Raw genomic sequence first — 144,179 nt, 5'->3', positions numbered from 1 at the left:
CCATCTAGCTACTTGTGTCCATAACGACTTACATAGATAAAAACCCTAGGTAATATTACCTTCCCTCATAGGCAATTCAGGGAATTTAATAACATGCTAGTCATGTTAAATTTCCAAAAAAGAGAGTATATCCACTTATGATATAATTATTTCGTACCATTAAATGATGTGACTATTCAATATATATATATATATATCTATTAGTGATTTATTATTAAATGATATTATATCAATAAAATAATTATTTTTATATTAATTACATAAATAATTATTTAAAATAATAAATATAATTAAATAAATATATAAAATAATTTATATTAACTACATCAAAATTAAATTTCTTTATTTGTATAATAATAAGCTTTAAAACATGTGTACCGACCACATCTCTTCTTTTTTCTTTTTTCTTTTCCATTTGTGCTTGACTTTTGATTATTGGAGGGTTCTCGTGACGCATCAGTGAATCCACTAGCGGATTCTCATCTATCCCTCACTTTTTGCTTTCAATATGTATCATCCACTAATCTCCTTCCTTCTCATCACCCATGCCACCAAGGCTATCCTTTTTAATTTCTTTTATAAAATAATTTATTTTTTCAATGAATTTTGTTAATATATATCTTAAACATACATTTTAAAATATTGAAAAATTAATAAAAACTATTAAAGATAATTCTTTTACACTTCAATACACTCAATACATAAAAGTTTTTAAACAAATGTATTATTATATTTTTAAAATATGTTCTTGTGAACTATGAGACTATTACTAATTGTGTCGATTATTTTGTGCTAGCAAAAATAGAGAAATAGATATTATTATTCTTTAATTGATAATGTTTTATTTTATTATAAGTCATTGCAAATTATTTTCACAATAATTCTGTTTCCATCATTATAAAAACAAAATAAGAATGATGAAGAATAATTAAAAGAAGAAATCACAAAAGTGATAATATCAATCCCGGCATAGCTATCCTACAATAGCTAGGTCACTTTTGTTTTCTTCACTTTTGTACTTTGCAACGCGTGTCCAAAACTCCAAATACCTTGCTTTTAATTTAACTAATAATTAGCTATTAATCTTTTGAGTAATGGTACACATCTAATAATAAAAATAAACTAAATTAAATAATAAAATTTAAAATAATATTAGTTATAATTATTAATTATTATTATATTAAATTAATTTAGTTAGATTTTGTTAACAAATAATTCAGATGCATAACATTATTTTAATCCATTATTATACTTGCAATTGCCTTTTTTTTCATAATTTTCTAGTAAACATACACTTGAATTATTTCTTAAGAGTTAAGAAATGTTTAATCGAATGCTAGAATCTTTAATAATTTTGAGTAATGCTACATAACTAATAAATATTATTATTTTTTATTAATAATAATTTATATTTATATTTTTAAAATTTTATACACAAAAAATATATAATTTATATTTATATTTACTAAAATTTATATATATGAATCAATATCGTTTATATTTATAATTTTTTAAAGTTTATACATATAAATTGTTAAAATCTATGTTAAAAAAATAATTAAAGACAATAATTTTTAAAATACTAAAAATTACCCACCTTAAGAGTTTTTCAATAATTATTCCATTCAGATATACATACTAATTTGTTTCAAGAATATTTTTAATTTATCGTTTTAATTTAAAAATGTACATACTAATTTGTTTTTAAAATATTTTTTATTTAATTATTTATAATAATAAAATTGATTAGATATTTATTTATTTGATATAAATATTAAAACTAAAAGTGATAGAAAAACTAACTTAACTAATAAAACTAATTTTTTAAAACTTTTAAAATAATACAAATTAATTATAAACTAAAATATCAAATTTAAAATTTATTGAGAATTAATTTAAGTGTTTACTTTTGGCTTTTAAAAAGAGATGCTTTACATTATCATCAAGCAAGCAGTGAACAAAAATCTCCTTTTATATTATCCTATAATAATAAAAGTATGATCATTTATATCAGGAGTATTAAAATCGCTTTTTAATTTGAATATGGAAGGAAAGGAGGTGTTGGACTCGCATATGCAGAGTAGAGGTGTTTTATCTCATTGTAGAATTAGAGAAACCAGAACTCAGATTGTGTTCCTGAACAAATTTAGCCAGAACAAGCAAAATGAAGGGTTCGAGTTGCGTGTTTCAAATTTCAAATTTCATCGGGTGCAAATCGGATCATGCAATTTGTGAAGCAAAATTTCATTTCCAAAAAATTCGTATGGTCCGAGTTGTTCTACATCTGGCTCAGAAAAATCTATCCCACATTTTTATCTTGTATACCATAACTCTGTATCTGAGAATAGCACACCCAAACTTTTCATATCCATAAAATGGAGCCTATTAAAATTACTTGTTAAGAATATAAGAAAAAGAAATTATGTATTTGGTGTTGTTGGAAGTTTCAAAGTTTATCAACAATTACTCGTTAGCATAACTTATATATAACTATATCAACAGTAACAAACTAATTTGGGTTGGTCGAATCGTCTGCTTAAATAAGTGTCGGAGTTTAAATTTCGTCTTATGTATGTAGAGTAAGTCATTAGCCAGCGACAGACTCTTAGATAAAACTCCAATTCGTGACAAATTAATCCTTAATCTATCGGGTTGGAGCAACAAAAAAAAACTATATCAACATTAACCAATAACTTAAACTTGAATTGGAGTACAGTTTCTCACTTCTTTTACCTTTTTTCTTCGCCTTGCTTCCTCTTTAAGAAAATAAACAAAATTGTTATTGCCTTTAAGTTCCCTTTTAGAAGCTAATCTTTTTTTTTTAAGTATTATTATATCGTAGCCACTTACAATATGTAGATTGTAGAGGCCAAGAACTAAAGCCTATTATTTTTCTTTGTATGGAGATAGAGGGTAATCTACTAGTTTTATCAACGTGTCTTTTTGAACATAATTTAAATGTGAAAATAAAAAAGCTAAGATATCGAAATGTTATCATATATATTAAAATCTAACAATAATAAAATAAATATCGATCCAACATTTAATTTAATATTTAATTCCTATGCAATGCTAAGATAAAACAACAACCCCGTTTAACACTTTGTGAGAGAAAAAAAAAAAACAAGATTATTTGTCTTTGAGTTACAATTATTTATATCAACTTTGTTGTTGTATTCATGATTTGAAAATCATTATGGCCTACCATATACAAATGCGGAAATATTAATGAGATAATATTTAAAGTTTTTTATATAATATAATATTTATAATTTTATACATATAATATTTATAATTATATAATTATTTTAGTGATAATTAATAAATATTAAATAAAATAATTTTAATTTTTTTCCAAACATTTATTGATACGAATGAAAGCGTGCCACCAAATAAAGGGAGAAAAAGATCCTCTCCAGTTTTTTTAACAATTGATAGAATTTAGTGTGATCTATCACCTTTAATTCTATGAGTGGGACCAGAAATAAATAAGAAAGAAAATACAATGAATGATTAGATTGAACACTAGATATCATCCAGTTTTTTTCTCACTGGAGAGGATCCACTCCCAAATAGGGGTGTATTAGTAATACTAACATATGATGAGTTGGTTCCAATTAGCAATAATCAGCAATCAAAGTTTGGGTCCCTTTGTAATCCGAAATTTCCAAGTTTTACGGTGAGTTCTGTTTGATTTGCTTTTCAAATTTGGTTGATTACTATTGCTAAAGGAGCCATCATCATCACAGTAATTATAAACGTGTCCCTCCACTTTCCACATGTCATAGCAAGGCTTAGACCAAGTAGTTACACATTTTTTTTTTTCAACTCGAATTCGAAATGTCAAGACGAGGATGAAAAAATTATGTTAAATTTGAGTTATAGTTTGTTAGTTAATAAATATATATTTACACTTATATAATAAGAGTGTTTAAATTTAAATCGATCTAAATTAAACCGTTCATTCAATTTAATTCAAACTAAAAATTGATTAAAACCGTATTAATTTGGATTTGATTGGATTATAAACTTTACAAATTGCTGGATTGGATCGAATTTAAGATCTAATTTTCATAACCGATTCAATTCAGTCACCAAAAAAAAAATAACCGATTCAATTCAATCCAAACCATACAATGTGCTATAATATTATTATTTTATTATTATATTTATAATTATACTTATAACATGTTCAATTTTTTATATATTTTTATATTATTCATATATTATTATTATTTAATAAATATTTTATGTTCAAAATGTTATTTATTTATTTACTTTAAATAACCTATAATTTTTATAATCAATTCAATTCAATCCAAACTGTACAATGTGCTATAATATTATTATTTTATTATTATATTTACAATTATACTTATAATATGTTCAATTTTTTATATATTTATATATTATTCATATATTATTATTATTTAATAAATATTTTATGTTTAAAATGTTATTTATTTATTTATTTTAAATAACCTATAATTTTATTTCTATTGTTATGTTATTGTTGCCTTTTTAAGATATTGTTGAGACTTGTTATGTCATTATTGATTATTTAAAATTTGATGTTGAGACTTGTTATATGTATTTAATTTTTTTAATTTATGAACCGCAAATCCAAGCCAATCCAAACCGTTTGAAATTGGATCGAATCGGATCAGATCGGATTTTTTTAAAAAAGCATCGTATACAAACCGCACCGCAAGTAAAATTAGTGTTCAGATCGAATGAATTTTTAACTCAAAACCGATCCCAACCGCACCGCAAACACCCCTATTACATAATGTGGAGCATTATGTAATTTTTAGCTATTAATTATATCATTATTGTTAGAAATAAATTATTTATATATTTCTTTTTATAAATTTAAGTTTTTAAAATAAATAGTATCATAACAAAATATCAAAATTTTTATATAACCAAAAAAATAGAATTTAATTTGTTAATTTTCAAAAGAAAAAATTTTAGTATAAAACATATAAAAAATTGATAAACAGGTTTATACTGACAAAATATATGATATAAAAAATAATACAATAGAATAATTTAGTTTTGTTATACTTATATAGTTCTTAATTATAATACTCATGGTTATACGGTGGGTTATGAATTTCAATTAAAATACGGGCTGTATTTTATTTGATATTGATGATAAGGCTCACATAAGTACTTAAAAATTAAAATATAAGTTGCAAATTTATGAGGTTTTAGCCTCTCTCTATCTCTCGCTCTGCAAAGCCAAAGTTTTTTTTGTCTTTCTCTTCAGGTGAGAAGGAAAGTTTTGTTTGGTTCTGGTTTGGAAAAACTATTGAAAAGCACTAAATAACTGATTGAAGAAGCCCACAATACCTGACCCAAAGATTAGAAGCCCATCATAGAACTACTAGTGGGCCTTTTTGGGCTCTTATTCTCCGCTTCTTGACAAATTCTTTAGATGATTTTATAACCAAAATACAAACCGCAAGATCAGTGTTTATTTATCGACTTACTGTAGGAAAAATTCTGTCACCAAAAAATTAAAAAGAAAAAGAAGGAAAATAATGTTTGAAGGAAAATGTTAGAATTTCTCTTCAATAATCAGAGTGAACAAGTATAAACAATTATTTTTTAATTAGTTAATATTTTTAATTTATTATACAATCATTTTTTTATTTCTTATTTTTTAGAAGATGTGAAATTTAGAGTTGGATAAAGTATTATTTTGGTACACAATATTTCGGGTAAGTTCTAATTTATTTCTTAACATTTTAAATATCTTATTTTAGCCCCAAAAAATTTTAAACGTTTTATTTTAATCTAAAAAAATTTTAAATGAGTTTAATATTATTCTATTATTAAATTTGATATAAACAATTAGTATATTGAAGAAAAGTCAATAACATTTAGTTTTAGTACGTAAATAAGATTGACCCACTAACGGTTACTAACGTAAATATATTTTTTTTTTATTCTTGAGAGTTGATGCTTAATTACTAGGATGTGGAGGTTTTTTCTACAAGAAGATTGAGAAGAGAGATTGTTACTAAGAAATTAAGTTTTGGTTTTGTTCTTTAAACACGTAAAAGAATATATGATTTAACAATAAATATTGTTAATGTCCATGTTACTTACTCCATTAATTATTAGTGCCAAATTTAATATTTTTTACCTATTTAAAATTTAAAATTTATAGTTTAGAATTTAAGATAAAATTTAGAATCAAGGATCATTGGTGGTGATGATAGATGAAATTGTAGTATCAAAGAAAAAGAGAAAAAATCAGTGAAAATGATACAAAGGTAATTTCAAAATAAAAATGGTGAATGAGTTTACTTTTTTTTTTATCTTGTTTAATGGTTAGTTGAGACTTATTCTAGTAAATATCGAGTGATGTTGGTTGTTATCATGTTAGTTTTCTAATAGAGCTTTTTACATTAGGTTGGGGACAAGACATATATAATATATTTTTCAAAATTAATTAATGCATATAAAATATTATTAGTCACCAAATTAATTATCATATATTTTTATATATATATATATATATTATTTAAATTATTTTTAATATTTATTTTATATTCTGATTAATTTAGTGGCTAATTTTTAGTTTACATATAATATAATTGTATATCGTAAAATATTTTTATACAAAATTAAATTAGAAGTGTTATTAATTTACGGATATATTTATTAAACTTAACAACTAACAAGTGAATTTTATCAGAATTAGTGAGCAGACATATGGTCTTCAGAAACATTTAAATGAGCTGAAGAGTTGCACGTTTTTAGATGAAAATTCATAGGACATCATAATATATTCTGTTCCTTTCTTTTCGTTTCTTTCCTAATAATATTATCATCTACTTATTTTTACTTTCTAATTTTTCCATGGTATAAAATCTCCAACTGATTACTTTGTCGTCTCCGGGGAAAAGAAAATTAAATAAATAACATAAATTATGTTCCCTGGGGTACTTTTCTGCTGATATAGATGAGTATGTTGCTTTCAATTACTTTTCCTCCTCCCTTAAGCATCTTTGAAGAAAATAATTAATATCATATAAATGAAGTAAATAGAAGGTTAATCATAGTAGCGATCCAAAGTAGTAATGTTCTTTATTTAGGGTCAAAAAAGCAATAAATAATATTAGGTGATGAAAAGCTATAAGTTAAAAATGTGTTAGCAGCATAAATCAGAGTGGTAGTGGCCATTTTAAGTTTGGGATTATATTCTGTCACTAATTGTATAAATTAATGTTGGTGGTAGGTCAGATATATAGATATTGATGATATCGGCTAATATATTTTCTTGACTAAGTTGGTGACAGCGATAAGAACTCGCATTAAAGCCCGTCATTGTTGGATTGTATTTGTATTCTTTCAAAGATTATCACTTTATCATGTAATAATGTAGGAATCCCTCGTATAAAGAATTTTAAAACGTATTTTTTTAAAGACGTTTTTTAATAATTAAAATTTAATTTATATAATCGATTAAACTGTTTTATATTTGTCAAAAATAAATCAAATCAATCGGTTTAACCAAAAAATCAATAAATTAAATTTTAAATTAATAGTAATAAGTTATTAAGTATGATTTATTTTTTTTAATTTTATTTAATATTTAATATAGTATAAATAAAAATTTAATCTAATTTAAATATTAAAAATTTTTAATATTTAAAAAACAAATAATATTATTAAAAAATCTAAAAAGTATATTATTATTAATATTTTTAATTAAATAAAATTTTTTAAATCTCATAAAGTCAATTTTTTTTTTCTTTTTGTGACCGTCTTTATTTATCCATTTGGTATTATTTTTCTTTGTTTTAACTGTGACAATTGAAAGATTTTTTTCAATTATGAATATTGAGATTGTTTGGCGCCATTCTCGAAAAAATATCTTTTACAAAAGTAAAAGTAATTTTATGTTTGGGTATCTCTTAAAAAGATTTTTTTATCTATCAATTATGTTTGGATAAAATAAGATAAAAGTACTTTTTTGTTCATTTATTATGTGAAAAATATCATTTTTTTTAAATCTTAAAAAAAAAAGATGTAAATTGTAATTTCTCAAAAAATATGTTTTTTTTAGTGCTTTTACTATTAAAAATTTGTCAAAAACACCAAAAAAAGATATTTTTCATTAAAAAATATCTTTTATATTGATTTAATAGCGCCCAAGCAAGCACATTGTGAAGAATGACTCAGAAATAAAATGGAAGATGAATTTCTTACTAATTGTCTTTAATTGTATTGAAAAGAAATTTGTTAAAAAATTTAATACAAATTTTATTATCGATGAGTTGGCAAGGACTTCTTTGAGATTTGGGAAAAGATTTTTTGAGTCCTGCTACACATCCAAACAATTTTAGATCCAAGTCATTTAGTTTACACTGCGAGTTTCATCTTCTTTTTTTTCTTTTTCCTCCTCCTCCTTCTTCTTCTCCTTCTCTTTTTTCTTCATCTTTTTTTTTATTATCGTCATCATCACCACCACCATCACCGTACCACCACATCCATCTCCTCTTCTTCCTTCTCCTCTTCCTCCTTCTCCTTCTGTTTCTTTTTTTATTTGAATTTCTTTGATCTCCTCCTTCCTTTTCTTCTACAGCACCAATATTTTGCTAACTTCTTTATTGATTTTGATTCTCTATGGTGATCGAATGAAGCGAAAATATTATCAAAACGAAACCATTGTATAATACCAAATGAATCAAAAATGGTCCATTATATAAATTTGAATTCAGAAATACTTGCGTCTCGAATGAACCGAAAATATTATCAAAATAAAACTATTGTATAATACCAAATGAATCGAAAATTATCTATTATATAAATTTGAATTCAGAAACACTTGCATCTCGAATGAACCGAAAATTAGCTCAAAACGAAACCATTGTATAATACAAAATTAACTGAAAATTGTCCATTATATAAATTCAAATTTAATGATAACGATAACGAAGAAGAGGCGTTGTTGGTGACGACGGTAACAAAATTGAAAAAAAAAAGAGGAAGAGAAGAAGAAGACGTAGCATTCGAAATGAAGAAGAAGAATAAGGAGTGTAACGGAGGAAAGAAACCGGGAAAAGAAATGCGTAACTCAAATCACTTGGATGAACTTGGATGTAAAATTGCTTGAATGTGGAGAATTATTCCGTGTTTTTTTTTGTTAGGAGAAGAATGATTAGGAAGAAAAAGTTTTTCTTTAATATTTTTAAAATTATACCATCACCCATTTTAAATAACAACTCAATTACAAAATAATTCTATTATACTTAAAATATTAATTTTAATTAAATTAAAGTAACCCAAATTACTATTATAATTAATAACTAAATTAAAATATTATTCAATTAGAAAATAACACATCATAAAGGATAAGTTATATGTTAATTTAAAAAAAGTTAAGTAAAAATTAACATATTTAATTTGTGTAAAAAGTACTCTTGTATTTTTCTTTTTGTCCCTAATATTTTAGATAGAATTAACAAATAATTTTAGTATAAATTAAAAATATTTAGAGACAAAATTAAATAAACTTAAATATTATGAATCTTAAAAAATAATCACAAAATGATATGAATAAAAAGTATTTTTTACCTCTTTTATAAAAAAAATTTACAAAACATATATTAAAATGACTTAGTCAAGGAATTGGCTTATTTAATTTATCCGATTAAATAAGTATTGAGAATTTGTATTCTATTATGTGTATGCAGTAATTCATTCACTACAACAATTTCAGCAGATAGCGGCAAAAATTTAGCGGCAGTTTTTCACGAACCGCTGTTATATTTCAATCAGGCTTGTATTTAGCGGTGTTTTTTCGAAAACCGCCGCTATATGTACTATCGGGTGAGTTATTGTTTTACATTTTGCAGCGACTTTGTTTAAACCGCCGCAAAATACGTTTGACCACATATTGCAATGTTTTTTTTAGTAATAACCATCTGGGTATAATCTAGTTAAGTAAACACTACTATCTTAAGCTACATATGTTTAAATCATTATTACTTAAACTCGTAACACTTTTTTTACATTCGTTTTACGTAAAAAAAATTCACAAGTTAAATAAGCTATATATATTAACTCATGTGAACAAATTTACCAATAAGATTTTCTTGTTTACTTTATTGGCATTTAAATTTGCATTGATGTAAAAGAAGAAAATAAAATCATACTCTGGACAAATTAAAAATAAAAATTTTCTAAAAATAATAATTATAAATATTTTTTATAAAATATTAAAAATAATAATTAAAAATATTTTCTACAAGTCATTAAAAATTCAAAACATTATATTTTTACCAAAATTTTAATTTTAAGTTATAATTTTTTTATTTTAATGATTTGTTGAATATTTATTAAAATAAAAAATTTAAATTTTTTTAATAACAATCTTAACTTGTATTCTTAGATATAAGAATTCATAACAACTAAATTCAAAATTAATTAATGTTTTATTAAAATTAAATATTAAATAGAATAAAAATATTTTTATATAAAAACCAATCAATTATCTGCATATTATTGTGATTAATAGATTGAATAATACTAACTGACCAATAAAATATAATATTTTTGGCAAATATTTGATTAATTTTAAATATTAAAGACTAAATTCTAAATCTTAATAAATATTTTTAGAAAATATTTGATTTTTAATATTATTAAAAATTATTTATAATTATTATTATTTTTTATTTATGATTAAATATACTCTCTATTGAATTCATTATGGATATTATTAAACGTACTCTTTTTTGTACTCTTTATATATACTTGATCATATATAAATAGATGTAAATTAATTTGATCTACTATGGTCCAAAATTAATTCGAAGCAGACAAATTCGAATTACTAGGGACGTTTTAGCGTGTGTAATTCGAATCACCATGATTCAAACTACCTTAAGACTACATATGCAAACTTAATTCAAATTGGACAAATTTGAATTACAAGCATTACTACTAATTTGAACAGGACTAATTCGAATTAGTGTTAGTTTGTCTAATTCAGATGAGACTAATTCGAATTACATAAGAATGTGCTTTTGGGAGATCTTGGTAATATTTTTCAATTTTGGTAGAATTGTGTAATTTGGTCCTCCATTTAATTTAATTGTACATTTTACCCAATATATAAGGTGCCTATAATAATTATGATCAGATATATAAAGTATACAACAAATATCTGTGGCAATCAAATGTGTTCATATGATATATATAATTATTAGCGCTATATACATCGAAGAGACATTTGACTTGGTGGTAACATGACATTGTTAAAGCTTTTTGATATTCTATAGTGATCCACACGTTGTGGGTCTAATGGTGGAAGCGCGAGTTTAACGATTGAGTCGGTTGGACCACCGAACGGTCCGGTCCGATTCTAATAACTATGAATGGAAATACTAAAATTTGGCGACGATTTAAATAAAACCGACGTTATCCGTTTAGCCGCGCCCCATTTTCCGGCGTTTCATTAAATTGCCGCAAAATATTTTGCAGCAGTTCAAAACCGCCGCTAAGTGTCGCTTTTGTTGTAGTGATTGTCCAATAACAAATCCTTAAATAAAGTTTAAATTTGTGACGAATTAGTCTGTAACTAAAACGACTGGAGTGATACCATAAAAAATAAAAAATATAAATTATTATTAATGTGTAATCTTTCTACGTACCCAAAAATAACTATTTATAATTTTGAAAGAGATCATTTTGTTATATGATATTTAAAAAGATTACAAAAAAACTCTGAAATGGAACTAAGAGGTGAAATTATTCAACGTAATAATAAAATTTTGCTTCATTTTTCCAATGGATTTTTTTCATATATAAAATAAAATAGTTAATTATTTTTTTAGAAAAGATTTTTCAGCTTTATTTTTAAGGATATAATATTTTTTTGGGAATAACAGCAAGTTCGCCGCACCCCCTAGCGAACTCTATAATTTATATAGAGTTTGCCTTGCATGATGAGTTCGGAAATAAAGGCAAGCCTATTGGAGATATGATCAAGTAGCCACAATTTCTCTGTTTATTTTCTTTCTCACTATTAATATTGTCGCTATAATGTTAGGAAATCCATTGTTATCCATTCATTACGATAGTGAAATAGTGTATGATGAAGAAGGTTCAATTATTTTTAGATTAGACCAACCGATAATTACCTATATGACACCGGAGGTCAATAGTTTAACAGCTTTGAAGAATGTGATATTGCATTCCGTCGGACAGCAAGAATCTAAAAGGGTGAAAAAATTTAGTACAGATATCCGACCGAAATAGACGGCAATTTGTTTTATAAAAGGTATATTACAGTTGTATTGTCTTTGTCTTTGTTACTAGTATATTAAACCATGGTTGTGAGCGATATTTCTATTGTTTTGAATTAAGTACCAATTGCACGACGACGAGGACGTACGGCTTATAAGGTCGTGGCACAACCGATGGACCAATATTCATCTGTTGGAATTATATGTGTTTCTTGTTGACTTCGGTAGCCAAGGATCATCTACAGATACTGTCGATGATAGTCCGACGAGTGGAGTTGTTAGATGAACTATCAGAAGGATAATGGTGGATCTGAATATGCTACCTGAGGGTAGTCAAGATGGGTCTAATGTTGAAGTTCGTACGGTCTTAAAAGTCATGATGGTTCTGCTATCAGAAATTCGATGATAGAGCAGTATGAAGTCAACCCCGATTATGGAGACGATGCTGACGAAGAACCACCCGAAATCTCTAATGATGGTGACGAGGAAGAGGAGATGAACTACTACGGTGACACACAGATTGCTCTGACACAGCCTACCATTTCTCGACCATATGACCGGCCAGATCATTTCGGATTGGTTGTTAACCCAGGGAGGTCCTGAAGAAGACCCAAGCAACGAGTTTGAGGTTGGGAACAAGGAAGAAGTCATGTTGGCAGTTAAGCATTACAACATCAGGAGGGATGTGGAGTACAAAATAGTAGAGAGTGACCATTTGAGGTACAATGCACGATGTATCCAGTTCGGACCCGGTTGTAATTGGAGCATACTCATATCATATCACCGAAAGCAAGAAAGGTGGAAGGTTAGGAGATACACTGGTCCTCATACTTGCATGCAAACTTCGGTGGGGCAAGATCATCATAGGTTGGATTCGAAGGTGATTGTGCAACACATTTTCACGATGGTCAAGGCTGATCCAACAATCAACATCAGGGTTCAACAAGGAGGTGTGGAGAATCACTTTGGTTACAAGGCATTCTACAGAAAGGTTTGGCTTGCAAAATAGAGAGTCATCGCTACAATATATGGCGATTGGGAGGAGTCATACAACGAGCTTCCTCATTGGTTATTCGCTATGTAGATGTACTTGCCAGGTAAGATTTATTTCCAATGTAGTTATTTGCTATTAAATAATTCAACCGTGTACAAAAAGCCCACTAATATATGTCTATTTAGGTACTTGGGTGCAACTAATGACACAGCCCTGGCCTGCCTCCACCGACACTGTGATGTTTCATCGGGTCTTTTGGACGTTTCTACCGTGTGTTGAGGCCTTCAAGCATTACAAGCCACTTATCTCCATTGATGGCACCCACCTATATGGTAAATACTGGCCACAGCGCAAGATAGAAATGCAAACATTCTGCCAATTGCATTTGCAGTTGTTGAGGGTGAGACAAAGGAGGCGTGGTCGTTCTTTCTTTCGTACCTACGGTAGCATGTTACACCACAACCAGGGGTGTTAGTGATTTTAGATAGACACAAGTCCATTGATGGAGCACTGAATGCCGAAAGGAGTTTATAGAAACTGCCTCATGCCTTCCAAGCATTTTCTACAAGACACATTGCAGCCAACTTCATGACCCACTTTAGGAACAAAGACTTGAAGAAGGTTCTTATTAATGCAGCGTACTCAAAGTCGCATCGTGAGTTTGCTCATTATTATGGCCGTCTGACAGGCGAAAACGTAGCTATTACAAACTAGTTTAAAGAAATGTCACGGTCACAGTGGGCATAGTATGCTGATGAGGGCCGTTGATTTGGTCATATGACGATCAATATCTCCAAGTGCATTAATGCTGTTATGAAGGGTTTTCACAATTTGCCAAACACAGCTCTTGTTAAGTCAAGTTATTTTTGTTTGGGTGAACTTTTTGCAAGGAAAGGTTCCGAGGCACTGGCCCAACTTCAGGTCGGTGCTGAATTCTCACAGAAATTGATGAAGGCCATAGAATTCAACTCGAAGCATGTGAACACTATGAATGTTTACCAGCTGGGTCTACTGTGGCATCGTCAACATATCCCCAAATCCATCCTCACCTCCCTGCAGGGTGCTCGTCATCCAGTTCGGCACCATCAACGTGACATCAATCATGTCCTACGTATCCAATATGGGCTGGTAGTCGGGCTGGGGTCCAATATTTGATAGGCTAAAAGGTATCTGAAACTAGGTGTCGATGTCAAAATGAACACTTGCCTCTGGCCGCGACCCCTGATAACTGGTCCCGGCATCCAAATGATGTGACCCAGGCGGTCTCAGAAACAAGTAGTCACCAAGAACGGGTCCTGACACAGATCCCATCGTCTGGCTTGCATCCTCGGCATTGTGAGCCGGCGGAGAACCTCGTTGATACCCTACCTTTAGCGCCCTCCGCCACGTCTACGTCTCCCCCTGGCTCTCCCCCGCCCCCTACCTCTCCCTCCTCCGGCAGTTGGCCTGAGCTCCGGTAGGTGACCATCATCTGGCTGATACAAGTCTGGAGCAAGTGGATGATGTATGGGCAGGTTCTCTGGCACCACCCCAATAGCGACTAAGTGCTGGTCACCCAGACCAAATAACTTTGTGTGCGCCCAGTGTAGGTACCATGTCATATACAGGAGGGATGAACGTAGGTCTATATGATGATATATCAACAGACGATGATCGGCCCGAGCATCCCACAACTCATGCCAGCCACCAAGCAGCTGCGGGAACCACTTGCCGCGACCAAATCTCCCATCAAGCCTGTGTCGTCAATGTTCAGTGGCCTAGTTGGAATGTGCTACAGGCCACCGAACTGACATACTACCCGGTCCACCTGATTCCACTCGACGATAGCGAAGCAAAACAGTGGACATACAACTGTCGCCGAGGTCTCCGCCTCAGCTATTTCTGGTAGAATAATCCCAACCAGCTGCGGGTCGGCATATGGGGTCCACTCAACCTGTTCACAGAACACAGATACACGACAACGTTCAGATAATCATAAGCAACAGGTACAAAAGTAAACTAAACATTAATTTCTTAAAATTAAACATTAATTACTTACATTCAGCATCCCAATCCCGTTCAGCGTACGCCTGTAATGCCTCAGCCTGCTCTCGCCTGTAGTATTGTCCGACCAGTACTGAACCCACCTACACAACCAACAACATTATTTTATCCATTATTATTATAAACAACTTAATAATGATATGAATAATTTTGGTAAGTGTTTATAATACCTCTCAACGAGGGAAAAGTGACAAGTATCAAAGCTATCGGGCCGTACTAACAGAATACGGTGGTAGGCCCAAGAAAGCATTAAGCTGACGCATCCTCCCAAGTTGCACTGACCACGCTCTATGGCCCGGCACATCTGGCGGTACAACCATGGCAGCACAAGCGAACCCCACGACAACCGGCTACACGTATCATGGTCCTCCAGCAGAGGAAGCCACCTGATATGCACCCGAGAGTCAGATGCATATGGGAAGAGGATACCCCCTATCAACTGCATGATATATCCTCTTGTGTACCTCATCAGGCGCTCCTCTGTGGCGTCCTGCTCCAGCTATCCACAAACCGTGTTGTGGAACCAAGTGAGTTTTACAGTCCACTTCGTCTGTGACTATCTGTCCTCTAGGTCAGGAACAACACCCAGAATCTACTCACATAACTTCTCAATGGTCCATCCTTGATGGTGCTGCTCCCACCCACCTATGCATCCACTCACAGGATCACTATCAATCCTAAGTCCCAACTGATAGGCCACATTCTGCAGGGTGATAGTCATCTCTCTGTACGGTAAATGAAATGTATGGGACTCAGACCTCCACCTCTCTATCAATGCCAAGGCAAGCGACCAATCGTGCTCGAACTCGACCATATAGGCCACGGACTCAAATCCGGCTCGTCTCAGATATGGCCTAATCTACTCCGGCGGCCGTGTCATCAGATTCCGTCTGGTGCGCAAGATCCGAGGTGCCTACCAAATGGAAAAAAAATTAAGAAAAAAAGGGGATCGTGAAGAAATATAATAGCAAGTTCACTTTTTATTCAATACAATAAAATAAAAAAAGGTTAAAACATCTTACCACTCGATCAAGCCTCCCAACAATGTACTCAGCGTGATCCAATTTATACATCTCATCCTCATAACCCAATAACTGTTACTCCATCGAAACACAAACTAGTAAAATAAAATCACACACTAAATTATTAAAAAAATAAACTAAATGAAAAATAGTTTATAAACCTACTAATTTTAAGTTTACCCTATTTAACTGACGTCGTCATGTAACTAATTAATTTATAACTAACTCAACTCTAAATTTTATTGCTCACGTTTCTTTCTTATCTAAGTTAACCTAATTAATTATTCCACTAATTACCTTCTAATTCACAACGCAAGCTAATAACTCTGACTAAATTAACTAATAATATACTTTCTTATATTCATTAACATGTTTATAGACAATAAAGAGTAACTATACTTAAAAATGGTAAGATAAAATAATCTACCTAATATAACAACACTTAAAAGTATGTCTAACTAACTAACATGTAAACGATAAATCTGTTATTCTAACCAACAAACAATCTATACCTAACAATTTTATCTAACATGTAAACAGTAACTTTACATAAGCAAACCAAATAATTCTAATTAAGATAAAAAAAAATAGACTATTATTTACTAACCTAGAACTGAGAATATCGTCCACACCAAATTTTACGGATGTCGAAAAGACAAAAAAAAAGTAATAGAAAAATTTGGAAGGGAAAATAGAAGAAGAAAAGAACAAACATAAATAGTCCCACCAGTTTAAATAGTATGCCGAACTCATCATAGAGTTCGCCGGGAGTGCGACAAACTCTATATAAATTATAGAGTTTGCCGGGGACACAGCAAATCTGCTGTAATTCCCAAAAAAATCGTATCTTTAAAAATAAAATTAAAAAATCTTTTCTAAAGAATGAATTAATTATTTTATTTTATATAAAAAAAATCCTTTCTCCAATCAGTCACTCCTCATTCTTTTAACTCCAATGTAGTATAAAAAATATTTTAGGTTTATATTGATTACTTGTTAATCGAGTAAACTCCTTGTATATACAACTGAAGTTATTCAGTGTGATAATACAGTTTTGTTCAGTATTGTTACTTTTTTTCAATCAATCACTTTTCATATTCTTTTGATTCAATATGATTAGTTATCTTGTCACTTTTATTATTTAAAAAATTGGCGTCGATCTTTTTATATTGTTTAACTTTATTTTTCTTTTATAAAAGATCACAAATTGAACAATTTAATTTATTTTTTAAAAATTAAAAATTTTTAACATTAAAATTGAACATTCTAATTCTTTTTTAACAATTAAAAAAATAAAAATTAAATTAAAATTAAAATTTTCTGTTTTATAATTTATCCTCCCTTCTTAAACAAATCTGACCATTTAATTTAATTAATATCAATTAGAAAAAACAACTCTATCTAAAAAAATATCAAAACTTCTAATAACAGAGGATTATTCACATATTTGATCCATATAAAAAAATTAGCCATCTTGTCATGCCGTGGTAATAGTAATAGAAAAAAAAAATACTAATTCCCTTTTATGATGTGCTATATGATATTATATACTAATTATTTTTTAATTACTATTTTTCAATTTATACTATTTTAACTAAAAAACTCCTAATTAAAACATTAATTAAATATTTACCATCTTAACTAATATTATATATTTAACAATTAAGTAAACTATTAAAAATACAGTCGAATTTTATTATTGACAAAAATATTTTTAAATAATTTAAAAATGCTACACAAATGTCCAAAAAGAATTTTTTTAATGGTAAACGACTTTTCTATTTGACAAACCGCTTATACATTTGATTCAAAATTTTATAAGAATATCTAAATAACTATTTATAAAAATCACACAAAAAATTGGATACAATTTAATATCTAGTTTTTTATTTTTTTAAAATTATTATTAGTTGTCGACAAAAAATCACAATATATATATATATATATTTAGTGAAACATTACCAAATTTAAGGATAAAAATATATAATTTTTCTAATTATGCTTGCAAAAATTAAAATTATAATATTTTTTGAGAATATATATTTAATATTAGATATTTTTTGTCACATTTTAAAATTATTAAAAAATATTTTTATCAATAATAAAATTCGAACATATTTTTGTTAATAATAAAATTATGCAGATGCGTTTTTTATGATTAAAAAATTTAGATAAATATATATAGAGGTAATGACCAAATCAGTACCCGAAAGATTAAAACGCTGACATTGCGATACTTGACTATTGTAATCGACAAAATGGTACTTGGTTAATTTTAAAAACTGACAAGCGTGTCCATAAGCTTGCCGGACCAAAGCTCCGGTGAGGACAATGCTTACCTGGACATCGGATTATGCTGACAAATCATGTTTTAATTGAGTTGTAATTTCTAATTAATTAATTTGTTAGCCTAGGTGGAAATTGATTTCATTTTGCCCTAAATCAAAACTCTTTGCCCTAATCCCAAATTAACAAGCTCTCTATGGCAGAACCAACAGCTTCAGTGACGCTTCTCATAGCCAGCTGGTTAACACCTTCTTCCCTCTTCATCTTTGTCAACCTCGTCATTGGCACCATTGCCATCACCTCCCGCTTCACCTCCTCCCACAACAACCGAATTCAAGAACATGAACTCCAACACCCTTTCACTCGCTCACCCTCCCTCCTGCAACGAGTTAGATCCTTCAGACTCACTCATCAATACACCTACGACACAGGCCCAGGCCCAAACCAACCAACCAGCGGCGGCCACCTTCTCCTCCCTCGCTCTTACTGGCCGAGCCACCGTGACCCTCCTCTACGCGATATCACCTCCAGCTCGCGTCTAGCCTCCGTCTTCTTCCCCTCCTGTCCGAACCCTAGCCTCGCCTCAGCTTCCAATCATCACCACCGCAGCTGGCGTCTGTACCCACAACCGACACAGAGCCACCACATCTCTCTCTTTCTTCTTCTTCCGCCTCTCCATCTTTCCTCTGTCCGTACCCTAGCGCCGCCCAGAACCACCGAACCTTCGTGGACCACCCAACGCGCCTCTACACCTTCACTGTTTCGATGCCTCACCTCCACGATTTCACCATCGCCGCACCTCACCTCCGCCGAGCCCAGAACCTAACCTCCAACCACATCGCCGCCGGTTCTCCTTGGCTCTGTGCGAGACCCACCACCTCTGCGAAGCTCTCTCTCCCTCTGTCATTAGTTCCCTAACCGCCAGCCACCAACAACCTCCTCTTCATCGGACCAACACGACGGCGAGCTTCTCTTTCGCCTCCCTGTTCGCCGCTAGGACTCCACCTAGAACAACCGAGGCCACTCCTCTTCCTCTCCTTTCCTGTTTCCAAGTGGAAGTAGAGAAGCAGAGAACAGAAATTACAGATACAGATCGAGATGTTGGAAGTAGAGAAGCAGAGATTCAAGCGGTAGAAGTTCAGAGAGCTTGTTAATTTGGAATTAGGACAAAGAGTTTTGATTTGGGGCAAAATGAAATCAATTTCCACCTAGGCTAACAAATTAATTAATTAGAAATTACAACTCAATTAAAACATGATTTGTCAGCATAATCCGGTGTCCAGGTAAGCATTGTCCTCACCGGAACTTTGGTCCGGCAAGCTTATGGACACGCTTGTCAGTTTTTAAAATTAACCAAGTACCATTTTGTCGATTACAATAGTCAGGTACCGCAATGTCAGCGTTTTAATCTTTCGGGTACTGATTTGGTCATTACCTCATATATATATATATATAAAAAGTTAACCCTTTAACTTTTATCTCGATTCTAGAATTATTCTCATTATTTGAATCCATGTTGCTAAGTTCACTTATTATGTTATATACTCTATACGTGAACCTAACACTTAAATAAATTAAATCAGACGGATGAAATTAAACACTATTTTAAGAGTCTTTGTCAAAAGACACAACAAATTAATGTCAAAGCTGTTCAGCCAATAAGTGTTGAAAACTCTTTTTCAAGAACTTCGTGACCAAACCGCAAAAAAGATGTAGAGGACAATGACAAAAGTGCACAAAATTAGAGTATGCATTCCCATTGTTGTGCTTTAGTTAGACAAAGTTCTAAACATATCGATTATATTAAAAAAAGTTATTGTAATTTTATACAATCAATAATTTACCTCCTGCAATCATTTTCCAAAAGTACTCCATCCACTTAGTTTGGAGTTAGCATAATTAAAAGGTGTCGAATTTGATAATAACATGATCAAAAGTACTCCATCCACTTAGTATGCCATAATATATAATAATAATATATAATTATTATCATTAACATAAGACGGATGTTTCTATAAAGTCGCATAAAATATCTTTTTGTAAAGACGCTTATCTGTTGATATTATTATTAGACGTAGTAATGAATCGATTATTTTTAAATTTTTTTTAATAAATTAAAATAAAACTGATTTTTTATAACAATAACAATAAATCTATTTTTTTTAGAAATCTAATTGTATTTTTAAATTTTTAGGAATTCAAATGTTTATAAAATAAAAAGTTAGAGATATATTTATTTTTTTATCAAAAAATTAAAAAATATTCGATTTAGATTATATAATTCGATCGAATAATTATAATACAGACAATTGAATTTATTATTGTTGTTATAATAAATTAATTTTATTCAAATTTATTAAAAAATAAATTATTACCAGTTTAATAAAAATATCTAATAATAATCTAACACATATAAACATCTTTAAAAAAATATTTTTAATATCTTTATTAAAATGATCTCCTTAACATAACGCTTCATTCAATTGGTTATTGTCTAACTTTACCAACCACAACTTAACAAATCAAGCGCTAAACCAATTATATGTTTGGTACATTTAAATTCTAAACTTACACAAACTAATTATTTGAACGTTAATTGTGCTTTGATCGTCAAAATGATCAATTAGAAAGACCTAGATCCCGTTTTCTTTCCGAATAGGAATCTCTTGAAAGTGATGCAGAGGGTTTATGTGGGATTAAAAGCCAAGTTTTGAGTTGACTTTTGTACCATTAATTAATTTAAGCTAATTGATGGATAACTTTTTTTTTTTTTATTAAATTTGCACTATTTCCTCTGCATCAACTTTTCATTCCTTTTCTATTCTAATTACAATTAATTAGAAGGATCGTGATGAAAAAAGTTCTTGATAACGAATGATCTTTGACCAAAGTTCTTAATAACGAACGAATGATCTTTGACCATTAACTTGGCCACTTTTATAAACACGTGTCATATACTTTAAAGGTTAAATACTTGTATAATTCGATCAAACTCTCCGACCTTGTTATCTTTATATTTTATCTTGAAAAAGGGTTAATACGTCTTTAATTTTTTGATTCGTAGATATTTAAAAATATATTTAAATTTTTTATCTTTTCAAAACTTAAACATATTAATTTTTTATGTTTACTTAAATTTTTCAGATTCAACAAAAAAATTAAATATAACTTCTTTTATACTGACTTAATTGATATAAATGTATATGTAAAAAATTTTTAAAATTGAACAAATTAAATTCATTAATGAATTTGTCCTTTTCCTTTATCTTTTAAATCTCTTTTTAAGTCAAATCTTGGTTGCGGGTGTGCATGAAAATTAAGATTAATATCATTATCAATCCTAATTAATTAATAAAAATACTATTTGTATATTAAAATTAACTATTAAAATCAACTATTAATATATAGTTTAATTTATTTTCAATATATATTTATATTTTAACATATATTTGGTCGCTGATTTTAGTGTACACGTAATATAATTGTTAATTAATTTTCCTACATAAAAGCAACTAATCGATTACAATCATATATTGACAATACAGCAAAAAAATTTCACAATAGTTATTGAGATTCACGACTTTCACAATTTTATCCTTGAGATTCATCTCTAGAAATTATATTGGTCGCTAAATTCTTTTTACACTAAATTAACTAGCGAACGGAGTGTTGAGTTTGCTCTAATTTGTTGCGCTAGACATAGTGTTTAATCGTCAAAATAAAACTACGTCATTTAGCGCTGTGTCCAGTGAGACAAGTTAGAACTAGCTTAGCACTCTGCTCACTGACTCAGTATTGAAAAGGGTCAGAGACCAATATGGTGTCCGAAATTGGATCTCAGGACCAGTATAACGAATTTTGGATTTAAGGGACTAAAATGGTAAAAATCTTAAATTTAAAGGACCACTTTAAAAATTTAGTCCGATATCAATTCGCTATAATTTATTTTTTTAGCCAACACTTAACCATTAATATACTTTTGTAAATCAATGTTACGAAAAAAATATTTGCTTCATTACGATGATAAATTTATACGTATTGATACAATAAAAATACGATACATAGACTGTATTATTATCCGCTCAAGCATTTATTTTTTTTAGAAAATATATATGATATCATTGTATTTATTACAATATTTTTATAATTTATTAGAAAAAATAAAAATATCTTTTTATCATGGTTACTATTCCGAGAGTTACCTGAAACGTTGATTTGGGTCTGAACGCAGGGGCAAAGGCAAGTATTAGAGAAGGGAGGCAATGCCCCCCCCTAAATAAAAAATTTTAATGTATAAAGGTCATTAATTTTTACATTAGCCCCCCTCTTAATTTTAATTTTTTCTTCTTCTAATATTATACTTTTATGTTGTCCCCTCCTAAGAATTACTCTAGCTCCACCCCTGTACGTGAGGTTCAGATCTCTTGGTATAGCAGCATCCGACCTTTTTTGTGTCGAGGTACCGCCTGTTCGAGTTCCTTGTGAGGAGGTGAGGGGTGGTACCTATAAGAGATTCCCATGCTTAAGTTAGTAAGTATTTTAGGCAGGTTTTTGTTGGAATAGTTCCATCTTTATTGATGGATAACTGTTTTCTTTATCTTGAGAGTTTCTTACATGGGCCTTTCATTCTTATTAGACTTGGTTTTTATGTTTTGAACCAGAATATGAGCAATTATCTTCTCTCAAGTGAAAAACAGAAAGAAGTTGAACAACATATTTTTTCATTCCCAAATGAGATTTTTTTTGTTTGTTTTTTCTTTAAATTATTTGAAATTAAAAATACAAAATTAAAGACAACTGAATTTTGAAATTTAATAAATTTAAAAAGATAATTTTTGTCAAACATACAAATAAGGATATTCAGATTGTTTTTGTAAAATAAAATAAAAAATATATTTTTATATTTTTTTAATAAATTATAAGAATATTTTAATAAATACAATGATATGATATTTTAAAAAAATTAAATGTTTACATGGATAATATATACCTATAAATTTTCATTGTACTAAAATAAACACTAAAAAAAAAAAAACTCAAATACACTAATAAAGTATATGTATCGGCTAAAATTATTGGCCATGGTGATTAATTTTGATGTATACTTAATCATTTTGGTCAAACTTATTTTGTCAAAGAGATATAAAAATATTAAGTATATATTAAAATTAACCACTATATATTTAAATATAAATATATATATATATAATTTAATTTATGTTTAATGTATATTTTGTATTTTAATATATATTTTAAATTATGCGTAATATATGTATATGTACTTACTAAAAAAATTGTTTTGGGAAAAAATGAATTTTGTCAAAATTTTTCACAATAATATGGCATAGCATTTACCCTAAAATGAAAAATGTAAATTCTTCGATTTCTCCTCTTAAATGAATATGAAAATTCTTCTATTTCTCCTCTTGCAAATTGCAATGTGTAAATTAATACGGCGAAATGTCTAAATCAATAATCATGTAAAAAGCTACCTATATTAATATGGTGAGCATACACTAATTACTTAAAAGAATAATGACAGAACTTTACAAAAAAGCTTTGATCTATCTAGAACTAATTTTTTTTCTCCCTTAAAGTTAAAACTAACAATTGTATATGAGCTAGCACTTTAATGCGAAATAAAATACAATAATACTATCATCAGATAACTCCACTGATGCTGCATCTGATGCTATACATGATGATAGTCAAATGAGTTATTTTACTCTGTTACACATAAACTTGTATTTCCACAGAGTGAAGGATTCTCTAGTATGGAAATTAAAGAACACTCACATGTATCATGCATGCATCCAACGTTTGTTTTCATTATGTAATTTATATAAGCTGTATAAATGGTAGCAGCTACAAGAATAAATCGTTAATTCTCTTTTCTTTCGGTTTCGTTGTTTATTATTTTTGGTTGTCCATGTAATGAGAAACATTACGTAGCTTTGTATAAGCTGAAAACTCAGGTACAGTTAACTGTACATAAAGTTAATAGGTTGATAATTGAAAATCGTTAAATAATTTGACTAAATTATTTAACGATTCTCACTTATCAACTTCAGATAAATTACACTTAAAATCTGAGTTTCCATATCTTTGCATAAACTACAAATAAAAGTACCGTAGTTTTTGCACGTATGTCAGTTAATTACTATGTGGAAGTGGCACAATAAAATGATACATTCAACTCAGTTAATTTTATTTTTCAAACACAAAATTAATTCTAATGTTGGGAGTAAACCAAAATATAAATTCTTTGTTCAATAATTAAAAACTAAAAAAATATTAAGAGAGTCAAATAAAATTCATCTTAAATAAATGCATATAACACTTTTTGTTCCGTGCGATTGAGTCTGAGGTATGACAACTTCCTCTGCTGTCGACCGAGCTTCAGGTAGAAGAGTTATACGTCGGCTGACGGCAGGAGCACCTGCAAAAAGCATTCCGATGCTCAAGTAAGAATATGAAGTAAGAGGAGTGATAATAATAAGTCAGAGTGAGTTATGTGACCTGACTTGCTCCGAGGTTGCTCATTTGTTTATATAGGCATCTTAGGTTGTTCGGTTGGAGCGTATTTCGGGATTCTTCGCTCTTGCCGAGATTATCTATGACGATAACATTGGAGTTAGTCAGTTGTGTTTTCGAGCTTTCACAACTTATCCGGATTTTGTGGGTTGTTATCTATTTGACTTTGTTTAGAGCCGAAGTATACGGTATGCTACGTGGCAGCCGAGGTATACGTCACGTATCATAACCCCCAAGCTTGCCATGTGCATGTAAGAAAACAAAGGCGAGCTTTTAATATGTCCGTGTACCTCGACTTGTGAATATGTTGTCGGAGATGTTTCTTCCGTGTGTATGGAGTTTTCTGTCCTCAGAGCACAGACGCCGAGTTATACTTCAGCCGTCGAGGAACACCGGAGGAGGTTGGGACTTATCCTACTACATTTACTTGGTTCTGTTTATATAAGATTTATATATGACTTAATTGTGATATGTTCTCCTCATTCCGAGATCTGAGGTATGGATACGGTCCGAGAATCTCGTAGAAAATCATTTGGTGACTTTTTTGAAAAGGTATTTTTAGGGTTATTAACAAGTAACCGTTATCTTTTTCAATTTGCTGCACATGGCCGAGTTATAGCACATGCAGCCGACTTATACGGATGGATCACGAACTGCTCTGTTTTAAATTTGTAAGTGGCCGAGCTATAGCTTACGTGGCCGACTTATAATGATAGATCAGACCTAATCTCCGAATTATAGCTTGTATTCGCCGAGTTATAGTCACCAGATCATAGCCTCCAAGCTTGACCTGTTTATTTTTAAGAGAAGCAGGTTGAGCTTTTGAGGTATAACTCAGCAGGATATAGAAGAGATGCGGTTGTATTATAATTTTGAGATATGAGGATTAGCCCCCAAGATCAACCTGATAATCTTGAAAATAAAATTGGACAAGTTTGTTATGGGAAAATAGGTTGCTTATTTCAATATATTTTTGAACAAGCTTATAGATGATTGTTTGTTGGACTAATGCCGACCTATAGGTGATTGTTTGTTGGAATGGCGCCGACTTATAGGTGTCGGTTTGCTTTGATTGATTCAAACTTATAATTATCAGTTTGTTTGGAGTGATTCCGACTTATAGGTGTCGGTTTGTTTGGATTGATTCCAACTTATAGGTGTTAGCTTGTTGTATTGATTCCGACTTATGGTTGCCGATTTGTTATATTGGTTCCAACTTATAACTGTTGGTTTATTTTTGTATGCCGACTTTAATATTAGTTTGCCATAATATGTGTAGAGCGTAAATAATAGCTGAACTAAAGGCATAGATAAAAATAAAGAATGATGAAGTTAAAAATAATATACTCTTATTGAGAATCACCTTCATAATATAAAAGGTATAGGATGAAAGTGCCTCATTAAAAAGCTCTCCAAGCAAAGTCCGGTGTAGGAAAAAGTTGTGTGAGTGGAAAAAAGAGTACATCTTCGAGCCATAGTTCTTTGCCTAGTAGTGCTTGAAGGGTATAAGTCCCTTGCCGATCAATTTGTTGATTCATAAAGATCCTCCTGGTCATATTCTTTTGATTGAGTTGGTTTATTGATCCGTCGAGCTTGTCTAAGCTCTTCTATTTCCATCTGGCCCGTGGCCCTTTCTCTGAACTCCTCAAGTGACTTTGGTTTGGTTATTGCAATTGTTTCTCAAAATTTTCCGGGTCGGAAGCCAGTCTTAAGTGCATGTAAGTGGACTGCGAGGTCTAAGTCTGGAATCTCCATAGTGGCTTCGGCAAATCGGGTCATGTAGTCTTTTAGACTTTCGTGTTGTCCTTCTTTGATTGTGCCGAGGTAGTCTGATCCGTGAACGTATATCCTTCATGCAGCGAAATAGTCGATAAAAGACTTCGCCAGTTCTTGAAGAGATTGTACCTGCAGACAATTTTGAGAACCAGAGTAAAGCAGCACCATCAAGATAAGTGGGAAAAGCTCAACAAAGTATGGGCTCATTATTAGCACCATTAAAAAACATCACGGACTGGAATTTCTTAATATGAGCACGGGGGTCACCAATCCCCTTGTATGGCTTGAGGGATGTGGGTAACACGAAGTTCTTTGGTATTTGAAAATTGGTGATCTCTTCAGAGAAGGGATTGTCTAATGTCAGCTTCTCCTTTGATGGGGTGATGCTTAGAAGGTCTGTGTTACCCAAGGTCGAGCTTTTGGAGTTTCCTTCCTTGTTCTTTCCGACATTATTATGGGTGGACAACTCGACTATCCTTCGAACTTCTGCTTAGAGTTTACCAATTTGTGCTAGAAGTTCGGCTTGTGTGGACTGATGAACTCCATTATTGGCCATGTTGGAAGATCGGGAATCCTGCAAACGAAAAGAATACAGAAGTGGGTAGAGAAAATAGTGGGGTTATGTTAATTCAGGACCCCACGATGCGCGCCAAATGTTCCATGCGTATGAGTCTGAGGTATGACAACTTCCTCCGCTGTTGACCGAGCTTCAGGTGGAAGAGTTATACGTCGGCTGGGTTTGGAACACCGCGGCGGGAGCACATGCAAAAAGCACTCCGACGCTCAAGTAAGAATATGAATTAAGAAGAGTGATAATAATAAGTCAGAGTGAGTTATGTGACCTGACTTACTCCGAGTTTGCTCATTTGTTTATATAGGCATCTTAGGTTATTTGGTTAGAGCGTATTTCGGGATTCTCCACTCTTGCCGAGGTTATCTATCATGGTAATGTTGGAGTTAGTCAGTTGTGTTTCCGAGTTTTCACAATTTATCCAGATTTTGTGGGTTGTTATTTATTTGACTTTGTTTAGAGCCGAAGTATACGGTATGCTACGTGACAGTCGAGATATACGTCACGTATCACTTCTCAAATAAAAAATATATGAAAATAATAACTTTTTTATATTATGTTTTTAAAGAAAAAGAAAGGAAAAAGTAGATAAGTGAGTTTATTCATCGCATTTAAATAAAAAGTAAAAATAGTAATTTTAATTTTCTACACACTTTTTTTTTGGAGGGGAGAAGAAAAGAAATAGATAAGTGAGTTATTCATCACATTTTGATTTGGATTCCCCAATCTCCATGATAATTTATTTAAATAGGATTCTTAGCTTTTGGCATCTGATATGAAAAGCATAATAATAACCACATTCATATTCCACCTCCCCCATAATGATTTTCAATTCATATGGTTTCAAGTTCAACTATCCCTACCAGTTACTATATAAAGGAGCCAAAGTCCCATTTCTCTTCCAAGTGTGTCATTAAGCATAACCAAAATCAAAACTTGTATATATTTTTATATATGCAACTAGCTAATAACTACTATATCATATAATTAATTTTCTCACCCACCTTGCTAGCTAATTCTTATAATCTGATGTATAAAATACTTCAATTCTCATCTACCAAAACCAAAATTTTGGAAGTTAAAGGCATATTGGCACCATGCAAGAAAAGCCTACGCTCGGATGTAGTTATATTTATTGGCATCTGAAGTTTGAACAGGTATGTGTGTATGTTATGCTATTTCATTTCACGTATTATTAGGGTTTAAGATTCCTTCGATATTTATTCAGCTTTGCTAATTCTTTGGAAATATACTGAGAATATTTTACTCCTATAAAAATTAAAGAAATCGTATATTCACAAACTTTTTTCTTTACAGAATATTGATTTATTGTGAAGTAACAAATCACCCATTATTACTTTTTTTTTTTTGTCTTGATCCATTATTACTTTATAGGCGATGCAGGATAGTTAGATGGATCTAATTAACTAGGCCCGACCTCAAAATTCTGACGGACCTAAAATTCTTTTTATTTTGGGCTAGATTCAAAATTGGGCCTTTAGCGCCGTATTAAAAAACACAGGTTACAAATTTTTACTTATTAAACGGCCTTTAATTACACTAATTTTAAAAAATTAAAACAAATACATTCAAATAGATTTAATATTTTTTAATTTAAGATACAAATTTAAAAAACAATTTAAGTAAAACTATAACTCAATAATTCAATTTTAAATCTTTTAAACTCTAACACATTCCAAAACATTCCTTAAATATCTCAAAATATAGGTTTTATTCCATTAAATAGGGGGTGCATGGGTCGGGTGAAACCGAGTTTGATGTGAGCCTATTTATTAGATCCGAACCCGACCCTAGACCCGATGAAACCTATACACTTTCGGGCCACGATTATACCGGATGAAAACCGGGCCATTAACATTACATTACCTTGATACATTCTTATAAGCTAGCATGTGAAAATATCCAAATTTCCAAGGCTCTAACTATTATTTGACATGATAAAATTCACTTAGAAAAATATAATAAGAACCAACTCTTCTCTAAAATTAAAGCATAACCATAATCAACACTAATATTGTATAATAACACCAAATATTTAAATCAATACAAATAACACAATATTATGCATTAATCTAAAATCTTATGCATTTTAAACATAGAACATTAACTTATAGTCTTACAATAACTAATAACACAAAATATTAAGGTTTACAATACTTAAATTCCATATAAGAATAGCCATCATCCATCACTAATAACACAAAATATTAATTGTGTATGATAATCGGGTCACCGGACCGACTTAGGGTGACCCGAGCTATGGCCCGGACCCAATCCGAAATAATGACTGGGTCTATTTTTAAGATCCGTACCTGGTCCTAAACCCGATGAAATCGCACCAAATTAGCCCCTAAAGTGCTCGGGAGTGGGCCGGGCCATGCACACCCCTACCATTAAACCTTTCACCTGCTGGTAAAATTTAGATCCGTAGCACCTCACACTCCTCCTTCGTTATCGCGCTTCTCTCCTGCGCCGTGCTCCTCACCCGCCCCACGCTCTTTCCTCACCGCGCTCTTCCCTTGAGCTGTGCTTTTCTGTCGCGCTGCGCTCTTTTTCTGTTTCTCTTTTATTTTCGTCATGTTCCAATCCTCTGTTAGAATGTGGACGCATAACACGCTTTTCATTTTTTCTGCCTCCTTTAATGAAAAATTCTATCTTTTTAATATATGTTTTTGTTTGTATTTGAGAGTTTTAGTCTTGTAAGAATGATTTTAAAGTTATCATAACTAAATAAATATAGTAATTGTTAACTTTATGCTTTGTATCCATGTTTTTATGATTTTTCATAATTTTGGATGTGTTTATAAAATATTTGGTTTGTTATATGTTATTTTAGATGTTTTTATTTAATTTACCAAAAAATTATATTATATATATTTTTGGATATGTTTTAAAAATATTTTATTTATTATTTATTATTTTAGTTGTGTACATAACAATACTTAACAGGAAAAAAATAAATAAAAAAATTCTATAAAATCAAGTGCATATAAGAAGATATTATTTTGTGTTTAATTGGGTTGGGGTATTTTTTTCTAAAAAATGTATTTTTAACATTTTAAGATAAAATAACTAATAGGAATTTAAAAGTGTAAAAATTTCAAAAATGGAATAGAATTAAAAAATATAAAAGTTAAACTAAATTTCAATAAATACCGTTTCTTAAACAATCAAAAAATTAGTAATTAGAAAATTATTATAATTAAATTATTAAATTTAAATGCGGTTTAAAAGATGAATATCATTTTTTAAAAAATTCTAATAGCGTAATTTTTTGAATTTTAAAATAAAAAATAAAAGAAAATAACTTAGTTGATTTATATTATAATTGGTTTCTAGACCTTTTTCTTTATCGGTTAACGATTAACGATTAACGAGAAATTTTTAAATAGATCTTTATTCCTCAATAAATTAATTTTTAATTTGGCCAATTAGATTACGGGATATCTTGGAAAAAAATTGAAACCAAAACAAAATTCTGTAATGTAAAAATGGAAATTTAGGACATAGGAGAGTGGGGGTGAAGGATTCCATTTACACCCCAAAGCCACAAGTTTTTTTTTCCTCCATTCCGATTTCCAGAAAGAAAGGGATTAGGGGGAAAAAAAAGAAAGGGGGGCGGGGGGTTGTCTTTTCCAATTCTGAGAAAATTAGTTTTGTCCATAATATTTATTTTATTTAAAATTTGAAAATTCGGTGTTTGAATTAAATTTGTAACATGTTATTGAATGAGACAGTCCAAATGTATCAAATTTATTTTATTCTAGTTTAGCTAAGACACCCACTAAATGTAATATAAGTGTATTTTGTTGGTGTCTCTTTTAAAATGAGCTCCATATACTCATTTTGATAATATTTTACACGCTACACACGTATTTAAATACTTCCCTCCCCCAACCCCCCAAAGGAATTTACGGTAATAATAATGTTATATGATTAAGTCATTCTAATAATTAAATTTAACTAAATTCATTATTTAAAAATTTAAGATTGATAATAAAAAATTGTAGTTGAAAAAAAATATTTAAAAAATATTTAATTAAATTTAATTACAAAAATAAAATTTAACAATTTTCAAAAACAACTTGTTAATAAAAAATCGCAATAGTAATGGATTCATGACAAAAGACTGTTGTTAAATCATAAAATTAAATATATAGTGTTATTAATATGTTTTATATTGAATGTACCATGCTATTTTTACATCAAAATAATTTATTTTGTTGAATATCTAAATTAAATTCAATGTATGTAATAAATATTAGCTAAGTACTGAGTTGACCTAAGTAATCCTATTATTTTTTTATCTATTGCATAATCTGAGTTTTAAATTATAAAAACTAGTCAAACGAAGATATTATTAATTAGTATAAAAATTAGACTAATTGAGTTTGTCCAACGTGACTTATATGCAACAGAACTAATAAGTAATAAGTGATTTGACCGTGGATTGAAAAAGCGTGGCCCATAAGAAAAGGGATAAGTAGATGGGTTGAGCAATCAATCAATCAATCAAAACTTGAAAACTGAAAAGGAGCAACGAAATTGGTGCGTAGTGGCAGTGGCTTTGGTCACCCCTGTCACAAACAGCAGGCCAAGTCCCATGCCAATCAACAAAAACAATAATAAACAATTAAACATTACATAACCAGTAACTTAACATGATTATGTGAATTGGACACAAGTCCGAGTCCGACCACGAGTTTATTGTAAATCAGTCACCGGACTTAATAGTGAATCAATTAAAAATAAAAAAGAAATTAATTCAATACAATTTTTAAGTGACTAATTGATTTAAAATCACAACAATTTTTTAAAATATATATATATATATATATATTTAAATATATTATTTTATTATATCAAAATTCAAGTACAACTCAAAAATAAGAGAAAATATAAGAAAACACAAGAAAAGAATAGAAAAAAAGAGTAATTACCCATACGTATCCATGAAAGATACAAACGCTGGCAAATGTACCCATCAAATAAGAAAACGACTATTGTACCCATAAAAGACGAGTTCGTATGACAAAAATACCTAAACCCTAAAAAAATCATTCAAAAATTTCAAATTGTCCTTCTTTCTACCACTACCACTGCTACCACCATGTTTACTCTCCTCTCTCTCTCTCTCTCTCACTATCTCTCTCTCTCTCTAAATCTTCTTTTAACTCTCTGATGAATGTCCCAATTTCAAAAATTCAATTTCAAAGCCAAACTATGAAGTAGTATCCACAAATTTAAGTTGAAAGAAAGGTCAATAAAATAGACCCTGGATATGAAATTGGGATCAACAACCTGCCAAAAACTCTCAAGCCACCAGTACCACCAGCAACTCTCTGAAGGCCAATGATAGGGAAGTAGAAATAGATACCGATTTGGTCCTTCACCTGGAACTTGTAGGTGAAGTTGGTGCCTAGTTGAATGGGACACATTGTTCCAGGGGTACCATCCTGCCATGAATTCTTCCTGAGTTGGATACCATGCCAGGTGAAGAGGAGGGGCTCGTCGATGTTGTTGAAGACATTGACAATAATGTTGTTGTTGCTGGAGCAATTGATCTCAGGGCCTGAAAACTGGTTGTTGATGAGGATAACTTCTTCTGGAACACCCAATGAAAAAATGGTGCCATATAAGATATTCCATGTATAGTACACGTATAGATCTTCAGCAATCACGGTTGCTGCCAAGATGCACAACATCACCATCGACATAACCATGCGCGTCATTCTTTCCAACTTCGTCTTTTGGTTTGCTCCGTGTCTTTCTTAGTGAATGAAAGAGGGCAAGGGAAATCCGTCTTTTGTTTTCCTGCTTCGCTGCTTTATTATACTTCAACAAGATCTATATTCCTCTTTTCACTTCTTTGGATTGCGTACCATCTCTTGTACTTTTTTCATTATATGGGGGAGGGAGAGAGAGAGAGAGAGAGAGAGAGAGAGAGAGAGAGAGAGAGAGAGAGAGAGAGAGAGAGAGAGAGAGAGAGAGAGAGAGAGAGAGAGAGAGTATAGTGGTAGCATTGGTAGTGGTAAAGAGAATGACAATTTAGGATTTTAGAATTGTTTTTTAGGGTTGGGATATTTCTATTATACGGAACCCATCTTTTATGGGTACAATGGTCGTTTTCTTATTTGATGAGTAGCATTGGTAGTGGTAAAGAGAATGACAATTTAGGATTTTAGAATTGTTTTTTAGGGTTGGGGTATTTCTATCATACGGAACCCATCTTTTATGGGTACAATGGTCGTTTTCTTATTTGATGAATACATTTGTCAGAATTTATATCTTTCATAGATACGTATGGTAATTTATTCAGAAAAAAAAGAGGTTTAAGAGAAAATGAATGTATCTAATAGTACTGTATTATTTCTTCTCAATCTCAAATAGAGAGGAGAAGTTCTTATATAGAAAAAGGGAACTCTAGAAAGTTAAAAAGACTCTGAGCTAATGGCTATAACTGACTTAACTAACTTTTTTTTCCTAATACCCCTCTCTTCAAATTGAGGCACACGTTAGTACATATCGTTAGTTTTTTTGTTGTGAGTTTGTCTGATAGGTGTGGTGTGAATGGTTGTCTGACTTTGGGAGGTTATGGCCTATTCTGAGTTCACTGAAAGAACATTTTGAGAGTTAGAACATGTGTTGTTAACAGGAAAGAGGAGCATAACAAGTGGCTCATATGATTCTTTGCAGTTATTTGGAATGTTTGGCTAGAAAGGAATGTGTGGATCTTTAATAACAAGGAAATCGGAGTAGAAGAGGTGTTTCACAAATCTTTGACCATTTATAGAGAGTGGAGTAGTATGGATCCTTTTTGTTGGTGATGGTAATGCCGGAAATAACAATAGGGATAGTTTTCAGGTTATAGTTCGTTGGATTTGGTGTTTGAGACTTTGTCGCTCCACTTTATTGTGTTGAACTTGCTCGTTCAAAAAAAAATTGATTCTGAAATTAATAAATGTATATGGAGACAAAGACTTTGTGAGTAAGTCTGCTATTTGATTTGCTAATAGAATATGCGTGATATGCAATGATTTTTTATTGACCAAGTCTTTGAGAAAGTGAAGATCAAGTTCTAAATGCTTGCATTGAGAATGAAGAACATAATTAGCTACAAGAAAATAAGCGCTTTGATTATCACAGTAAATAGTGGAGGGAATAGGTTGAGGAATTTATAGTTTTGAAAGGAGTTGTTGAATGGACATTAATTTTGTTTGGGTTGCACACATATCTGTATTTAGCCTCTGTACTGTTTCTGCTAACTTTAGTTTGTTTATAACTCTTCCAAGCAACAAGGTTATTTCATATACACAGCATTCAGTGATGCTCTTGTAATAATCAACGTCACTTCTCCAATTTGCATCTGCAAAAGAAACAAGTCTAAACTTAGTTAATTTAGTGAACAATAAAACATAACTAGTTGTACCTTGCAAGTATCTAAGGATATGTTTGATCGTTCTCCAATGATCAATGGTAGGATGGTGAAGAAACTGAGCAACACGGTTAAACTGCAAAGGCCAAATCTGGTATGGTATGAGTGAGGTATTATAAAGCACCCACTATAGACCTATACAGTTTTGGATTTTTGAATGTGTTTGCAATAAAGGCTGTGATTTTTTTTCTGGTCACCATAGGAGTTGGCATAGGCTTATAATCTACCATATTGGCTCGTTGAAAGAGCTCTTTAGCATATTTTGTTTGTGAAAGTAGACTACTACCATCTTTTAAATATGTTGCCGCAAGACCCAGAAAGAAACTAAAATTGCCTAGATCTTTGAGGGAGAAAATTTGGTTGAGTTGTATAACTAATTTGTTTATTTCTTTGACATGTTTCCTGTCACAATAATATTATCAACGTATACTAACATATAAATCACATGATTAGAAGAATGACGAACAAATAGAGATGTGTATGATTTTATGTTGTGGAAACCAAACCCTTTTAAAGTAGAAGATAGTGTCTCAAACCAAGCTCTTAGAGTTTGTTTAAGACCATAAAATAACTTTGTTCAATCTACATACCATAGAGGTGTTGGAAGAGGAGTAACCTTGTGATTGAGTCATAAACACACTCCCATCTAGCTTACCATTTAAAAAGGCGTTATCAAAGTCAAAATGGCGCAAGGGCCAACCTAAAGAGATAGCAATGGTAAGAGTGATTCTCACCGCCGTAGGTCTTACAACTGGGCTGTAAATTTGTTCGAAGTCAACTCCTTCAACTTGGTGAAACCCTTTACTAACTGAGCGGGCTTTATATCTTTGAATAGCACCTGTTTGATCTTTTTTAATTGTGAAAATCTACTTGCTGCCAATAACTGTTGCATTAGGGGGAGCTTCCTCTAAAGTCCAAGTAATGCACTTCATTAATGCGCTATACTCTATATTCATTACGTTCTTCCAATATGGCGAGGTCAGTGCTTGAGTTACATTTCAAAGTTCATCATTGAAAAGGTTAGGAGTTTGAGCAAGTAAGGATTTTTGTTTGGTAATACCCAATTTAGAGTGAGCAGTCATAGAGTGAGTGTTTGTTGGAGGTAAACTGGTTGGAATTGAAGTTGGTTAGTATAGAGCAAAGATGTTGAGGGAGAAGAAGATTGAGATCGTGCTATATGATGTGAGGGTGTTGAATCAATAGGGCTTAATGGAGAAATATCAGTGGGTAGGTTGTTTGGAGCTGTGATGGTGACATGAGGGATATGTGAGGGTATAGTTGCATGTGACTTGGCTGGTAGTATCTCTATTTTAAACCTGGTTGAATTAGAAGGGGTCGGAGGTGTAAAATTTGCAATTTTGTTAGTTGAAAACAAAGTATGACAGAAAAACATGAAGTCATGAAAAAGAACATGTCTAGCTAAGTATATTTTACCATCTTTAGCCATACATTTATCACCTTTATGATTTGCATATATCAAATATACATTGTTCATATTTATAATTAAGTTTTGTTTTACTATAAGGTCTAAGAAATGAAAAACAAGCACACCTGAAAATATTTAGAAAAAGATAATCTGGTTTTTGATGAAACAATTTCTCACAGGGTCTAATATTATTGAGTACTATGGTAGGAAGATGATTGATGATATATACAAAATTAAGGAAGACATCTTCCCAAAATTTCATGGACAGGGAAGAACTGGCAAGGAGGGGAAGACCCATCTCAATGATGTGGCGATGTTTCCTTTCCAGAGTTTCCTGCTGATGGTGAATATAAGCACATGACTGTTTGTGATGGATGCCTTCTAATGTAAGAAAGTCAGTGAAAGCTGTAGGTAAGTAATCCATACCCATCTCAGTTTGTAATGCTTTAATACAATGTCTAGTTTGTTTCTCAATATATGTCTTATAATTTTGAAATGCTAGCAATGTTTGGGATTTGTTTTCAAGAAGGAAAATACAAGTGAATTTTGAGAAAACATCAACAAAACATATGTAGTATTTAAAATCATTTCTGAAAATAATTGAGAGTAGTCTCCAAAGATCATTAAAACTAATTCTAGAGGTTGAGTATAAATAGAGTTAATCACAGTAAAAGACAAACGATGAATTTTTGCTTTAAGGGCAAATTTCACAATTACGTTGAGATGCAGAAACAAAATTAGTAGGAATAGAACATAAACTCATATACACCTTTTAAAAAAATCACATGAATTGTTATATCTATAACAATTCTTATTATTGTTTAATTCAGGAGTGTTTATATATTGGACTGATTTGGGTTTTGAGAAAAAGGAGATTTACACCAATGAACTTAATTGATTTAGTTAGATTGAATAAAAACTTTTTATAAATAGATCCGAATCAATTTGTACCGCATCAATTCGGATGTAGATAAAACCGCTAGAACGGAGCATTGACGGAACTGATGGAAAGAAGAGCATATTAAACTGTCGGAAAAGTTGTAACAATCGCCTTTTATCCCTTCTAAAAACAAAATTAAATTCAAAAATTTGAAAATCAGCTAAGAGATGGTTTTAGAATTTTGAATTATAGATAGGAATCTAATAACTGCCTTTTTTTAATTTAAAATTATTCCAACCACCCTACCACCAAAAGTATATAAATAGGGGTACACCAATAGGTAAAAGATCATCTCTCTCAAACACTAATTCTCCCCCTTCTCTTTTTACGAAAATATTCTGTGTGCAAACACAAAAGACAAGCTCAATAGGCAATAAAGAGGCGTTAGAAAAAGTGTAGAAAATTATACTTTTTACTTTTATGTTTGGCATGTATTATGCTCTATTATTATTTTTACCATCTATACATGTTGTCATGTTTCGGTGTCTTATGGCCCTAATTATCTTTTTCTTCTCTTTTATCCATATTGATCATGTTTGTCAATTATATATTATTCATATCCTCTTAAGTCATTAGTACATGCCTTCTTACAAGTCTTGTTTAATTATTTAATATGCCCTATTTTCATTATGTGCATTTATATTATCATTTACTTTATGCCATTATATTATTAATATTCCTTTATGGTCAAGAGTACATCCCTTTTTATAAGTTTTATTCAATTATTTAATATGCAGTATTTTTATTATATGTATTTATATGATTTTTTAGTTTATGCCATTATATTATTAATATTCTTTTAGGGTCGAGAGTACATACCCTTTTATAAGTTTTATTCAATTATTTAATATGCCCTATTTTTATTATGTGCATTTATATGATCCTTTAGTTTATGCCATTATATTATTAATATTCCTTTAGGGTCGAGAGTTAGGGGTGGCAATGGGTAGAATAGGGTAGGGTTTGAACCCAACCATAACCCTACTCGCGGGTTGAGTTTTTAACTAACACTCAACCCTACCCTACCCGCGGGTTGAGAAATACCCCATCCTAACTTTACCCGTGCTCGACCTGTGGTATCCGATCCTACCCGCGGGTTGATAAAAAGAAACATTATAATGACACAAATATCTCATAAATAACACAAGTATCCTTGGTTTAGTGGCTAGGAACCTTTTGCACATGCTTAAAGTCCTTGGTTCAATTCTTATATGTAAAATTTTTAAACATATATAACACATATTATGGGGGTGCGGGTAGAACGGGTAGGGTTGAGGCTCAACCCGCACCCTACCCGCAGCGGATTGGGTTGGCAACCCTACCCGACCGGGTTGGGTCGGGTTGGATACCTGCGGATAGGGTCTATGCTGCCAAGCCTATCGAGAGTACATATCCTTTTATAAATTTTATTGAATTATTTAATATGCCCTATTTTCTATATTTTAATATGATCTTTCAATTTATGCCATTATATTACTAATATCTTTTTAATTAGAGAGTAGATACATATACTGTGTCATATAATTAAGGTCTCATTATTTCACATGTCTCTGTTACCACCATATTTGTCCATCTTCTTGCATGATTTCTTTTTTGTATGACTTTCTTCTTGTGTATGCCTAAACAGTCCTATTTGTAAATTGAACTGAGGGAATGATCCTTCAATAAGGGAAGGTGACCCCCAAAGACAAGATATCGATATGATCTATCCGTAAGAAGGGTGATCGATCGAGATAATCCTTCGGTAAGGGAAGGTGATCGCCAAAACGTTTGGGATAAGAACTTTCGATAAGAGAAGGGGACTCCCATTTTTATATCGGTTTGTGCTCAATACCTTCTATAAAAACTACAAGTTAAGAAAGAAGAAGTATAAAAGAAAGTTTGATTATAATTATATTTTTAAGATTATTTTCTTAAGTTGTGATTATGTTGATGTTTCATAAGTTATTATCCTTTCTATTTGACTTGCCTATGTCAACATTACGTACTTTTCTTTTATGCCTGTTATGTTTTACGTTTTACAAGAAAGGTTCATAATACATGTCATACCATATGATTTTTAAATCCCGCATATGGGCTGGGATAGGTATGGAGGTGTTACATAGCACTCCTACTGAGACTTTTTAGGTTCTCATCCCTTCTTGTTCCCATACTATCTCCGAAAGAACATGGCACAACGGATGGAGACGACGCAGTGCCCCGAGGATAACTTCTGAGTATGACCCCTCGAAGCATGCGTGGGTAGTTACGACCACTACTACCGTGCTCCAAACTATCTACTTAGGTCTAGATTTTGTAGAAAGAGATCCCCAACTGCCTGTCGTAACCTTCCTAGATACGAACACTTCAGCACTCAAGAAACGATCACCTGAGGTGGTATATCTCAAATCAGATTCTGAGGCAGAGGAAGAGGAGTCCGATAGCCCTAGCCAGAAAGAGGACTACTAGTATCTCGATTCATGAAAGACTAAAGGGTCCTGACCAAGGATAGGATATGACACAAGGATGGAAGTTTTTTCAATGAAATTAGTTAGGATGCATTGGTTTCTTTTCCTTTTCTCATAATTACTTTTAAGTACTTTCTTCTTTTAGAATCGTACTCATGGAAATTTTGTTTTTTATTCGATTTGCTCGAACTTCTTTGAGTGTATTCAATTCTGTCTTTTCAGCGCTATTTGATTGCTACCCAAAATTTCATGCGTATTTTCCTCCTTCCTTGCATAACGATTGAGTTTATTGGTTTTCTATCAAGGGTGACACCCTATCTAAAGGGCCTTCAAAGATAGAATTTTACCTAGTGTGTTACATTATTAGTATCAGAGCAAAGTCGATCTAGGACCCTAATATGAGAAGTATGACTAATAAGATTTTTTACTATTGCTATCCATAAACAGGATAATTATGGCAAGCCGTGGAGGCCTACGTGGTTCAAGCACGAGCTCCTCAAATCTAGCAAAATACATGAAGGTTATGGCAAGGGTAATGAAAGAGCAGACTGAAGCCACCACTCTGATGGCCTAACAACTATCCAATGTAAATCTGGATTCCGAAACTCACTAATTAGATATAGGACAAGCATGTACAACCTTTGCCGACTTTAAGAAAACTGGTCCACCTGAATTTCATGGAGTCCTCGACCTTGATGTGGCAGAAGAATGGCTGATAGAAATGGAAAAAGAGTTTACAAATTTTCTATGCACCAAGGTACAAAAAGTGAGGTATGCTACCTTCATGCTTAACGCTGATGCCAAATTCTGGTGGGATGGAGTAAAACAATTGTTGAGGATGCTGGGACAGATATCAGGTGGGCCACCTTTAAGGAAGCTTTCTACAAGAAGTACTTTTTTCTCTCTATTCGGGAGTTTAAGGAGATGGAGTTTCTACAGCTGAGACAAGATAGGATGAGTATTGCGAAGTACACGAAAAAATTCGAGAGACTTTTCAAGTTTTTCGCCATATACAAGGCTAATCCAGATGAAAAGTGGAAATGCGTGAAGTATCAAAGGGGCTCCGAACAGAGGTCCTAACTGCAATCGCTCCACTGGAGATCCAGGAGTTTTTCTCCCTTGTTGGTAAGTGCCAAGTGATTGAAGAGTGCACCAAAAAACTATCATCGGAGAGGAGCGAAACTTTTATGAAAAGGCAACTAGACCAAGAATCTTCTCAACAACTACCATGGAAGAAGGCCTTTCTTGGAGGACATACGGAAGAGCAAACTCAACAAGGCACAAACCACCTGGAAACTTCCACCGATACCTCACAAAAGACCGCCGAACTCAAGAAGTGTGCTTCGTGTGGGAAGCAACATATGGGTAGGTGTTTCGCTAAGCAAAATGTCTACTTCTATTGCTTCCAACCAGGACACTTTGCCAGGAAATGTCCGGCAGTTTCTGCACCCCCCGCCGACCTACCACAGCGTCAAGGACGAGTCTTTGCCCTCAATAACAAGGAAGCCCACGAGTCAAAAGATCAAATCGAAGGCAAGTGCACAATTAATAGGATTTCTCTAACTATTCCATACTGGTGCTTCTTATCTCTCTCTGCTACTAGTAGGATTAGCTTACCTATGTCCAAATCACTATACATCTTATTAATGACCTTTATTGACCAATTTTGGATGTGGAATTTAGGGACAAATTCTTTTTTTATGGGGGTGGTAATATAACAACCGCTCTTCACCCCTTCTAGAAACAAAATTAAATTTGAAATTTGAAAATCAGTTAAAACATGTGTTTAGAATTTTGAATTATGAATAGGAATCTAATAACCGCATTTCTTTTGAATTTAAAATTATCCCAACCACCCTACCACCAAAAGTATATAAATAGGGGTACACCAATAGGTAGAAGATCACCCCTCTCAAACACTAATCATCCCCCTTCTCTCTCGGTAAGGGAGGGTGATTAATCGAGATGATCCTTCGATAAGAAAAGGTGATCGCCAAAACGTTCGGGATAAGAACCTTCCGTAAGGGAAATGGACTCCTATTTTTATACCAATTTGTGCTAAATACCTTCCATAAAAATTACAAATTAAGAAAGGAGAAGTATAAAGGAAAGTTTGATTATAATTATATTTTTAAGATTACTTTCTTAAGTTGTGATTATATTAATGTTTCATAAGTTATTATCCTTTCTATTTGACTTGCTTATGTCAACATTACATGCTTTTCTTTTATGTTTATTATGTTTTACGTTTTACGAGAAAGATTCATAATACATGTCATGCCATATGATTTTTAAATCCTGCATATGGACTGGGGATAGGTACGGAGGTGTTACATAGCATTCCTATTGAGACTTTTTAAGTTCTCATCCCTTCTTTTTTCCCATACTATCTCGAGAGGAACATGCATGGCACAGCGGATGGAGACGACGCAGTTCCCCCAGGGTAACTTCTGAGTATGACCCCTCGAAACACGCGTGGGTAGTTATGACCACTACTACCGTGCTCTAAACTATCTACTTAGGTCGAGATTTCATAGAAAGAGACCCCAACTTCCTGTCGTAACCTTCCTAGATACGAACACTTCAGCACTCAAGAAACGGTCACCCGAGGTGGTATATCTTGAATATGATTCCGAGGCAGAAGAAGAGGAGTCCGATAGCCCTAAGCAGGAAGAGGACGGCTAGTACCTCGATTCATGAAAGACTGAAGGGTCCTGACCAGGGATAGCATATGACATACGGACGGGAGTTTCTTCGATGAAATTAGTTAGGATGCATTGATTTCTTTTCCTTTCGTCATAATTACTTTTAAGCACTTTCTTCTTTTAGAATCGTACTCATGGAAATTTTGTTTTTATTCTATTTGCTTAAACTTTTTCGGGTGTATTCAATTCCGTCTTTTCAATGCTATTCGATTGCTATCCAAAACTTCATGCGTATTTTCCTCCTTCCTTGCATAACAATTGAGTTTATTGGTTTTCTATCAAGGATGACACCCTATCTAAAGGGCTTTTAAAGATAGAATTTTACCTAAAATATTACAAAAATTACAAATTGCTGGAAGAGTGACGAACTGCCGAAAAGATGTCGAATTGTCGGAAAGATAGTAAATTGTCGAAAAATTATTGAATATGTGACAAACTGCAGAGAGATGACAATCTACTAGAAATTGATAAACTATTAAAAAATGACGAAAAACAATTAATTTCTACCTGAGAATAAGTTAAAATTCTACAAAGATAAAAAATAGTAAAATTAAAGTAGAACTCGTAAAAATAAAAGACAGAATAAAAAAAGACACCAAAAAAATTTAAGTAATATCTACTAAAAAATGATACATTAACAGTCATGCTAACACTGCATAAAAATCCTATGCAAGCACGTGAGAGAATGCGTAAGCTACGGAGAGAGCACCCAATAAACAATTAGTATTTCTAAATAAATACAAAAAATTATATCATTTAAGTTATAATTTATGGCCTGTATAAAAAATTTGTATGGGATAAAATTTGAATAACCGTGTCGGATCCCATCGGCAGCGAAGAAGCCGGGAATCATTTCGGCTACACCCGCACTTGCAGTCTTCCAAATAAATTAGAATAACAATCTTTGTGAATAATTAATTAATTAATTAATTAAATACAAAAAGGGTGATCATCATCGAACCCCTTAGCTTTCTCCTTATCAAGAATATATTACCACTGCTTTTTGTTTGAGGGATGCCGTAAATGATTCCTGGCGTCTATTTTTAGTACGTGCTTGGAAAATAATAATAAACACACAGAATATTTATCCAAATTAATCTTTAACAAATCTCAGATAAGATATTTTAATTTTTAATAAATTTTTATTATTTTAAAAATCTTAAAAATGTACACATGTCGGATAAATTATTCTTTCTATCATTTTTAACAAAAAACAAAAAAAATTAATAGGAATATTAAACAAATAAATTTTTAATATTTTATTATAATTTAATTAGGTTTTCGATAAATATTTTTATAAAATAAATTAGTTCTTTTATAAAATAACTAATTTGTTTCAATAATCTCTAAAGTAATAAAATTTTATTAAAGATCAAAATATCGAATTAAAAATTTTTTGAAGATCAGTTTAAGAATTTAATCAAACATAAATATTTAAGTGTTATCTAAATATTAGAATTAACTACGATTTTGGTTCCTAACGTAAAGACCGAAAACTTATTTCGTCTTTGATTTTTTTTATTTGCTATAAAATGGTTCGAAAGGTTTAACTTAGTTTTAAAATCATTGTTCGGATGAAAATATCCATACCCTCTTCTTTCCCAAAATAACCTGAAGTAGAAGCGCATAAGTAGAAGCACAAGCAAACACAGAATCAGTAGAAGCAGAAAGCAAAAGTAAAATAACAACAATCAAACAACAACAACTAGAAGAAGAAGAACAATAATAACAATGGCTGATGGAATCAAAGCAATAACAAAAGCAGTACCAAAAGCATAAGCAAAAACAGAAACAGGCAGAAACAGAAGCAACCAAAAACATCAACAACCACAATGGAATAAAAGGAATAAACACAAGCAATTAGAAACATCAACAACAACAAGGAATAAATAGAAGCAAAACACCTTCCTTTAAATCTAAAAAATTAAAGAAAAAAGAAATAAAAATTGAAACAGCACTGCAGGGACCTCGAGACAGTGGTGGGGGAGGAGGGGCTGCGACAGTTAACTACGAATTGTGAGGGGAGGAGAGCTACGATGGTGGTGGTGGATCGCGTGGAAAGGGCTGCGTGCGGCAGTTGTGGCGACGCCGTGAATTGCGATGAGAATGGCGATGTGGTGGTGGCAAGTCACAAATCACGACTAGGAGGGCGCTGTGGTGGTTGGTGGCGCTGTGAATTGCGACGAGGACAAGGGTGTGGCGACGAAAACGGCTCTGTTCCTCTCTTCTCTTTCTCTCTCCTTCTGCTCTCTCCTCTTTTGCCGTTAGTGTAAATGTGTGCTGAGAAAAAAAAGAGCAGCGACGAGAAAGCAACGGCGGTGGCATGGAACAGCAACAGTGGTGTGGAGATTCCCTATCTTCCCTTCCTTCTTTTCTGGAAACAACACTCGCCTCCCCCAAAGAGCGACCTTCCCTTTCCCTTTTCCTGTTTTCTTTATATATATATATATATATATATATATATATATATATATAGTTAATGGTAATTTGAAAATAAAAATAAAAAAATTTGATAAAAAATTGACATTAAAATTAAGTTAAATTTTTTGGATCATTTTATAGTAAAAAAAAGGCCAAAAATAAAATAACTTTTTAACCTCTACATTAAAGACTAAAATCGTATTTAACCTTAAATATTGCGCCGTAGAATAAAAATAACGAGTATAGTTATCATAGCAATTGAGTATTGATTAAGTTCTACTACATGCATATTCACAGAATCACATTTGTATTTCCATATATACCATATATAATAAGAATATTGAAATTTAGAAAAGATTGGCGTATAAATATTTCTTTTAAAATATATTTTGTTATATATAATTTATAAAAAATTATTTGTTAATTTATGAATTTAATTCATAATTTATTTTAATATAACATATTTAATATCTTAATTATAATAACATTTTCCTATTATTATTTATTTTTAATTTATAAAAAGGTAAATTTAATAGACACATTTAATATACTAATACTAATTAACGATAGTACAGTTCTGCATATATATTCCAAAAAAGAATGACAATTTAAAGTAATGAATTATGCCACTTTATCAAAGTAAAATGTCGTATTTATAGATGGACGAAATACCTTAAGACTCAAAAGATAAAATAAAACGATAGCTTGAAATTTCCTTTCTCAAACTATAATGTTTTGAAAACTTATAATAAAAACGGTAGACAGGAATTAATTTCTTTTTTTAATCGATAATTAACTAATAAAATAATAAATAAAAAAGGTTAAGAAAGAAAGACAAATTTAAAGAGAAAGATAAATATAAATGAATGATTAGTTAAAAAATGTTGATTTTTTTTAAGTACACGTTGATTGTTAAAAACAAAATATCCATAATATTAATTTGTTTTTGTCTATAATATTTTAAATATGTTTCCAGTACTGTATTATTATATTAATATCATTAACAGAGATACTGGCCTCATACTAATGCTACTAATTTAAATTTATTCTTTTAATCTTATTAATTTATATTATTCACATATTGTTTAAAAATATTGTTGATTACCTGTATCTTTTTTTAAAATATTTAGAGATGTTTGATTTTAATTTTATCCGAAAATATTTAATATTTTTTAATAATAATTTTATATGATTAAAAATATGTACGTTGACAAATTTATGTCGAGTTATTAGTGACATGCCAATCTAGAATTATAACATGTAAGTGTTACGTTAGCTTAAAATTGTTATTTTAACATATCTATTAACAATGTTAATTCTTAAAAATATTATTAAAATATATTTAAAGAGTTAGAAATTAGATAAAAAACAAATTAAAATAGCATCGATTAAAATTTTCAAAAACTTTAGTCAATGCTATTTCTTTTCAATACTATAGCTCTGTCGAATATATAATGTTTTCTACTAAATAAGTCATAAAAGGTAATATGGCTGTGAAGTCGTTGTTGTCGTCATGGACTTTCCCCCTATTGACAGTAGAAAATATTTTAATGATTAATCTTTTTTAATATTGCTACTTTATTTTTAATGACAAAGATTAGTTGAGAACCGATTACCACTTCTTTCATTTGTTCATTATGTTTATCTAATTCTAAATTGTTAAATTATAAACATAGATTTAATTTTGATTTACTTATAACGTAAAATATTTTACAAAATCATCAAATTATATCCGATTTTTTAGATGATCATTCACGCGATAAATATAAAAAATAATTATTTTTATTGATGTGTCATTATGTAATTTATTATATGTGTAAAACTGTTTTATATTGACAGTGTATTAATATTAAATTCTATAAAAATTTAATTAAAACTTTGATAAAATAATAAAGATCTATTAAATAATATTTTTTTTTCACAAATGATATATTTTTTTTTGTTCATTATTTTAGAAAGATTATGGAATATAAAAAATAATATCGATCTCAAATATTTTTCATTAAATACTATATCTCTTTTTGTGACCAGATTTTAACACGGAATTACTAAACCATTGTATTGATGTCAAGTTAACATTTTCAAACAACCGAATAAACTGTGAAAAATATCATTCCTGGCAGAACTTTTTCTTTTTAATATTATATTATTAAGATGAAATCCTCTATGATAAATTAAATTATGTGTTAAATATTATTATAGTCATATATAAAAGGTCAATAATATTTTATGTTTCTTTAATTAAAATTATTTTTTAACAAAATATTAATATTTTAATAATTAAAATAATATTTTTTATTACAAAATATTGTTTTTTTATAATTAAATTTTTTTTATTATAAAATATCAATAACGTTTTATACTTCTACCACAATCCTGCAGAACATTAAAATAATTAAATATTTTTGTATTTTACATTAAAATTATTCATATATAAAAATTTTAGTCTTCTTGGCATTGAAATTAAAATCTTTAGCCAAAAAAAGAATAGAATGTATCTAATAATTTGGGTTCCACTCAATTAACCGTAGGTCTTGTACGGAAAAAGCTGCGAAAAAATTCCAAAAAGGTTATGTATTTTTTTTTTTTCTTACATGAGATTTATAATTATATATGTGAACAGAACAAGAATTATGCGAGCCATCAAAATAAATAAATAAAAGAGGTTATTATTATATGCGAGCAAAGCAAAGGTGCCTTCAATTCTTTCCTTCACTTTTTTTTTTTTAACCTTTAATTTGTTGGACCCTAATTTGTTTATTTAACAGTGAAAGAAGCGATCTATATTGTTCAAGTGAGGATTCCCTTTCATCTTTTATCAGTTTATGTACAAACTAAAAGAACAAAAGGAACCATAGTCCGTAGATTCCACTGATCAGAGATGCAATGATTGGAGCTTGAGTTGAGGAGGTAGGGTAAGGTTCATATAAATAGGGTACAAGATAGCTATTATTATGTGTTCCGCAATTTCAATTACACTAATTAATATGCATGTAAGTATATATATATAAAAACTAAACATGCAATGACAATGAGATCAATTACTAATCATCATAAATTATCTCTCCTAAAAATTCAAATCTTTAAATAATACATAAATAATTGTATATAGTTGTATACATAACAGTTCAATATATTCAAGTTTGCTATTAAAAAAAATAAACATTTAAATTAATTTCCAAAAAATTTCAAATTAAGTACTTTAGTCCTAGAAGTTACTGTTATAAAACATATTAGTCTTTTTGTCTTTTTTAATTAAATTTTTAATTAAAAAAGTACACTCTAACACAAATTAATCATCTTCAAGAGGTAGTGAAGTAAATATCGAGTTTTGAGATGGTTTTTGTACCATATTTTAAAAACGAATTCATCTCGTTACCGTTTTAGCAGAGTTCTAGTTAGTTAAACTTTATCTTAATGATTTCTTCAAGGAGGTTAACAGTCGCAACAAATATGAACCAATTTTTATGCAGGTAATTTTATTTTTATTTATCTTATTTTTTCAATAAGTTGTCTTTACTTAACAATTTTTTTATGATTATTGTTTTAACATAAATAATTATTTATCTTACATGATTCTTTCGTAAGAATATCTTTTTTAATTTGTCTTTTAGTGATCAAATTCTAATTTTTGAAGTTATTAAAATTCTAATATCATGTTGTAAAAGTATTTATTTAAAAAATTAAATAAATGAATAAGGATCGTTTGAGAAGTTTAAAAAATAACTTTTTTGTATTTTTGACTTATAAAAAGTAATAATATTAATGTCTGGTATAATTTTAAAAATCAAATTATGACTTTCTAAAAAGTTATTTAGGAGCTTATAAAAAATTTAAAAAAATAATTTCTCTCATAATATTACTATTTTTGTCATATTTTTATAAATTAAGCACTTTTAAAATTTAAAAATTTAAACACAAAATAACTTATTTATAAGTTATTTTTAATATAGTCATTTATTATTTAAACTATTTTTTTAAAAGAACTTAATTAAGTAGTTTATCTAAACTCGATTTAAATTTACATAAATAATTATATATCTTACCATAATAATTTCTTGTGACATGTGTTCTAATATGTTAGAGAAAATTTTGTTATATTTTTCGCTGTATTACAATTTTAAAAGCTTATTTTTCTTACAATTTAAGGCAGTTCTCCATATGGAATTACATATTCAAGATTTGGGAGGACACCTAATGTTGTATTATGTGTCCAATATCTGGATATATTTGGTTCAATGGCCAACATGCTTAAAAATGCTCAATAACCAGGCTAAATAAAAACATATTACGTTGGTCATTTAGTTAGGTAATATGTAGAATTAAGGTTCTAACCAGCGCCCTACCGTTATTATTGTTCGGTAATGATGAGAACTCAGTATTATATTTGTTATGTATGACTCATCTATACTAGCTAGTACAATTTTATTATTTTTGTACGAGACTAATTTTGACATTAAAACTTGAAATTACATAAAAGTAAAATAAAAAAAAGTGTATTATAGACACTTCACATCAATTTATATTTTAATAAATATAGTTATTTTCTATAATGGTCCATGTCAATTGTTTATAGTAATAAATTGGAGTCCATTTAAAATTGTTCATGCATCTGTTGGAATTATTAAATAACCTGACAGGCATATTAGTCTTTGGTGTTGCTGGTACAGGCTCAAAACTACTTGTATGTCGAATTAATTTGGGAAAGAAATTGAATTTTGATGAGCACTCTTTCTGGCTGAAAATTAACAGGAGGGGGGGCATGTTTACACTACAACCTGGCCCCCCGGGAGGTCTAGACAACCTAAATGATGTTTTATTTATCCTTTAGTTTAATTCAGGAAACCTACTGTGCTCATTTTTGTCTTTCTAATTCGAATATCATCAACACCACTTGTCAACATTATATTATTTCTTGCATTTCATTCAACTTAAAAAGTTGAAATATTATTCTTTTTTACATATATTTTTATTAGTCTCAAAACTCATTTTTAAAAAATTAAAATCACAGGTAAAAATTTTTTGTCTACCAATCAAGTAAATTAATGTTAGTGGACTGTGTAGACATGGACATTGATCTGAGCTGAGCTGATCCACATACTGTGTCTGTGATTCTGTTCTCTCTCTAATGTAAGCTCTCATCTTTTTTTATTTTTTATTTTATTTTTTATTATTCTGGTCTTTGATTTACATATTTCAGCAACTTTGTTTTCCCAAGGAAAAAAAATATCAAACTCCCCAGCAAACATTTTATTCTATTTTCTATTTTTAAGAAATTTAAAAAAGTAAAATTGCGGCGTCTTCCAATTTAATACAATACACATAATTAATTAATATTAAAAGAAGTTTTTTCTCTAATTTATGATTCATTGTGATTGTTAAAAAAAATATTAATTAGGCATCTTTGCGTCCCTACTCTCATACTACTTGTACCATAAAAAATTTGATTATAAAAAAAAATCTTTGAAATTGTTCTCCTTTTTAGTTGCCTTAATAACCATAAAAAGCCACTTACTCACACTCCTCACTTACTACTCGCTTATCAATTATCATATTGCTACAACTCAAGGAGCAAACAAGCTTAAACGCTAAACACCGGAACAATCAGAGACGAAACGCCGCGGCTGCTTCTGTCCATGGAGGACGAAATGTACGGAGTCCCGCCGTCGTCGACGACGGTGTACTCAGACAGGGCGCCGTTGACACCGGACAACCTAATATTCCCGGTTGAGTACCACAGCTTCCTGATGTCCACCGGCGCTCGGATTCCTATGTTCGGATCCGACGAGCTTCTCTCGGCTGCAGCCTCCGGCGTAACGGCCATCACAGAAGCGGAACCCTCTTCCAACATCGTCGTTCCCGAAATCCTTCAGCGTCACCACTCCCACGACGCCGCTTCTTCCTCTCACATGAAGGCCAAAATCGCTTCTCACCCTTACTACCCTCGCCTCCTCCAAGCCTACATCGATTGCCAGAAGGTAACTGATTGTAACCGTTTCTATTTCGTAACTAACTCGAAATAGTTGAGTTTCAGTTTTCTGTTTCTATTTTTATTTTTGAATTAGTTAATATGGTTGACGGTTATGAAAAGAAGTCCGTTGGGGTTTCAGGTGGGAGCGCCTCCAGAGATAGCAAGTTTGTTAGAGGAGATACAGCGAGAAAACGACCTTTGCAAGGGGGACGTGAATTCCACGTGCATAGGAGCCGATCCCGAGCTCGACGAGTTCATGGTCCCCCCACACTCCCTCCCTCTTCCATATTATTTTCCCTATTTCTTCAAATTCACATGCTTGTTTATTTGTTTTTTAATTGAGGATTTTATTTTTTTCCCCCTCGGGGTGGTTGTAGGAAACATACTGTGACATGCTGGTGAAGTATAAGTGCGATCTGACTCGGCCTTTCGAGGAAGCTAGCAGCTTCCTCAACAAGATCGAAACGCAGCTCAGCAATCTCTGCTGCACAGGTGCTTCCGCTCCAGCATCACTTTCCGGTCAGTCTTTATCACCCTACCTACTATTAGCTCTTCTATTTCACTCCCACTCCCACTCCCAGTACTCCCCCCTCTCCTATTTTCTCTTTCAGCCTTCTCGCTGCACCATCGTTGATATCTGTGCACCAATTACTCTCTCTCTCTCTCTCTCTCTCTCTCATTTTATGTGGAAAACTAATTAATTAAAATGGTGTTTATAATATACATTCGGAGGGTTTAATTAACCATAATCCATGGTTTTCTTCCTTAGATTTACCAAGACCTTCGCATATAATTAAGTAGCCGCAGATTAATAAATCTGCGGAATCTGTTGCTCATTCCAGCTAATAAATGCTAAGTTGTACTAGTAATCTAGTATCACTAGACACGCAGGCCGCAGCTTTTTTAGACTTTAATAAGGGAAAAACCCTAATCAACCTTGTTAACCAGCAATCATCTCTCTCCTCCTTCTCCCGCTCTCTCTCACACACACTCGCAGAGGAGATATTTCCTTGTGCAGTTAATGCGTTGTAACTTTAAAATCCCCTTGTGTGTATGTGAATAATTTCACTCCGAGACAGTAACTACCTTGGTTCCTTGGGAGTTTTAAAAGAAAAGTTTTAACTTTTTGGTCATTCATGGCAGGTCAACAATGTTTAGATCTTTATTAGCTTTATTTATTATTTTTTATATTTATATTTATACAAGTCCTTTCATTGTTACATGGGCCCTTGATGTAGTCTTGAATTAATAGGTAGGCTTGTTGGACTTATATTGAATTCTCAGTCTTTATGATCCGATCACATTTTCTTTTTGCTTCCTGCAAGTGGTGAAATGAATTTCTGGAACAACGGACTTTGCAAATGACTTTTCAGTTTCGTTATTGTTGTAGCTGAGATATACACCTCTCACTAACCAATGAATATACCATGTTTTCAAAACTCCGGATCATCATAAATGGTTTTCATCTTCACATACTTTGTTATGGAAATTTTTTACTATTTCAAACAAGTGCAATTCAATTAAAAAAAAGGTGTTTTTGTTGTTATTTGACACTTTGACATTGTTTTACAAATTACAAGTAGATTAGAGTTTATATTACTGCATAAGACAGGACTAAGTAGAGATTAGAGTTTATTATTTATTAGCTTAGGGAAGTTAATACACATCACCTCTATTATGATATTGCTACAAGCTTTCAATCTGCTGCTTTTGGATTTAAATTTGATGGACATAAATTATCCGACTTAGTATTATGGTGTTTGTTCTCATCATTCTTTTATTATTGTGCAAGTTACAATAGAGCTCAATTTTTGGGACAATATAAAAACATTTGTTGCGATTTTCTATTAAGGGGCTCATGTTGTCATTCTGCAAAACAATGTCAGATTTTGCATTTTACAGCATATTTAGCGTTCTTACACTCAAAACAACCAAATTTAAGAATTTCTTATTTATTATGCTCTCATCTGTACATTCTTGCTACTGCATGTTGATTAGCTTTGTATTATTTTTAACCTATAATAAATCGCTTATTTTTATTCAAACAAAAGTAGATTTGATATACTGTGTTTTGTTGAATTAATGATTGGTTTATGCACTTTGAGTATCATATATTTTTGACCGAAAATTCATTCTAGTTTACTCACTAATAGCTGACATACTATAGATTGTGCTAATTAATATATAATAGTTTAATTATATTCAGTCGATGTTAATGATGGTGAGGTTGGGTTATAGTTGGCAACTAGACAACTATATTCCATTGTGTTTATGTTTGAAAGTCTTGGTTGCCTTCCAAGTTTCGTTGTACTATATGTTCTACACAATAATGTTATGCTGAGTTTTGTGTTTCTAAAAAAAATTTCATGAGGTATTTAATATTAGTGAGGCATTTGCTATGTGTGGATTGATAAACACTAACTGTTATGTACCTTGAAATATTGGCTTAGTTTGTTGGTATGCTTTTGTTTTGTGGATAAGTATCCTTTGTTGATCTTTACCAGTTCTTATTCAAGCGAAGGGATACATTTACACTGATAGAGAGACAAAGATTACTATAAATAGTTCTGTGTTGTACTCCTTTGTACTCGTTGTCTGTCTCCATCTCCACTAGAGAAGTATAAAGTGATTAAAGTTATTTGTTTCAGTCATGTGTATTTTGTGATTTTGAACTTCAAAACTTATCTGGTCATGCATGCTCTGTGAATTTGAACATTCTTAATTCAAGTTCTAGATGTTCTCATTTAGCTACTGCCAAATACGCTAACTTTCATGGAGTATCATTTGCATGTTACTTCAAGCTATTTTTGTGCTGTGCAATATATTTTCTGTATTACAGTAAGGTAGGTTATAACATTTTTGTTGCGTTAAAAAAGAAAGATTTGATTATTGTGCACAAACAAAGTAGTTTTTATAAATATGATAGGAAAAAGTGACATGCAGATCAGCAGTATCTATCTAAAATTGGGATATCTAACGATGAAATAAAAAGGACAACCTGACCAATGTTGGGTAGTTTTAGGAAGAAATGAAAAAGCGTTAATTAATTCAAATTGGGTATAAAAAAACAGAAATGAGAGAAACATAAAATTGGAGGCTAGCAGCGGGTGATTTTCCAATTATAGCTCACGTGTACACCTACTGTTTTTCTGTAATTGTAGAAACTGTATTAGCCATTATACAATCAGGTATACCCCCATTTTAGACGTTCCCCACAGACACTCTGTAATTGTAGAAATGTTTTGCATTATTTTACATTTTATTATCTCTTTTAATACAAAAAGTTAAAAATTGTATACAAAAGTCAGTACATAAAAGCTTTTTCATTTATTTTTTGGGTTAAAGACTCTGGAAGTTATTTGTCAGAGGTACATGGGGTTTGGTCAAATTCGCAGTCAGTTATTGTTGGATAGTTATGTGTATTTGGGTTGAAGTTTGTAAATGGGAGTCTGTTTAAAATTAATTTTGATTAAAAATGAGTTGGTGTTAACGTGGTTTTTGTTTGTCAATTTTTATATAAAATGAGTGTAAAAACTAAGGTGCAGTCAACTTCACGTGAAGTTGATAGTTGAGAGTCGTTAAATGATTTGACTAAATTTTTATTTATTAATTTTAAGGGAAATTGACTGCAAGTGAAGTTGACTGAGCTGAGTTTTCACCCAAAGTGAATTGCAGTAAACTAACTGTTTGGATTATGTTACTCAAATAGGAGTGCTAATGGGTCAACATGTTTTGTGATTTGTAACAATCAATTATCCATCATTAGTGAAAACTAAGGTGAAAACTCAAATAGGAGTGCTAATGAGTTGGTGTTAACGTGGTTTTTGTTTGTCAATTTTTATATAAAATGAGTGTGAAAACTAAGGTGCAGTCAACTTCACGTGAAGTTGATAGCTGAGAGTCGTTAAATGATTTGACTAAATTTTTATTTATTAATTTTAAGTGAAATTGACTGCAAGTGAAGTTGACTGAGCTGAGTTTTCACCCAAAGTGAATTGCAGTAAACTAACTGTTTGGATTATGTTACTCAAATAGGAGTGCTAATGGGTCAACATGTTTTGTGATTTGTAACAATCAATTATCCATCATTAGTGTTTTTAATTGTATGTGATTACATCTAATAGTGTGAGATTACTCTCTTTTTTAATTTTTTTTCTAGTTAAGTGTTGATCAAATTTTAATAAAAATACTGGTCTCTAGACTTTCTCTTACTCAAAATCACTCTTAAAAATAAAAATTATTGAAAAATACATGAATTTAAATAATTATTTTATATTATCTTATTTTATTTTAAATATTTAAATAAATTTTAATATTCATTTCTAGTACTTTCTGTACTCTTTAGTTTTTTTTTAACTAGAAATTTTGACTATTAAAGATTCTAATATAATTTTTATGTTAGTTTTTTTTATTTAATTTGATCTTTCTAATGGGATTAATATAATCATAATATAAACTTAAAAAAATAAAAGTTCTACAGGAAAAAAAATAACAAGAACGAAAAAAAAGAAAATTTGTATAAACAAAAAATAATAAGAACTCTATAAAAAATAATATGTATGAAAGAGTATTAATGAAAAAATTATAAAAAAGAAAAACCAATAAAATTCATCGCAAGAACAATGAAGGACAACATTGATAAATAAAAAATAAACTTATTATTATGGTTTAGCGGAAAAAAAGTGAAGCAAAAACATGAATTTCTATCTTTAGGTGAAACATAGGTTAGACTAGAGAAGAAAAGAAAAACAGCCAATCAAAAGGGAAGTTTTCAAAAGAACTAAACATGAGTTTGAAGCTCTAAATGCTAAGTCAAATATACTTGAATTTGGATCTTTTAAATTTTGAATTTTTATTTGAGATGGTAAAATGTGATCTCTTATTTGGTTCTATCTATAAAATAAATGGTGAGAGATTATGTGCTTGTTTGAGCGTAATTATCTTGATAAAAATTTTTTTTTCAATAAAAAAGGTATTTTTTAATTTTTAGCGTGTTTGACAAATTTTTAGTAGTAAAAGTAAAAGTATTAGAAAAAATGTCTTTTTTGAGAAGTTGTAATTTACATTTTGTTTAAAAAATCTTTTTTCTTTAAAAACAAATATTTTTCATATAATAATTAAACAAAAAATATTTTTATATTGTTATATCCAAATATAATTGATAGATAAAAAGATATTTTTACATGAGATATTCAAATATAAAATTACTTTTACTTTTCCATAAGATGTTTTAATAAAAGATAATTCGAAAAAAGATATTTAAAAAAAAACTCGAAAAAAGATTTTTTTTTTTTAAAAAACTCTCAAGTAAAATCAAAATTTAGAGAATTCAAATCCTTTAATGGTTGATTAAGAGTTAAGACTAGAAATGAAGGGTAACATCTTTTGATATAGGATTAATGCATAAATTAGTCCTGAAAAATGAGTTGTTTTTATTAAAGGTTTTATGAATCAAATTAGTCTTTTAAATATTACAAATTAATTCTTTCGTTATTTCATTAGAATTTTAAATCAATAATTGATGACATGTAATGTTGATTGACAACATATATAATACAAGGACAAAAATAATTAATTTATAATTTTTGAATGTTCAATTTAATTTATAAAATATTTAAAGGATGAATTTAAAGAACATGTTATCTTTTAGGGTAAATATGACAGTTAATTCTTTGATATATGATCACCAATTAACCTGTCTTTCCTCTTCTCCTAGTAGTATATCGGAGTAGTTCCTGTTGAACATTCATTTAGAACCATGAGATTAGAGTGACGATGAATTCTTATTTCCAATTGTATTGTACTATAAACAAGAATGATACTTGATAGATATATGTGAAATTCTAAATGAGTGACTGAAGCACGAAAATGGAAAAGGTTTATGCGTGGCGGGTCCTGGTGAATGGATTGGTGGATGCGAGGACCCGTGTTATTTTTGTTCATAGTTTATCCGTACTGTTTCATTTACGTCACTGTCAAAATTAGATCGAGTGGGTGTGGTTGGGGGGTGAACAGCTTCAGAATCTGACAATGGATGGAACCTGGCACTGAGGAGGACTGAGACTGAGGGTGGTGCCTTTACTTTCCCAACCTAGGTGTGCTTTGCTCTCTCCAAACCCTTGTCTCTTCCCCTCGCTACACAACACTAGAGAAAATAATACTAATCTACTCTATCTACTGTTATTAATGTATATATTGATTTCAAATATATCAAGACAAATGTATGGTTCCTTTTTCATGTTCTTCTGTTAGCAAGAGCAATAATTGAAATTGCCATTCTCATATAACACTGTTTAGATGATGATGGGGGTGCATCATCCGAGGAATATTTAAGTGGTGGTGGTGGTGGAGATGCTGATATTCAAGATGGGCAATCACAATCACAATCACGGGTTGAAGATCGTGATCTTAAGGATAAGCTGTTACGCAAGTTTGGTAGTCACATTAGTTCTTTGAAATTTGAGTTCTCAAAGAAGAAAAAAAGGGGCAAGCTACCCAAAGACGCTAGGCAAACTCTCCTTCAGTGGTGGAACATACACTACAAATGGCCCTATCCAACGGTAAATATATAATTAATTAAGGTGAAAACTCAGGTGCAGTCGACCATGTAACGACTCTCAACTCTCAATTTCACGTGAAGTCAACTGCACCTGAGTTTTCACCATTAATTAAACATATGCATGCTTTCTAGTTTCTCCATAAGACCCTGAATCTTGCATGTTAATGTGTGGTGGTGTTGTATATGACTTAGGAAGCTGATAAGGTTGCACTGGCGAAGTCGACCGGGCTAGATCAGAAGCAAATTAACAATTGGTTTATTAATCAAAGAAAGCGTCATTGGAAACCCTCGGAGAACATGCAGTTTAATTTCTACGAAGGATGATCCATCTCAGTGAATTATCAACTGTATATTCCTAATTAATTAATAATAATCATTATTATGATTGCTTGTGTAAAGGATTTATGACTCTGACATGCTTACTTATTCCCCACAAAAAGAATGGGGAATGATAGTATAAATTGTTTGCGTGACATGTATTCTTGATAAATGGCTACTCAGTACTCACATTGTGAAATGTAATTTGGAATGTCTGTTTCGTATATATTTTATGGATAATACATGCTTCATATAACGTGGTTCATGATTATTATAAAGATTTGGATTTCCACATTCAAATTACTAGTTTGGTCAGTAGATGACAACGAACAGTGCGAAAGGTTGGATCTGCTTGGATTACTCCTTACCTGACGTATTTACCGTACATAATAACATTGTTCCCTTTTTGAGTATTGAGAATGATTTGAGACTTCAGAATCATTTCTTTTATCCTTTTCCTTTTATTTTTTTATTTTCCCCTTCTCCTGTCAACTTCAGAATCTTTATGCCGGTTGCTTGTTTTAAAACCTAGGCATCTTTCAAACTAGAAGAGTTGTAGACTAAAGAGATTAATTAGACCATTCAAGTAGTCCAGCATATCTTTTTTAAGTCTATTTGAAATGGGCCAATACATCTAAAAAGATTGAGATATTTTATTCTTATTCTTTACAATTTATTTTTAAGAATCTCTTAATTATATCCATTTTAAACACTTTTTTTTCTACTAAAAAACTTATACGCCATATATAAATTTATCAATAATATATTAAAAAATATTTTTTTTTCAAAACTTAAAAGACCTGGAATAAATCCGATAGGATATTATTATACTGGTCCAAATAAAATTCTATCACACTGAATAACCATAGAATATTATTAATAGCTAATTTTAATCTGGTATTTTTAGATTATAAAAGTTACTTACATATAGAACTTAACTTTTATACTATGGTTAATTTTGTGCTTTGCAATATATATATATATATATATATATATATATATATATATATATATATATATATATATATATATATATTAAACACTAAGTGTGTAGAAGGGAGATTGGAGAGATACCGATTAGGATTTAAGAGAGTAAGACTAAAGTTTTTGTATTATGTTTGATGTAAAGTATGTATAAGTGAGTTATGTCTTAATTGAGAAAATATTCAGTTTGGTCTCTGAAGTTATATTCGGAGTTTCAATTTAATCTTTAAAGTTTCAATTGTCTCAATTTAGTCCCTAAACTTTTTAAATTTTAATCACATTAGTCTCTGCGGTGGTTTCTGTCACAGAGTCAATTGAAAAATTTAGAGACTATATTGAGGCAATTAAAACTTTAAGGACTAAATTGATATTCGAGTGTAATTTCAAAGACCAAATTGAATATTTTCTTATCTTAATTAGTATTTTGTTTGATGGAATGAAATAAGAATATTTATTAAAACATTTTAGTTAACTAAAATGTTAAAATTTTAATTTCTATCTCAAAAATTTTCAATCTCTTATATTCTCACTTAAAAACATTAAAAATGACTAAACTTTTATGTTTTGAGCTTGAAATTTTAGTTATAATTTGTGAACACCAAAAACTAAAACAAACACTACCTAAATATCCTAAAAAAAGAATCAACATTTACATGACACGATTAAAAAATTTGGCGAGTCTAGTCTATAGGACTAAAAATACTATTTCACATTTTTTAATTATCATCATCATCTTTATTATTATCTTTTAGAAGTTTAAATTTTTAATATAAATAATTTCGTGATACAGGTATTAAAATGTCTAAAATTCAATAAAAATAAATAACTTTAGCACAAGGCAAACTAAAAAAAAAAAGGCCTAACAATATAATTACTTATGTATTTTTTATTAATTTAAAATTTTGAGATATTTTTAATTATGAATTATTTTTTAATTTAAAATTTTAATAATATTATTATAAAATTACGTTCATTTTTTTCTCAAAACCAAATTTTAAATAAAATATAAAACATTATGAAAATTAATAACTATATTAATTTAATTTTATTTTAATTAAGTAAATATATGATATTATAATAGGGATAATAGGTTGTCTTTTTTTATTAAGGAGAAAAAAAGAATATTTTTTAGTCCTTACTAAAGTTTGAGAAATACTAAAGAGCTACCAGATTTTATTATTTTTAGCTATATTTTTAATTATTAATCCAATTCTTTTAATCTAGTAATTTAATAACATACTTTAACCTATATTTTTAAATATTGATAATTAATTAATAACAAAAATAATAAATTTTGATATCCCATATGATTCCTCTAAAAGTTTTATGACAAAAAAAATAATGTGGAATTACTCTATGTCATTTGAACCAAAAATTGGAGACTTGATAAATTTCAAATAGGAGATGCTCTGGATGAAGTGTGAGAAAGAAACTCATCGTTTGTTGTTCCTGAGTGAGTAGTTGTAAATTAAAGGTGTACAGTGTACATTTAATATTCTTATGGGCTTGTGGCTTACAAGCATCTAATTTTCCTATCAATCAACGCTTCTTTTTGTGTGATAGCAACATTTATTTCATCATGTCACCAATGGAATCCAAGCTTTGGACTAAAGTAACTGCTGTTGCTTTAATTCTCTTCAGTGATCACCTTGCATAGAAAGAACTATGGGACATAGTAGCCTCTGATGAATATGTTGCATTATTGAGAGGGCAAAATGGGTTATCAACAGTGTCATTGAGTTCCATTGTGTTCTCATCTGTGAAGGGTGGATTAGAGGGACGTGCAAGATTCTCTTCCTTCTTTGTTAGCATCTGTAGTGCCCTTGACATGGTTGGCCTCAAGGAAGGGTTCTCTTGTGTGCATAGAAGTCCTATGTGCACCACTCTTAAAATCTCATCCTTCTTATTAACATTATTGTTGTCATCTGAAGCTAGATTTGGATCAAATAGCTCTTCTGCTGTCCCTGATTGGAAATGCCTCCATGTCTGTTTTTATTACAAGATATTAAATTGGATCAATGGAAGAAACAAAAGTTAGTTCATTATGCACATGCAGTCTTGGCTCATTAGACATTCTAGAAAATAGTTACCAGTATAACTATGCTGTCTGAGTATTCTGTTGATTTGCTTCTGTTATTCTGTCTCCCAGTAACTATTTCTAAGACTAACACTCCAAAACTATATACATCTGCCTTTTCTGTTAACTGACCATGAGCTAGGTACTCTGGAGCCATGTAACCCCTGCAACACCACTTAAGAAAATGAGTATTCCACAATGTTCTCAATAGGTTAAATTACACTTAACATTCACTGAAACCAAACTATAGCATTTACTGCAGTTTACCCTTTCAGATATGATCCACACATATTAATAGGTCTTGGATTTTGTTCAAACTTTTCAATGCTATATATATTGTTAAGGGTTGTGATTCAATGGATGCATTGATTGGTAAGAGATGCTTACAGAGTTCCGGCTATAGCCGTGCTAATGTGACTCTTATCTTCTTGAAAGGACCTGGCCAGTCCAAAATCAGCAATTTTGGCGCGAAGTTTAGCATCCAGTAAGATGTTGCTGGCTTTTATATCTCTATGAATTATCCTAGTTTTTGAATTCTCATGCAGGTAAACCAATCCTTCAGCTGTCCCAATGATAATGTCATATCTCTTCTCCCAGTTTAGTTCTCTTCCCTTGACTCTATCTAAAACAAGAGATTGGGATAATAATTTATGACACTTGTTATAAAATGGAGGCATTTTTAAAACCATAGTTTAGTAGTTACCAAAAATAAATTGATCAAGACTTTTGTTCGGTAGAAATTCATATACGAGCAAGCTTTCGGGTCCAGAACAGCTGCATCCTAACAACCTCACTAGATTCTTGTGCTCCACGCTACTAATTATGTTGACTTCATTGTAGAAATCTGCTGCTCTATGCCTGTTGTTGAAGTACAACCTCTTGATGGCAATTTCTCTTCCATCAGGCAGAACACCCTGCAACATGGATTTGTAAGAGTGGTTTTGATATGCAAAATGGTGGGGGAGGGGAAGTAAGTGTTATGTGGAAGAGAATTTACTCTATAAACCGATCCAAATCCTCCCTGTCCAAGCTTGTTCGCTTCGTTGAAGGAGTTGGTAGCCTTCTCCAGTGTAGAGTACTTGAAATTCAAGCTGTTGCGGTGAAGTGTCTTAGCCAACTTCTCTGCATCATTTGAACCTAGAAAAGGAGAAGAGCAGTTTAGACACAAACAAAATTTGTGAATCCTCAATAACTTATGAATACATGGTAAGAGCAAATTCAGCTTTGTATCCCTTAGAGGATTTGGAACGTTGTTGTTCTCTGTTTCTTGAACATTCTTTAAAGAAAATGAATAAGTCAGTTACCTCTTCTTTTTCTTTGAATGTATCTATCTTTCCTTATATAGACCCCAATAGCTATTCCAACTACCAAAACAATCACTGCACTAACTACTGCAACCACTATCACTATAAGAGTACCTGCACAAACCAGCAAAATGAACTACTCAGGAATATAAATATTTATCTTTATCAGGTACAAAATAAGTTTCTCACAACATTAGAAGAGTAACACCAATTCATCATGATATGCAATAATTGAGACAAGATAATTTTAGCCTTTAGCATGTTGGTCCATTAGGGACAATTGAAATTAGGTAGCACAATAGGATTAGATAACATTAGATAGAATTAGTTAACTGTTCATTACTTAGGAATATAGACAACGGCTAAACCTTGATCGAAAATCAATTCTAGTCATTCTAATTAATTGTAAAAGAATAGTATTATTACGAATTCCTTGAGAAAGTGGAGTTTTTTTGTGTATTTTGCTCGAAATAAATGTATCAATTATGCTGTTCCATAGCAGAAAAAAGAATTCATTACCTCTTGATCTTCCATTATTCTGCTCCTTGTTAAGAAAATCTGTGTCAGAATACCTCATGAAGCAGCCAGTGTTCAGTGCTCTACCTTCTGAAGAAGGCAAGCATTTCAACACAGATTTAGAAGCATTCTCAAGACATACTTTGCAAGAACTACTGTTCAAACTCTTCCAACAATTAGCCAAAACATAAGCAGATTCATTTACCCTTCCAGAAACATCAACCTTCCCTCTTGCATAGTATCCTTTGCTGTTTGGTGCAGCTTGCACTACTTCCAAAACCGCCTGCTTCGCGGCTGCTTGAAAACTCGAGTTCTTCCTAGTTTTGTTGCCACAAACAGCCTTGTCCCCTGGCCCTGCATACTCATCAAAGAAGCTATAATTTTCAGACCTCATGAAGCATCCATCAAGAAATATGCGGCCACCATTGTTTGGGAAGCATTTAGGAAGAACCGTGCGTGCCTCGGCATAACATAACACACAATCAAGAAGTGAAAGATCTCCATAGCACTGTGCCAGGCCATAGTCTATGTCTGGTCCTGTCCCTGTAACTGCTGTGCCGTAGCCGGTACTGCGCATTTGTTGGCTTATCTTCTCCATGGTTGCAATGAAATTCGGAACAAAGATGGTAGTGTTGTGCTCTAGTTGATGGCCACATGTTACTTCAACTGTTTTGGCCCTTGGTTCTGCTACCACTGAATCTAACAGTAACAGAGATTTGATGAGGAGGAAAACAAGGATCTGGGGATAGACAAGAGAGACTAGTTTCTTTTCCATTGCTGGGACTTTCATCAAGCAGCTGCAAGGCAAGAAGACTATTGAATTAGAATATGTTACAGCTATATTGCTTATGACTGAATTCATTATAATTTTTACTATGGAAAATTATTAATTAATCAAATAAAAGCAAGTTTGAATCAATTAACAGTGCATTGAACATGTATGGTATTAAAGTGATCATACACTAAAATGGTAAGGGATGGGTCCCAACCTAACTAATGTGTGTGAGATAGATTCCAAAAATTTTAATCTTTTTGGTTGAAAATGAAGATCTTGAGTATTTTTCTGGCTTGCTTTTTGCAGCAAACTATAAGCTAGTTTCACACTTGAACTACTGCTATGATTGATAATTAATGAGATAAGAATAATGAAATAGAATCAAATGGAACATTTGGGACCACAATTTGGGATAAATAGTCAGCATCACAATAAGGTTGTGGAAACCATATCTCTTAGATAGATCTTATTACACTTGATGGTCAAATGAGCTTTCAAAACTAAACTAGTTGGAGCTTCAAAAATCATACTGACTTTGACTTTACTAAGTTTTTATCTATTTCAATCTATCTATTAAATACTACTTTTTCTTAGAGGCTATCTAGGTACTATTGAAAAAGACAAAAAAAAGGGAAAGAGTAATGAATGGACATTGTTATTCACAACTTCATTCATTTATCACTAATACTATTATATGCTAACAACATTTATCACATATTATAATGGTGAACGAAACAACAGATGGTAAGTTTCCTATTAGAATAAATGAAATCCTCAATTACCTATGAATTATTATAGGAACAAAAGGAACTAAACTAAATCAAGTTGTCCCATGATAGTGTGATACCTCACTTTCCATGATGCAACCTGAAATTATGTAGAGTAATAGTGAACTCAATTAATCAATGTTTTGGACTAAGTCAAGAAGAAAGGCTTAGAATAAAAAAAGGGTACAAATACCAATAATAGCGAGTCAAGCACGGGGTATGCTAATTCTAATTGCTAATGAGTGGAAGTTGGTGATTGAGACTTGACAATCAAGAGTTGCTCGTTGACTTTGAAATCAAGAGCATCACATGATGACAATATGCTTACACCTAAAAAGTCCTCATTATCCACGCGGTTTCGTGTCTGAACCAAAAGCCGAAATAAACTGAAATGAAATTTCATGTGTGTTACCATATTGTATTGCAACTTCCTTTCATATCCGTTAACAGTTTCATATAATTTTAATGGTTTTTCTGGATTTTGTTTTTGACATAATTCTAGAATGAGTACTTGGACATATTGTATTCTACACTTAAATTGTATAAAATTCATAGAACGGACCTATATGCATACTTGTGTTGTTGAATAAGAACTTTGATAAAAAGAATAAGAGTACAGCAACGACCAAGAAGTTGCAGCCTCTAGAAACTTACTACAAATCTAGAATATATTTATCAAGTTACAAAGGTTATGCCTATGACTATGTACCAACCCCTAAGCAAAACAAAACAAAATTATTTTTTATTCACTTATTAATAAGTGTTCCTTAAGCAATTGGTTAACGACGCCCTATTTTATATACAAATGTATAATGATAAATATAACAATATTATAAGTTGGATTTGTTCATATTTTATGTTGAGTTTGTGGTGTGATTATGTTATTAGAAAACTACTTAACCGGTGTGAGCTGCTTCCGCAGCAAGAGCACCATTTTACAACCCTTAATGGTTGACTTTCATTAATTAGTTGGTAGGATCAAGCATTGTCCAAGAAAGAGTGCCACATTTAAGGGATGAATTAAAAAAAAAAAAGACGTGATCTTTCTGCTTGAATTAGAAACAAAGGAAACAAAGTTGGATTTTGCATAATTAGCTGACTCATGGATTCTTTCATATAACATAACTACACATGATATTGTAATGTACAAAATTTTACCAAAATTTAACTAAAGGTATGTCAGTGTGCATGTATGCTCAAGTAGATATTTCCTATAAAAAATATTATGTGTACATATTAAGTGTGGAACATGGTGCTACACTCATCTCTCATCCACCATTAGATTAATGGATTATGCCATTGCTAGCTTCAACGATGAACCTTGCCAGCAACTCTGTCATCAGGTTCCTTAGCAAATGTGTGCCGAAAAGAGAAACATTTTGTAGTACGTCTCATCTAGGCTCAATAAGACTCTCTGTCATGCTGTCCCCTGAAGACTGAGTCATGGATCCTGGCTGAAAATTATATCCAGGCAAACTTGATTTGCTGAGTTCTGAAGAACTAGAATTAAGAAACGGCGGTTGCGTCGGCTGAGGAATTTCGTGGCTATTGTTAATCATTTGAACAACTGCTGACATCGATGGTCGCAGCTCTGCAGATGCTTGCGCGCAAAGCAACCCTATCTGCAGTAGTCTGCATGCTTCCTCTGAAGGGAAGTTACCCTCGAGGGCTGGATCAACGATTTCGGCTAGCCTATTTGATCCGAAAAGGCTCCACAACTTTTATAAATGCAGAAGGGAAAAAAATGATAATCAGCCAAGGAAAGGTTGTCCAAGAACTATGAAGAAAATTTGGCTTGTTAGAAGCATAAAATTAAATAGTATAGAAGCATATAGAAGATAGCAGTTACCGTTTGTAGGATAGAGGATGAATTGGCGATGAAGGAGCTGTTTTTTCTGCCAGATACAATTTCAACAACTAGAACTCCAAAACTAAATACATCCGCTTTTGCAGTCAACTTCCCACAAACTATATATTCTGGAGCCATATAACCGCTAATATGAACAGAAAAGAAATTGTAAGATTAAATTGAATTGTTTATCAATCATTAACATTTAGTCAGTTATAAATGATTGCTTGCTTAGGCATACCGCAATGCATAGCAGTGATGCAAAGAATATAAACCTAAAGTCCTAAAGCCTATGATCATAGTTTAAACATTGATAATGTCGTAGCATAGTTCTTTGGTTGTGTACTTACAGTGTGCCAGCAATGGCTGTGCTAAGGTGAGACTTATCTTCAGGAAACAATCTAGCAAGACCAAAATCCACAATCTTCGGTGTGAAGTCATTGTCTAGCAGAATGTTGCTTAATTTTATGTCTCTATGAATGATTCTAACATGAGACTCCTCATGAAGATAGGCCAGGCCCTCAGCAATTCCTAGTATGATCTTGTACCTCACTTCCCAAGTCAATGGCTGCGAAATCCTCCTAGCTGCAACAGATAAAAGGAGAAGTAAATAACCATAACCAAATTAAGAAGGTTTGCATTTATCATCAGATCTCAGATATACATATATATAGTTAATAACCTGAAAAGTGATCATGGAGACTCTGGTTAGGCACATATTCATAAACCAAAAGGCTTTCGGGTCCTGTAATGCTGCATCCCAAAAGCTTTACAAGATTCTTGTGATGAACACCACTTATCAAATTGACCTCATTGAAGAAAAGATCTGCCCATTGTGTTGTGTTAAAGCTAAGCCTTTTTATGGCCACAACATTTCCATCAGGCAGAACTCCCTACATTGTTGAAGTAAACAGGAAAGTATAACATCATTAGATGCTCATTCAATAATTTGGTTGTGTGAAAGAGGTAACAATATCAATAATTACTTTATAAACTGTGCCTGATGCACCTTGTCCTAGTTTATTTGCATCATTGAAGTAATTTGTAGCTTTTTCAAGGATTTCATATGCCATATTTAGCTTGGACCGGTTCACTCTGTCCAACAGTGCACCAAACTGTCGCCTATCTGATATAGAAATAACATTGCACTAAATGTTAGTATTAGGAGTTTGGCTAAACAACCAAAAATTAGATAGATAAACAAAATGACACCTCTTCTTCTCTTGAGTAGATTCTTCCTTGCAAAGTAAACAAATGTTGCAGCAGCCAGAACAAGAGCCAGGGCAGCACAAGATGCAGCCAGAATTATAGCTAGCTTGCGCCGTCCTATCATACAATAAGATTTTCATGCTAAGTTATCAGAACAAATAATCTCAGCAAACATTCATGTACGTCTATCTAACAATTTAAAGTTTGACTCACCATGATTCCCAGAAGAAGAAGCAACAGTGGTTGAATTGTAATAAAACTTCTGTGAGGAATACCTCATGTAACAACCAGTATTCATCGCCCTCCCTTCTTCTTTGGGAGGACACGAATCGATTCTAGTTACAGCATCAGCCAAACAGCTCTTACAGGAAGTTGCATTAACAAATTTCCAGCACTGAGCCAATCCATAAACACTCACATTCTTGCGGCTGAATGAGCCAACGAAGAAGCCGCCGTTCTTGGGCGCCAGATGACTCAAGTTGCTCACCAACTCCAAAGCATTGCGCTTGTAAACGACGCCGTTTCTGTTACTGGTGCCGTTACATACCGAGGTGTCTCGATCGGTGACGCTCTCGTTGAAGAAGTTGTAATCATCGTACCTATTGAATTGAATTGACGAAGCCTGTAACTAACTAACTAACTAACTAACTGAGCGATTACAAAAAGCAAGTAATTAAATACCTGAGGTAGCAGCCATCGAAGAAGAGAGAGCCGCCACGTGTCCCTTTCTGGAAGGGAAGGCAGGTGAGGATCTGTGTCTTGCACTGGGCGAAGCACATGTTGCAGTCTTGCTGAGACAGATCGTTCATGCACTGGCCGAAGGCGTAGACCGTTAAGTTGCGAGTCCCGTTGATAACTGCTCCGTACCTTTTAGTTGAGATGAGAGGGGTAAGTGCGTCCATGGCAGCAAGGAAGTTTGATACGAAGAGTTGACGGGAAGGAGCAGGTTCGGTCCTGTTGGTGCAGAGCAAGGCCGCCCTTGTGGCTCTGGGGTCCGAGAGCGAAGGAGTTGATAAGCAAGAGAGGAACAAGAGAAGGAGGACAACCACAAAGGGTGCTGAATCCATGACTGGTAAAATCAATGGGTTCTCATTTTGACAAAGGTGAAGGGGATATATACAATTCACAACTTGTGCTGTCCATGTGGTTTTAAAACCTTTTCTATATCAAAATATTATGTGGATCAATCTTCTAATCATGTATTATTAATATAAAAGATTTATTACAAACAATTAATTATGTATTTTTATAAAAATATATATATAAGAATAAACTCTTTAAATATTTATAAAACAGGAAAATAAAAATTCAATGTTATTTTAAATTTTATAAAGAGAAAATTGTGATGAACTTCCAATCTTATTTAGATAGAATTATGAGAATAAAAAACCATCTATTGTTTTCTCGTAAACTTTAAGAACTTATCATTTACTTCCTTTTTCTGGTGATTATTATGGATTTAACATAGTATTTAATTTGTCGAGAGAGTATCTTGTTAATATTTAACAAATTTTGAACATTTAATTTTTTATTTTAAAAAATAAATTAAACAATTTAAGCACAAAAAAGTTTTTGCTTGTTTACTATAAAGATAGCAAATAGCGTTGTTGTATCATGTATGAGCGAAAAAAGGGATCATAAACGATAAGCGTGAAGGAAATTTCGTAGGAACCTGTTTGTCAATTCTAGTTTACATTATTCGTTTGGTTATTGACCAATGAGAAAGCAAGTTCCATATAGGGCGGGTCACTCAAGTCAACTCATCTCTTGCTTTCCGTGGCTAGAAATTTTGTCGACAAAGAATTGAGAGTTGCACGTCACTTGCCACTGGTGAAGTCTCTATCTCAAAATTTTTTTTTTTTAGAATTTTGCTTAACTCGTGTCAAACTTCAACCGTGGACCTGTCATGCTCTAAGGCCTATTTGTTTCTATTCGTACTCATTTTGGGTCAACACTCAGCAAAAAATTCGATAGACCAACAACCAGAATTTGGTTGGGACTTGGTTCTTGTATGTCTTGGGCTTAGCTCTTTCTACAGGCCTATTTAAATTCTGTATTGGACTGGGCTAGCATGAACCATGGCTATCTCTCTTGTCTCAAAACTCCTTCTGACCATATTACCCAAAAAAAATCCTTCTGACCGAAAACAAAAAAGAAACTCCTTCCATGAGAAAAAAGAGTAAATCTCGGTAGTCCGAGATTGACGCCGTGCACCAAAATCATCCCTGAGATTTCAACTGCACTAATTACGTCTCTGAGATTAGAAAAATTGTACCATAGTAGTCCCTGATCCGTTTTCCGTTAACAATGCGCTGACGTGAACTTTGAGTGACACGTGTCACCTTATAGTTTGGCCACATGTAACAGTATAATTTGACACGTGGCAAAATAGCATTGTGACACGTGGCATACTCACAGCATGCCACGTGTCGTTGACAGACACGTCATCATCCGTTACACGTGGCCAAACCATGAGGTGACACCTGTCACCAAAGATTCACGTCATCGAGTCACGTCAGCGCATCGTTAACGAAAAACGGGTCAGGGACTATTATAGTACAATTTTTTCAATCTCAAAGACGTAATTGGTGCAATTGGAATCTCAGGACGATTTTGGTGCACGGCGTCAATCTCGGGGATCACTATGGGGATTTACTCGAGAAAAAAAAAAGAAATTTATAACTAAGATAAAAAAAACTAACTTAGATTAATTTAATGGTTAATTCTCTAATTTGCTTAAACAAGTCAACAACTTATTGATCAACGACAAATCTTTAAATGAAGTTCTGATATGCGTTGAATTAATCATTAACCTAAAGATATCACATAAAAAGAAAAAACTAACATACAAATTATAGCAAAAGACTTACCACCTTACTGATAGGGGAAAAATTAAATGAATTAGCATTGTATTAAATTAAGCAGTAATATTAGGAAAATAATTATTCTAGTAATAATCAATGGATATTAAATGAGATACTTTTAAACTTGTTTGAACTGAAGTTTTATTGTTTCCCAAACATGGTTGTAATTCAAGTTTCATGCACTGATTGATAATTAAAGTCTTCATGGGATGCTGGGATGTACTAGAAGAAATTCAAAATTGGAAGAAGCCGAGGAAGAATGCAATCAAAGTTTCATCAAACAGTATTGTTCAGCAAGCAAACTTATGAACAGGCATTAATATTATTACAACTTCGAAAAGGGGAAATAAATAATCAAACATATGTTGGTGTTGGTGTTGGTTCATCATTAGGTCTTGTTGAAGTGTTGTGTTTTCTGCCTCTCTCACTAACACTATTATCAGCAAACTTCAAGCTTGCATGGTGTGACCCTTTCTCTTGCTCCTTTGAGTTCCACTCACCAAGATAGTAGTCTTCTTCTGTAACTTTCTTTGATGATGGACCAAAGAACATGCCACCCCACTGCGGGAAATATATTAGACATATGGGGAGGGTGCATATTATGATCATCACACCCATCAGTGTAATTCCCCTCTCTTTTGAAAATTTTGATCCTTTGAAGAATATTAGTTGGGTCACAACTGCACCCACATTCCCTCCTCCTCCTGTCATTCCTGATATCACTCCTAATGACCTGAACATCATCATTATCAAGAGTTATGGTGTTTATAGACATCAAATCTCAAAAGTTGAGTGATCAAGTGGGAATCACATTCTAATCTAATGGAAATAAAATAGGAGTTGAAACAGATATCTAAATTATACCAGAGAATCCCATTCCCAGTTTCAGCCAATTACATAGGTGAGAAATATGATGCATGAACCATGTACTATATGCCAGAGAATCAAATTCAATGTCTCAACCAAGTACATAGGTAAGGATGATCAATGACTTCCAAAAAGAAAAAAAGAACCTATCCTATTCCACTTTTTCTTTTACTTCTATTTTTGTCCTGTTTGTGTCAATGAGTCTGAACTTGACTAAAAGAGCACTCTGGAGAAAATGGAAAGCAATTCAATGGAACTAAAGATAACTCTAAAGAGAATGAAAGAAGAAGAAGAACACAAACCTTCTTGAGACAAAAGGAACAATTCCAAAGGTCATGCCACAAGCAGCTTGAACAAACACAGAGAATATGATCATAACAACAACAGAAACACTCAAAGATCCAACAAGCCCAAGAATTATGCAGAGGACACCAGCGAATGTTTGGCAAAGCCACAAGGCCCAGAGCCTACCCCTCATCCCAAACCTCTTTGAAACTGCATCAGATATGAAGCCTCCACCGGGCCTGGAGAACAGATTGGCCAATCCGAAACTGGCAGCAATGATCCCAGCAGTGTGCAGCTTGAGATTGAATCTGTCATAGAAGTACTCAGCTATGATGTTATCAATAGTCAACTCCACACCAAAGCAGTATCCATAAGTCAACGCCAGAATCCAGCCTCTATAGTTAGTAACACCATGGAAAAGAACTTTTGAGAATTCATCTTTTGGTTTCTGCCCTGACTTCTTTAGCCTCTGGAAGTTGCCGTCTGGCGTGTCCTGTCCAAATATTAATATAGAGAATGCTGTGAGCATCTGGAAGAACGCAGGGACAAAGAATGCGATTCTCCAGGCCGTGAATTGTGCGGCGCCGATGTCTCGGACGAGGGAAAAGACTAATGGCATGATGAGTTGGGTTGCGCCTCCTCCAAGGTTCCCCCATCCGCCGGAGAATCCATTTGCTCTGCCTACAACAGGGGCAGAGAACATGGAACTCATCCAGAATTGCGTGGACACGAAGGTAGCTAAGGAGAATCCGGTGAAGAAGCGGACAAGGAGATAGGAGGTGGCTGAGTTGATGAGTGAGGTGCAGTAGACAGCCGGTGCAGTTAGGAGAATGAGGGAGGCGGAGGCCAGGCGAGGGCCCACCAAGTCACAGGCTGTCCCCATGGCTACTCTTGCGAAGACGGCGCCGGAGACTGAGGCCACTCCTGCATTGCCGATGTCTGTGGCGGTGAGGTTGAGATTGTCCCGGATGATGGGGAGGAGGGGCGGTGCTGCAAAGCTGGAGACAAAGCATGAGAAGAAGGAGATCCATGAGAGGTGGAATGCTCTCATGTGTGGTTTGGCTATGGACATCAGTCTGAATTCTGTGGCCTTGTTCTCTGAATCCACTGCCACACTCCATTTTTGAGTTTCGTTGCTGCCTTCTGCTACTGCTGGCACTTCCACTTCCATGCTTGGAATTGGATTGGGCTAAACAAACAAGCTAAGCCTCAGTATTCATTTGAGTTCAATATATACTTATGTGGTAACTCTAATTCCTTAGCTAACTAATGTGTGTACGTCACATAAATACAAATATTTTAAAACAGTATTATGAATAGACAAATTTATTTTAGAGAATGAGATAGATAAAATATTTCTATTAACCACAAATTTTAGTAAAAATTTCATATCTTGTATCCTGGGGCTAGGAACAATTAACAAAAAGCCAATTTTATGGTGCCTGTAACTTTGGTATCGAAATTGCCGAAGTTACTTTTTATGGTAAGTTTTAAATATTAAAAAATTATTTATTTTTATATTTTTTAATTTAAATATTAAATTTTATCTCATTTTAGTAAGTTAGGCAAATATATATAAACCCATAACATGCACCTTAACAAAAATAGATAAGTTTTTTGGTTTTATTATAGTACACAATTAGTCAAGTTAACCATTTGTTTTTGTCTTTATGCAGAAAATGAAGGGATGAAAATTTGATTAATATCATATAGAGATATATAGACTTTATAAAGTGTTAATGGTTGATGATCTGTTGGTTATAATTCGAATCAAGTAAAATTATAAATCAGAGTTCATTTAAACACGTGTTATATAGAGTAAGTCTCTCTTAACAGATTTATCTTATAAAATCAAATAAGTATTTGCCAATTCAAATCGGTGTAAATTTTTTTTCGTAAATCTCTCTCTAAACAAGGTCACTAAAACACAGTTACAAGATAATGAACTAACTCCGCAAAATCAGTTTTGGAAATATTTATAACCGTCCCAAACACAACATTTTTATAAATATAAGTAACTCATTGGATTTTTTATTTATATATATTAAATAATTCTATTAATTACCAATTTACATAACTTCTAGCATTTTTACCAAAATGCATTGCATTTCATATTTCGTTTACAGTGTAAATGAAATAATTTTAAACGTACACAAAATATGAGAAAATTTTTAAATACGTGTGCACACGTAATACGTGGAAATCAATGTATTTCACGTATTTTGTTTACACGGTAAAACTGTAAACGAAATGCATTCAAAATTATTTCGTTTACACTGTAAATGAAATATGAGATGCAATGTATTTTGGTAAAAATGCTAAAAATTATGTAAATCGGTAATTAATAGAATTATTTAATTTATATAAATAAAAAATCTGTGTCTCATTAGGTTATTCATTTTAAATAACTTCATATTTATCATATACTTTTACTAACTTGAACTTAGAGTGTTTCTACTGTCGTCTTTCTTAAGAAAAACTAACCTATCATCCTTCTTGTCTAAGAAAAAGTGAATTCGAGCAGAAAAAAACGAACTATACTTTAAAGTCGACTATTCACACAAAAATAGTTAATATTTTTAGCGGCTAAATATATCAAATCTTGTGTGTCAAGGGGACCGACAAATTTATCCTTTATTTATTTATTTATTTTCTATTTTTTTTTCTTCAATTGTCTCGTAAGAAACTTGGACATTGTTTTGAAGTTTATATAAAAGAATGTGATGTTTGAAAATTAGACTTAGAAATATTATACTTAACCAATTAGTCATACAATCAACTAAAAAATATGAAAAAATATTAGGAGATAATGATTTTAGTGTATACTATGTACAATAAAATTAAAAAATAAAATTTAAATTAAAAATCACATAATTAATTATTTAATTTTAAATTTTAAAATTTAAAAAATTAGGATTAGCATTTAAATTCCTTCCCACTATGCATGGTTATTCATAATCTCACTCTAATCTTTAATACACGGCTAATTCTCGTCGTCATCGTTCTCTGGTCCTCATTTTGTGTCCCTGCATCGCTGTCGGCTATACCAACACTGTCGCAGCCTCCTCCACAATCACATGCCGCTCCTTCGACATTGAGTTTGCCGGTGCCAGTTACACCACTGGCTTCATCGTTGACAAGCGCCGCTGCACATCATCCTCACAATCTTTTTTTCTTTATGTAATAGTTTTTTTCACTTCATAAAGGAACAAGAGAAATGGTGTCGCTTGAAGAGATAGAAATTGTGCAAATTCTTTTTAACCGTGGCTAAATAAAACGTCACCACACTCATCCCTTGACCAATGAACTTCCAATTCAACTTCGTTTGGAAGACTTGGAAAAATAGAACGTGACATAATTCGTTTCCAGTAATATATACACAAAGTTATTTTAATGGCTAGTTTAAGATGATCATTTTAGTAGGTATACGAATGATTATTTTGATTGAATTGAGTTTAGTTATATATATATAATTAAAATATGCTGAATATTCAATTCATTAAGTATACGAATGATTATTTTTATCTTAATTAGATGGTTATTTTCACTAAGAATGGACAATGATAACTAATGAAAGAGCTTCTAATGCCGGAGAGGTGGATGATTGATAAAGGTAGGAGTTACAGACAATTGGAGGGAGGAGGAGAGTGTTTGGGCGAAATGCTTTAGTAAATTACGGTTAGGATGATTAATTTTTTAAAATAACTGTTTGAGTTTTTTTGTTTAGATAATTTGAAAAAATTTGTTATTATTTTTTCTCTTATACTGGACTAAATTTAAAACCCATTGTACACATTATCAAAATTCTTCATTGTCTCACTAGAGAAATTCAAAATAAATTTTCATACAAAAAATAAAAATAACCCTTATAAAATCACTTTAATTTTATTTTTACCATAAAAAAACCACACAAACTCTTATTTCTCTTTCCATAGCCATACATCGCGTCGTTCACTCGTCTCATATCTAGGCCACTACTTATGCTGCTGACCAATGACACACGACCTTTTTCTGCCACCGGCCGCCTCAACGTCTCTCCATCTCAAACACCACAACGTCGCATGAGTTTAAACGCAGAAGAAGGTCGCGGATCACACCATGGCAACGCACCATAAACCCAGTGAGTAAGACCCACTACCAACCACATTATTTTCCATGCTAGTGGACGACGAAAAGAACATCGTGCTCCCCACATCTTTGTAATTAGCCGCGACCTCTCTTTCCATCTCTTCACACAGGATCTTTTTGGTTTTAGACAATATTTTTTACTAGTTTATGATGTTTTTTCCCTTTAAATTTTGAATGCTTCTCTTTCTTATGTTTTGAATGTTTTTTTTTTTGAATTTGGATAATTTTTTAAATAATTTTAGATATTTTCCTTTGCAATATCTTCTTGGTTTTGGACAATTCTTTTTATTAGTTTTAGATGCTTTTTTTCTTATATTTTAGATATTTCTTTTTTTAGTTTGGATGATTTTTTAATAGTTTTAGATTATTTTTATTAGTCTTCGAATATTCTTTTTCTAATAATGTAGGATGTCTTGTTTTGTTAAATTTTAAATTTTTTAAAAATAATTTTTGATATCTCGTTTTTCTTAGGTTTTAAATATTTATTTTATTACATTTCAAATTTTTTTATTAGATTTTGGATATTCTTTTACAGCGCCGTTCTTCTCCTTTTTCTTGTAGGTTTTGAATTTTTTAAAATAATTTTGGATATCTCTTTTTTTGTTAGGTTTTAGATATTTTTTGTTACGGTTTAAATTTTTTTATTAGGTTTTGGATATTATTTTTACAATGATTTTGGATGTTTGTTTTTATTTAATTTTAGATATTTTTTAAATTTTAAATGTTTTATTTCATTTATTTTAAATATTTTTTATAATAATTTAAATTCATATTTACTCTAAAAAAATAAAATAAAAAGTTGGTAGTTGATAGCAGGTAGCCAGGTAGTTGCACTTGTTATTGGCTATTTAAAAGAGTTGAATTCGAGTTAAGGCAAATAAGTAAGGAAAGTATAAAAATGAAAAAGTATAGCTTTGAATTTGAAACTCCCCATAAATGCGTTGTTTATAAAACTGAGACGGTGACACGCGACTTCTCATGTGCAATGGAGGCATTTTTAACATTCCTAATCGCCGAGTCTCATACATTTTTAACCTTGAAATTAGATCATAGACAACTTGTTCTTGTTTTATTGCCATGAAAATTCAAATTTTGACTTGTAGTTCATGGAAACAAGCATAGAGGCCTTTTTCATGATGTCTTTTGTCCTTCCAAACATGCATTGATTGGAGAACTAACTAGTGAGAATCAACTTTAGGAAATTTAATCGCATTTCTTGACTATGTAGCATGAGATAGATATTCTTCTTCTCCACATCATTTTAGGTAAGTAATCGTTAAACTCTTGGATATTCCTTTTCTTAGAAGCTAATATTAATAATTAATCATATTTCTATTTTGTTTGTATTTAGTTGTTTATGTACTCCGGATCCTAACTCAATGCAACAATAAAAGATAAAATTGTAAGTAGTTAGATTAGAATAATAAAATATAAAGATGATGAAATATGTATTAACTCAAAATATATGAGTTTACATGTTTGTTTTTTGTTTTTGTTTTTTTTTTTCTCTTCATAAGATGACAACCTTATGCTACTATTTAGTATTTATCTAACTTGTCACGTCAATATTAGCCAAATAACCTATTAACAAAAACTAAAATAGACTTTTAAATTTTATTGAACTATACTTTAAAATTTTTTTAAAAAGAACATACAATATTTTACAAATACCAGAGAAGAACTTAGCATATTTATTTTGGAAACAAAAAGTTCAACACAATAAGGTAGAGCAGTTAAAAAGCATAAAATTATTAAATAACAAAATAAAAAATTAAACTGTAGTCATCTCCAATATTGACATTAACAACTAGAAGGATCAAAATTATCCCTTTTTTGTAGTTCCTAATCGACTTGTTGATAACCTCTGCAACACTTACTTCTTGATTTCTTAATATCCTGTTATTCATTTTTAGTCAAGTATTCCAGATAATAGCACAAAAGTCAATCAACCACCTATTGCGTTCATTTTTCCTAGCAAGAACTCCTGTCCAACTCTTGAAGTGTTGCTTAATTGTTTCTGGAACAGACCATATATAATCTCTTATAAGCGAACAACCAAACACACCACACCCGTCAAGTAAACTCACAACCCAGAAACAAATGGTAATCATTTTCAGAAAGAAAAGTATAGGTAGACAATGAAAATACTAAATAATGTGAACAATTGATATATCGGATGTTCATTTCATTAGGTGTACGGATGATTATTCTAATATTAAGATTTAGGTGGGTAATTTGAAGGTGTAGTGTGTTTTGATTTGATTGGTGGTTGATCATGTTGTTCAAAAAAGTTATTGGTTACCTAGCATAACCCTTTTTAGAATCCTTTTTACACAACACACAATCAATATCATTTTGACCAATAATGTCAAATCTGCTTAATCTGTTCTTAGTATTGACCCTACCAACTAATACAAATCAGGTGAATAACTCCACTATTGGTGGAATCAACTCCCTCAAAATGGAACAAGTGAGGCGATAACTAAAAATGTTCTCCGGGAGTGTTAGATGAAACCCATAAAACCTGCACAAAAGAGTTAGTAGAATAAATGTTTGATCTATCAAATTTTCATACTATTTTATTCTTTTTCTCGAATGCTAAATTGACAGATTATAGTGGTCGTTACCTGGTGTCCTCGGGTTGTCGGTGGGTGATGGACTGGAGAGGGGAAGTCCCGAGCTGGCGTGGAGCGTAGGAAAATCACGTGCTATCAACGTCGGAAGTTGGACGCGGCGGGAGTGCCTACCTGCAAGGACACTCCGATGATCAAGTTAGAGTTCGTACTAGAGGGTGGCAGAATTAAGTAAGGATGTGACGTACCTTGGGGGGAGAGCTGTCCTCTTCATTATATACCATGTTGGGTGAGCTCATTAATGGTTAGGCCCATTGATAGAGAATGAACTGTCACCTTCCACGTGAGCGGGTCGTCCGTATTTGGGGTCGGTATACCGAGTACCGACCCTGGAGGCTCCGACCCGAGTGATAGCATGTTTGGGCTTGGGTAGGGCAGTGCCCCGACCCGACGACTTATTGGGCTGGACTTTGACAGTCCGTAACATATAGCACCCTATAAAATTAATTCACTAATTCCTACTTTTATTAGAACAACTTTCTTTTCTATTATAATCTGTCCTAGAACTCACAATTCTTAATTACATATTCGTTTTGGTTTGAAATCAAAAAAATTATAAAAAATATCCTTTAACACATTATAACTCAGTCAATTATCCTTCCAAAATCAAATATTTTATTCTTTTATCTTCTAATTTTAAAGACAATTTTTTGATCATTCTATTTCTCACCTGCTGATTTTTTATTTATAAGTCTATAATTAATAAATATCTTTTTATAGACCTCTTCTTTTAGACACAGATTGACCAAAAATTAACATATTTAAATTCATTTATTACAAGAAGCACTTAGCATATTATTTAGCGGTTCTAAAGTTTCCAAGGCAATACAAGTACATTACAGCATATGCTCTTTCTTTTAAGTGTGATGATGATAATATTTAGGGATGAAACCACAAAGAATTAAATAAAGTAATTAAGCAGCGTGTATTAATACATTTGTATTAACGAAAGAGATAGAATAAATGAATAATAAAATGGAGAATGAAAGGTAGAAACAAAAGAGAGAAAACAAAGAAGAAAAATATAATTGTGGCCGGCTCATCACTGATCATGAAATGCAATGCTCAAAACAAAGGAAATCTGACAATCAAAGTGTGTGTATGTTGAATCTTTCTGAATGCAGCAACTATTCCATCTTTAGAAATCTATTTAAATTTTTGGAAATATTTGGTAATTAAAAAATATTATTTAAAAATAGTCTAAATTTATTTTATTAGTATTTATTAATTAATAATTAATAAATATTAATAAAATAAATTTTAGTTATTTTAACTAATTTTTTATTATTTTTTTCTAGCATTATCGTTATATTTTATATTTTTTCTTTTAACATATTAATAAGGCGAACTATTTTATTATAGTTGGTTATTTCATTGAACTAATTATTTGCGTATCTTTAGCCTTTGCTAATAATCTTTAATTCAAATTTGAGACTTTTAATTTTTGAATTATCAAAAAGATGGAACTAGAATCTGTTATGATGATTAGAATTAAAAACTCAAATTATACTTTTTATGAATAATGGTATTCTCTTCATTAGATAAGTAACCAACTACCAATATAATTGACTAATAAATTTTTTTAATAATTTTAATAACACATTAGAATATAAAATTCTAACAAGCATCTGGGTAACACTAACCACGAGATACATATTCAACACAGCTTAAGCAAGGTTCCACTTCACAAAATTATATCTAAATCATAATGATAATACTTCAAGGAATATATTCTTTTTTCTTTAATTTCCCCTCTTAGATATGACATGTTTATATATGAGTATAAGTTATTAAAGTAAATATTATTTGTCTTCATGTTTATGGTAACTCGGTCATAATCCACAAACATAATTAGAAACAAGCACATTTTTCACATGATTTTGTCGGCTACTTATTAACCTAACACCACTTCGACTTTTCAAAGGGAAAGAATATATTAATATACGACATTGTTACTCAAGTTTTACTTTATTTACACTAATGTAAATTAAACTTCTAGTCTCACTACAATAATCTCTTATCATCACTTTTTCTAGAAAATATAATAGCCTAAAAAGTTATGATAGAATCTAAGGAACAAAGAAGAGAATACAAATATATATAATAAACAAAGTTTTCATGGAAAAAGTGATATTTGTCGAATTATACAATTTATGACAATTGAGTTAGACTAGTCTTTTAAAGCATGCAATTTTCACTAGTAAAATTTAATTAATTTTGTGATTGCTTTATACCCAGCTAGCTCATATATTCTGGCATATATATTTTAAGGATGAAAAATAATTTATATTCTCTTATTATTAAATATTTTTTCTTAATCTTTTTCCATCGTACTCCTATAATAACGTGTATCATTAATGTTTGAGGATTGCTTCGTCCAAGATTATGATGAGCTGTGACTGTGGGACACTGTATATGTGAAACTTGAGAAGTATAAACTCCTAAAAGTCTAAACAGATGATTTCAATTACAATTATGTTGACCAATTCTTCCACTGTTATTAATATCAAATAATCAATATCATTGAAATCTAGGCGAGTGGACGATAGATGATGCAAATTAAATGAGAATATTCAATGGTATATACAGAATCTCGTGAGCATTATTATTATAAGGTAGGGTATATTCATTCTACATCCAAATCTTTTGGCGAATCTCAAAATAAATAATTGAATTTGAATGCTCCTCCTTTGACTTTAGGTATGTGTTCAGTGTGTCCTCATTTCGTGCCAGAATACATACCGCGAAAGTTGCCTCCTCCAAGGTGGAGTTATATATATATAGAGATAATACATTAGAGTATGATGAATATGTTATACGATAATGATGTAAGTATGGCTAAAATTAAAATTATATTTTTTATTTAAATTTTGATAATATTTTTTTAATAGTATTTTTTAAAAAATATTATAATCATTATAAATCACTACAGCATATTCTTACTAAAATGAAATTGATCAAATTTATTGCGTATAAAAATCCATTCAACGGTGTAAGTCCACAAGACTAGGGGTGTCAATGGGTAGGATAGGGTAAGGTTTGAACCCAACCCTAACCCTACCCTACCCGCGGGTTGAGAAATATTCAACCCTAACCCTATCCGTGCTCAACCCGCGGGTATCCGACTCTACCCGCGGGTTGACAAAAAAAAAACATTATAATGACACAAATATCTCATAAATAATACAAGTATCTTTAGTTCAGTGGCTAAAAATTTTTTACACATGCTTAAGGTCCTTGGTTCAACTCCCATATATAACATTTTTAAACAAATATAACACATATTATGGGAGTGCGGGTAGGGTTGAGACTCAACCCGCACCCTACCCGCTCCGTGCCCAACCCTACCCGCAGCGGATCGGGTTGGCAATCCTACCCAACCGGGTTGGGTTGGGTTAACAACCCTACCCGACCGGGTTGGGTCGGGTTGGGTACCCGTGGATAGGGTCCATGCTGCCAAGCCTACACAAGACTTGGCTCTCGATATGTTCGAATTAAAACACGTGCGTGTATCATTTTTCAGATAAATCCAATTATTATTAATTACTTTTTCTGAATTAAAGTCGAACCGGTGAAGGTGGAATGATAGTATATTCATTCTACGTCGAAATCATTTGGTTGATATTATCAGACAATAGTATCAAAAGGATAATGTTTCGGGAATTATCTGAAATCGGACTAATTAAGTTTGAATGTGTGGCTCAAACGTTAGAAAAAAGTGGTTTTGACTGATTCGTATCTGTGAGCCACCTTTCAAGTTGTTTGTATGCTTGAATAGGTGGAGGTGGTACCTGTAAGAAACTCCATTACCTAAGTCAAGAGTTGAGCAAGTTTAGAATATTGAAATTTAAGTATACCTGAAAACATTAGTGTATTTATAGGGGATGAGCCAATAACCACCATTGAAATAGTTCTACGATTGATGAAATGATGGTAGATAACCATCCTTTTATCTTAGAATTGTTGAGACCTCTCTTTTAAAAGTGGGAGAGAGATTTACGGGAATAGTTATTCATTTAGATAAGTGTTAAGTGTCTGCTTACGTTGAACCCGACCTCTTGAAGGAGGTCAGACAAGCGGTAGAGACCAATCTACTAAATTAGGTCTTTTAACTCGATTTAGGTCTAGCTTTATTATTTGAGTATAAATAGATACTAAGTATACTTTTACCAGAATATTTAAAAAACAATAAATAAATTATAATAAATATAAATAAAATTTGCTTTCTATGTCTAGTTATTATCCTTAATAGACTAATAGAGAATATATGTGCAGAAAATAAAAAACGCTATTAAAACTAAGCTTCATTCAAATTGCCTTGTCACGGTTGATCCCTGATAATCTATTAGTTAATCCAATCAAATTGATTGATTTGATATAGTTTAAAGGTTACTTGTCATAATAAGTCATAACCAATGACACCACATCGTTTTGTAAGAACAGATTAATTTAGTTGACCACCCTCTAATAATATACTCACATTAGAATAAGAAAAATGTAGCATGATTGTTTTAAAAAATGTTTATAAAATATTCTTTTAAATGCTTATAAATTAATAGGTAAATTTTTTATGTTCTGAAATCTTAAAAAAATGGATTCTTCCTTTATTTAATAGTTGTGAGTATCTCTATCTATATTATTCAAATAATGAGAAGGAGAAAGTTTACAAACAAATAAACAATAACGTAGTTGCAGTTGTACTAACCAGTAAGTCCCTTTGCTTAATTATTCACTCAAGGTAATACGATATATTTTACATGTTCGTACGCTTCTTATTTCTGCCCTAATTATTCTTTTCATATAATATATCACCATTCACCAAAGTTAATTTATTAATTTCTCTAAGCTTCGTATTTCTTAATTTTACACACAAGTTTTAAAAGAGAGAATATCAACCACTGAAACACAATTCAGAATCATCAATACAAAATCTCGCGCACTTCTGTGTATTTTTGTTTGTTGTTTGCAAGATTTTCTGACCCGTCAAAATCTCACGCACTTCTGTGAATTTTTTTTGTTGTCTGTAGTATTTCACTAATTTGTCGCTTATCTAAATTCTATTTGAGAGTCTGCTATCAACCAACGGATTACTACATGTACAAAACGAGATTTGAACCTCCACTTGAACCTCCACATTTACTTAAGAGAACGAGTGAGCGAACCACTCGACCAATCTAAGTTGGTTTAGACACGGAATTTTTTCCACCCACTTTGATCTAAAACTTTCAACAAGCATATGATCATCAAGTTCTTGGGTGATGGCCCATTTTCATCTAGCTTTCTAGCAACCTACGCCTCTACTTGACATGTTTTTCATGGTGCCTTTGACCCTGAGCATGTCCTTTCCATAAAGGCCTCACGATTTTAATCAAATAACATATACTAATAATTTTGGATGTTTATTATTCCTGATACCCGAATGGTTATTATGAATAATATGGGTATATTATATTTGAGAAATTAGTAGTGATGTTTATTTTTTAATTTATATTAGGCCAAATAAACAGTCTATTGTACATATTGTACAAATACTCCATTAACTTCCTAACGGGATTCTTAGTTTTTTTCAAGAATACTAACGTATTACTAAAATCTGCTGACGTGTGAAATAAAATTAACCACATCTCAAATTTTTAACATGCCTACAGAAATGTATCAAAGAAACCAACCTAATTCACATGCTATCTGAATCATATACTAGTTTTCAAGAAAGTAGAGACCTGAATTTGTGTTTGAACCCTTATTTTTCCTTTTCAGAGTTATGATATTCGTCATAACTTAAAGTTTGAAAAATTGCACAGAACAACAAAAAATATACGAGACTTGTTAAGATACAGTCCTCAAACTAAATGTTCAACAGCTTAATTCATTTAACATTAAATGTGGCAAATAATATCTGAGATACATAACTTTCACACCAAGTCAACAAGGAGCAAAACAAACAGGGAGTGAAAGGCGATGGCACAAATAATAGCTATGCATATATCTTAGTACTTGGGAGGTGGCTGCTGTGTTGGCAACAGACCAAAACGCTTCTTCAGAAGAACTCTTTGCCGGGAGTATTTGTCATCCGGTGAAAAACGAGCTGCATATCAAAAAACAATAATACACTCACAACAATGAACCAAAACTAATCAATTAATGCTGTTTCAAAAGCAAAATAAAAGGAAAGAGAAAAGAAAATCCACATAACTTAACCACTGAGAGATTCAACTTAATAATGCACCTAATCCTTATCTTGTTGCTTTTATTTTAAATTAGGAGGATATTTAAGATTTAAGAAGATAAATTGGTATATCATTACTCTTAAAAATGAGCTTCAGATTGAACTATCATTAGCATTTCCTCTCATTTCAAAAGAGCTGCACTACATGTTTGATGTTGATGACCTGAGACTGAAATGAAACAAGGACTATAGCATACACTAATGTGTCTAAGTGCAAGGGTTAGAGGTGTTCTTGCACTTGCTAAAATAAGTTTGGCTCCTCTACCATGAATACGCAATACAAAAGGCACAAACCTCGATGACTAAGATATTAGTGAAACAGGACATGATCAGTCCCAATTATTAAGTTCCAATTTCCAACATGACTACCGCTGTACCGCATGTATAAAATATAAGTACTAGCCTTCAATAGAGCAACTCAGATTGCTAGCAAGAACGGATGACTCGAACTCATTTACAAGACTTGCATATAAGTGGGGCCCTTAAATATATATTTTGATTTCTAGAATTTATCCAAAAAATATAAATGAATAAAAAAATAAATCTTCAGTTAATGCAAAAAAACATTGAACAGAGCAAGGGCAGCAGAGCTAAACAACTACAGAGATTACTCATTTATAGCTACCTGGGTGAGCAGATTGTGTGGCCAAACCTAGTGGTGTTTCCTTCTGCAAATACAAAGCAGCTAACATTTAGTGCAACCTAAACTTCTACAATCGAGAGGCCACAATGTCCACACTTGTCTTTCATGCAATGAATTCACAAAGAGAAGGTCCAATTGACAATTGAATAATCATCGGTAGTATATTATTCGTGTCATCACAAAGCGATTTCTTTTATCTCGGGACACATAAAGCTTTGCTTAAAAGAACCAAAAAAGAAAAATTCAATGGCACATGTCTGCAAGCATAGTTGTCAATTTGCAAGTTAAATGTCTACAAACTTTTTATGTTTCAAACATCTTATTTATATCAATGTTTAGGTAATCTTATCATAAAAAACCTCACGGGAGTTGTGGAGGGTCAATAATACACAGCTTATCTATAACACTAAAATGGCACAAGTTTAGCATAAGACTTTGCACCGGAGTCTACTCTCAAGAATCATATATCATTACAACAATCAATTTAAATGGAGAAAAAATAGCATGATATTTTTGTTCAATACTTCCAAGTTATGAACTTAAATTAGCATTAACAAGTTGAGTTTTCGAACAACCAAGTTCAATTTAAAAAAGAAAAAATAAAAACATGTTAAATTCTCAATATGGATTTAGGGATCATTTACCTTGGTAGTGTAAACTTTATCACCATTGTCATTTATGTAAAACTGAAGATACATTGTGGATAATATCTCAGTAAATTACTGCAATGGAAAAATACAAAACCTTGAGCATCAACATGCACATAAAGTAGAAACACCTAATAACAAATACAAGAATTATTTCTATACTTAGGATTTAGGGTTAATAACAGCAAAAGTATGAAAATAATGAGAAATAATCAAGAGTCATGTGCATCTAACCAACTAGTTCACGATATACACTGAAATAAGATAGTAAATATATGCACATGGGTGCCTACTTGGAAATTGGGGAGAGTGTTCAGAGAAAAATTATCAACAAAAGAAAGTAATGAAAAATAGATTCCTTTTTCCAAAGAAATCTTGAAATCCTTTTTCATCACGCATAAAAATTATAATATAAAACATGACAAGATTTTCTCCAATTTATTCTTCGCCTCATTTTCTGACTGACCAAACAAAATAGAAGCAGAACATGCTAAGCAAATTGCCTTGAAGATTCATTGACTTACCAATTAGCTAGCTCCTAACCTTCAAATCGATCCTGCGCCACTTCCTTTTCACCTTCTGTGTGTGATTTAACTTTGAAGACTAGAACCCTAAACCCTAAACAAATTATTTATTTATATATTACTTTTATATTTTTGGATATTTCTCCTTGATTTTTATTTTTTATTTTTTATTTTTTTGGTTTTCCTCGTGTAATTTCCGCAACCTTGAATAAGTTTTATTTTGGGCCATTGTTTCATTAAGACATTAACCACCTTCTCAACCAACAAGCCCAAGGAGTAGAATCTTAATGCCCAATCGTTAAAAAAAGTGGAAATCTCTTAGGACAAAAAAAAAAAGCAATTGGCAAATAAAATGAAATAAAATAGATAATTTGAAACCAAGTTGGGTTGGTCTAGTGGTTAGCTCACTAGTCCGCTTAAGTAAGTGTCGGGAGTTCGAATCCCGCCTGCTGCATGCAGCAACCCATTGGCCAGCGACAAACCCTTAAATGGAGTTTAGTACCGCGGCGGATTAGTCCTTGATTTGAAAAATAAATCATATCAATTTTAAAGTGGACAATTGAAAGATAGAGAATACAATTTCGTAGATACTCCCTACAATTTTTAAAGTGGACATTGAAATTGGTGAATTGTATTAAAATAGTCTTTTAAATTCCAATTTTACTATTTTAGTCCCTAAAATTCGAAAAAAATAGACCACGTTAATTTTACATTTGCTTTCCGTCAAATGAATGTTAATGCAATGAGCGACATGGTACAATTCTTGTCACGTTGGATCAGTTGGATCAATCTGAATAAAAAGATCTCCAATCTGACAATCTCAAAGTCTTCCAATATCTCTATTTATATTCTTATTCCCTTTTTAATATGGATCAATCTCCAATTTCTTGCCCAACGACAAGAAGAATAAGTAGGAGAAAAAGAAGAATGTTAACCTAAATGTTTTTATAAATTTGGGGTAATAAAAGAGACAATGACTAAATTAATGCAATAAGACTTATTTGCTAATGTAGCTAGTTGTTAGTATGTCCAACGTGGTAAAGATTGTGTCACGTCGTTTACAATGTTATCGCTCAGTTGACAAAAAATGGTTATAGAACTAATGTAGTATATTTTTTAAAATTTCAAGGATTAAAATATTGTACTTTTAGCTCGGTTAATGTCATTTTTATTGCATACAAAATAGACTTAGAAAATTTTTTGCCGAAGAAAAATTTTTTGGCCGCAAAATAGAGCTACTTGGCATTCCAATAAAAGATTAGCCAACATGACATAAAATCTAATTTATCTTATTTTAATTCTAAAATAAAAGCTTAGTCAACAGAATCTAAAATTTAACTTTTTTAATTTAAATTCAAATAAGATATTAATTCTAAACTACTCTAAATCTAAATTTTATTATATATTCCTAATCTATATTCAAATAATATAACATATTCAAATGATTAAAATCATTTTTGTTATACAATATAAGATAAAATTAAAAAAATAATTTTAAAGTCAATTAATATTAATATTATGCATTATTAGTTCATTCTTGTTTCTTTTTCTTTTCTATCTTCGTCTTTCCCCTTTTTCTTTTTTACTTTTTTATTATTTTTTCTTCTTTCACTTTTTACACCATTCAAAAATTTACCAAATATAAAAATGACAATACTGATGATGTCAGTCTTATTTAAATATCTCTTTTTTCTTATTTTGCATACATGAAACATAAAATAACGTTTAAGACTTTCTTTTACTGTTTTGCATGCAGCATATGCAAAATTATGTTTTCAATAATTTTACAGTCAAGAATTGCAAAATTGTTACATACTACACAAAAATATAAATACTAATAGTACATTTATCTAGAAGAAAGTATAAAAAAGAACAACGTTCATTGTGAACAAGGTAAACAACGAACTAAAAAAAAGGGTAAAAAATCTAAATAAACCAATTGGAGAATTTTATTACCCAAATCAGCCAAAACAAAAAATTTTTAGCAATCCACCAACGAACAAACATATATAATTCGAATCAACATGATTCGAACTGCAAATGCAAGTAATTCGAAGCAACTTGATTCGAATTACCTTTGAAAGGAATTGCATGTAATTCGAATTAAGTATATTCGAATTATGTAGGGGTAAATCGAATTAAGTCAATTCAAATTAGTAGGGAAACGAGTCTAAATGGAGTTCGAATCATGTTGATTCGAATAATGTATAAATAGTTCGAATTAGGTTGTTTCGAATTAATGTGTTCCAGACCTGTATATATACGTGATGAACGTGAGTTGCTCTCAATATTGAGGGGTCATATGGCTGGTGAGGACAGTTTTATAGTGTTGGTTCACCACAGAGGATCGATTAAGAGGAAAACTCGGTCAGGTGTCAAGTTCACCGATAAGGATCCTCTCTGTATTATCGTGAGTTCTACGACGAGCTATGATGACCTTGCTAGGTCTGTATTGCAGAAACTTGGTCTGGAAGGTGTTAAACATGTTAAGAAGTTTTTCTATCGCATTCCAATCACGGTGCTCCAAGATACCGTGAAGTATGATTGCTTCACGATCGGGACTGATGAGGACCTGCAGGTCATGTTTCTTTGTCGCCGGCAGTTTCCCGAAGTGCGGACACCGGAACTATTGGCAAAGCTGGTTGATGTGGTGTCCAGCTCGGGGGGTTCGAACCGGAATACCAATATTTTAGCGACGGTTGCCGGTTCTAGCTCAACTCCTGCCTTTGCATCTTCCGCAGTCCCTGCGTACGAGCCACCAGCCCCGCCTGTCGCCTCCCCTTCGTTCGCTGTTGATCTTAACGGCAGTGTTGGCGACGAGGTTGGAACAGCGGAACTTGTATCTACCTCTGTACACTGTGCTGCACCGGCTGGGGCTGAAGATGAATTGTTTGATGATGTAGAGGACGATGATGTCGAGCCGGATATGATTGCTGATGATAGTGCCGATGATATCGGAGCCAGTGAGCCTGCCGGTGCCGGTGGTGGCTCTAGCTCTGGCACACAGCAGTACCCTTCACATTTTTCATCTTTGGACCTGGATACCATGAGGTAGCCGGGGGTACCTTGCGAGGTTGTAGGATTTGGCGCAACCGCGCAAGAGATGCAGAAGGGTCAGCTGGTATGACAGAGTTCCAGGTTGGTCAGCAATTTCAGGATAAGGAGGATGTCCTGTTAAGTGTGAAGACTTACAGCATCCGCCGAGGTGTACAGTACAAGGTTGTGGAGTCTGATTATCGCCGTTACGTTGGCAAGTGTTCTGAGTTCGGGAATGGGTGCACATGGTTGATTCGGCTGAGTCTCCGGCAGTGCAAGGGCATATGGGAGGTCAAATGGTACAATGGACCGCATACTTGTCTCGCCAGCTCTATCTCCAGCGATCACAGGAGTTTGGATTATCATGTGATATCGGCATTCATTATGCCAATGGTTAGAACAGATGTATCCATTAGCATTAAGGTGCTCCTAAATACGACTGCCTCGCACTATAGGTTCAGGCCGACCTACAGGAGGGTTTGGATGGCGAAGCAGAAAGCTGTTGCGCTCATTTATGGTGACTGGATGAGTCTTACAACGAGCTCCCAAGGTGGATGTTAGGAGTGCAGGTGACAATGCCTGGTTCTATTGCAGTTCTTCGGACTAGCCCTGTTCGAGTTGGGGGACAGCTGGACGAATCTAAGGCATACTTTCACAGACTGTTCTGGACTTTTCCACCGTGTATCGAGGCATTTCGTCATTGCAAGCCGTTGGTTAGTATTGATGGGACCCATCTATATGGCAAGTATGGGGTACTCTGCTTGTTGCGATTGCACAGGACGGGAACTCCAACATACTCCCTGTTGCATTCGCACTAGTCGAGGGTGAGAATGCTGAGTCTTGGTCATTCTTTCTCTCGCACCTCTGTCAGCACGTTACACCACAGCCAGGTCTGCTCATTATCTCTGACAGGCATAACGGCATCAAGGCCGCCCTTGAGGCTCCCGACGGCGGCTGGCTACCTCCGGCTGTATACCGAGATTTCTACATTCGTCACGTAGCAGCAAATTTCGCCCTCACCTTTAAGGGTAAAGACGCAAGGAGGCTTCTCGTGAACGCTGCCTATGCTAAAACGGAGGTCGAGTTCCATTACTGGTTTGATATTCTTCGCTCTGAGGATCCAGCGATGTGTGATTGGGCAAACCGGATTGAGTATTGATTGTGGACACAGTATTGCGATGAGGGCCGGAGATTCGGTCACATGACGATGAATATATCTGAGTGTGTGAATTCAATCCTCAAGGGTGTGAGGAACCTTCCTGTATGCTCCTTGGTGAAAGCAACGTATGGTCGGTTGGCCGAACTTTTTGTACGCAAAGGGAGAGAGGCGCAGGCCCAGCTGGGTACCGGACAACAATTCAGTCAACACCTTGTTAAATGTATTGAGGCCAACTTGAAGACGGCAAGGTGCTTCACAGTTACTTTGTATGACAAGGACAACTCCGAGTACACGGTCGCAGAGACCACTCCTACTGGTTCTTTCTCCCTTGGTAGCTACAGGGTCTCACTCGGATCTCAGACATGTGATTGCGGATACTTCCAGGCACTTCATTTCCCTTGTCCACACGCACTGGCATGTTGTGCCTACTCACGAGTCACTTGGCACTCCTACGTCCACCCTGTCTATCGACTCAGTAACGTTTTTAGTGTTTATCATATAAGATTCAGACCTCCAATCCCAGAGGATTTTTGGCCACCATATGATGGGCCGACGGTAATACCGGACCCGAACAAGAGGCGTGCAAGGGAGGGTCGTCCCAGGTCTACTCGGATACGGACGAACATGGACGAGACAGATCCAAACCGGCCTAAGAGATGCGGGTTATGTCGGCAACCCGGACACACTCGTCGGAGCTGCCCACAGGTCGGAGGTAGCCAGGGAGGACAGTCATAGATGGGTAGGGTTGGTTTTGTGTTGTTTGATTTATTATTGTCCTATGTTTGGAGTTTTAGTTTTGTAAGGGAAAAAATGTTGTAGTTGCAAATGCGTTGTATGTCTGTTGTTTATAACGACTGTGATCTACTAAAAAATTTAATATTCCATGATAAAGTACGTAGTATAAAACATTAAATTGGATTTTGCAAGGTAAGTAACGGAACTAACATAAATAAGCACAGTAATATAGTTCTCATAGTGACTGATACAATCTAACCACCAATAAACATACAGACTTCATCTGATAAAGTAAATGACCATACGATACAATAGTGATAACGGAAATACATAAAGATCAGTTTGTAGCACTCGACACCGACAATTAAGTAACAAATTACACACTAAACAAATCATCTAAAAAGGTGCGATCCCGTGAAACAACGGCGAGGAACCCGTGTCCTGTGACCTCTCCGGATCAGCGGCTCCTCATCCTCTATGTCATCCTCCTCCTCATCCTGGGGTGGCTGTGCAACTCTGGTAGGATGGACATGTAACAGCCGGGATGAAGAAGGCCCGGCAACTGAGTGTGACCCAGCAGAAACTGCTGATGGTGGTGTACGACCCAGGGCAAAATGCTCAGTCTGAGGTACGGATGGATGCTCATTCAGATCTACATCTAAATGTGTTTGTGAGCCCGTCGTCTGACCCCATCGACGACCAGCCTCATCCTCCTGCATGATGGCAGTGATCTCATCTAGAAAATGCTCCCCACCGTAGTCCGCATCAAGAGTATCACCGGCAAGAAAGTCTGTAAATATGGTACCCGGACTCATCCAAGGTGTACTCTCCTGAAGCGTCTGGTCGTGACCGGGGACACCGACGAAGTAATCTCCGAATGGCCTCTCTCCTATTCCAGCGTCAACAGGTGCCGAAGGATCTCCCATACCAGACCCATACAACTATCCACCAGCTCCGCCAGCATCGAGTATAACAACCCCCTAAGCAACCCCTCCTGGAACGGCATCGTCACGAGGATCACCTCCAACGTGGTGGTTTGCAGGCCCTCTCCGTCTGCCCCCACGACCTCATCGTCGACCTCGACCCCTACCTGCCTGGTCATCATCCTCTATAGCCTGGTCCAGCCACCTCCACTCCCGGTCGCTACGTCGTGTCCCAACACGAGCTCTCCTGTCAATCCGACGCCTATCAGGTACGTCATCGACTCGGTCCATGTCGGGAACTCTACCGACACCCCTCTGTGTCGCCTCCACTGGAATAGAAATGTCTCTAGGATCCCCCAAGTACATCTCTGGTGACAAGAATCTCTTTCCGTGCTGACGCCACCAATCTAAGAAGTCATGTGAAGGACCCGGGTCGGCAACAACATCAAACCGAAGGACGTGGTCCGCACGTGTCTCCCAGTGAAGATGCCAGTGCTGCAGATGGTTCGAGAACCAATGATCACCCCCTCTACCATCCTTCGACATCAAGAAGTCGATGTTCAGGGCGGGATGGGGACAAGCCTGTACGCCTCCAAACTGAGGTAACACCCTATCAACCTGGTGCCACTCAACCACCGCGAAATATATCAGCGACGTCACAGAACGCCATAAGGCCATATGACGAGGCTCCAACACCTCCGAATGGACAACCTGGAGGACGTCGGGTGTGCTATATGGCATCCATATAAACTGAAAATTTAAACATGAATACATTAGAAGAGAAATTTAGCTATAAATAAACTTACGTTGACTAGGCAAATGTTTTATGCATACTTACATCCCTAGCCTGTAACATGTCGATCCTCAACCGAGTCATCTGCACCTGAGGTCCCTTCTCGCTAATGCCAGGATTGTAACCTGACCACCTGCAAAGGTCGTTATGATACGAAGTCAGAAATTAAGGTGACGAACTAGTATAAAATTTCAAGCGAGAACTTAAATTCATAGAATAAGTAAACATAATATAATGACATAGTCGTACCTGGATGCCAGGGGCCAGCTAAACGTATCATACCCATTGGGCCGAAATCTAGGAAACTGCCAAAAGATCCAAGACTGAAGTAACTGTAATGGCCCAGCTAATTTCACGACATGTCTGTTGGCCACTCGGCACATACATCGGTACAACCAAGCAAGTGCCGCCGACCCCCAACTGTATCCACCCATCTCCTCAAGCCTAGCCACGTACCGTAGCCATCTGATGTGAATACGATTGCCTGACTTGTCTGCAAGCAGCTGCGTGCCCAACAACATCATGATATAGGCACGGGTAAAGCGCCTAACTGTCGCCTCATCGGCCCCTTCGGGGCACTCTCTAAAGATCTACTGGAACCAGCTGCAGTTCACAGGGAACTTTTGAATTTGGCTCGGGGGAGGTCACACACCGAGTAACTCTTAGAACCACTGCCAAGCTGGCCGGCCACCCTGTATATATACGTGGAAATCTGTAAGGCAACCGCTGACGTAATGTCCGCCCACTGGCAAACCCAACTGGTAGGCCACGTCCTGAAGTGTGATGGTACACTCCCCGAAAGGCATGTGGAAAGTGTGCGTCTCCAGACGCCACCTTTCGACGAATGCACTCACAAGCGGCTCGTCTAGTCGGAACCATCTGTCATTCAGTCTCGCAAGATGGTATAATCCAGCCATCTGCAAGTACGGAACGTACCACTCATCGAGCTGCATTCTTTGCTGGCGCCGCATACTCGATATGCAACGCCGGGGCTGCGCAATACACGGACCACATGATTAGAACAGATTCAAAAACCGGTTACAAATACAAATATAAACATAAACAGCTAATAAACTGCTAAACTTAAACCATCAACAAAACCGCATGCAAAACCTCTTATATAAACCACTAGCAACACCACTTTAATAAAGCACTAGCAATACCACTTCAATAAACCATTAACATAAACTAACAACAAAAACCACTAAATAAAACCATAAAAAAACCGCATAGAAAACAATTATACAAAACCGCATGCAATACCACTTATATAAACCACTAGCAATACCACTTCAATAAACCATTAACATATACTAACAACAAAAACCACTAAACAAAACCATCAACAAAACCGCATAGAACCCCACGATACAAAACCGCATGCAATACCACTTATATAAACCACTAGCAATACCACTTCAATAAACCATTAACATATACTAACAACAAAAACCAATAAACAAAACCATCAACAAAACCACATAGAAAACCACTATACATAACCACATGCAATACCATTTGTATAAACCACTAGCAATACAACTTCAATAAACCATTAACATATTCTAACAACAAAAACCACTAAACATATACCACTAACAAAAACCACTAACCTTGTCGTTGATCACCCCGGCAATATGAGCGACTCCATCCAAACGATACAGCCTTCCCGGATCGTCCCCCATCTCGTCAATATGCCTCTCGAGTTCTTGCCCGAACAGATTCTGGGTCGTTTTCTCTGGGATTTTGTGGGGTATGAGGAACGAAAACTGATTCGAATGAGTTTGGTTCGAACTCCTTATATAGGCAACTCACTAGTAATTCGAATCAACTTAATTCGAATTACCTCATGTCAACAACATTGAATAATTCGAATCAACTTGATTCGAACTCCCTAAACTCACGTTAACCTAGTAATTCGAATCAATATGATTCGAACTCTCTAATCTCAGGTTTGCCTAGTAATTCAAATCAAGTCGCTTCGATTTACTCCTCTCTAATTCGATACTAGTTGATTCAAATTACATGCAACACCATTTATACATAGTTCGAAGCAAGTTGTTTCGAATTACTTGCAATCTTGGTTCGAATCTTGTTGATTCGAATTACATTATTATGGTCATTGGTTGATTGCTGAAAAAAGTTTGGTTTTGGCTGATTTGGGTAAATTTTTTTCCAACCTGGTTTATTTTGGTTTTTTACCCAAAAAAGAATATTAAATTAATTTTAAAGATTATATTTTTAATTAATTAAAAATAATTATATTCTTAAATTTGAATAATTAGGATTAGACAACCTAACTTTCTCTAAATACACATTCACACTACGTCCCGTTCTCTCTCATCGCACCGTCACATCGCGTCATGTCTCCGTTTCCACAGTTTGTCGTCGCCGCCGGAGATCTAACACTAGGTGCACATTAAAAAGAAATATCCAGTATAATACATGAATAGAAAAGAAACATCTAGTAATATAAAAAGAAACATCCAATATCTTATATGCACAAAAAGAAATATCCATGGCATATAAAAAGAAGCACAGTTTTTTGGTGTCTAAACAAGAAAAAAAACAAAGCAAAAACTATCCTAAATTCGAGCGGATGATTTGTTGGAGATCAACACAAGGCTCAGACCAAATAACATGATTAGAGTTACTCTTGGCACCATATTTAGCCATCCAATCCGCAACTCTATTTGCTTCTCGGGATACCCATTTAACGTGAACAAGCCAAGGACGAGATAAAAGTTCCTGAATCTTGTAAACCAAATCTATTACTTCAGATGAATACCCACTTGTAAGCTCATGCATGATGGGCAGAATGTCAAGGCAATCCGTTTCACATATAATATCCCTCAAACCGCAATTCCAAGCTAAAACCAGCCCCCTCCAAGCAGCAAATAATTCACATCTGATTATAGACCAAGGGGGAATGCTTCCAGAGCAGCCCGAGATCCAATCTCCCTTAGAATCTCTAATAATACACCCAAATCCCGCTAAATTTGAATCCATATACAAGCTTGCATCACAATTAACTTTAAAACTATTGCCTATCGGTGGTTCCCAACACAGGCAATTTCGGAGAGACCTAAAGGCATTGTTTCGATTCTTGTAAACATGTAAGTCCTTGGCGGTAATTTTGGCCAAGGCAAAAACCTTGTGGTCTGTCCAAGGGTTGTCAGTATTGAATATGTCATTGCACTTATGTCTCAATACCCACCAAAGTCCTGCACCAAAGGACGCCTCATTGTTAGCCAAGGCCTTCCGAAACCACTCTTCAAGAGCAGTACCAGCCGTCGAGTCCAAGATAGTAGGATCTAACATATACCAAATTGCCTTTGATCATTCACAGTCTCTAAGGCAATGCTCCATAGTCTCCTGCGCCTTGTTACATCTCTTACACATATCTGAAGAAGCTAAATGCCGCTTGAATCGAAAGGTCTCAGTTAGTAGAGCATCATGTAAGCCAAGCCACATAGTAAATTTCAACTTCTCTGGAATGTTTGTGTTCCACAACCAGTTCCAATTACTATTGGCATTCCAATTTAATATTTTCTTTAATAACCATCTGTAACCATCCCTTGCACTATACTTTTTTGTTGCTGCAGGCTACTACTCCCACTGTGGCTCCAACTCAGTCGAACTAGGATATCTCAGACTACAAATAAATTGCTTAATCTCATGTGGAATAGGCGTGGCAAGACTATCAACTTCCTAAGACACCCCTTTCCATAAGTCAGCCACCATGAAATCTGATTCAGAAATATGTACATAAGGAACAAGGTTGCAAAGCTTACCAAAAGGAGTCCACTCATCATACCAAACTGATTTGTGGACATCTCCAATATTCCAATGAAGCCCTTCCTTGAGATGCTCATAGGCACTAACAATGTTCTTCCAGGTAGCCGATGAAGAATTTCTACTGTTTCCGTTCATACCAGATTGATTCCTGATATATTTATGCTTCAGAACCTGCACCCATAACTTCTCACTATTATTTAGACAATTCCATACCAACTTTCCCAGAAGCGCCATGTTAGCACAGTAAGTATCCCTAATACCCAATCCTCCTACCTTTTTAGGAGTTATGGCGACTTCCCACCTGACCAGAGGCAGCCCTTTTCCAGTCGCTTGGCCTTTTCACAAGAACTGTCTCATCAAGGAATCAATTTTATTACATGCATACTTCAGGAGAAGAGAAATTTGCATTCCATAAACTGGGATAGAGGCCATAACCGATTTAACAAGACAAAGCCTCCCTGCCTTATTCAGTAGGCGTCCTTTCCAACTGGAGAGCTTCCTCTAAATTTTTTCAATAACCTCCTGAGCCGTCTTCCTAGAAGCTCTGGCATGACCGATGTTAATTCCCAGGTATTTACCCAAATCATTGCAGAACTGGATGTTAGAGACCCCTGGGAGAACCTCTTTTTTCCTCTCCGACACCCTCTTGGAACACTAGGCCTTTGACTTATGAAGATTTACCTTTAAACCTGACGCTCTAGAAAACAAGTCCAAACAATGTATGACCTCTATTACTTGAGCTTTTGATGCCTTACAGAAAAGCAAAAGATCATCTGCAAATATCAAATGAGAGAGTCGTGGTCCGGTCCTAGAAACCGCAACTCGGTTCCACAAACCTTGGAAAACTATATGAGAGATAAAGTAGGCAAGCATTTCCATACAGAGTACAAATAGATAAGGAGACATAGGATCTCCTTGCCTCAACCCTCTCTTCAAATTGAAATTTTGGAGCCTGTTCCCATTCCACAAAATTGCCAACGAAGAGGAAGTCACACAATTCAATATAAGATTAATGGTAGCCTTTGAAAACCCAAACTGGACCAAAGTAGCTTCCAAAAAATGCCAGTCTACCCTGTCATAAGCTTTTTCCAAATCAATATTGAATGCCATGGTCCCTTTTCGAGACTTGGTGTTCATCATGAAGTGCATAATCTCCTGAGCAATGATAATATTCTCTGTGATTCCTCTTCCTGGAATGAACCCTCCTTGCAAAGGACCAATGATCTCCGACAGGAAAGGTCTGAACCTGTTAACTAGAACCTTTGTGACAATTTTATAAATTACATTACATAAGCTAATAGGCCGAAACTCCCGTAAGGAAGAGGGGAACTTCCACTTTAGGAATTAGAACAATGAGAGTATCAAAAATTGCCGCATTCATTGGCTCACTCTCAAAGGCTCGCTTGACCAGTCCACACACATCGTTGCTAAGAGAGTCCCAGAACTCTTTTAGAAAATTGCTTGAAATTCATTTGGCCCTGGGGCTTTAAACGAACTCATGGTCATCACAGCTCTTTTAACCTCTTCAGACGTCACCGGTTCCACTAACTTTTGACAAGCCTCGGTACTAAGAGACGGGCAAGGAAAAGGCCTCATGGTGTCCAGGTCAATATCCTCCCTTGTAGAAAAGAATTTTTGAAAGAAAGAATTTGCCGCCATTTCTAGAGTCGTAGTCTCCGTGGCCCAAGACCCATCCTCTAAAAATAACCTATGAATTTTGTTCCTCTTTCTCCTGATAACTATTTGCAGATGAAAATTTTTTGTATTTTTGCCTCCGCATCTCACCCATTGTTCTCTAGATTTTTGATACCATAACAGCTCTTCTTGAAAAAGGACAGCATTCAGTTCCTGATGCAAAATTTGCTCTTTGATCCTAAGCTGTTGATCCTCTCGACTCTCCAGAGTAATCTGAACGTCATTCAAACGCCTCTCCAACTCCCTTTTCTTAAAAAAATATTGCCAAAAACCTTTTTATTGAAGCTAGTTGCATCTTTTTGAACCTCCAGCAAACATTTGACTACATCCGGAGCTCCTCTATTCCAAGCTGTATCAACAACATTCCTAAAAGGAGGATGAGTCATCCATGCAGCTTGGAATCTGAATGGACGATGGCCCTTGGTAGCCCTCTCTGCCGTCTTGCACCTAGTGAACAACGGGCAATTATCAGAGTGAAGGCGCGCCAGCACCTCAGTATAAGCCTCCGGAAACATTAGTCACCAGTCCTGGTTGATGACTACTCTATCAAGCTTCTTAGCCACCTGCACCCTACCTTTCACCTTCCTGTACCAAGTGAATCTTCTCCCAATAGCCCCATATCAAACAGCCCACAATCCTCCAATGTTTCTGCAAATTGTTCTGCTCTGGCAAGTCTAAACTGCCCCATCTAACTTTACTCTGCAACAGAACATCATTAAAGTCCCCTAACACAATCCAAGGTCTGTGGATCATATTAGCAATCTTTGTCAAGTCACCCCACAGTTCTTTACGCCGATGTATATGCGAATTAGCATACACCGTACTGCAGTAACTAGATGTATTACCCATAGTGATTTCAAAACTGATACATTGATCAACTATATTCAATACTCTCACAGAAATATTTGAATTAGAACATAGAACCCAGATACCCCACTATGACCATTAGCCTCAACAATACCAACACCCTGGTAACCTAGATTATTCCAAAAATATTTCATCATCTCAAAAGCAATATGGGTTTCAAACAGAATGAAAAAAGTAGGGTAAAATTTATTCGCTAACTCCTTATTATGAACCCGGGCCAATTTATTAGAGGCCCCTCTAATATTCCAAAATAGAAAACTTAAATCTAAATAATCCATAAAATAATTGTATTGTAAAAAGGACCAACCTCAGCTGAAGTCCCTAACGAGATGATGAAGATCCACCATCATATCCCCCTGAGACTTGCTTATCCTTGTCTGGTTGTTGCCCGGTTTGTCTGTGTCCCTCCACTGACAACCCTTCCAATTCACTGATTTGCTGCTTGCTGGTGTCGCCAAGGCAGTTCGGAGTCGACGGCGAATTCTGCAAAGAAGAAGGGCGCAACCTCTTGTGTCCGTTTTTGATAATGGCAGTGAAAAGAAACATCTTCTGTATTAAAAACAAGAATAAATTGAAAAAAAAAGTTGTCTATTATTCAGTGAGTTGAATAATAATACAATATATAAGGCTATATATTGATGTTAGAAGAATCAAAGTAATAAAAGCATAATATCCTATAATAAATATGCATATATGCTAAATAATTATAATTGATGCTAATTAATTCTAATTATACTCTAACATCCCCCTCAAACTCAAGTGGGAGTTAAAGGTACCATCTTGAGTTTGGACACTAGAGTCCAGAAGCGAGTAGAATGATGAGTTTTCATGAAGATATCAGCAGTCTGATCCAGAGTCCCAACAACTACGAGACGAACAACATCAATAAGGAGACGTTGTCAGACAAAATGGCAATCAATCTCAATGTATTTGGTGTGTTAATGAACAACATAATTATGAGCAATCTGAATAGCACTACGGTTGTCACAATAAACATCAGTTGGAGACGACTGAGGGGCACCCAAGTCTTCGAAAAGCCAATGAATTGAGACAACCTCCGCAGTGGTGTCAGCAAGAGCACGATATTTAGTTTCAGTGCTTGATCGAGCAGTGAATGTTTATTTTTTGGCTCGCCAGGAAATGAGAGAGCCACCAAGAAACAAACAATAACCACTAGTAGAACGACGATCAGTTGAATCATCAGCCCAATTAGCATTTGAGTACGCCTCAAGAGTTAAGGATTAGTGGGCAGAAAAGTGAAGACCATGAAATAGAGTACCTTTAATGTAGCGAAGAATGCAAAGAACTGCAACATAGTGAGTAGTACGAGGAGCTGACAAAAACTGGCTATGAACATGAAATGGATAGGCAATGTCTGGTTGTGTGACAGTCAAGTAGACAAGACCTCCAACTAACTGTCAATAAAGAGTTGGGTTATCCAAAATAGAGCCATCCATAGGAGTAAACCGAACATTAGGCTCAAGAGGAATAGACTTAGTGCCACTATCTGTAATCCGGCTCGAGCAAGAAGGTCAGAAGCATACTTAGCTTGAGAGAGATAGATGTCGTCATCTGAGGAAATGACTTCAAGGCCAAGAAAATAACTGAGAGAACCAAGATATTTCATCTCAAAAGGGTTGTGAAGGGATGCTTTAAGATCAGAGATACCATCAACATCGTCTCCAGTAATGATCATGTCATCAACATACAAAAGTAAAAGAACAACCCCACATTTACTTTTACAAATAAAGAGAGCATTATCATAAAGGCTACAAGTAAAATCGAGATTACATATAATGGTACTGAACTTGTCAAACCATTCACGAAGAGCTTGCTTAAGACCATAAAGTGCCTTATGAAGGAGACAGACTTTGCTAGAAGGATAAGGATATCCCGATGGTGGTTTCATATAGACCTTCTTTTTCAAATCCCTATTAAGAAATGCATTCTTCACATCCATTTGACTGAGATACCATTTTTGACGACATTAATGGCAAGGAGATCGCGAACAGATGTGAGACAAGCAACATGAGCAAAAGCCTCTTCATAATAAATACCATACTCTTGCGTACATCCTTGAGCAACCAACCGTGCCTTATAACGGTCAATAGAACCATCAGAGCAACTCTTGATCTTTTATACTCATCTACTACCCACAATTTTGTGATCAGAAAGAGGATCAACCAAGTCTCAAGTGTGTGCTTTTTTCAAGTGCCTGAATTTCTTCCTATATTGCTTGCTACCAATTTGAATTTGTGGAGGCTTCTTGAAATGACTTAGGTTCATGGTGATGAAAAATAGTAGAAAAAAAATGATAATCAAGAAGATGAGGAGGTGGATTTCTTATTCTATAAGAACAATGGAAAGGAGGAGGCATGACAGCAGGAGTAGGATCATCGTTCGGTCTGGAATCGTCGGCAGAAGGCGAAGGCGGAAAAGTATGTGGCTCGAGAGGTTAACTTGAGATAGAAATTCTAGAATCATCACTCGAAAAAAGATTAACATTTGGGTTATTGAAAAATGGTAACTGAGTAGGAGGAATGAACTCAAATAAAGAGAACCTAGAAAACATGTAATGCCCCCAGAATACAACATGGCGAGAGATACAAATACGTCTAGAGAGAGGATCTCAACAATGATAACCCTTGTGTTCAGTGACATAACCAAGAAAACAGCACATGCGAGACCGAGGTTCAAATTTACTATGTTCATGAGGCTGAAGAAGAACAAAACAGACACAACCAAAAACTCGAAGAGAATTGTAATCTGGAAAAGTATGATAAAGACGCCAAAGGGAGTAATATTACAAATGACAGAAGAAGGAAGTCTATTGATAACATGGACAACAGTGAGAACATTTTCACCCCAAGTACGCTCAGGACATACAGAAGAAATAAGCATTGCACGAATAGAGTCAAGAATGTGATGGTGTTTGCATTCAACCCGTCCATTTTGTTGAGACGTACTAGGGCAAAAAAACTCAAACAAAGTACCATGTTCAACAAGAAAATTTAAAAGTTTGGAGTCATGGTATTCCACAACATTATCATGTTGAAAAACTTTAATGACTTTAGAAAACTAAGTTTTAATCATAGTGACAAAGTTAATATAAATCTGAGGCAGCTCATAGCAATTAATCATTAAATAAACCAAGTAAAGCGTGAATAATCATTATTGAAAACTACAAAATATTGAGCCTCTCCCATAAAAGTGGTAGGAGCAGAGCCCCAAACATCAAAGTGGATAAGATTAAAAGAAGAGCAAGCAAGAGATGAATTATTGTGAAAAGATAAAGCTGGTTGATTTGCAATTTGACAAGAAATACAATCAAAAGACTCATTATCAATCTGGCCTAAAACACTGTTAGACACAAGAGAATGCAATTTTTCTAAGGAACCGTGGGCAAGACGGTGATGCCACAAGTAAAAGGTAGATGGAGAAGAAAAAACATAGAGATTTGACGTATGAGGAATATGAAGATTCTCAAGTTCAAACAACCTTCCGACATTACACCCAGTTCCGATGATTTGTCCCGTCCGATGATCCTGCATGCGGCAATCAGAAATAGAAAAATTGACATCAAAATTGAGATCAACAAGTTGACCAACAGAAATAATATTAAAGTTTAATTTTGGAATAAAATTACTATTAGGGAGATTAAGATTTGACTGTGAAATAAAACACTTATATGTCACATGCAAGAAGGAACCATCAACAGTGTTGACAGATGGCGCATTTGTAGTGGTAGACAAAGATGAGAAAAAGAGGACATAAAGGAGACATATGATGAAAGCAACCGGAATCAAATACCATTTAGAATTACCTGGAGGAGTGGAAAAAATAGCAGGAGTATTACCAGAAGAGAAGAGAAGATACTTAAAAAGAGACGTAATATCAGATAGAGAGACAGAAGATGGGTTGAGAGAAGCATATCTGATAGATTCAGTAGCAGCAGCAGCAGAAGCAGGCACATTTTTGGAGAAGTTGGGACGAAAATGATACTTGATTTGATTAGAATGTGGTGGACGAGTAGGACATGTAATAATTAAATGTCCTGAGAGCTTGCAATAATGGCAACACAATATTGAGAAATTAAAGCCAATATGTCCTTTATGCTTGCACTTTCAACATTCAATAGAGGAGCAATCTGGGAGTAGGTGACAAAAATGATGACAATTTTAGCAAAATTTACCCCTGCCTGTCTATAGGCTGAAAAATATCCGATTTTTTCATAATAGTAGAGACAAAGACGAAAGAGAGAAGAAACTGCAAAATCGGGACAGAAATCGAGAAAACAGAGGGCAAATCGGAAAAAAAAACTCCCCAAAAAATCTTAGAGAGGGTCCCATTGTCTGCCATGTCAGCAGCCACATCAGCAGAAGAAGACACGTGGCGACGTTAAATTGGAGGAAAAAACACGTTAAGGATGACACGACAGTAAGCTAGAGCGCGGATGTGGAGCGCGGGTTGATTGAAGCTATGTGTCTTCGACATGTGGACAGTTTTGGAGCATTGATTTGGGATGCAGATCAACAGTTCTGGATGCGTCTAGAATGAAGAAGAGGTGATGGCGGGTAAGGATCTTACGGCGGCACGTGGCAGCGCATTAGGGCGTTTCCGGCGACGTGGTTGGGCTCGTTGGACTTCGGACGACAAGACGAAGAGAATGGGGTGGTCACTAACAAAGGAAAACATTGGGAAAGAGATCGAAAATAGGTACAAAGAGGTTGTCGGAAGAAGAAAACATGAAAGGCTAGGAATGATTTTTCTTGGAAAAAAAAAACCTATGCTCTTGATACCATGTTAGAAACAAGAGAGTAATCTGAAGAAAGGGTCGTCTATTGTTTAGTGAATTGAAAAATAATAAAATATACAAGGCTATATATAAATGCTAGAAGAATCAAAGTAATAAAAGTGTAATATCCTATAATAAATATACAGATATGCTAAATAATTATAATTGATGCTAATTAATCCTAATTATACTCTAACACTCATTAACATAAAATCCTAACTGTATACTATATACTAATCTATTGTATACTAATGGAGTGAATGAATACTAGTGACACATGGTGGAAAATAGGGAAGACTCGACGGCGCGACGTGGAGGGTTGGCCAGAGATGCAGCGTTGGAACAGTGATAGAACGAATATTCCAGCACGACGAGGTAGAGGAAGAGGTCCCGCTTTGAAGCTTCAAAAGCGGATGAACAGCAGCATGTGAGGTAAGAGGAAGAGACGCGGCGGCACAACGTGGAGGGAGAGGTAGCAACGACAAACCATGTAGGTGGAGCGGCGGTGCACTGTAGAGACGCAATGCGGCGGTGCACTGTAAAGACACAATGCAGCAGTACATAAAAACTTTGTGACCGATGACGGTGGATGACGGTACCGGGGGTGATGGCGTTGGAAAGGATGAAATTAAGATTTAATGGAGATAAAATGTGAAAGTGAAATTATAAATGAATAATTAAGTTAGGATTCTTTTTTCTTAGTCATTTGAACCTAAGAGTGCATTTGAACCTAAGAGTGCAGCCCGTTATTTACATTATTTGCACTCCCGTTCTACTTAGCAGAATTCTATCTAAACGTGTAAACCTGAATTTTCTTTTCATTTAAAAAAAACATTTGTATATGAGAGCTAGCTCAACAAAAATACACTACTTCTAATTGAACTTTATTTTAAGTTAGGGCGGAAAACGAAGCCTAGAAAATTCTCACATGTATAAGTCATTTCATTTACAACTTCACATTTGGAATCTAAAATGTTTATTTAAAAATTTTTTTACTCCCGTTTAGATTAAGTTCCAATAATATTTAGGCTCCTTTAATGAAATTTAATCAATTATGCCAAATGTATTTTAAATGGATTTTGTCATAACTTTATCATGTAGTATTAATTTTTGAAAATTTTATTCGAAAAATACTTGTCAATAAAGGTGTTCAAGATTTAGTCGAATCCAAAATTTATTTTTGTCAAGTTTAGATTTATCATTTGTATTTATGTTATTTTTGAAATCGAGTTCAAGTTATACTTCTGGTAAACTTGACTTAGCCAAAAGTCATGTTTCATAATTAAAACACATACTTTGTAGTAAGATTAGTAATAAAGTATTATATTTTTATACTATATATTGTTATTTTTGCTTTATCCTAAATTTAATATTCAAATATAAAATTTTATTAATTTGTTATATATAATTACCAAAATAGTATACATTAATTATATATTGAACTAACTCAATTTAAACATATTTATTTTGAATTAATTTAAAAATGAATATATTGTTTAAAAATAAACTCAATAAAATTTTAGAATCATATCCAAATCTAACTAAAATCGGCCCGATCCATGTGTCGGGTATATTATTTTTCATATGGGTGACTTGCATTCTACAACTACATGATTGCATTATAAATATCTGTATCAATTATATTCATTCATCTTCTCAATACTATTTTTGGATTCCTTCTCTCTAGAAAGAAAAGTTACTTATTTCAGGATTCTTTTCTTCTTCAATCCTCTTTCCCATTTTAGGCTGTTTTTGAGCATCTAAAATAATTCAGTATGATTTAAATGAGTCAATGAACAAACAATCAAGATGCTTATGATACAGTTCGCCGCAAATTAAAAGCGATTCAAATATCCATGATTACTTTTTTCAAGATTTCAAGAATCAAAGTACAATAATTAAATCACTTTAACACAAATTTATTTTTTATTAAAATCAAATTTGTAAAATTAATTTTATGCAAATTTTTGTTTACAAACTGAAATACAAACACACACAATTCGTCGCAAATTAAAAGGGATTCAAATAAAACAAAATCACAACCCCAAGGCCATACCTCAACAAAAATAAAGTTAACAAATGAGTTTGGCTTTGCTTGTGTGGTTGGGTAAGTGTCTCTCATCTTAATGTTTTGCTACCGTCCGTTTTCATGTGACTAACCACAAATAATTTTTTCCATTTTTGTGTTCTTATCAACTTTGCTTTATTTTCCAGCTCCTCACTTGTGAAAGCTCTTCATTTTCAACACCACTGTGTACCTTTTGTAATGCTTACACCTAATTCTGTTTGCATCCCACATTTTCTCCGTGATGATTGATAAACATATATATTAATATATTATATATACTAATAAAGTAATAATAATTAACGGTTTTACTTTAAAGATCAGACGATATACTTCTGTTTATATGATATTCATTTATATGATGACACTTGTTTTTATAGTTTTTAATAGTAGTTTTTTTGGAAGTTGTCATTCTCGGCCAAAAATGAAATGAAATATTTGCCAGCGTGTTGAATTAAGATTTTATTGATCTTGAGAAGATAATAAATTAATAATTGAGTATAAATAATAATGCAGTGACGGATAAGATATTTGAATACGACCTTTGATTCAGTGATTCAAAGTCATAATTAATCATGTGTAAAATAAATGTACGATGGAATTGATCACATAATATTTTATCAAATATCTATGCATCTTCGATCCTTCAAATACTCGGAATCTAGAAAAGCGGTCTCTTAAAATTACCAAAGTGGGGTCGATCAAGTGCATGAAACTACAAAATTGGTATAACATAAGCCAATAGAGTATAGACAAACCAAAATATTTTATTACTGTAAATCTGTAATAATATAACATTTTTGTTATTTACATAAAATTTTAAAAGACTTTTATACAGTGACGGTTTGTATTAGGGTAGATTTCAACTTTCTATTATTGTTTTTAAGATAAAGAAAACAGTCATATTTATACTCATATATAGCTAACTCTTTAGGTTGATCTAATAATTAATTTATTAATTTATTTAAGTAAATAAAATTTAAATTTTGTTTTATATTTATAATAATATAATAATTTATTGATCAATAATAAATTTTTAAATATAATTTTAATATGTGATGAATTAATTTTTAATTTGTCAAACAAAAAAATTATAAAAAACCAAATAGTCATATATAATTGAATATTCTTTTAAATAAATTATTTGAACTTCAGTTTTAAAAACCAACAAAAATATTTCATAAATATAAAAAAATATTTCTCGAAATGCCTCTATTATAGTTTTATCCTTTTTTAGAGGTTGTGGGTTCGAGTCTCATTTCTATTTTTGGTAAAATTATTAACACATATTTGTCTATATTTATATATAATTTTAAATTCTTGTTATAACAAAATAATTAATAATTAACAATGAATTATAATTCAAATGACATAATTTTTCTATATTTATTTAAAAAGTTATGGGTTCGAGTCTCTCTATCTTTGATAAAAAAAAATAACAATCCAAATAATTAAACTTTTCTTACGAAATATATTCATTTTTTTTCCAGATTCCTATACTTTTCCATATTATTAATGACTTATATGTTATGTCTCCTAGGATTTCAACTAACGAAGGTCAATAATAATTGTGAAAAAAGAAAAAGAAAAAGTATACATGATTATGAGAAATTAAAGCAGTGAACTATCAAACAAAATATCAAAGGAGGAATGGTATTTTCGAAAATAAACAAAAAGAGTAAGGGGAGATCAAGGATGAAGAAAAAGTTACTACTAAAAAAATCGGAAATTAACAATTAGAAAGTATCCTCTCTGAAAACGAGCCGAGTCTCCACGGGACAGGCACGTGATTACCCACCACGCCTGATCCCTATGCAATCATTTCCCGCCACGTGTCAGTCGCCGTTGATATTAGTATCTCGGAGTGTAAGTACTGAAGAGAGCGAGCGAGTGAACGAACCAACAGCTATCATTCATCCATGATTCATTCACACAATCACACTTCTGAAATCTGAATTCTGATTCCAAAGCGCGAACAAAAAATAAACTCTCCCCTTCGCCACGTCGTCGTCGTCATCATCATCATCATCTTCTTTGTCTTCTTCGTTCGCGTTCTCCATTCCTCGCACCTCTCTCATTATCTCACACGATTCCGATCTCATACAGTTCCAGGCTTCCAGCTGAAGAAGCTTTGTTTCAACAAGGTTCCTTTCCGTCTCCACTCCATTTCACGAACTTGAATCCTTCTTTTCTTCGCATCGCTGCATTTTTACGATTTCTGATTGATTTACGTTCGATATTAGCTGATTGTTGATTTCAGCAATTACTAATTCTAGTTATCTTGTTGTGTAATCTATAATCTGCGTTGATTAATGGCGTGTTGATCATGAGTTTTTTTTTGGATTTGTGTAGCATAAGGAGAAGGAAGAAGTGGATCCACGAATATGAGCAACAGTGTGAGCCATAGTATATTCCACCAGACTCTGCTTTGTCAAGCGGTTTCGGAGTATCAAAGTAAGGCTGGTTCTTCAAACTCTTTATTCCAAGCTTGGAACGCCAATAAAGGATCGTATCCACCGAAGAAGCTTCTCCTCTCGACAAATTTCCGAGGGAACAGGCTCTGTGCCAGGAAACGCAAGTTAGCTATGGGAAAGCTCAGGCATCAAGCGGTTATTCCACGCGCTGTGTTAACCACCAATCCGTCTTCTCAGGTATCCTATATAAGCACTTATTACTGAAGTATTGAACCATGTTCCTTGTGGCTACATCGTTCGGATTTTATGTTATTTTTATTGTAAATGTGATTTTCACTTTTTTTTTTATATGATGCTGAGGCGTTGTTATTACTTATTAGTATAATGCAATTCTGCAATTAAGGTGTAAGCTCAGATTACCTTTTACGTGTGGGAAAAGAAGTAGGCATGTTTCTTGTTTTTAAAGCGTGATGTAAAGGCCGAAGCATGTTGTTAAAAGTATTCAAAAAATAAGATTTGGTTATATTTAGCTTCAGGAGAAGACTCTTCAATCTTGATCAATTTTTTTCAAGCAAAAGGTTAGCCCCTAGGTGAGAACAGCTGATTCTTAAGGCATAACAAGAACTGGCTTACAGTGCCAGTGTTGTATATCTTTTGTCTGAGACAGTAGGATGTGCTTATTTGAAATTGAATGTTATTGAGTATTGACTCATTTTTGGCCATGGATCAGCTTTCAGGGAAGTTCAACCTTGAAGGAAATGTCGAATTGCAGGTAGACAACTGCCCCAAACTACTGAGTTTTATTTACTAATAATAAATACGGGAATGTAATGTAGTAATCTGTCAGCTAATTGATGCTCGTGATTGATGGAGCAGGTTGGTGTTAGCTCTGCAGCAGCAGAAGGTGCAACAGTAGTAGATATTCAGGTTTCAAGTAGTAGTGGCTCTCTGGTTTTGCATTGGGGAGTTATTTGTGATGGTCAAGGGTATGTTTAGTAATTGTTCCTCTATTGTTTTAGGTAGTTGGACTATTGAGTAATAACATGTAGTGGATCTTGTTACTTGAGGAAGATTTTGTCCACTTATACTTATTTCCTATTTCTAGGAAGTGGGTACTTCCTTCTCGTCGCCCAGATGGAACTAAAAATTACAAGAACAGAGCTCTTAGAACACCTTTTGTGAAAGTGAGTTTCCATTAATAACTAGAAGAGTGAAAAGGTTTACCGTTCACTTTCCAGGATTCTGATTGACTTATAGATTTGATTTTTTTTTTACTATTACTTTGCTCTTATTAGTCTGGCTCAGCATCCTTCCTTAAAATTGAAATTGATGAACCTGCTGCACAAGCTATTGAGTTCCTTATACTTGACGAAGCTCAGAATAAATGGTGCGCATTACATAGTATTGCTTGTTTTCTCTGCAATATTGAACTCGAAATGTTATTGTGATTGTGATATTGAACATCATCCTTTTTTCTTCTACACACAGGTATAAAAACAATGGTGAGAACTTTCACATCAAGTTAGGAGTCAAGGACAAGATACTTCAACAAGTTTCAGTTCCTGAAGACCTTGTACAGGTTCAAGCATACCTAAGGTGGGAACGAAAGGGTAAACAGCTGTACACTCCAGAGCAAGAGAAGGTCAGCAATGAAGCAGATATGCACATAGCCGATTTATTTATTTATTTATTCTTTTCTTGGTAAAATAATAATATCACTAAGATGGAGAGGAATACAAGGATATGGAGGATAGAAAGTCCTCCATACAATAGCCAAGAGATATCTATACAGCATCACTTTTCGATATTTCAGCAACATGAGAGGGAAAGCCCTCCATGGCTCCACATGCTTGAATTTGATAATCACAATTCTTTTCTTTAATTTGAGGTGTTAGTATTCAAAATCCACACTATATGGTCCATGGCTTTTACTATGCTTGAGTTGAAACTAATACATTTTGTCTGCCCATCTACTACCTGTATTTGATTTCTACCCGTATTATGTCAGGAGGAATATGAAGCAGCTCGACGTGAACTACAGGAAGAAGTAGCTAGAGGTACTTCTATACAAGACCTCCGTGAGAGGCTAACCAAAAAAACTGATTCCACTGAAGTAAAGGAGCCTTCTGTTTCAGAAACAAAGCCTTCTGTTTCAGAAACAAAGACCATCCCTGATGAACTTGTACAGATTCAAGCTTATATACGTTGGGAAAAAGCTGGGAAGCCTAACTACTCCCCAGAACAACAACTTGTAACTTTATAATATCCTTTTTAATCTTACATTTTTTTCTTTTGATTATTAATTACTTATATTGTCAAAATTATAATTCCCATTTTATTGCTTTCTGTATCTAATTAAATTTTCTGCAATCAATGTTTGCAATTGACGTAGTTGGAATTTGAGGAAGCAAGAAGAGAATTACTAGCTGAACTTGATAAGGGCTCTTCTCTGGAAGAGATACAGAAGAAGATTATCAAAGGAGAGATACAAACTAAAGTTGCCAAGCAATTGAAAACGAAAAAGTATTTTCGTGTTGAAAGAATACAACGGAAAAAGAGAGACTTAACACAGCTGATCAACAGAAACATTGCTGAAAGTGATGCTAAAAGTGTCTCTGAAAGTGTTGTTGAACAAACTCCAAAGGCCCTGAGAGTAATTGAAAGGTATGCCAAGGAAAGGGAAGAACATGATAAGGGTCTTGTTTTGAATAAGACAATATACAAGCTTGCTGATGATGATCTTCTGGTGAGACATTTTGATCACATTGATGTTTTCTTCCTTTGTCATCTCTTTCTCTTAAGGGGGTCCTTCTTTCTTTTAGATGATGATCCTAATTTTGATAATCTTTCATATTTTTAAGGTCCTTGTTACCAAGGATGCTGGAAAGATAAAGGTTCACCTGGCTACAGACTCCAAAATGCCTATTACACTTCACTGGGCCTTATCTAGAACAACACCTGGAGAGTGGTTGGTGAGTTTGTGGCTATTTGTTTGTTATTTCTAACTCTGATGGGATGATTTTGGATGTTAAAGTTGCTGTTTTTATATATCCTCTCATGGAAAACCATGGTCATCTTAGGTGCCCCCTGCAAGTACTCTGCCCCCTGGTTCTGTTACAATGAATGAGGCCGCTGAAACACCTTTTAAAGCTGGTTCTTCATCTCAACCTTCATATGAGGTGCCTTCAAAATTAATCTGAAGTTGTGATTTTAATCTCTTATTATTTTTAGATCTGTGATGAAGAAAGCTAATAATATCAATCTAATTTTCAGGTCCAATCCTTAGATATAGAGGTTGAAGATGATACTTTTAAAGGAATACCGTTTGTCCTAAAGTCAGATGGAAACTGGATAAAGAACAATGATTCAAACTTTTATATTGAATTTGGTGGGAAGAAGCAGATTACAAAGGTTACACTTTCTGAAACTGTTAACAGAGATTCCACTTAATCAATCTGTCTTGGTTTGTATAACCTTATCATCTAAACTGATAAGATTTTTCCCCCATTGAAAGGATGTTGGTGATGGAAAGGGTACTGCAAAGTTTTTGTTGGATAAAATAGCAGAAATGGAAGGCGAGGCACAAAAGTCCTTTATGCATCGGTGAGTAATCTTGTAAATACTTTTAATGGTTTGTTGAATTATCATCATATGTCATCAAATCCAAGAATATGGTCAACGTTCAAGGATCTTTAGGAAAATCATTTGCTATTACTTTGTGGGAACGGATGTGCAAAATGGCCTAGGTTCTCCAATGAGAATGGATCCTCTTGTGTGATATTTTTATTTGACCTAGTAATCTATTCTCACATCACATTACCTTTGCTCTGTTCCTCTATTTAAATTACTTTGTTGTATAAAAATCCAAAATAGAATATATTTGCAATTCCCATGTGACCATGTTTGTCTGCCTAAACATGACCTCGTTATGTTAAATTTTCACTATGATTTATACTTAATCTCCAAAACATACTTGTAACCTTAAAGGCAAATTCCTGGGCCACAAATATAACTGCCAAGTTATGTCTGTTATGTGCATGCATACATCAAAGGTTTAGCTCACACATATATGTTCTTAACATGGCTGAAAATAATGCTTCTCCTAAACACGCATGAAAGGAAGTAATCATACATTTGGTAAACAAAGGGAGTTTCCTAGGTTATTCCTCTCACTTTTTTTTTTTTGCTTTTTGGTCATAGTGTAGATTCTTTTCCAAATAATTAGTCTCTTTCGGTATGAACTTTATCTTCCCCCTTTTTCCCTTTTTATTTTTCCCTGAATGAGGATTCCTTAGTATATTATTTTGTTTCTAATGAATCCATGACACGATCTTGAAAATTTGCCCTTCATCAACATCTAACATAGCATCATTGCTAATTTAGTGTGCTTACCAAAGTATTTTTTAGGATATTGTTTATTCAGTTGGATCTTGGTTGATCAATCATACAATTTCCCCCCCAGGTTTAACATTGCATCAGATTTGATGGATCAAGCCAAAAATTCTGGTCAACTGGGTCTCGCGGGTATTTTAGTGTGGATGAGATTCATGGCTACGAGGCAGCTCATATGGAATAAAAATTACAACGTGAAGCCACGGTAAACTTCCTATAAAAATGTTTATTATCACTTTGTATATGCACTTCTGGACAAAAGAGATTTTTAAACCCCCCTCTGGAAAGTAGAAAACATGAATCAGAATATCTGACTTTCTGCTTTAGATTTGGTTGGTTTAGTCATAAATTTGTGCTTTTTTCCCCTTTTCTAATCACAAGTACTGTTGCCTACTGGAACAGCGAGATAAGTAAAGCGCAGGATAGGCTTACAGACTTGCTCCAGGATGTTTATGCAAGTTATCCACAGCATCGGGAACTTGTGAGGATGATCTTGTCTACTGTTGGTCGTGGAGGTGAAGGTGATGTCGGACAGCGAATTCGAGATGAAATCCTTGTTATCCAAGTATGTATGATTTTTTCCCCCTGCTGTCGTCATATATTGATCTTAAATAACATTGAATATTTCTGTCTGATTTTCAGAGAAACAATGATTGCAAGGGTGGAATGATGGAGGAATGGCACCAGAAGTTGCACAATAACACTAGTCCAGATGATGTTGTTATCTGTCAGGTAATGAAGGTGTTGATCTCTCTCATCCCTTGTGGCTTGCCTTATCATTCTCACCTTTTATTTTGGTAAATGTCTACAGGCACTACTTGATTATATAAACAATGACTTTGATGTTGGTGTCTACTGGAAAACATTGAATGACAATGGAATAACAAAAGAACGTTTGCTAAGCTATGACCGTGCCATCCATTCTGAACCAAATTTCAGAAGAGATCAAAAGGAAGGTCTTCTGCGTGATCTAGGACATTACATGAGGACTTTGAAGGTTAGATTCATACATATGGCATCGATTCCGCTTTTTGTTTTGCTTCTTTCTTTTTGTTTTTTCTTCTCTTTCCACGGTTGCACTTTATTGTTCTTTCTTGTTCCTTTTTTGCAATATTCTTGTTGATATTCTAATGTGGATGCATGTACATTGAGTCTGATCATGAGAGAAATGTTGCTGTGCACACATCATTTGGTTTCTACTTTGCATTATTTAGGGGAGCTCATTATTGCAATATTTGTTCATCATTCCTTTGTTGGTGGTTTTTCTACAATTCTTTGTTACTTGACACATTTGGCTCACCTGTAGATTATATTTTGCCAAGTGACGATTATGGTTTGGTTACATCATATGCAGGCAGTTCATTCAGGTGCAGATCTTGAATCTGCTATTGCGAATTGCATGGGCTACAAAGCTGAGGTAACAACCCTGTAAATACACCTGCTTCCCGGGGTATCATCTGTATATATTTTGGCAGATCCTCGTTTTATTTCTTTATGCTTTATTTTTCTTCAGGGTCAGGGCTTCATGGTTGGGGTGCAGATAAATCCAGTGTCTGGTTTGCCTTCTGGTTTTCCTGTAATGTTATCTAACTTTTCATATGACTGTTTGTGATGCTGTTATGCCTTCTGAATTATGAAAATTACTTGTTACTTGTGTCTAAGCAGGAATTACTTCAGTATGTCTTGGAACACGTTGAAGATAAGAATGTTGAACCCCTTCTCGAGGTTAATGTTGCTTGGATACAGTGCATATTCTTTTTTTTTTCTTTCATTATTGTTGAAAATATAATGTTGACTTCCCCTCTAATATATATGTTGCAATAGGGTTTGCTGGAGGCTCGCCAAGAACTCAGACCATCACTCAGTAAATCCCAAAGTCGTCTGAAAGATCTTCTATTTTTGGATGTTGCTCTTGATTCTACAGTTAGAACAGCAGTGGAAAGGGGATATGAGGAGTTAAACAATGCTGGACCTGAGGTGACCCTATTTTAAGGACCTAATTGTTCTTAAATTCTGCTTGCCAACTTTATTTTCTTTATGTATTATTTCAAAATAAGTTTATAGGGGAGGTTTAGGGTGGCTAGAAAATTTGTTAACTATAGTGGCTATGAGTGGTCTTGAAACTGGAGTACAACACGTGGAGATTTATTCAATATTTTACCTTATTTTGAATGATGTTTGTATTCATTAAAAGAAAAGTTTATTACTAATTTTTACTATGGTATTTATTTAATGTTGAAGTATAGCCACTATAGTCATTGATTCAGTAGCCACAGCTGATTTCACCATATATAGACACACACACACATATATATATATGAACTTAAAATATGCCAAGAATACTCTGATTTGATGTATGGACAATGCAGAAAATAATGTACTTCATATCCTTGGTCCTGGAAAATCTTGCACTTTCATCAGATGACAATGAGGATCTTATCTATTGTTTGAAGGTATAATGATGTTGCAGCTCATGTACATTTTATTTGTGCTTAACTTCTTATTAGTGTCGTCGTCATGATTTCAAGGTGCAGAGTTATGCTTGTAAAAACTTAGTTTTGTTCTGTCATCTGAAATATTATGACATGACAGTAAGGATGAATTTTGCATGTGTTAAACATAAAACCATTTGAGACCCTGTAAGGTTGTGGTCTTGTAACCTGGAATTCAGGGATTTAAATCCTGTAAACAACCTCTTTGCTTATGAGGGAAAGTTTATCTACATCCTCTGATGGGGAGTTTCATGTGCTGGGCCACCCTATTTTTGAACCTTCAGCTACAACTTAACTTTGAATAGTGTTGGTTTCTGACATAATGTCAAAGCCTAGACTAAGTATTAAGTAATGCAAAGTTCAATCTTGGCTGCCTATGGATATGACCATGTATTGCCCATGCTTTAAGCCCAAGGGGCTCTTACACGAGGGGCATGTTAAATATAAAACTATTAAATGAGCTTTTAGGAAAACTGTTTCTTGACTGATTCTTTTACACATATTGTTTGTTTTAGATACAAGCTAAATATAATAGATGGTGCCAAATTAGAAAGGAGGTTGGTAGTATAAATATATGTGTGATTAGGTTGTTACTCAGCTCTTTCATGACCTTTGTTATTTTATATAGTTTTTCATTATTTAATAATATGTTTCTCCCTTGGTCAATTACACAGTTTACAATAATCTAGATTATTGCTTACAAAAAATGTGGATGTTCATTTAGCAGCAGCAGTATATAGATAAACTCATCGAGCAAAATTAAGCACTAATCATAACACTGACAAGAATAGTATGATATCACAGGTGTTGTATAAATACTGGTGCTGAGTAACTTGTGATGTTATAGAATTTTGATGTTCATGATCTATTTGTTTAGATAATGGAAAATGTCCACCACAATATTTTATTGTTTCTATTTTGGGGCTTCTTTTGAAGGGATGGGATATTGCCTTGAGTATGTGCAAGACTACAGACAGTCATTGGGCATTGTATGCAAAATCAGTTCTTGACAGAACGCGCCTTGCACTCGCAAAGAAGGCAGAGTCATACCATCAGATTCTACAACCATCAGCAGAGTACCTTGGATCACTACTAGGCGTGGACAGATGGGCTGTATGTCCTTTTAATTTATTTTACATGCTGTCTTCTTTCCATTTTCCCCCTTGTTTCTCTTCTTAAATTTCCTTGTGCAGGTGGAAATATTCACAGAAGAAATTATCCGTGCTGGCTCGGCTGCTTCTTTGTCTACTCTTGTTAATAGACTGGATCCTGTACTCAGAAAGACAGCGAATCTTGGGAGGTGGAATGAATCATGCTTTTCAAATTTATTCCCTGATTTTTTTTTTCCTTCAATATAATGTGATTTACATGTTATATTGTCATATCACTTTTCAGTTGTTTGATAGTGATAACCTTCTAATCCAACTCTAGCTTGTCTGGAACAGCTGGCAGGTCATTAGCCCAGTTGAAACAGTTGGATATGTTGAGGTTGTGGATGAGTTGCTTGCAGTTCAGAACAAATCATATGAGCGGCCGACCATTTTGGTAGCAAAGAGTGTGAAGGGGGAGGAAGAAATTCCAGATGGTACAGTTGCTGTGCTGACACCCGACATGCCAGATGTCCTATCTCATGTTTCTGTACGAGCAAGAAACAGCAAGGTAGAATGGTTTGGATAGCCAGGTTTATTGTTGTAACTATCTAACGCTGCTAACATTAAATGATGAAATTGTTTATTTTATGTCTAATTTGGTGCGTCATCAGTGTATAACCCAAATAATTTGCCGTCACGTATAATGAATATTCTAAGATTAGGAACTGGTCAAACTTCTAGTTAGCTTAGTGCACTCAGGCCAGATCTTAACTTTATAGTTGGTCATTATCTTAAACAAGTTAGCTTCATTTTAGTAGATTCAACTTCCAATCATTAATATTCCTTGAATTGATATGGTAATAAAATTAATGCTTGACCAATTATCAGTATGGTAAGACTTGAATATTTGCACCATCCCTTAACCCACCCCTGAATGTGATTATAATAAATTTGAAAAATAAATAATACAAGAATTACCATGTTGATCTTGCATGCCACCTCTTAGCAAAATTGAATACAATGAGAAGTATGTAGTTGATATTTCATGTTGATAAAGAAAAATTTTGTCTGATGATATATCAACAGAGTAAGACCCAGGTTTGGTTAATGAAAAATCTTATATGCATGATAAATTTTGTTGCTATAAAGATTTTTATATGCACTAAGGTTTCAAGTTTTTCAGGTGTGTTTTGCTACGTGCTTTGATCCAAATATCCTGGGTGACATCCAAGCAAATAAAGGAAAGCTCTTACGCTTAAAACCAACATCAGCTGATGTAGTTTATAGGTAACAGACCGAGTCATGTACAATTTCTTGGTAGAAAACCCTATCTGCCTCATGGAATTATATTGAGATTAATGCTTTCATTTACAGCAAAAGAATAATATACTTCCTATTCTAATTATAATGTCAATTTTTATCATCCTAAATCAAGCAACAGATATATAATATGAATAAATATATGAACAACTTTCAAGTCTTCAACATGCTTAACTGGTTCATACATTTGTACCCATATCACATTATGTGAGATGAAATGTCTTCTAATAGAACAATCTCTTCATTCTCTCACCAGGGAACCAAAATTTGGATTTCTTTTTTCCTTTCTTATATTGTTCACTTTTGTTATTTCATATTATTATTATATTCATTTTTCATTTCTTACAGTGAGGTGAAGGAAGGTGAAGTTACTGATAAGAAATCAACTCACTTGAAAGAAGGTGATTCTGTGCCACCCATATCTTTGGTCAGAAAGAAGTTTAGTGGTAGATATGCTATCTCGTCTGAGGAATTCACCAATGAAATGGTTAGATTTTAGAAATGTAGCATCAATTTTAAACAGCTATAGTTGCTATTGCTATTGTCTCTATTGGTTCTAGACATCAATTTGGCCAAACACCAGACACGTAATTTCCTTTTACTGTGTACCTTCAGCATAACATTGTGAAATACTGTGCTTTCCCAGGTTGGAGCTAAATCGCGTAACATTGGTTATTTAAAAGGAAAAGTACCTTCTTGGATTGGAATTCCTACCTCGGTTGCCATACCTTTTGGAGTTTTTGAACATGTTCTATCCGATAAATCAAATAAGGTTCTGCATGTTATCTCTTATATCAAGCTTTGTGGTTTTCTTCACATATACACATGCAGGCACAAACAGAAGTAAATTTGAATTTGAACCCTATGATCGTAAATTCAATTCTTATGACAAAATGTTACTCATTTATTATTATAGTCTAGGTGTATTAAGATAGCATTCTGGCAGTGGCAAACTTGTATGTTGAACCTTTATTGTTGTTTGGAATCAATATCTGAAATTTTGTAAATGCATGTGCAACAGCTATTACTTTAACCCATTTTTTAATATTATATGCTAGTATTTCTAATGATTAAATGAAAGTTTGGACGCTATGTTAACTAACAGGCAGTGGCTGATAAGATCAATATTCTCAAAAGGAAGTTAACTGAAGAGGATTTCAGTGCTCTCAAGGATATCCGTGAAACTGTTTTAGAGTTGAATGCACCATCCAAGTTGGTATGTTCTTTTTAGAATTAGGCATAACAGTTACATGTCACAAGGAATATATCTCTTTCTTTTGAATATTATAGTTTCATTTGAATATGAAAGGTCTTATGCGAAAGTCTAAACAAATTTATTGAAAATCTGGTTTTTGATTTTTGATAGATCATGAAGGCATTATTTGATTTATATAGATATCCCGACCTAATTGGATATTATTTTCAGGTAGAGGAGTTGAAAACTAAGATGAAGAGTTCTGGAATGCCTTGGCCAGGTGATGAAGGGGAACAGCGCTGGGAGCAAGCATGGAAAGCTATAAAAAAGGTGAGGCTTACGTGTGTGTAAAATTTTTCTTAACTGAGATTGTTGTTTCACTAAAATTTCTCAAGTGTAATAGATTTTCTTTTATAATCGATTATGATAAACTCAATTTAATGTTTCGATGAATAAAAAGTGATTTTGTGATAATATGTTTTGTTTAGATTGTATAAAAGAAAAATTGCTTTTGTATAATAAAATAATAAATTACTAGAAATTTTGTATAAGACAATTTTTTTACAGTATATCAGTCAATAGTCAATGCTTAGTGTACATTTTGTAACTGTAAAAATAATTAGCTTTAGTAATTACAAATAAGAGAATAATTTTAATACACTGTCATTATAAGAAGATTTTACTATGTAATCGATTATATCACATACTTTCGCTGATATGTTCATATATAATTAAATATCATTGTAATAGGTAGCTTTTATAAGTCATGTGTAACTTTCCCCTATAGGTAGCTTTTGGGGTTAAGTATATTCCGTAGAGCAATGCTAGGGGGCCAGCAATTTTTGTGATTGTTAGCCATCAACTAGCCATCATTGATGATTTGATGGTGTGAGATTGGTGTGAAATTTCATCCAATGGCTCACCTTCCTCTGTTGGTTACATGCTGGCCAACATTCAATAAAACTGCTGGCCCTCTAGACTTTTCCTATTCTATTCCGTAATATGGTATCAAAGTATGTTTAATTGTTGTTATTGCCTTATTGGTCTACCCTTTATATGTCTAGTCAATCAAATTTCATGCTCCAGGTCATTAGAGTCCCACCTTGCCTATAGATAAGGACTAGATAGACTTAAGTCTTGGCCAACCCTTCCTTAGAGTTCACTTTTAGGTTGGTTAGGCTCAACTCAGTTCTAGTACACTTTTACGAGCAATCTGCTCTGTTGATTTTCCTCTTTCCTCATTGAATTACTTAAATTTTCTCAAATTGTTGCAGTTGGAAGTTTTAGCAATGTGTGATCAAACAAATGTCGACTGTAATTGAAGATGATTTGTTCAACTTGATTTAAAATTTTAGGAAAAATTATCTTTGTAATGCTCCTCTGTGATTTTTTTTTCTTGTTTCTCCAAAAAGGTCTGGGGCTCAAAGTGGAACGAAAGGGCATACTTCAGCACAAGAAAAGTAAAACTTGACCACGAGTATCTTTCCATGGCTGTCCTTGTACAGGAAGTGATAAATGCGGACTATGCTTTTGTCATCCACACAACCAATCCATCCTCTGGAGACGCATCAGAAATATATGCTGAGGTATAATTAATTGATTTTATGTTTTCGAGCTTATGCCTCCACACACTTCAAGATACATATTTATTTGAAAAAAGAATTGAAAGGACAAAAGCAGCAAGACATTAAGTGTCAAATTTTTTTGACATAGGTGGTAAAGGGGCTCGGAGAAACACTCGTCGGAGCTTATCCCGGACGTGCTTTGAGTTTTATAAGCAAAAAACATGATTTGAACTCCCCTCAGGTAATTTTTTAATGACCCCTCTTTTTCAGTAAAATCCGTACCCTTAGTTATCATTCTTTTTTAAGATTATGTCACAACGACAACTACTACAATCAAGCATTTTCCCATTATTGACTACATAGATCATTTTGAACGTGTTGCATATGGGGAAATAACCTAGCACCAATAGAATCACATTATTGTATGAATCAAGTAAAAGAAAATCAGAGTAAACATGGGAAATTACCTGTACCGGTACTACATCTGTTGCATGAATTTTTTGTTATTTTGCTGATGGTTTTGGGCTTCTCTAGATCTTGGGATATCCTAGCAAACCTATTGGCCTGTTCATTAGACGGTCAATTATTTTTCGATCTGATTCCAATGGTGAAGACCTAGAAGGTTATGCTGGAGCTGGCCTTTACGACAGGTAAACCTTTGCCTTTCATACCACTTCTTCGATGTTTCATTTAATTAAACATAAATTTAGTGAAAAAAATGCCTCCAAACTATTTCATTTTATCCCAAATTCTGAATGAAGTGATTCACCATTTCTGCCAAAACTTGGATTAAAGATGCAGAATTCAAAATTAATTGAACGTGGTATTTAATTAGCTTATCTTAAAAAGTTTCTGTAGAGATAAGAGTATATAACTGAATAAAGAAGTACATTTCAAATTTTGGTATACCAACCCTGATGTAAAAAAAGGATCAAGTTTCCTCGTCCCTGTTTTGTTGCTCAATTGCTGTAAAAAGGTTTTGTGACATTATGACCAACTTTCCTCTATGAACAGTGTGCCAATGGACGAGGAGGAGAAAGTGGTGCTTGATTACTCATCTGACCCATTAATAACAGATGGTAATTTTCGACAATCAATCCTCTCAAGCATTGCTCGTGCAGGAAGCGCAATCGAAGAGTTGTATGGCTCTCCTCAGGACATTGAAGGTGTAATCAGGGATGGGAAACTCTATGTTGTCCAGACCAGACCACAAATGTAAGCCACTACACTTCCATGTACCTCAACTATGTTCATCGCATGCAACATGAAGCTTCCAACGTTAGGGAGGGAGGTAGCTTCTGTGAATTTGAGTACACCTGCGAATTGCCAAATTTGCTTATATTTATATACTTAATGTAAGTGATAGATATTTAAGAATAAAAAATAATTCCACGTGTAACCATGTAATCGCGAAAACAATGTAAATTATACTATATTGCCCTATACTCTTCTTCCTAGTCAAAGGTCTACGGATGGTGGTTAGTTTAATTTAGTTTGCTTTTTGAAAAGGTAATGCGTATGACGAAATTACAGGTTCCAAGTTTCTAAACAAATTCCAAGCTGTTGTTTATAATAAAATATCAGCACTGTCGTCCAAATGTTAGAAGTAGCAAGCATATTTTCTTCACGAGCATTATTTGCATTATTCGCATTGACAGAAAATACTAAAAAGAGCAAGATACTCAATTACAGTAACACTGAAACAGACTCCAAACACAATGTCACTGAAACAAGAAGAAACTCCAAGCACTACGAACGACACAAAGAATCACTGAGAAGGTGGACAGCCTTCTGAAATAAGTCCAGACACATTGATCCACACTTCATTCAGGCGGCCTGTGTTATGAGACGGACCATTGTACTGAGCAATGGTGTATGACCCCTTATCTTGTATTGTCCCTGAACTTCTTCCATCTTCGCGCCGTCTATTTACACTGTTTATAAGAGCTTCGATCTCTTTGTAAATGTTATCATCTGCGGCAAAACCACTAAAGGTCCTCACTGCAATGCATTGAGCCTTCCACTTCTCTACCTGCAACTTCAGCTCTTGATTTGGCAGTGGCGGTTTCCCCTGAAATCTAGCAGATACATACATCCTCACAACATAGTCATCCCCTGATGAGGGCATGCTGGTTAAGACCGGTGCAGTGAATGCAAGTTTCGATGAATTCAAATTGCCACCGTGAATGTATTCATACAACCTGCACGGCCCTTCTTTTGCATAAAAACTCTTTAAAAATATTATGATACCATATCTAATTCAATGTCCCGATAATAATATAGCAATTTTTCTTCAAATGTAACAAACTTGCACAATAAAAATTTAGGCGTCTATAGATATTAAATATAATATAAAAGCGACTACCTAGAGTTCTGCTGTAGTGAGAATCATATCAAAATGCAAATGTGAAAAGTGTCGATAATATAGAGCAAAATTAAAAAATAATTCTTATATTGTTTTATGATGCTTAAAATATATAGTGAGAAAGGAAACAAGACCTGTGGAATCCAGTTTTGGTGGAGTTGTCGAAGGAAGTTGGTGGAAGAACAAGAGCTGACATCCATGTGGATTCAGAATAGAGTCTGATTTGGAAATCTGATTCAGACCTTATCACTGTGTATTTTGGTGTTTCAATTGCATGCACTGTTACTAAGTTGCCACACAAGCAACACATTACTATGGACAAGCAATGAAGCAAGCACATGATTATTTTCTTTTCCATGAGGTACTTCTTAACTTCTATATGACCCTTATTAGATTTTACTTGAACAATGATTTGCAACCTCGATTTTTATAGGCATAGAGCCAACTCAGACAATGATAATATTAAGTGGGTTTTTCGTCATTAACCACTTTATTTGTACGATGTTCTGGCATGAAATGGTGCTTTTTATGATTCCTTGGTACTATATATATTGTATTCAATCTTATTATAATAAGATGTTTCTGAAATCATAAAGATGTTATAATTTAATTTCGAATCATTTAGAAGTGCCACTTAAGCGAAAATCTTATGCTATATAGATTATAGAATATATGGCTAAAACTAGTTCTTTAAGTGGTGATCGATAAAAGATATGAAACTATGAAAAATTAGCTACTTTCCAAAGTATACAAAAGATGCCATGGCCCCAAATAATGTTATCATTGCCTAACCAAAGGATTTGGTATTTTAATTTTAACTTTTTATTTTATTTTTATTGTGTCTGTCTGTGTGATTTCCAGACATTTTAAAAATCTATAAAAAAGAAAGAAAATGAATTATTTATTTATTAAGTAATTAATATTTGAAATGTTTAAGCCTACGAAGCACGCACACTTCGCTGAGTTGTCGTGTCCACGTGTCAGGCACATTTTGGACACGATACTCACCGACACTCGTCTGACACGCGTGTCTGCTGTGTCCAACTTTATCTTAATAAAATAATAAAAATTCTTTTATGGACACGCCCACACACTTAAATATCATCACGTGTCTCAGTGTGTCCAATCTTATTTTTAAGATATATTCTTAAAATAAATTTAGATATAGTATATATATTATTACTTATTAAAACAAAAAGTATTTTAGATACTTGATATAATTAAAAAAAACATTAAAAATAATTAAAAAAATTAATTTATATTTTAATATCAATAAAATATCAAAATATCATTACGATTTATCTAAAAAATATTTTATATTTTATATGTATGTGTGTCACCGTATCTTATAAGATTTTAAAATTCATGTGTCGACGTGTCCCATATCGTATTATGTTCTATACTAGTGTCCGTACATCATATCATAGGTTTAAGCCAAAGATGAAGGTCCTATAATTCCTATTAACTTATTAAGAGAATAAATGATTTCTATTTATCTTTATGGAAGAACACAAGGATTATGATTGCGATTATGAATTTAGAATTATATAGTCATAGGAGATTTTATTCCTTCACATTCTGATTTTGTTGTCTCCCACTTCTCCTTTAAATTAACACTTCAACAAATGCTTTCCTAATTTAGCAGAATCAAAACCAAATTTAGCAACTCCATTATCTATCACATACATATCATCGTACCAGCATATATATACAAGGAACCATAAGTGGGGCAGTACGCTATGATAGACGTGTTTTGATTGATCTCAGTCCAAGCTTAATCATGGCTCGTGATGAGTTTTCTGTATTATCCTCCCCATTAAAAAGACAACAATTTTTGACATGTCAATGATCCAATTAATGCTTTGGTATGTTTTAGGAGTTATTAATAACTTTAAATATATACACTATTATATTGTGCTTGGTATAGTGGATATCATCGTTCATTCCGTCTGTATCAAATAAGATACCTTACATATTGTTTACTTATATTATATACTTTTTTAATCTTAAATACTGGTCGTGTGTGTTATCCTATCACAATGCTCAATTCTGCATTGGTGTTGGTGAGAAGAACAAGCCGTATTCCTTGACTTAGTAGGAAGGATTCTTTTGTACACATGTCATGTGGCAGCTCAAGCCAACTGACACATCATTGCATGCGTGGGACAAAGATTTATACCATTATCTAAGATTGTTGGATTGATTGATACCACTAAGTACTAAGTAATCTTTAAAATATGGGTTATTTGTACTTTGATTACTTCATATTTTAAAATTATAAAACTCAATTTGAGATATGATAGCATAAGACATTGAGATAGAGTAGCTACTTATTTAGATGCACACGGCAGTTTAGATTTTCAATCATACCATATCTTCCTTTTCAAAAATATTATTTGTATATTAAAATTAATCATTAAAATCAGTTATTAATATATTTATGTATAAATATATATATAATTTAATTTATTTTTAATATATATTTATATTTTTTAACATATATTTTATACTGATAACTGATTTTAATAATTAATTTTAGTATATATATAACATTATTTTTCTATTTTAGTGATACTAAATATTTTTGTGGGTTCTCTATATTTATATATTTGTCTGAGCAATATATGTCAATACAATATTAAATAATTATACCATTATTTTTAGGATAAATCACTAAAAATTATTCGAATTATTTTGACACAAAAAAAATGTTTTAAATTTTGTTAATGATAAAAATGTCCTCATATTATTTAAAAATATGATAAAAATGTTTAAATAAAATATTTTTTTTATAAGTGACAAATAATTTTTATATTTAACAAAGCATTTATGTATTTAATTCATAATATATAAAAATATTTGATAACTATTAAAAAAATATACACAAGAAATCGGATGAAAATTTGATTTTTAAATTTTTTATTTTCTAAAAATATTATTGATGGTTGACAAAAAATTATAAAAAAATATATACTTAATAAAAAATTATTAAATTTTAAAGATAAAAATATTTTATTTTTTAATTATACTTGTAAAAAATTATATCAAAATTTAGTTTTAAAACATATTTTGAGAATATATATTTAATATTAGACATTTTTATCGTGTATTTAAATAATTTTAGGATATTTTTGTTAATAATAAAATTTAAGAATATTTTTTATTTTTGTCACCCTCAAAATAACTCAAGTACATTTTCGGTAGTTCACTTTTATTATTATTGCTCTAAACTGAATTTTTTTTCTGTTTCATGAAGACCGCTGTCTAAGTTGTTGGGCTTCACCCTGTCGTGGACAATATATGAATGAGCTTAATATTATTTCATATCATGTTGAAGGCTGTGTTGGTTTTTGTCAGAATTGTGTAGTAGCTTGTTAATCAATAAAGGTTATATCAGCCTTAATGGCCCACATTCAAAAACTAGAAAACTAAAAAAACTAAAACGAGGCCGAGTCAGTGACTAAGAAATGACTAAGTTCTTTGTAAATTATAATGGGCCTCAGTAACAAATTATTAATATGTGGTAGTAGACTTTTATTCTAAAAATGATTTAAGTATATTAGAGAAAAACTTATGTTATCTTTTGGTTCATTTGAAATAGATGACACTCATATATAATTGTCTTTTATGTGAACTTAAAAATTAAAAGTCATTATATAACAATTTAATCAAATATGTTAAATCATCTAACAGTTTTTAACTAGTAATTTTAGATGAAAATAACTACACGTGAATTTTCACATTGAAATATATGTATTTTTAATATAAGAGAATACCATTTCATTATTTTTTTTTCCAAATAAATGAACTGTATTGAAAATATATGGTCCATATAAAGTTAAGTTTTGTAAGTTAGCATGCATGGTTTGCAGCTACAGGAAGAGGTAGCTAGCTTTCTCCTTGGGGTAGTTTTATTATGTGACATCTCATCCATGCACACATGTTTAAAAGCACATGATTAACCATCATTTTGTGTCCCCCAAACATGCAACATTATTAATTCCCATTCCAACTATATGGTTGGCAAACATGAATGATGGCCATGTTACATGTATTAATTAGTAGTATTAGAGAGATGAATATATAATGCCACCCAAGAGTTATTGCTAGCATGCAGCACATCATAAGTGAAGCAAATGGGAAAGAGAAACATTCTTGTCTTAGTAACAATAATCCCACACTCCTAAATCATAGTCTTTAGTTTTCATCACACACTCTGTTGGGACCTAATTAGATGCTTCCCAACATCTTTCAATCACTTTGTCTCTCCGTAGAAAAAACAGTTTAGATGGTATAAATTAATTAAAATTATAAAATCACCTTGTTAAATCCAAAGAGAGTTAGTTTATTAAAAGTCACTTGAATTTGGTACATAGTTTTTTTTTAATCTATTGCAAAGTAATTAAGACTTCTGTTTCGACCCGACTCAACTGGCCCAATGGCCGTATTCGAGTGACCGGCCGACCCGATGGCCTCACGTGACCCGAATTGGGAGGCGACCCGAATGTCACCTCCCCTTTTATGAGGCATCTGACCGCAAAAAAAAAGCTTTTTAAAAGGTGGGTCTGTTTATGTGGGATCCGTTTTAGTACATACTATATAAGGGAAGGGTCCTACTCCTTTTCCAGATATATCATCTATCCTTTACCCTAATTGCCACTTTTGTACGGACACTAACTTAGACGTCGAAGTCTTTTTGCAGATGAACCCTCCACACCAAATCGCAATTCGGCGGGATCTCGCCCCCGACCTCATCCTATCCTAACGCACGAAGACGAACCGAACCCAGCATCCTCATCATCACCAAGCATCAGGTAAACCCGACCCGTGCCGGGACTGAGCAACTGAACAACTTTGTATGCCAAAAAGCTAAGAGAACCAACAATTTTCTAAGTTAAGTCGTACTGTAATTGTATATTTAATTAGGAATTAGCATTAAGCAGGTTCTGCCCCATAAGCTCCTTAATTATACAAAATCATTGCTTGCCTAATCACCATTCCATTCTTGAAAGCCTTAGACATACATGCATGTTTGTCTTGGGAATTTGAATATTATACTATGCACGCACAAAGAGAAATAGGTTTGAATCGATTGAATGAACCTTATTATTTGGAAACTAATTCATGTAATTAGGAAGGCATCATCTTCTATATGTCGTTTCACATCATTCAAACCCAAGCATCTACCATTCTTTCTCATGATTCTATTATTCTCTTCTTTTAAAATAATGGCCGCTTTACTAATATTCCACCTTTAAAAACAGATAAAATTCTAAAGTTAGGTGCCTTCATAAATCATAATTTATATGCTATCCCAGCATCATGGAATGTAATACGCTATGAAAGGTAGATAGGGTACGTGGAATATAATGTATTTCTATGACTATGATCTATCCCTAGCTAGCATCATTTTCATAATTTGAGATAGCTGAAATTAGCGTGTTAATTAGCTTAGGATACGGATGAAAGTTGCTGAAATTTCTTGGCCGAAAATATTTGATAACTAAAATAACTTACCAAAAAACAGTCAGAATTTATTTTGTTTAATATTTATTAATTCTAACATCAATTAATGAATGTTAAATAAAATAAGTCTTCACTGTTTTCTTTTGTCTCTCTAACAATACTGTTTTTTGGCCATCATTATAAATTTATAACTACTCTATGGAATTAATTATATTGCTATATAATGAATTGGAAATAGTAACAATCTTGACGGCTAAGTAAAGGATTGAAGAAATATTTTAATTGAATCATGTCTACCTTTTACAAAATCTTGTTCTCTTAACCTAATAATATTATGCATCCTAAATTAAGAGATTTTCCACTTTTTAAAGTGGGATCACATGTAATTATGGAGAGGAATGTGGTAAGTTCTTTTGACTTTGAATTGAAGCCCCACAAGGTGACCAAAGGAAGCAATAAGAACTTTTAATTAACCTCTTTGCCTTGTATATATAACGGGTAAGACATGGATTCATCACTTTTCTAATAAATCCAAGAGAAGAAGTCAAGGAATTACACCCATGTCATGATAACAAACTGCTCAATTTCTTATAAGATGGGTTCATACATATATGTAAAGAATTGTATAAAAAAACAACATCAGAAAGTCAAACAAATGTGATAGACAAGGAAGAAATTGATGCTTAATTAAATTGAGTTATAATAATTGAAAGAACTCGTTTTATTTTTGGACAAGTATTACTCTTAATGTTTATACAAAGCTTACCATTTTGACTCGTAATGTTTATAATGTGTGCAGTCTCTTAAATTAGTTTAAGGCTTAGTTTGGTAAAGCTTTTACTTTTTAAAAGTAGCTTATGAAAGCTGTCTTTTAAAAGACAGCTTTTTAAAAGCTGCAGCACTTACGTTTGGTAAAATCAAATTAAAAATGGCTTTTAATAAGTACAAGCACCATAATTGTGTTTGGTAAAACAGCTTTTAAAAATTGAAAAAAATATAATAAACATGTTTATAACAAAAAAATAATTTTTCTTTTCAAATTCTTTAAAATTTTATATAATATTTTAAAATAAAATAATGTTAAAATAAAAAATTCATAATAAACATAAATATAATAAATAAATTCTTCTATTTTTTAACTTTAAAATTTTATATAAGTATCATAAAAATTTATTTTATCCTAAACATCATTACTAAAAATATTAAATTACCTAAATTACTATAATCTAATTTTTTTCACCAATCAAACTTAGGCTTAGTTTGGTAAAACTTTTACTTTTTAAAAGTAGCTTATAAAAGTTAACTTTTAAAAGATGGTTTTTTAAAAGTTGTAGCATTTATGTTTGGTAAATCAAATCAAAAACAACATTTAATAAACATAAGTAACATCAATTGTGTTTGGTAAAATAGCTTTTAAAATTTAAAAATACTATAATAGACATAAATGTAAACATTAAATTTGAAAATTAGTTAACATATGAGGTTATATTAGACTTTTAAATTTTGAAAAGCACAAGCCAGCTTTGAAAAGCTACCTCCTAGGTGCTTTCAAAAGCACATCTAACTTTTAAAAGCCGCAAGCACAAGCACTTGAGCTTTTTAATTTACCAAACGCAAAATGACGTGCTTGTGCTTTTTAAAAGCACAAGCACCTCCTGAAAAAGCTTTACCAAACCCAGCTTAATACAATTTGAAAATTTATGAAAAACTGAAGTAAAAATTACACTACTTACTAAATAATTATATCTTTCAATCTAGTGAGAAATATTTCGCTCTTAAGATGAAGATACATTCTCAATCTGATCTCTTAATATATTTGTTTTTAGTTACTTACTTACACCTTAATTATATTAATTATCGTTAAGTCAAATATCTCAACTAATAATAAATTTGAGTATTGAATACAATATTAATATGGTCGGTAATGTTAGAAGACAATAAAATATCAGCCCAAATTTCTATTTTATAGCATTTTTTATTTTTTTAAATTAATAAATATTAAATAAAATAAATTTAAACGGTTTGAACTGATTTTTTATTGTCTTTCAAATATTATTGATCATTAATTTATTTTAGTCTCTATGACTATTTTTCAGAGTTTCGGACTCTATTATAGAATTCTACCTAATTTAACATTTGTATGATTTTTTTAAGAAAGATACTTTTATTTTTGAAAAGTACAAATATTTTACTTTATATTTGATAAATAAAAAGGATAATATGTTTTTTTTGTTGTTTTTAATAAATAAAAAGATATTTTTAAAACTAATATCAAAATTAAAAATTTTAATATAATTCTACATATTAATCAATGTCTATATTCATTTTTTTTTGTGCCTGTTAAAATTATTTAAATTTTAAAAATAAATTTATCGAACACAATTATATTATGAATTCTGTTAGGGAGACAATGAAAAATCTTTTCTCTAATATTATACTTTGTGCTTATCAATAATTACTTTTATTTTAATTTATCAAGTATAGCTATTGCAATTTTTAAAAAACCAACTTTAAGAAGAAATCTTTGAAAAAGAAAGGTTTTTTTTTTTTCAAATTGGATCTTTATTAACTATTAAAAATCCGAGTGAATGGTACAATAATTTTCTACATTCTATGCCTATTTTATATTTGAACAGACGTTATATGACAGATTTTCTTATAGTCCAGACTCCATTAAGAGAAAACAAGTTCCGTATTCCATGGAACAAATTATACTCTACAAAATTCTGAGAATTTTCCATTTTCGGAATTTTCCAATTAATTATTATTATTATACATATATAGACCTTCAAAATCCACTTGGCACGCAAAGCGTGTAAAGTAGACCCTCCTCTCTTCACTTCTTTTACATATAAAACTAAGATGATTTCATTTCTAATGATTACATACAACCCCATTTGCATATTTTGATATATATGAGATAAGAGAGTAGATGAAGCCAAGGAACTAACATTGTTCTGAGTGAGTTCCCAAGGCATTGAAAATGGTGAAAGATTATTAATTAATTGTTATGGAAAAAAAAATCAAGATAAAAGCAAGCTAGTCTTGTTTTTGTTTATGGAGCTACAAGAACGAAGAATGATATAAGTGTGAAAAGAAGCTGCTTCATCATCATCTTCTTCTTCTTCTATTCAAGCATGTCAACAACAATCCTAGTACCTTTTCTTCTTCTTCTTCTTATGGTTTGTCATGTGGCATGTTCTTTTGAAAATCAAACCTTTAGGCCATTGGAGGAGCTACGCAAGTTGAGAACCATAAGAAACCATCTTCAGCAAATCAACAAACCAAGTGTTAAAACAATTCAGGTACATACCAAAATAATTAAATGCATTATTAGGCCAAAGCTATATATATATATATATATATGATTCTGAATTCATTATTTGCAGAGTCCTGATGGTGATATCATAGATTGTGTTGTGTCTCATAGGCAACCAGCTTTTGATCATCCTCTATTGAGAGGCCAGAAACCATTGGTAATTAATTCAATTATTTAGTTAATTAAGGTTAATATATCTTATTAGAATGAATAACATTTTTAATTGGGATTAGTGGGAGTGTATGTGTGCAGGATCCACCAGAAAGGCCAAAGGGACATAAGAGTAAGAGTGAAAAAATGAGTGAGAATTTTCAAGTGTGGAGCTTCTCTGGGGAATCATGTCCAGAAGGAACAATTCCAATCAGAAGAACAACAGAAAATGACTTATTAAGAGCTTCCTCTGTTACCACCTTTGGAAGAAAATTAATCACTTCCTTTAGAAGGGATACAACTGGTGATGGACATGAGGTAATTACTAATTAATCATCACATCACTTTACTTATTTTCATTAAATGCATTTAAACTATAATTAAATTAAAGCAGCATTTATATTAAAAATATTACAAGTAAGAGTAACTTCTGTTTCTTCACATATATATAAATAAAGAGGAAAAAAAAAAGGATACTGACAACAAAAGCATAACTTGTGTGTCTTTTTTTTTTTTTACTATTTTCTTTTTCTTCTTTGTTTCTTTTGATAGTGAAATATCACCCTTTTCCTATTTATAGCGATCACAGAATTCCATGGTTCCTCAGGTTTGTTTCACCCTGCAGCTCCGAACTCCAAAGCAATAAGAGGCTCTTATTTTTAATCTGTGTCTACAACTACATTTCTAATTTCTTAACTTTTACAAAATCCTAACCTTGTGAGATATAATAAACTTATTTTATATTGTTATATTTAATTAAATAGTTATATTTAGTAATAATAAATAAATATTTGTGTATGTAAATTGATGAAATTAATAATAAATTCAGCTTATTAATTATGGATTATTGATGAAAATGAAGTTATTACAAATTACAAATAAAAATATATAGTTAATAATATTTGACATACATACACAGCATGCAGTAGGGTATGTTAGTGGAGATGAATACTATGGAGCAAAAGCAAGCATAAATGTGTGGGCACCTCTTGTAGAAAACCAATATGAATTCAGCTTATCTCAAATTTGGGTCATTTCTGGTTCTTTTGGGGATGATCTTAACACCATTGAAGCTGGTTGGCAGGCATGCACTCTTCAACTTCTTCAATTCAATTAGTTACTTTATTATAATATTTAAAAGTTAAGTATACTTATTATTTCTTAAAATGCATGCTTCCTCTATATATATTTGGTTAGTACTCACAAGGTAAGGTAGCTAGCATATGCAACTACTATACACCTACCTCTCATTTTCATTCATGTGTTGAATTTTGTAACTTATTCTATTATGTTAATTTCAAGTAAATTTCATGCAGGTCAGCCCTGAGCTCTATGGGGACAGCTTTCCAAGATTCTTTACTTATTGGACGGTATGTATATATGTAATGTATGTAATGATTAAGTTAATTGAAGCAATAATCACATATTAAATGGGGTGTGAAACTACATATACCATGTGCTATATATACTTTTGTATTCTTATATTATATATATTTAAAACCATCTTGGGTTGGGTGAGTGATCATTAGTCTTTAGTTCGTCGGATTAGAAAATACCGTGAACAATTAAAAATTAGTGTTGGAGAGAATGAAAAATTTCCCTTAGAAAATATTTGTTGAGTTATTACACCTTATATACTATGTACCTTTTCCTTTTTTTTATGTACTCTCACTAAAAAATAATTACAATGGTAAACCTATTATTGATAAAGAAATAATCTAGGTAACAGCTAGGTAGATAATAACTTTTATAAACAATGTGAACAATAGGTTCTAGAATTGACCCAATAAAATAAAAAAACACTTCACCTCCAAATTATCTCATAAACTTTAATATTAGGATAATCATCTGTCTACCTAGTAAATTGAACATTCAACCATTATTAATTGTGCATAAGTAAATCGAATCAAAAGAAATAATCTTTTAATTAAAAATAATGAACATAATCATCTGTATACCTATTGAATTGAACATCTGACATATTTATTATTCACATTGTTTAGTATTCTTATTATTTATCTATACTTTTCCCTAAAAAATATATATTTGCTTGAAGGGTAAGATAGATAGGAAAAGTGAGAATAATAATGATTCATATTTGTATTTATTGTTGTTGTTTCATATATATCTCTTTCTGCAGACTGATGCATACCAAGCAACCGGCTGTTACAATTTGCTTTGCTCTGGCTTTGTTCAAGTTAACAATAAAATTGCAATTGGGGCCGCAATCTCTCCAACTTCTTCATATAGCGGTGGACAATTTGATATTAGTTTACTCATTTGGAAGGTAATTACTAATTAGATTAACTTCTCCTGGTTAATTACCGAATTTTTTGACCTTAGGAAAACAATAATACATTTTTTTAATGAAACGGGGTTAAAGTTTAAAATGAAGTAATACAGTAATTATATATATATATATATATTAACTTTTATACTATTTTGTGCAAATTAATAGTTACTATAAAATTATCATAGTTTTAATTAGGCTTGGCTTATTCTTGTTCTTGGTTTACAGTATAGTCCTTTTGTGAGAGAATGAGTGCGTTAAAACAAGATCAGATTATGGGTCCAACCCATCTAAAGGATAAAAGAGATTTTGTTTTAATAATGAGACATGTCAGAAGAAGACTGATGAATGCATACCATTGGATTTGAATACTTTATTTATTTTTTTCAACTTCAACAAAATATGCAAATTCTATAGGCAAATCAGCCAAACTGAAAAGGATGGTCTATTATGAAAATCTCGCAATGTGTATTTGAAATTTGTTACATAACATTAGAAGCAAAGGCAGCATGATTAATATAAACTTTCACTTGATAAATAGTTAAATATTTAAAAGAAAATAGAAAAAATAAAGGAATAAATTGTAGTGCATAAATTATTCTAGTTACTCTATGTGCACCACTTTACTCTCTTTATTACTACTTTGGAACATTTCATGAAATCATTCGGTGAATTCGAATAATGTCCTGCAAACTCTTATGATTTTTTGTTTACTTCTTTGAAAGATTCTCTTTCTTTTTCAAATTAAAGAGCTTATACTTCTGAGCTCCTCACCCTTTTTGCTTCTCCCTCAATCCTCATCTAATATTATTTTAACAAAAAATTCCAATATTTTGGATATTTCATTCACCACCTTTAGTTTCTTGATATCTTTTTGACCCATTTCACTTCTTCTCATGCTAGCTAACATGTGCCACTTAATCATTATGTCTTCGATTTGAGTAGCTTTGCTTTGCCACAAAAACAAATAAAGTGTACCGTTGAAGAGGAGTTGTTTTTTTTTAATTATATATTATTTTCTTAGTAAACAAAACTACTATTTTTATTTACTACTTAAATGATTACCTTTAAAAATAAATAAATATGATTAAATGACAATATAGTAGTTAATAGTTAGAGCATGTGCTGCTAGTTTCAATTTCATTTTGTGCATCCAGTGCTTAGTCTTAATTCAATTAAAATTTTATATTATTTTTAATTATTTCATCGACATAATTATACAAACAACAAATTTTATTGATTTTTTATTAAAGTGATACCGATTTTATTTCATCAATTAATTCTAATGCAGATTTCAATTCTAAATCAATTCATTTATTGAAAGTATCAAAAGTAATACTCTAAAAATCCTCCTTTTAAAAATGTTCTTAGTTTATCAAAATCAAATTTTATTTATTTATTTGTTTATTTAAAAATTTGATTATGACAGGATCCAAAGCATGGGAATTGGTGGCTTGAATTTGGGTCAGGGGTGTTAGTAGGGTACTGGCCATCATTCTTGTTCTCACACTTAGGGGACCATGCAAGCATGGTTCAATTTGGGGGTGAAGTTGTAAATTCAAGGTCTTCAGGGTCTCACACAAGCACCCAAATGGGAAGTGGACATTTTGCTGAGGAGGGGTTTGCAAAAGCTTCATACTTTAGGAATTTGCAAGTTGTGGATTGGGATAACAATTTGATTCCATTGAACAATCTCAAGGTTTTAGCAGATCACCCAAATTGCTATGATATACAAGGAGGCATTAATAATGTTTGGGGGAATTACTTTTACTATGGTGGTCCTGGAAGAAACATCAAGTGTCCCTAAGGGAATTAATTAATTAATTAATTAATCATATAGAAGAATTATATATAGATATTAGATAGAGGTGAATCTTTTCTTCTTTTCCTTTTAATTTCTTTTTTTTTTTCAATTTTGGGATAGTACCCATTTTCCTCTCAAGTTCTTTTAGTTAGTGATCTTGGGTAATTTATTTTTATATGTTTAAATTAAAGTTCTAAATTGTTGATTCCTTTCTTTTCTTTTCTCTTTTTACTAACAGGTCATCCATTGATCACATATTGCTTTCTGGAAATTTTGTAAATCTTGGAAGGAAAAAGAGTAAATATACTATATGATTCTTGGTATCCCTCCCAAAAATCTTGGACTATTTAATTTTTCATATATGCTTTAATTTCCTCATTTCCTCTATTATTGTTCTTCACTAATCAGTTTTGAATTTAAAAAAGAAGAATGCCAGATGAAAATAAAGGTTTAACATTTAATTAATTAATTAGTCTTTTTATATTCTTAAATGAGAGACAATACAAGACAAAACTTATATGGAAAAATAGAGTTAAAGTTTTAATTCTTGTAATGATATATATGTTTTTCGTTCATGAATTGATTGAAGAGTTGTAACTTGTAAGTGACCACATATGCAGCAGCATGCGTTGCAATTCCGATCTTTATCATGATTGTAAAACGTCCAAAATCCTTAAAGTACTCAAATTCAGCAAAATCATAGCTTTTAATAATAACAAGTATGCGCACATTGTGTCCAACTTGATAGTATTTACCTGCGTTGATTACCCAGCTATCTTTTCCTTAAAGACTACGTTACTGCCACCCATCATTTAAGCAATTAATGTATTATGTATATCTTATCATTAATCCATGCATGATAAGATGCTACACATAAACAATAATATTGTCCCGTTAATTGCAATATGTCTGTAGTGTAGTTATAAATTAATGTATGGCATATATGAACGTATAATGAATATAATAATAAATAGTAATGTTAGGAAGACAAAAAAATACACTAGAATCTGTCTTATATAGTATTTATTAATTGTTAAATAACAAGTAATGAATGCTAAATAAGTGTAACAATTACTAAATGTTAAATAAGACAAGTTCTGGTAGTTGTTGGCTAATTCTTTTTTGTTACCAAACATTTCCGATAAATAAATAAGGTGAAGAGAGAATTGACTTTGAAGGCAATTATAATTTGTGACAGATGAATGAGGCGCTGCTCATTTAGGCTTTCGCATTCAGATTCAGTGAGTGCTATACATATGTATCTCTCACTTGGACCACAAGCCAATGCATAGGAAAGGGGTTTAGTACTGAAAAAATATCAAGTGTTTTTTCTGTTTGAAGAACAGAGGCATATATATTATATACACAACATTATTATATTTTGGTTTTATGCTTTTTCTTTAATGTGATTTAATTTACTTTTTTTTTTTTTTTTACAATGCAGAACTGTTTAGAACTTAGGATCACACACACCTGGATGCTGTTTCTCGTTTGTCTCATGTATGGTTTGGTTTTACTCTTACCAACAAAAAAAGTCTCCATCTTTTTAACCAGAAGTGTCCATATAATGTAATTTATTAGATTTAAAAATTTGAAATTGATTTTAGGGTTATAAAAGTTGAAGGTTTTATGGGCAAGCAGATTGTTGTATATAATTATGTTCATGTACTAATGGCGAAAGTTGATAATACCTGTTAGCATAAACTATGAGTTCTACTGGGAGTATTGTAAGTAATTAACAAAAAGGGTTAAAAATTGAAGAATACTCATCGTAGTGAAATCTTGATGGTTGAAAATAACAGCGGAGAGGCTGAAGTAAAGATGTCACAATTAACAGATGTTTAAAAACCAATCTTATCCTAACGGATAAAACTGCCACAAACGTAGGATATGTTACTTGATTCTCAAGATGTAGTAAGAATCTGGGTGTTTGTCCTTGAAGAGCAAGTAATAGAAAAAACGTGGGTAAACTTCGGTAACTATCAAAAAATGCTTTTTCAGCTCAAAAAATTGTTTTTCTAGAAATAAGAGCAGCAGCAAATAGTTTAAGGGAGACTTCCACTAAACACCACAAATCACACTAAAGCAAATAGTTTCCAGCTTGGTGTTTTTTCAATTTATTGTTGTTTCCAGCTCTGTTATTCATTTCCTCTTTTATAGCATTTTGTTATTTCTTTATTTTAATTCCACGTTTAAGATTGTTTAATTAAATTTTGGCCATCAATTCATGTTAAATATCTGTTTATATCAATTTATTGCTAATAATACAAGAATTTCATGTTCCACTACTTGCAAAGTTAATTTCAACATTAAAGCCGATAAGTCCCGGGTTGAACTCATTTTTTTAGAGTCAAATCTGCTTTCCGAATTAACATCTTAGATACAAGCTTGATCGGCACTTGTGTCGAAGTCGAATAAAAATCAAGCAAAACAATACCCAAACAAAAATGTTTGATCGTTGCCAAACCGTAGTTCCCTTCGGGAATAATGTTTGGTACCAAATAGCATTACCGAATCCAAAATCCATCTAATCCATTTCCCATATTCAATGGTCGAAAAAATGTGTCACTTCAAAAGGTTTGAATTTAATTGACATACCAGATATTATTACCAAAGCCAAAATGTGTGCAACGTTAATGGCTTCATTGATTTTACAGCAATCAAAACTTGAAGGATGAGACTATCACTATTCACTCCACTGAGATAGCCTCAAGCAACTTCTTGGTTTCTTCACTCACATCCACTTTCTCCATCTTCAATCGTCGTCGCATAGCAGCACTGGTCCTACCAGCAGCCGCATAAGTTCTAATTAAGGATTCAAACACCTCTGCACCGGGAGATTCCACAGATTTCTTCAAGATCTCTACAAATTCTTCTGCACCATCAACATTTTTCTCTTGCTCAAAATGCTTCATCATAACACTAATGGTCTCTGATGATGGAACCCACTTCTCGCCATTTCCTCTACCAATTGATACTGCATTGTCTAGACAATCCACAGCCAACTTAAATTCTCCTTTTCGAAGATGGTAATCAAGAAAGATCTCCCAGGTCTTAGCATTAGGCTTGGCACCCCTCCTCCGAGCACGTTCCTTGATCTCTTTGGCCTTCTCCAGCATATCTAGTTTTGTGTATGCTCCAATCAGAGCATTTGCAATTCGGATATCAAACTTAGGACATCCAGATTCCCACTCCCGGAAACATTTTTCTGCTCCGGGAAGATCTTTCAAATTAACCAGCATTTGAATCATGTTCAGATAACTTATGTTTGCGGTTTTAGGAAATGCCAGTCTAAGAGAACGCCAAACCCTGTAAACCTCTAATAAGTTACCTGTTCTCCCGTACAATGTGATTAGAAACTGGTATGCAGAGAGATCTTTGCGAGCATTTCTCTTTTCTAATTCTTTGAGTGCTACTTCTGCCTTCTCAAACAAGCTAGCATCGACATAGATTGATGCTAAGTTGCTATATGTCGTCCAATCTCCAGTGACTTGATCATCCCTCTTCATCTCATCCATAACCCTTTCAACACCAGAAATATCATTAACAGCAGCAAGAGCTCTCATCCAGACATTATACGAGTATGTGTCCAGCATTATACTGCTAGCTTTCATTTCTTCTATGATGGAGGGAATCTTCTCTGACCGCTCTACTTTAGTATACAGAGTCATAAGGCTATTGTAAGACATGGAACTTAAAGGAAGCTTGAGAATCTTCATCTTTTCCATCAGACCTTCTGCTTTTTCAGTCATCAATTCCTTACAGTAACAGTTGAGAAGGGCTCCATAACATAGATGATTTTTTGCTGTTTCAGGGAGATTAACAAAATAATTCTCAGCAGCAGCAATGCCTTGAGCTTTAGCAAGCAAATCAAGATGTATAGCATGGTCGCTGACTGTCTTGTTCATATTCCTCTTAGCCATGGTTTGTGAGAGCTGTAACATTGGAGAAAAAGACACATTTTTCCATAAATAATTTAAGTAAAAGAAGCTACAGTCTGCCAACTATGATTTCTAGATTTAATTCTAGCTTAGTGTCACACCGGACCATTAGCATACATACCCAGCAACAACATAACATAAAATTCAACACCTAATTACTCAATTTGAAACGGAAACAGCATACCAAACCTTTTTCCATTAAGACTAGGCAGGGTCAGTCATATGGATTTTGTGATGCTATAGTGTTCTTTCATAAATTATATTCATATTCAAATCATTTCCGTCCAAACCTCTTATAGTATAAATCTAGCTACTGAACCACCACTACCCTTATCTGATTCAGTCTCCTTACTAGGGCCTACATAATCTCAAATTCCTTCAGGTTATGAACGAAAACCACTCCTCTGCATATATGATTTTGTATTATCACTAGTTCACTGCCACTCTTTTGATGAACTGTTCCACAACCAACAAAACTAGGTTTGATGCATCCACATTCATAAATCACATAAATCCATAACTTCTAAACAATCACATCAACATCAGCACTATAATCTCTCAGAAATAAAACTCAAACTAACACTAGATCAAAACACAGTTAAGATTATATCAATTTAACCACTATATCATGTTCTCTTCCTAAAAATTACGAATTCAAAAATGACGTAGAAATTGTTAACTTACAAGTAACTGATAAAATTTAATATAAAAAACAAGAAAACCTTGAGAGCAGGGGAATAGAGATGGCGTTGGCGAAGCTTCTTGAGTGTGTCGCCGACCTCCCATTTGTAAACACGCTTTCCGCTCTTGAAGAATTGGTTCAGCTGCTGCCGCACGTTGAGTTCAGAGGAACCTTCCCTGAAGAGCTTCAAGTAAAGCGCTTCGTCCAAGTACTTCTTCGAACGCTTCAGAACGCTCTTGGTGCGCCCGTAACGCTGCATCACCGACATTCTCGAATTGACGTTGCTGCTCCTGCTTCTGATCTTCACATTCCAAGGAAGGAAGGAAGCAAACCCCAAAACCCTAGTTCTTCGGAGGAGAGAGAGGGATCTGCTCAGGCTAAACAATTGGGCTCAAGTAAAGTTTGGCCTCGAGGCCCAATTTCTGTTACTTTATGGGCTTGTTGGGCTTCGGCCTGTATGCTTACCAAAAAGAGGTTGTTACTTCACCCAAAAAAAAGGTTATTACCAAGTATGTAATCAAATTATTCAAATAAGTGGTGGAAGCATGTGATGTAGTGATAAAGTTGTTTGCCTCAAACCAAGTTCTCGTGCTTAGCTCACTAGTTCGCTTGAGCAAGTGTCGGAGGTTCGAATCCTGCCTTATGCATGCAGCAACCTATTGTAGCGAATTAGTCCTTGAGGCCGGACTGGGGGATACCGTGAAAAAAAAAAAGTTGTTTGCCTCAAAAACAATGACACTGGGTTCGAATTTTAGTAGTTACTAAGTTGGTGTGTGTGAATGTGTTTGTACTTTGTATGACAAAATAAAAAAATATATTTGATAACAAAATAAAAATAACTAAAAACAGTTAAAATTTATTTTATTTAATAGTTATTAATTATTACAATAATTAATAAATACACAATAATTATAAATACTAAATAAAATAAATTTTATTTTTTTCTTTCCTAACATTACCAAAATAAAAATAATTCAAATCAATATGCCAAACTAATTAACATATAGTGATATAGAAGTTTATTAATTCCTTAAATCAATTAAGGACAATAGTAACATCGCCCAATCCTTCACGATTTGCTTTGTTCATATAACCAAATCTATTATCTATAACCTATTTCATAAAGAGTTCTATTTTAAGAGTTCAAATCAATATGCCAAACTAATTAATATATGGAAGTTTATAAATTCAATAAATCAATTAAGGACAATAGTAACATCACCGAATCCTTCATGATATGCTTTGTTCATATAACCGAATCATTTATATATAACCTATTTCCATAGAGTTTTATTTTAACGGTTATCTAAAATATTTTATATAATCATTTAATTATATTATTTTTTAGATAATTATTCAACACACAATGTAAAAAGGTAATTACTTTATATATATATATATATATATATATATATTCTATACATTGTATTAAAATTAAAGCTAGAAAAATAAAAAATAGCCTAAACTTACTTTATCTAACATGTATTAATTATAGTAATAATTAATAAATATTAAGTAAGATCAATTTAGATTATTTTGATTGATATTTTTTGTCTCAAATATTATTGTAAAATTAAATTCATTTCCCTAAAACGTGTTACCAAATCTAGTCAATTAAAATGCATACATTTATAGAAGAAATTTCATTTAATTATCAGTTTTGCTGTATATGCAATGCTTTTTGCCATGACTTGTCTAGATTCATCACCAAACCTTAAATATGATATACACTAATAAATAAATTTGTATCTTGAATAATATATAGCTAAGTTACAACTTTTAATTTGGTCAAAATTAAATAAGTTAGCTTAATTTAAAATTTTGTACTTAGTCAAAGAACAACTTAATCATGTGGTGAAAATAAATTATGCATGATGATAAAGTTAATTTAACAAAACTGTATAAGATGACAAGTTCATAAAATGATTGAATAAGTCGTAATCTATATGTTTTTCATATTACTATTTTTAGCAAATTATATATAAGTAGTTAAAATATTTGTTAATATATACTATGTTTTGCATAAAATTAGTGATTGAAAATTAGAAAAAAATTTGTAAAACTTTTTTATATTGTAATTTCTTTATATGAATTTTCATAATATGTAAAAGAGTATCGTAGATTTTGCTATGTATATTGGGAGATTATAATCATTACCATTTAGTCATACTATTTTCATTATTATCTAAACTATTTGGTTCAATTTCATTAATTTCTTGTCTACAAATTTTAGTTGTTTTATTCTATTTAATTAACTTGGATATCCAACATGGTGTAATGTATCATTAACTAAGGGTATTCAAATTCAAACCATCTAAATTAAATCGCTCATCCAATCTAATTTAAATAAAAAAATTATTTAAAATCGTATTAATTTAAATTTGATTGGATTTTATTTTTGATAAACTGCATAGATTGAATTAAATTTCGGATCTACTTTTCCAAATTAATCCGATCTAAGTCAATATAAATCGCACAATATAATAATATTTATTTTATTATATTTAAAATTTCCTTTATAATATATTTAATTTGTTATACATTTTATCTTATTATTATTATTATTATTATTATTATTATTATTATTATTATTATTTAATGAAAATTTTATAAATTTAAAATGAGATTTGATATTAAGACTTTGTTAGTTTTATAGTTTATTTAATTTACAAAAATATAAATTTAATTCAAATCATTTAAAATTGGATTAAATTGTCTAGAAAAAATCATTTAATCTAAACTGCATTGCAAATAAAATTAGAGTTTGAATTAGATAAATTTTTTACATAAAATCGATTTAAACGCATCGCGAACATCCTGCGGCTAACCATTTTGAGTTTTGGCTTATCTTGTAGCCAGTACACGTTGTCTTAGCCTCATGGATAAAATATGTAACCAAGATTTTTTTTTCCTTGTTTTTCAAGAACGTTACCAAGATTCCAAACATGTATATATGTAAGCAAATCACAGACATAATGAACGAGTGAGGCTGCCATTATTATTGTAACAAGGGAAATAAATAAACGATAAGCACATTCCAATTAACACAAGTAGTATTCACTATTCAGTATGGTTACTCTACAAGGCGAGGCTTCTGATCCTGCCAACCAAAATTGGTTGCCTTGTGCCAATGTTACAATCCCAAACCCTCTCATCACAGGCTCATCCAACCTTATTCTTCGCCTTGAAATGTTAGCTTCTTGCATTTTTCTTTGATAGATAGCCTTGTGTGTTTGTGTTTCATTAGAATTTTCGAGAACATGTTTTAATTATGTGATGTACTATTGTGAATTAACAGGGGTGACCCAAAATTGTTTGTACCGTATTGGAAGATGATGAGTGACAAGTGCAGCGTGGTGATTGAAGGGTGGAAGTTCATGAGCCATGAGAGTGACGCCAGCAATGTGTGCCAATACATGTTACCGGAACTGGGAGACGCCATTAAAAGGATACACAGTTTGGTTCATAACGCTGCCATTCAAGATAAGCACATCATCGTGGGAACCGGTTCCACCCAGCTTTTCCATGCTGCATGGTTTGCCCTCTCCTCTTCGGATTCCGTTCGCCCCATTAACATCGTTAGCGCTGCTCCCTTCTATTCGGTGAGCTCTTGTTCACTAATAATCCCTTGTACCCCAAAACGTTTCTCCATCAACTTAGTTTTATGGTTAATGAATTTGCAGCTTTACCTTGATGGGGTTAAAGCGTTGCGTTCAGGGCTGTACCAATGGGCAGGTGATGCTGCCACGTACGATAAAGATGAACCATATATTGAGATGGTGACCTCACAG

The 144,179-nt window shown here is 32.8% G+C and overlaps 11 protein-coding genes across 15 annotated transcripts in view; 5 read left to right on the top strand and 6 right to left on the bottom strand.

Moving 5' to 3' along the window:
• The first annotated feature begins 50,389 nt into the window (after positions 1–50,389).
• LOC112791765 (homeobox protein knotted-1-like 2) lies at positions 50,390–57,994 on the top strand. Its single transcript, XM_025834722.3, has 5 exons — positions 50,390–50,868; positions 51,001–51,120; positions 51,239–51,380; positions 57,159–57,421; positions 57,613–57,994. The coding sequence occupies exons 1-5, from the start codon at positions 50,527–50,529 to the stop codon at positions 57,742–57,744; spliced, it is 999 nt and encodes a 332-aa protein (XP_025690507.1). The 5' UTR covers positions 50,390–50,526; the 3' UTR covers positions 57,745–57,994.
• A 2,090-nt stretch (positions 57,995–60,084) lies between these two features.
• LOC112791764 (cysteine-rich receptor-like protein kinase 2) lies at positions 60,085–64,268 on the bottom strand. Of its 4 annotated transcripts, none has more exons than XM_025834720.3 (8): positions 64,177–64,268; positions 62,623–63,416; positions 62,104–62,217; positions 61,797–61,936; positions 61,503–61,713; positions 61,187–61,421; positions 60,813–60,963; positions 60,085–60,708 (listed from the first exon to the last, which is right to left on the bottom strand). In XM_025834720.3, exons 2-8 carry the CDS (start codon positions 63,407–63,409, stop codon positions 60,367–60,369), a joined length of 1,980 nt encoding a protein of 659 aa, XP_025690505.1. In that variant the 5' UTR covers positions 63,410–63,416; positions 64,177–64,268; the 3' UTR covers positions 60,085–60,366. The 4 variants fall into 4 exon arrangements, with proteins under 4 accessions (XP_025690505.1, XP_025690504.1, XP_025690506.1 ...); XM_025834719.3 differs by lacking the exon at positions 64,177–64,268 and adding an exon at positions 63,609–63,940; XM_025834721.3 differs by lacking the exon at positions 64,177–64,268 and adding an exon at positions 63,581–63,742.
• A 974-nt stretch (positions 64,269–65,242) lies between these two features.
• LOC112791763 (cysteine-rich receptor-like protein kinase 3) lies at positions 65,243–68,830 on the bottom strand. The gene is made up of 8 exons (XM_025834717.3): positions 67,901–68,830; positions 67,433–67,818; positions 67,223–67,336; positions 66,997–67,136; positions 66,693–66,903; positions 66,361–66,595; positions 66,011–66,155; positions 65,243–65,879 (listed from the first exon to the last, which is right to left on the bottom strand). Exons 1-8 carry the CDS (start codon positions 68,284–68,286, stop codon positions 65,553–65,555), a joined length of 1,944 nt encoding a protein of 647 aa, XP_025690502.1. The 5' UTR covers positions 68,287–68,830; the 3' UTR covers positions 65,243–65,552.
• A 1,492-nt stretch (positions 68,831–70,322) lies between these two features.
• On the bottom strand, positions 70,323–72,515 carry LOC112791762 (high affinity nitrate transporter 2.5). Its single transcript, XM_025834716.3, has 2 exons — positions 71,253–72,515; positions 70,323–70,816 (listed from the first exon to the last, which is right to left on the bottom strand). Exons 1-2 carry the CDS (start codon positions 72,404–72,406, stop codon positions 70,438–70,440), a joined length of 1,533 nt encoding a protein of 510 aa, XP_025690501.1. The 5' UTR covers positions 72,407–72,515; the 3' UTR covers positions 70,323–70,437.
• Positions 72,516–83,842: 11,327 nt separating this feature from the next.
• On the bottom strand, positions 83,843–86,307 carry LOC112791761 (H/ACA ribonucleoprotein complex subunit 3-like protein). Its single transcript, XM_025834715.3, has 4 exons — positions 86,037–86,307; positions 85,510–85,587; positions 84,848–84,890; positions 83,843–84,081 (listed from the first exon to the last, which is right to left on the bottom strand). The coding sequence occupies exons 2-4, from the start codon at positions 85,561–85,563 to the stop codon at positions 83,984–83,986; spliced, it is 195 nt and encodes a 64-aa protein (XP_025690500.1). The 5' UTR covers positions 85,564–85,587; positions 86,037–86,307; the 3' UTR covers positions 83,843–83,983.
• Positions 86,308–90,273: 3,966 nt separating this feature from the next.
• Positions 90,274–90,966, top strand: LOC114927492 (uncharacterized). The gene has a single exon (XM_029297479.1). It carries the CDS (start codon positions 90,274–90,276, stop codon positions 90,964–90,966), a length of 693 nt encoding a protein of 230 aa, XP_029153312.1.
• Positions 90,967–107,626: 16,660 nt separating this feature from the next.
• On the top strand, positions 107,627–121,924 carry LOC112791759 (alpha-glucan water dikinase, chloroplastic). Its single transcript, XM_025834713.3, has 34 exons — positions 107,627–108,046; positions 108,255–108,553; positions 109,047–109,088; positions 109,193–109,302; positions 109,422–109,500; positions 109,612–109,703; positions 109,805–109,958; positions 110,325–110,567; positions 110,709–111,062; positions 111,178–111,288; positions 111,397–111,495; positions 111,590–111,727; positions 111,831–111,919; positions 112,779–112,913; positions 113,111–113,273; positions 113,351–113,440; positions 113,520–113,705; positions 114,063–114,125; positions 114,222–114,284; positions 114,374–114,433; positions 114,533–114,685; positions 115,078–115,161; positions 116,137–116,313; positions 116,394–116,500; positions 116,646–116,859; positions 117,475–117,578; positions 117,960–118,098; positions 118,258–118,383; positions 118,717–118,827; positions 119,038–119,136; positions 120,219–120,392; positions 120,520–120,612; positions 120,906–121,021; positions 121,386–121,924. The coding sequence occupies exons 2-34, from the start codon at positions 108,287–108,289 to the stop codon at positions 121,588–121,590; spliced, it is 4,440 nt and encodes a 1,479-aa protein (XP_025690498.1). The 5' UTR covers positions 107,627–108,046; positions 108,255–108,286; the 3' UTR covers positions 121,591–121,924.
• LOC112791760 (uncharacterized) lies at positions 121,913–123,234 on the bottom strand. Its single transcript, XM_025834714.3, has 2 exons — positions 122,871–123,234; positions 121,913–122,572 (listed from the first exon to the last, which is right to left on the bottom strand). The coding sequence occupies exons 1-2, from the start codon at positions 123,092–123,094 to the stop codon at positions 122,140–122,142; spliced, it is 657 nt and encodes a 218-aa protein (XP_025690499.1). The 5' UTR covers positions 123,095–123,234; the 3' UTR covers positions 121,913–122,139.
• Positions 123,235–130,728: 7,494 nt separating this feature from the next.
• LOC112791758 (protein neprosin) lies at positions 130,729–136,101 on the top strand. 2 transcript variants are annotated; one of them, XR_003197275.3, is made up of 8 exons: positions 130,729–131,507; positions 131,592–131,678; positions 131,774–131,989; positions 132,591–132,755; positions 132,988–133,041; positions 133,812–133,958; positions 135,391–135,829; positions 136,004–136,101. XR_003197275.3 is itself a non-coding variant. In XM_025834711.3 (7 exons), exons 1-7 carry the CDS (start codon positions 131,340–131,342, stop codon positions 135,766–135,768), a joined length of 1,215 nt encoding a protein of 404 aa, XP_025690496.1. In that variant the 5' UTR covers positions 130,729–131,339; the 3' UTR covers positions 135,769–136,101. The 2 variants fall into 2 exon arrangements, 1 of the variants encoding a protein (XP_025690496.1); XM_025834711.3 differs by having other exon boundaries at positions 135,391–136,101.
• A 2,171-nt stretch (positions 136,102–138,272) lies between these two features.
• Positions 138,273–140,779, bottom strand: LOC112791757 (large ribosomal subunit protein mL101 (rPPR4)). The gene is made up of 2 exons (XM_025834710.2): positions 140,429–140,779; positions 138,273–139,700 (listed from the first exon to the last, which is right to left on the bottom strand). Exons 1-2 carry the CDS (start codon positions 140,654–140,656, stop codon positions 138,456–138,458), a joined length of 1,473 nt encoding a protein of 490 aa, XP_025690495.1. The 5' UTR covers positions 140,657–140,779; the 3' UTR covers positions 138,273–138,455.
• A 2,590-nt stretch (positions 140,780–143,369) lies between these two features.
• Positions 143,370–144,179, top strand: part of LOC112791756 (tryptophan aminotransferase-related protein 1-like) — a 1,819-nt gene continuing 1,009 nt past the window's right edge. The window contains exons 1-3 of the mRNA XM_025834709.3: positions 143,370–143,579; positions 143,687–143,990; positions 144,072–144,179. The exon at positions 144,072–144,179 is cut by the window's right edge and continues 155 nt beyond it. Coding sequence (XP_025690494.1) covers positions 143,458–143,579; positions 143,687–143,990; positions 144,072–144,179 — 534 coding nt within the window. The 5' untranslated portion in view covers positions 143,370–143,457. The remainder of the gene's footprint in view (positions 143,580–143,686; positions 143,991–144,071) is intronic.

The sequence above is a fragment of the Arachis hypogaea genome, chromosome 3 (assembly GCF_003086295.3).
Source record: "Arachis hypogaea cultivar Tifrunner chromosome 3, arahy.Tifrunner.gnm2.J5K5, whole genome shotgun sequence".
NCBI lineage: Eukaryota > Viridiplantae > Streptophyta > Magnoliopsida > Fabales > Fabaceae > Arachis > Arachis hypogaea.
Note: the sequence above shows the minus strand (reverse complement) of the source record. Positions and strands in the feature narration are given on the sequence as shown.

Excerpts from the sequence above, each read along its gene's own strand:
- LOC112791765 (XM_025834722.3), top strand. The coding sequence starts at position 50,527 with ATGGAGGACGAAATGTACGGAGTCCCGCCGTCGTCGACGACGGTGTAC. Across the intron at positions 50,869-51,000 it reads CCTACATCGATTGCCAGAAG|GTGGGAGCGCCTCCAGAGAT; the intron begins GTAACTGATTGT and ends TTGGGGTTTCAG. Across the intron at positions 51,121-51,238 it reads CCGAGCTCGACGAGTTCATG|GAAACATACTGTGACATGCT; the intron begins GTCCCCCCACAC and ends GGGTGGTTGTAG.
- LOC112791764 (XM_025834718.3), bottom strand. The coding sequence starts at position 63,481 with ATGAATTCAGTCATAAGCAATATAGCTGTAACATATTCTAATTCAATA. Across the intron at positions 60,964-61,186 it reads ACGGCTATAGCCGGAACTCT|GGGTTACATGGCTCCAGAGT; the intron begins GTAAGCATCTCT and ends GTGGTGTTGCAG. Across the intron at positions 60,709-60,812 it reads CAGACAGCATAGTTATACTG|ACATGGAGGCATTTCCAATC; the intron begins GTAACTATTTTC and ends TAATAAAAACAG.
- LOC112791763 (XM_025834717.3), bottom strand. The coding sequence starts at position 68,286 with ATGGATTCAGCACCCTTTGTGGTTGTCCTCCTTCTCTTGTTCCTCTCT. Across the intron at positions 67,337-67,432 it reads TTCTTCTTCTGGGAATCATG|GACGGCGCAAGCTAGCTATA; the intron begins GTGAGTCAAACT and ends ATTGTATGATAG. Across the intron at positions 66,156-66,360 it reads ACAGCCATTGCTGGCACACT|CGGTTATATGGCTCCAGAAT; the intron begins GTAAGTACACAA and ends TGTTCATATTAG.
- LOC112791762 (XM_025834716.3), bottom strand. The coding sequence starts at position 72,406 with ATGGAAGTGGAAGTGCCAGCAGTAGCAGAAGGCAGCAACGAAACTCAA. Across the intron at positions 70,817-71,252 it reads GTTCCTTTTGTCTCAAGAAG|GTCATTAGGAGTGATATCAG; the intron begins GTTTGTGTTCTT and ends GATGATGTTCAG.
- LOC112791761 (XM_025834715.3), bottom strand. The coding sequence starts at position 85,563 with ATGTATCTTCAGTTTTACATAAATGACAATGGTGATAAAGTTTACACT. Across the intron at positions 84,891-85,509 it reads ATAAAGTTTACACTACCAAG|AAGGAAACACCACTAGGTTT; the intron begins GTAAATGATCCC and ends TTGTATTTGCAG. Across the intron at positions 84,082-84,847 it reads CACACAATCTGCTCACCCAG|CTCGTTTTTCACCGGATGAC; the intron begins GTAGCTATAAAT and ends TTTGATATGCAG.
- LOC114927492 (XM_029297479.1), top strand. The coding sequence starts at position 90,274 with ATGACGATGAATATATCTGAGTGTGTGAATTCAATCCTCAAGGGTGTG.
- LOC112791759 (XM_025834713.3), top strand. The coding sequence starts at position 108,287 with ATGAGCAACAGTGTGAGCCATAGTATATTCCACCAGACTCTGCTTTGT. Across the intron at positions 112,914-113,110 it reads AATTACAACGTGAAGCCACG|CGAGATAAGTAAAGCGCAGG; the intron begins GTAAACTTCCTA and ends CTACTGGAACAG. Across the intron at positions 116,860-117,474 it reads TACGAGCAAGAAACAGCAAG|GTGTGTTTTGCTACGTGCTT; the intron begins GTAGAATGGTTT and ends CAAGTTTTTCAG.
- LOC112791760 (XM_025834714.3), bottom strand. The coding sequence starts at position 123,094 with ATGGAAAAGAAAATAATCATGTGCTTGCTTCATTGCTTGTCCATAGTA. Across the intron at positions 122,573-122,870 it reads ACCAAAACTGGATTCCACAG|GTTGTATGAATACATTCACG; the intron begins GTCTTGTTTCCT and ends AGGGCCGTGCAG.
- LOC112791758 (XM_025834711.3), top strand. The coding sequence starts at position 131,340 with ATGTCAACAACAATCCTAGTACCTTTTCTTCTTCTTCTTCTTATGGTT. Across the intron at positions 131,679-131,773 it reads TGAGAGGCCAGAAACCATTG|GATCCACCAGAAAGGCCAAA; the intron begins GTAATTAATTCA and ends GTATGTGTGCAG. Across the intron at positions 131,990-132,590 it reads CAACTGGTGATGGACATGAG|CATGCAGTAGGGTATGTTAG; the intron begins GTAATTACTAAT and ends ATACATACACAG.
- LOC112791757 (XM_025834710.2), bottom strand. The coding sequence starts at position 140,656 with ATGTCGGTGATGCAGCGTTACGGGCGCACCAAGAGCGTTCTGAAGCGT. Across the intron at positions 139,701-140,428 it reads TCTATTCCCCTGCTCTCAAG|CTCTCACAAACCATGGCTAA; the intron begins GTTTTCTTGTTT and ends CCAATGTTACAG.